The following is a 143,250-nucleotide window of genomic DNA, read 5'->3' as shown; positions in this document are numbered from 1 at the left end:
CGAGCAGCATTGTGAGCTTGTAGATCGACTATTTTCACTATTTCATTTTATTGTATTTTTTTCATGGAATTCCTTAGATTTTATGAATGTATTTTTTTGAAAAATGTTAGATTTTCTTCCTGCTTTTTTCCTTCTTTTTGGGAACATATTTTTGAAATATACTGGCGACCCATACAAACGTGTCCGCGACCCACAAATGGGTCCCGACCCAGTGTTTGGGAAACACTGCTGTGGCTTATTAAAACGTCGATTTATGAAGCACGTTTTTATACAAGAGCTACGGACGTTTTTCCTTTTTCCTGCGCTAAACTTGAGTTGAGTTTTGAGCATAGAATGCACTTCCTACCTGAACAGGTGAGGGCTGTTGGAGGTGAAGCGTCACCACAATCTGGATGAAAAAGCACAGTTTCATTTCGGGAAAGTCGGCAAACATAGAGGTGATGATGATGAGTCCCAATAATGCGCACGAAATCCACTGGAAGTCCAAATATTCGTAGAAAAAAGATGATGACTATGAACTTCTTCCGAAGCCGCACCAACTGTCTATCACCCGTCCCACTTTCAGTCAGTATGGTGAGAATGACTCCAGTCACGTAGCCTGGTCGCTCCTGGCTGTAACCTGATGTGTGCGTGCGTGCGTGCGTGCGTGTGTGTGTGTGTGTGTGTGTTAACTAATGAATAAGGCCCCGGAGCGAAAGTTGATGTGGACTGTATTTATTATGTTGATGGAAAAAAAGAAGAAGTTTTTTTTTCATTTAAACGAAAGGTTGAAGCAAAAAAAAAAAAAAAAAAAAAAGTTCAAAGAAAATAAAAGAAAGGTTAAAATCCAGCGAATTTCATAATAGAAAATTAACAAATAATAATAATAACAATAACAGCGTGAAACAAACGAGACTAAAGTAACCAGCATAACTGTCCATATACGTTTGAACTGGTCATCTTCTCAAAAGTGCGTTTGAAGTTGCTCCTTGTATTGTAACCAGTAACTAACCACCTTTGTATTTGGGTCCTGCTCTCTGAGACTTTGGTTGGTAGAATGACATAGCCTACTTGTCACTAATTGCTTGACTACCTCTTCAGATGCTGGCCATTTAAATCTCCTCCCCCTCTTTCTCTCTTCCTCCCTCTCTTCTCTTCTAGTGTCTCTGTCTTCAAGGGAAAACTTGACACTATGCAGTGATGAGATCATTTAAATGTGGTCCTGGCACTTTGTAAGATACAGCATAAATAATGTAATATTTTAACAGAACTTCATTATTTAACCCTCTTTTATCTTTATTTTTTTTCCTCATGGACCTGCTAGTGGATTATACCAGTAAAGCAACCTTTGAGGGCTATATGGTTGAACTTGACACTTGCCGATACTCTGCATCTTAATCTTCATGTACATACAGTACACTGATATTCTTCTTGCACTAATGTCTAGGAAAAGATACTAGATGCTATGCCCATGCACCTTCTTTTGAAACCTCATGTACATACATTTTTTTAATGGATATGCTATGTTTAAACATTGTTGTCTCTTTTGTTTTTATTCCTTATTTCTTTCCTTCCCTTGACCCCCCCCCTACCCCCCCCCCCCCCTTCTCTCTCTTCTTTCTCTTTTTATGGAAACAATCAAAACGATGGAGCTTGTACAAAAACGAATTTCACCCACTGTTTTACATCTGTAAACATGTGATGTGACAATAAAGATGATTGCACCATGAAGAGACTAGAGAACAAACACCCTGCAGAAGTTTCTCAAGCTTGCTGAGAAACTTCTCCACTTGAGTACTCAGGATGTTCTGTTAAGAGCCATTTGAGCAAGGTAAACATTTGGAGTCGCCATGCACCCCATCGCTATGGATGAGTTTCGGGCTCCAGGATACATGGGGATTTACCTATTTAGGGGAGAGCGACTCCAGTATTTAGCTAAGTGTGCAGAGAGAGAAAGGGATGAGATTCCATCATTGTTGACACGTAGAGTTAATCTTCTGTATGGAACTCCTATGTTTGCTGTAGACCTGGAATGCAAGGATTCCTCACTGGCTCCTCCACATTCCTCCAACAGTGCTGAATGATTCTAGCACCGTCTGCTATTGTACAGACCACACTTAGGATGGTTGGTATGGTGTTTGTAAACATCCCGGAGTGTCTGCAAACCCCCCCCCCCCCCCCGCCACGCACGCACGCACGCACGCACGCACGCACGCACGCACACACACACACACACACACACACACACACACACACACACACACACACACACACACACACACACACACACACACACACACACACACTAAACCATCAAGTCAACTGGCACACCTAGGCAAAACATTCTTTTATAAAATGTCATCTAGCAAGGTTGGATGGCTTTAACAATGGAAGAAGGAAACCATTCTTGTTCAGAGAATTATTATAGTACGCATTGTTTTTCTCTCTCCTCACCTCTCCCATCCTACTACCCTTGCCCAGACACTGCACACACAGTCTTTATCTCTACCTGTCCAAATATCGTCCATTCATTCGCCAGACATGTTCTTGAACAGCATACATCCCCAATTCCCACGATCACAAACAACGTCTGCCAAAAGACACTTTGGAGGACGTTTTTGTTTTTCTTTAGTCTTCAGCACAACTGATGTCCAATATCCTCTAACTGGTGATCAATACATGACCAACAGGTTTATTATGGCATGCAAGAATAGAAAAACAGTCAAAATATAAATAATATCTTTATGGTTTAAGTTATGTATCTAAATTGATGAAACCAGTGGAAATCAAGGACCTCGAATTATTTGTTCACTTGAGCTTTTTGTTATTGGTTATATTTAATTGTATTTTTTGTGGGATGTAAGGGATAAATAAGGGACATGTTCATCAATTGTTCAATATGAAACTATAATTCATTATGATATTGCACTGCATTTCTGAATGATATTATTCTGTACAATTTACACTTTTGGCACACAGCTGTTATTATTCAGTAGTTTATTTTTGCATTTATAATACAATTAAAACATAAAACATGTCAAGAAAGAAGAAAGAAAGGAAGAACGCAAGAAAAAAAAGAAAGAAAATGGAGGGTTAAAATATGCACCTACTATAAGCATGGACAGAGCTGGGCTCCTACTGCACAATGATATATACATGTTTTCAAACCTGCACTGGCTGATACGGCCTAATTAGGTCACTTTGTTGTCAATATAAATACATGCTGACAAGACAAGCACACCTGGTTGAAGTGATAATGTTATTCCAGGGGATATGTATATCTGCGCTGACATCTCCTTTTGAAATAACTTGGGAGCCATCAGTGCTTTGGCTAAACACATTACTGGAGCTTAAATGTTATTATTGTGGCCTCTTTATCCTATGTCAAACAGTGTGTTTGGTTAAACGAAAGTGTCATTCCTGCTCAGATTATACATATAGCCCTTTAAAAGCACAATTTCAGAGAATGAAAAGAACGTTTGGCAGCAGCTCGGCTACAATTCTAGCCTTAAGATGCAAACACATTCAAAGCCATTTTCCTGGACAAGCCAAAGTACATCAGTACAGTATCCATTCACATGCTGATGCTGTGTTTAATAAATTCCACAATGTCTAATCATGTGAGGTCTGTGCTATCACTTGGAACATTTTCTTAATAGAATGTACTAAAAGCAAAATCAGTTGGTGCTTCCAAACTAATTGTGATGAGAGCACTGATAGAGGGGAGTGCTGGTCGTGTCTGACTACTGGGTCCCCTGCATACTCTGCAGTGTCTATTGATGTTCTGAAGCCCAAATAGGAACTGGGGTGTCGCAGTGAATACACTTCCTTTTTACCATTGACCCCTCATTTTCCACTATTGCAGAGTAAAAGGTAAACAGATGAACAACAGTAATGATGTCCATTCATCATTGTTGGGGCAGCTCTGGTTTCCTCCACACTGGGGCCTTTGAGGGGAAGGTATAGAACCAGAGAACCCCCTTCTACCATTAGAAGGACCAGAATAACATTCAGTAAAGGTGTAAAGAGAAACTGAGGAAGATAGGAGCCACTCATCATGGCACTGTAATCTCATAGCCTATTGGTTCTTTAATGTGATCATTCAGTGCTCATTATAACCACATGAACCCTAGCATCCCTCTTCTGGCCATGCCATAGGCGAACATTTGGTAAAATTAGACGAACAATCTGAAAATAGCACATCTACTAGCTCACAACGCATTGTGACATATGTATATAGGGTTTAAGTGGTAAAAATAATTCTGTATGACTGAAATTGGGGAAACCCCTTTGACATGATGATTCTGGTAATTGACCATGAATGTATGATATGATCTCGTAACGTTTTGACTCATGTTGGTCCACCTGGACAAAATATCTAAACAGGATGTGACATTATTCAGAGCTCAGACCTTCTGCCTTCCTGCCATTAATTAGCTCTAACAAACCATGACATTTTTCCTCCTTTACCAACCGCAGGTATTGGTCAGGGGGAAGTGCTCCAGCCATGAGTATTGTTGCTTGAGGTGATTACCATTAGATCATAACAACACCTTTCATTTCATTTCAATCTAGTCAAATCCTGTTTACACTTCCGTGCTACATTGTCATATGTCTGAGACGCATATAGTCACATTTCTGTCACGCGTCAGGTGTCATCCTGTTTTCATGCCTGGTCCATTCTACAGGTGCATGTTGTTTTGCTTTGTAGGAAGTCAGGCACAAGTGATGGTAGGAGGTTATTTTTGTCTGAAGATGTTATGAAACAATCAATATGCACAGCAGGTCTCCACATTTTATGTAACTTGATGTATCTGTGACTTTGACAGCGCCATCTCAAATGCAGCGCAGGCTAAAGGTAATATACTGTACACATCCTAACATTATAAGAAACTTTGCCTCAGTCTGTTCAGTTACATCTAGTTCCCCATGCCAGATGCTATATGTTCAGCTGAGACTGAGCTCAATAGCTGTGTATGGATAGCACGTGTACAGTATGTATCAATACCCACTTCACCAACACCACCATAAGCCATCGAGTGGGGGAAGAGATCACATAGCGAAGCAAAAGCAAGGAGCATTAAATTATTTCATTTGATTTCAAACTTAATTTATTCTCGAAAAGACAGTTGAGGTTTCCCGCATTTCCAACGTCACTGAGATTACAGACATTTAAAACAAGCCAAAGAACAAACATATCAATCACAGGATAATAAAATGCAATTAAAACAAGCAGACAAATAAAAGAAAACATCAATCACAGAACAATAAAATGCAATCGAAACAGTTACAGCTTGAGACACAGTGGCTAGAAATCAAAGTCCTAAACTATGCCAGAGAAGGAAGAACCTTAATCTCCACAATGTGTTAGAGGCCATTCCAAGAGCTAGTCACATAGAATGCAGTTTTAACAAATTCAGTGCAAGCTCTGGCGACGTAACCACTTGAAACCAAATTTCAGATCTACAAGCTCACAAAGTGTTGTGGTGTGTTGTGAGCTTGTAGATCAGATATTTTGAATTGTCTGGAAGTGTATAATAAATACTTCTGTGATCACGTTCTCCCATAAGCGAGACATCTTTCTCATAATACTTGAATAACCGGGATTACGTTTGTAACCTATAGTTTCGCAAGAAGGGCCTTGAAACTAAAGAATACATTTTTGTTTCACCTCTCAAGACACAGGAGTGATCATATCTGTCCCCAGTAGTAAATCTGAGGGCAAAGTGGTAGACCATGTCCAGGAGCTTGAGTGTTTAAGTGCATAAATAAATCACATCACCACAGGCCATTCAACATTAGGGACACTAACAGAATGAACAAGCTGGTAAAAAAAAATCCGTTGTTTATGCTAAACTGGATGGTGTGTAGGTAGTGGCTGAAGTGAGAACAAGGAAGAAGCTGGAGGCTATCCTAGCTAACCACACCCACCACCTCTAGAAGGAGTTTAGAGGGGCGATTTATATAGATTCACCCTCCCCCACAGAGGACCAATAGACTCGGTCAGACCTTTGTGCCGGTAGCCTTGATCCTATACAATGCCGCCAACGTACACCCCGCTTGGTCCATGGACTAATGACTATTGCTCGCGCTCAGCTATACCAAGTGTACGCAACACTAGAGCAACAAGAGCTGACCTTAAAGATTAGGGAGGTTAAAGAGCTGCAATGTTAACCAGAAGCAAAAACGTTTCTCAGTCTGCCAAGATCTGGGGAGTAAGTGTAGACGACATGAGGAAACTTGCATTTCAAAAAGCTCCAGGGAAATTCTCCTGCAACCGAGGGAGAGGATGGCCTGATAGCTTCCATGACCTACCCACACCTGATGGACATTCACTACGAATGAGTACCAGAGGACCAAGGCTACCATCAAGTGTGGCAACAGCTGTGGGGAGGATGGAGTGACACCCAAGGTACTAAAATACGTGCAATGAGGAAGTGCTGGACTTTATCAACCAAGCATACACATCTAGCAGCTTCCCAAGCTGTGGCGTACAATGATCATGTCCCAGTACCAAAGTCAGGTGACCTCACAAAGACGGACAACTACCGGGGAATCAGATTGAGCTCACTAGTCGCCAAGACAGCTAATAGACCTGTCTTAGACCCTCGGCTGAGAAACTCAGAATGGCTTTCAGCCTAAGCGTACAACAGTTGGGCAGATAGAGATTCTGAGGAGGATCCTGTAAGAGAGCGGAACCTGTCAGCGGTGATGACCTTCATTGACTTCCAAAACCTTTTGACATCATATACCGGGGGCCATATATAACCCTACAATGGTGAGACTAGAGAGTTACTCAAGGGTATCCTACAGAGTGATACCCTGGCCCTTTGGCGATGGACCATGCCCTGAGACTCACAATCAGTGGGAGGGAGGAGACACTGTGTTTCACGTTGGTCCCAAGGAAGACTCAGTGAGTACATCCCATCACGATCACTGACCCCGACTATGCAGATGATTTTGTCGTAGTCTCTTATACACAGCAGAGAAAGTAAGGAACCCCCTTCCAGTATCCTCCTCAAAGTCTCAATCTGCCCAACTGTCCACACTTTCGCATCGCATGACATCGCTCAAAACTCTAAATGGGGTTAGATTGTATATTTATTATTTTTCTCTGCTCCTTTAATGTAATTTCTTATCACAATACTGTATTTGTATGTTTTCTATACAGTATCTGTCCTGTGTTTTATTACTGCTCTACTGCCATTGAATTTCCCCCATGAGATCAATAAAGGTCTATAAATCTCTTTATCTATCTACAGTATCTAACCGACAAGAACACTGCTAATCCTCTTCCTCCTAGATAAAGAAAAACCCAGTTCTGAACTTCTGAACTAACTTGGGGTCCAGGTTTTAGGTTAGCAATAGATTACTTTTTTTATCTGGGATTAGGCTACACAGGCTGATTGCAAGGCAACATGTGGATGATGGGGCGTACATGTTCAACATGTGTAGCACAATGCCTTTGCCTCACTCTGTCTCAGCCCCATCAATTGTTGCCATGACGCCCAGGGGTGCTGCTCTGTCTAATGGTAAACCCCCCCCCCCCCCCCAGTTTTTTCAGCTTCACCCAGTTGATGGCTGCTCAGATGGTTATAATGAGTAGTCAGGGGGTGCAGTTAAGGGTGAAGTGTCTTGCTCAGGGACACTTTGACACATAGACCAGAGCCGGGAGCTGAACTGGACCTTCTGATTACCAGACGGCTCTCTACCCACTGCTACGGCCACCGCTCCTTGTCAGTGGCTTCCTCAAGCCCTCTGTTATTAAAAAAGAGAAAAGTCACAGAGAGGAGCTAATGGAATATAACTTTTAGACTAGATTAGAGGTCAGATTTATTTCAAGAAAGAGTACTTAGGAAAATCTTCAATCAGGCAGGGCGATTTAGTGGACTGCAGCCTTGTTGGAGTGCTGCTGTTTGTATTTTCAACCTCAAATTAGTTTATTCTCCCTCAGGGGCTAAAGGGAAGATTTTTAAAAGGATTCTTTTGAAAACACATCAACCACAGCCATAAAATAAACCTGGGCAAATTACATTTGCTGCAAAATGCATTAAAAAAAATATTAGTAAGGAAGGTATTACTTACCATCGTAGCATCTTTAGGAATTCAAAGCAAACGCAGTTCACATAAATAAACAGTGTTATTTTGATTGATACCCCCTTATTCTGCAATCATTGGATGGGAGGAACATGTAGGCCTAATACTTGACGCTATTAATACCTGCAAGTATGACTTATTCATGTTTTTAACCCTTCATTCTCTCTCCTCGTTTTTCATAAGCGATAGCTGAACATAATAGCACACATCTTGATTACAGGATTAGTGATCTAGACGACTATGGTCTATAAAGACTGATGTATTACCAATAGTAAACATCAACACTATAGTGGTGAGAGCAGAACAGAATGACCCTCACCCTGACATCTATGAATCTTCCTAATTAACCCACAGAGACTTACAACCCAGGGTGTGTTTTAATTGGGTGGTGAAGTGACCGATTGACTGTCACAGGGACAGACGAGGAGCCCTGAGAGGAGACGGAAAAAGTAGGCCACGGTCTGACAAGTGTAAGGTGAAATTCATCCATGCTCCCCAAGTGTTTACGCAAACCGAAGCCAAGCAAAATTGTGCATGAAGATTTATTTATTTATGTGTAGAGAAATACTTTTACCCAAATAACTATAGCTTGTAGAACAAGGGACAGGGACTGGCGAGGACGACGGGGAGAGAGGGTGGGTGGAGGTCAGGGAACTAGGGGAGAGTTAATAACTTGAACTAATAAACAATACAACCAACTGATGGGAATTTGGCAGCCGTGCCATCCATTATTATCTGTCAATTCACTGTGCCTCGATTTAAAAAAAAAATAATAATAAGTGCTTGGGGTTGCTGCTCCGTGGCTACTGTGCACTTACTGGGACAGTGGATCTCATTACTCCTGACAATGTGTGTTTGTTTTCTTGTTTTTGATACCTCTGCTTGTAAGTGGCTATTCATGGAGCGTAGCTGACAGGGAGATGCTGGAGACAACCAATCCCAGATGGCGCAGTGCCCAGAGGGGACAGTTAAATGAGGACCACCGGAGTGGATAAAACAGCGGGACAGTGAACACCGGGGCCGCAGGATGCACATGCGCTACATTAAGTATAGTGCCAAAGCATATAGTCGCTGTATGGTTGAATGGAAAGGTTGACCAGAACATCCTGAGCCGCAATCTCAGGTTTCTTAACCACTTTCAACCCATGGCTTCCCTTTTTTGGAGGCATGTCATTCTAGGTGAAAGTGTTCAAAAATGTTCAGAACTCACACACATAGCTGATCTACAAGTGTTGGGATCTTGTAGATCAGCTGTTTTCCCATGTGTCAGAAGTTGTTATCGCTGACTTTTGCTGATGCTTGATTTTCCATGATCCAAGAAGGCAATAAATAAACAAACAAACAAACAAACTCACTATGGCTTCAGGATGGTAAGGCTGAGGCTGTGACAAAGGAGGAGTCTGCTCTGTTGGTTCAGGTTCTGGTGTTCTCTCTGTCTCACTACTAACAGAACCCGGAGCAACAGGCAACACGCTGAAATGCTGAGAAATCAGAGTGTGTCGCTCAAGGATTTGGTATCACTTAAAGGATAAGGAATGTCATAACTGATGGTATCTGTACTGATTTACTTATCGGATTTGACTGATTTCCAACTGAAAAGGGATTCCAAATCTGAACAAAGGCTGATCGCTGATATTATGTTGCGCTGTTCAAGCCTTTACAGCTATCATATTACAGTCTAAGACCCTACAGTTCCCTAATTACATTTGTAGGGATTTTAGTAATCTGCTGTGCTCAGCTGAAGGCTATCAAGCTGAGCCGGGATTCATTTCTTTGGCACCGAGGAGACCAACAAAATCAACTATGAGTTCCCTGCACTGCTCCCGTGCAGAACACAGGGAGGCTGTCTTTTCCCTCAAACCAAACCATAGCGCAGTGGTTCGCAAACATTTTCATGTCAGGGACCCCCAAATTAATATATAGTTGACCCCCCTCTGAAAATATTGCTTGAAAATAGGTGATCTACAAGCTCATACCACGTTGTGAACTTGTAGATCGGCTAGTTATAAACAGACTACACAGTATATAGGGTTAAAATGGCTAAACTGATTTTGATACTATATTAAGTCATTTTTCTGGGGACCCCTGGAACCATCTCAAGGACCTCTGGGGGTCCCCGGACACAACTTCATGACCTCTTTTAGAATATACAGAAATGTGTTAACATGAGCTCTGGTCAACATCCAAGAATCTCAAATGAGAGAGACTTGAGAAATGACTGAAAGGCAAGAAGTGCGTTTGGCAGCAGTAAGAGTTACTCGGCAGGACATGGGTCATGCGTCTGTGACATGCCACTATGAGGGGTGATCTTGATAGATGTTGGACCAATGGCAGGGGGGTGGGGTGGGGGGGGCAGCAATGAATGAACCCAGACTACTTACAACCCATGCACACACGAACACACACACGCACACACGCACTCACGCACGCACGCACGCACGCACGCACGCACGCACGCACGCACGCAGGCACACACGAACGCACGCACACACATACACACACACATTTAGCCAGTATCGAGTGTGCGTGAACGAGTGAAAATAAGCAGCCCTAATCAGGAGAAAATAAACAGAGCAGCACCCCTGGGCGTCATGGCAACAATTGATGGGGCTGAGACAGAGTGAGGCAAAGGCATTGTGCTACACATGTTGAACATGTACGCCCCATCATCCACATATTGCCTTGCAATCAGCCTGTGTAGCCTAATCCCAGATTTAACAGATATTTAGCAGAAACACAAGGTAAAATCTAAAATCACACTTTTTTTTTGCAGAATATAAAAGAAAATAGTACAGAAGAAGTGTGGGCTACTTATGATTGTGCACACATGGACTGTGGCCATATGACTGTTGTAAAATCACCATATCTCTGATAACACAGTCGGACTAACGTCTATACTATACTTAGTTGCACACCAGTGACTCGCATTGATAATATCTGATCTACAATGCACAACCAAGTATAAATCAGGCTTAATTACTTTTGGTGATTTTGTGTGGCTGTCTTTCTATTGCAATTGTTGATGGGGAGTGTGTCGCTAGTTGCTACTGTGCAGGCTGGGGTTCACTGTTCACTCACCCCATGGGCTAAATGGGTTACCCTGGACTGCATCCAACAAGGCCTCAGGGAGCCTGCTTACGAATGGTGAGCCTCCTAGGAGCCAGGCTGTTCTATCTGGGGGACTCCAGTCTTATCGCTGGGATCAGGGGAATTTTCCCATCGAGATGAGAAGCAGATGTCTGTTCTGTTCCTTCCGTCTCTCTGTTTGCCCGTCTCTCTGGTTCTGTCTCTCTTGTTGTGTCTCTCTCTCTCCCTCCCTCTTTCAGTAAGATCTCACCCTTCATCCCCTCCCCCGGGTCAGCGGAGGAACATGAGGCACCATGGGAAGGGTAGATGTCCCCAGGCCCCTCCACATGACGAAGGGGCCTTGCTGTGGGAGGCAGTGCGTTTTAGGTAGCTGTTAGCACGTGGATCTGGTCCAAGCGCTCCCAACTTTCTCATGGAAAACACAGAAAAGGCACTTTGTTAAAAACGTCATGTTTCGTAGATTCCCACTTAGGGTTGGTAAACTGTGTCTGTCTGTAAGGTAGGCCTGCTCTCCCAAGTGCACTTTGACTTTATTATTTTGTGTCCACTGTTGATCTTGTGTGTGACCCCCACTGACCCCTGGCAGGATGAGGATACATTGAGTTCAGATGGGGAGAGGCTAGCGGTTCTCTCGATCATTCCCAAGCACTACCACCGGCGTCAGTACTGATGTTACCCACGCTCTTGAGTCTCTGACTCCACTCTGTGCACCTGCCTCTCCCCTGGGTCACAGTCCTTGTTCCGCTAGAGCCTGGCCCCTTGGTCTACTGCCACCCTTTGACCCAGTACTGACGCGCATGAGTCTGTCTGGAAGCATACAGTAAACAGACAGGGTTCTCCCCATGCGCCAGTCAAAGGGTGTTTGGCTGTACTTTGTAAACAGATCAACCAGAGGAGGGCCAGGACGGGGACCTCCCTGGGGTATACAGACTTAAGCCAAATTTATACACCCTGGAATGATGGTGTCGCTTGCCAAAAAGAGCTGATCTACAAACTAGCAACGCATGGCGCTGCTTTTAGATCTGTTCTGATCTCCCTCTACATTGCAGAGGGATTTACCAGTATGTAGGATAAGCCTTAATAGGGCAAAACATATGCAGATATTAAAAACAAACAAAAACATCTATCAAACTATTGCCATATGGGCCTATAGACGGATTTCTTGTTTACCAACATTGAGACTGCACGCACAGGTGCCTGTTTCATGTAATCTATTCCCAACAGATCCCCAAACCTGTTGTTTTGGGGAGCACTCTGGGGAGCACTGGTTTCAGTTCATTCAACCTCCTCTGTGTGTTGGCTGGTGAGACGCTCCTGGCAAGACATATATGCTACACCCCGCAAGGTATTGCGCGCAGAGAACAGCTGACATACAAGCTCACAACGCATCGCTGTGACCGTTGTGAGCTTGGAGGTCTGGTCTACTATTCTCTGCCGTTCTCTGCACGAAACACCTTCGCACGGTGGAGAATAAATTAGGTTTGAGGGGATACAGCTGCGTGATCAAGCATGCTCTGGTGCCGTTATAATAGAGCGCTCCCTCAGCGACTGGAGGTGGGGTTTGGGGGACAACTGCTTTGAGAATCGCTATAATTGTTTACACACAAGTTGACACAACATAAACCAAGGTATGTATTTCAAGAGGCAGAGATCACAGTAAACATCCATCCTAAACCTTCTTCTTCCACACTAGGAGGAAAACAGCATCTGAAAGTTTGATGGGATGCATTTTTACATGTGAGGCTGTGACCACTTTTACATTGCATCTAATGAGAGGTCGGGTTCTTTTAGCCCCGACCTGCGCGCGCGTGTGTGTTTTGTTTTTGTTTTTGTTTGGCTAACAAACAGAGAACAGTTATTTCAGTTTCCACTTGCTGGGTGCAAATGGCTTCAATAAGGTAATACTTTGGTAGTTATTCACATACAATGATTTATTCTCGTATTGTACAATCCGAATCAGGATGCTATGCATTTAGTTATCACAGACACAGTTATTACTAGTTTTGTTTTATTTATCTTGATACCTTGATACCCGTACATTGGCTTACCTTAATAGCAAAGCTGTCATGTCTGTTTTTTTTAAAGATATTATAAAATGGAAGCAGCAGTACTGTCAGGGTTTGAATTATAAAAACAAAATATCAACACTTCAAAGATGGATAATAGGCCAATTGTTTAAGCTTTACTTACAGCCACCATGATTCCAATGTTTTGAGAACTGCAAATTGGAGAGAAGGGCGAAACCCCAAGTCGTTGAAGGTTACTATAAGGATTGCCATCAAAGCCTATCAGTGTTAATAAGGCTGTGTTTACATTCTGCGGCTCAGTGTTTAAGAGTTGAATGACAGGGATTAAGAAGAGGCCGGTGGTGTTTTAATGGTATAGACACACACACACACACACACACACACACTGGTGCACACAATTACTAATGTGGGAGCATGCATGCACGCACGCACGCACGCACGCACACACGCACGCAGGCACGCGCGCGAGCACGCACAGACAGACAGACAGACACAGTGTTGTAGGTGCCGATGAAGGATTGATTAAGCAAAAGCTTAGTGAAGGCCGTGCTCAGAAGTCCACAAGTGTTTTCTGTCAGCAGTCTTGTTGGAGTGGACTTAATGGTCACATGTGTGTGTGTGTGTGTGTGTGTGTGTGTGTGTGTGTGTGTGTGTGTGTGTGTGTGTGTGTGTGTGTGTGTGTGTGTGTGTGTGTGTGTGTGTGTGTGTGTGTGTGTGTGTGTGTGTGTGTGCTCAGCAGCCATAGCTAGATGAAAAGTCATCTGTCGAAAATCTAAACTACGAAGACTTTAACATTGCATAATAATACCCCTGTGCAGCACCAGGTGGGGAACATCAGAGTTAATTTTGATCCTTGAAGGCTGTGGTTAACGTCTTTAATCACCTTTATATACGGGTCACAGAGTGGTCACAGTGGCATGCCTCCCGTCCTTGAGTCTGGACTGTGTACTGAGCACAAAGGGTTGCAAAGTGCAGGCCTATTGGATAAACAGAGGCAGATTACAGATAACATTAAAGATGATAGTGTAGGTGACAATCATCTATAATAGGAGAATATAATGACATGAGACAATGCAGAAATGTGAGGGGAGATTTATCACAAATAATCCCTGATAAAAACCCAGATTTTAAAAAGAAATATTGATATTAACCACTTTAACTATAGCCTCCATATTTTGGGTATGTGACCCCCCACCCCCCAAATAAACTAATAAACAATAATAGTTATTAATAAAAGATCATATAGATAGATAGATAGATAGATAAATAGATAGATAGATACATAGATAGATAGATAGATAGATAGATAGATAATTTCATTTCTGTGTCCTGCACACAAAGTGCCCAACCCTCATGGGGTTATAAGACACCATTTTACGCTTATAGCATGTTTTACAATATATTCACGTAATACATTCAATTACATCTCAGAATTATACCTCAGAATTATACAGATTGTTCTGTCTTCTCTCCCAAGCTTGACAAATAAAATCTGCCACAACAAAAGCAAAACATATCTCAAATTTTTCATAATCATCAAACTCAAGGAAATTTCCACAAATAGAAGACATTTTTACTAACAAATACCTCTCTTATATCATCATATTTTGAGCATTAAAATAAAACGTGTACCTCATTTGTAATTTCCCCAAGTTCACAAAACAGACAATATCTCTCTTCCTCTGGAGTGGCATTAAACCTACCAGTCTCCAGGGCTAATGGTAGTGTTCCTGACCGTATTTGTGCACATAGAGATCGTTGTCTTTTGCTTAAATTATACTTCACATACGGTTCTACAATGTACCTGTCTTTTATGAGACAATAGGTTCGCAACTTGGGTTTATACCATCTATCACTACACCATTGTTCTTTATATCTGGAAAACATTGTACTGTACTTCTAATTTTGTGAACGTCACATAGTAACTTATTTTGAAAAATAAAAAACAAATCATTTCAATAAAATAAAGATCTCAATTCTTTTGTCCAAGAGTGACCAAATCTAAAATCCCAGTTAAAAATCTTTTTTGTGAGTCTCTGGTCAGACATCTTCACAAGCCTATTCCATAGCCGAACCATTTCACATTTGTGTCTGATGCTTGGAGGTTCCCATCCCATATCCCCGTTAATTGCCAACACTGGAGTCAATTTATGGACACCCAAAAAGGATCTAATAGCTCTATGATGCACAGTGTTACAACTTGTATGTTCCCGGAAACCCCAAACCCCAGAAGCGTAGTCAGACACCGAACATACCCCTGATTCGTAGAGTTGTGTATAGGTGTTGAATCCTAAATTACCACAGTTTAATCATATATTAAAGAATAACAATGAATGTATTTTCAAAGAAAATTGGAAATTGGAATTGATTGATGTCTTTTTTGCACTTGTAAAGAGACCTCATTTATGGCTCAGTGAATCAACACTGTCTGATGCTGTATCTGCCCCCTGACCAAAAAAAGCAAACACTTCCCACTCGCCTCATCTATCATTGTGACATATTTTGGTAAAGGACAATTGCTACTCTGCTCTAATGCCCCGCCCACCGTACAAAAAACACCCTCAGCGGTCTTTAAAAGCATGCTCGACCACCACACCTGGCTGTAAACGAACACCAGGCCCACAGGCACCTGTACAGCCAGCAACAGCACAGATGGAGAGATGAATCACAGAGCAGGGGTGATTTATGAGAACCCTTGACAGAGTTGTCACAACATGCTGACATGTGCTATGTGCAAGGTGGCAGTGAGACTTAACGGGACAGCAAGAGACTAAATGGAGACCATTATTTAGAATTTGCCACCAGGATCCCCACTTTAAAGGAGGTGTGTGTAGTGTGTGTGTGTGTGTGTGTGTGTGTGTGTATGTGTGTGTGTGTGTGTGTGTGTGTGTGTGTGTGTGTGTGTGTGTGTGTGTGTGTGTGTGTGTGTGTGTGTGTGTGTGCGTGCATGGGGGGGGTGGGGGGGGGGGGATGGTGTAGTTCTACATCCGCCAGCTTTGATGGTGCAGTTTAAAGAACGCTACTATACCACCACCCTCTCTCTCCTGCTGGTTATCTGACACCCCCCCCCCCCCCCCCCCCCCCCACACACACACACACACACACACACACACACACACACACACACAATGCAATGGAGCATTATTGGCATGAGAATACATATGTTTACATTGCCAAAGCAAGTGTCAAAAACATACACAAAAACAATTTAAACAAAGAAATGCATGTACACCCCTCCCTCGTCATGCATCTGTGTCAGGGAGTTTGTATTCCCACACTGTGAGAAAATGGGATCTCTGGGCCCTCTCTCTCTCGTGACTGTATCCACTTTCACTACTGGCTCATCCAGTGGCTTTTATGGGTCTGCTGGGGTTAGTGGTGGGGGGGCTCCCACGGGACCCGCTGTCCCAAATCTGCTGTCCTCCGTCTAATAGATAAGTGATGACAAATGGTTCCTGGCAATTGCATTTACAGAACACCCTCGCGTGATTCTGGGGGACTCACCAATTATACTTCTAGCGCGCCTTTTCCTCTAATGCAGTCCCCCCCCCCCTCCTCTTTAGTCCCTGTTGTCTCCTGGGATGGCTCTTATCAATGTGGAAAAGTCACAGGAGGAAATGCCATCTTAAGTTGAGGCGTCTGCATGCTGCTCCTCCTTTGGGGACCGTAGTGACAAGAGATTTGATTACTGAGATGAGTCTCATAACTGTTAGACAAGAGACTTACAGTATGGCTTTCTGGATTGTGGTTATAAGATCTGCATATACACAGCAAAGTCCTGAGTGTTCAACTGACACTCAAGATGTTTCTGTGTAGATTGTAGTGGGTCAAGGTCACGTTAAAGGGCTAGGGGCACAGTGGATAGGGACAGGGCCTACAGTATATAGCATGGAAGCAGCAGGATCTTGCAAAGCACGCGATCATGGGAAATGTGTGCACATGAATCGACAGACCTTTTTACACTGGGCAGGAAACACAAATCTGCAGATGTTGAACAGCTGGGAGACATCAATAACTACACCATGGGAAATGAGTGCAACAGTTTTGTGAGTTATGAGTGTAGAGCTTATATGATAGTTACTGTATGACGTCCTTTTATTCTCACTGCATTTGAATCCCACTGGTGCCGATGTTTTCCTGATAATGTATTTATGTATATTCCTATTTCACTCAACCACTGTTGACAGTTGATGCACACCAGTGCAGAATAATCCAGTGGGTTTGTGGGGGCTGCCAGGAGGCGTCAGGGTGGTCAATTACAAGGAGAGGAAATACAAAAAATTAAAAAGTTAATTAATAATAATAATAAATATAGCTGCAAGCAGCGATAATACGGGGCCAGGAGAGAGAAAGAGAAATGATAATTCCTTTAACAGGTCAGCTCATGAAAGTCCTTGCGGTCTTGTTTCCAATGAGGGCCTGTGAGCAATTAGGGGTTAAGAGTCTTGCTCAGGGACAAATTTCATTTCATCGACACACAGAGAGAGAGAGAGAGAGAGAGAGAGAGAGAGAGAGAGAGAGACGGAATAGATTGAAGATAGAAACGGAATAGATTGAAGAGACAGAGAGACATGGAAACGGAATAGATTGAAGAGAAAGACATGGAAACGGAATAGATTGAAGAGAGAGAGAGAGAGCCATGGAAACGGAATAGATTGAGTCATGTTTTTTGCAATTCAACTTAAATGAGTCTGCATCAAGTGAGGCTTGAACCGGCAACCTTGCGGTCGTGAGGCACTCTTAGGTAGCTGCAACACTACCTATAGTGCTATAGCTTTGTCCAGGCTGATATTGTCTGTTGAGGATCACAAACTCTTGCCTTCTGTCATGACCCAAGCCCCTGTTTCACTAACACTAAGATCACTCGTTCACAAACCATTTACCAATGAAGAAATTGTACATCTCCTCAGAACCAAAACTAGTGAAAGTAGCCGATCTACAAGCTCACAAACCATTAAAAGTTGTCAGATTGTACATCGGCTATTTTCACAATGAAGTATGTTATACATTGAAAAAACATACTCTCATTGCTATCTGAAAAGTTGTGAGATTGTAGATCAGCTATTTTCACAATGAAGTATGTAAAAAACACTCAATTAAGTATTTCATGTTATCTTTAACAATTGCAAATGTATTCATTGATAGTCATGTTGTGTGAAATGCAACTTAGATGAAGTCTGCACCAAGTGAGGCTTGAACCTGTGACCTTGAGGTTGTGAGACATACGCTTAAGCGGGACGCTATTGGACCAACAGACAAACCTCTGAAAAAAGAGATCACACTGATCATACAGTTTCACGCAAATAGCTGAAAAATCCTGGGTTTAAGTGTTTTTCAAACTGCTCAAGATTGCGGACAATCTAAGGGCGGTGCTTACTGGTCAACGTGATAGATGTGTTCCTCATTAGTCAAGGCACATGTGTAAGCAGGTCTAATGGCTGTCGGCCAAACGAGGCATGACTTTTGCCTGTTTAAAGTTTCAATTTTCAAAAAATTGCTATAGCGCCCCCGTTTGACCAATTGGAGTAAGATTGGTTTCAGTGATATTTGGAATGGCCCTTTACATTTCTGCAAAGTTTCAAAGAATGGTAAGTCTGCATGTATGTGTTAGGGGCAGATGAATAATTGTCATAAAACTGCAATATTCATTGGCTCATTAAAGCTTCATTTTTTCACTTATGGAAAATATTTTGCAAACGTTTTTTGGCATAGGTCCAAAGTTCATGTGTAAAAAGTTTCGTGCAGATTACTCAAAAATCCCAGGAGGAGATAGGTTTTAACTGTTTTTCATATAATTCAAAATGGTGGGAGATCTAAAGGTCAGAGGTCAAAAGTCAGAGTGTGAAAGTTGTTCAGCATGAGGAGACGCATGTGTGCATCGAAGTTTCATGGATCTAGGTCAAACAGGGCATGAGTTGTACCTGTTCAAAGTTGGCATTTTTCAATTGAGTGCTATAGCGCCACCTTTTGACGAAAGATTGTGAGAATTATTTCTTGATCGTTTTTCATGACCATCTATCATATGGCCGAGTTTCATAAAAAGCGACTGCACGGTTCAGCCAGAACTGCCAAAAGTGGCAGAAGAAGAAGAAACGGAATAATGCGAATAACAATACGGGTCCATGCTGGAAGCCTGGCCCCGTAAATATGCTGTGTGTGTAATTTCATAAACTTTCCAAAAACCTAAAATAATTTTCACAATAAAAAAAAGGAAGCAAAAACAACAGATCTTCAAACTCACATGCCGCAACGTATTGTGAGCTTATAGATCAACTTAGAGGCGCCGCAGCCAGAGGCAATGGCTAGTTGGGGGTCCTTGGCGTGGAAAAGATTGGGAACCCCTGGTATAATCTCTTGCTGTGCAGAGGAGATGAAAGTCGGGGGAAAGTGGAATAGAGGAAGAGATGAGTGTACTTCATAATTGCATAAGATACAGACAGTACAACACTCTTTGTCCTGGCCACAGCAGATGGTATCTGAAATGATATGATGCATGCAAGCCAAGAGCAATTGTCTTGGGAAATAGGAAATAAGTGAAAGACCTCAAATTAAGAAAGAATGGTCATTCCCATGGTCTGGCTGGGGGAAGCCGCAAGGTTATGCAATTTGATACTTTAGCGTCCGCTATTATTTAAAATGATGCAGTCTCCACAGAGTTAATATGGTTGTATGGATCATCCTTTTCAGTAGAATACATGCAATAAATGAGAATAATCTGCATAAAGTTCGAGAATAGCAATATGATAGTATAAATAAAGTTATACTAAGTTTACAGAGAGAGAGAGAGAGAGAGAGAGAGAGAGAGAGAGAGAGAGAGAGAGAGAGAGAGAGAGAGAGAGAGAGAGAGAGATACGCCTATTCAAATACCAGACTTGAAAGTATAGTGAAATTGGATATTTGAGCAAATTGGATCTCAAAATGAGAAACCCATCTGTATGCATCACCCACTGTCTGGGTTTCTAGAGGACATTATGAAAACAAGCCAGGCTTTATTACCTAAACAGCTAATGAAATAAGCCACATTTATTACATGAATGGTGTTTCAAATATACAAACAATGCTGAAAAGTGTGTTCAAATAGTACTTCAGGAATACCATGTGGGTAGGTACAATATCATAATCACCATGGCAAGTAAGTAAGTAAGAAAGAATATTGAACAACAGACTATTGCTATTTCAAAATTAAATAAAGACATATTTTCAGTGTAAAGACTGGAGCAAATAACCATTGGATGATGAGTCAGAGGAACCCCTAAACTCTTAGATGTAGTATAATGTGACAACCTATTTCTCTCCTAAACAGGAACAATTTACAAGATGCATGCAAAAATAGGACATACGTTATTACAAATAGAAAGTACAGTAGCCACAGTATACTGTACATGAAGTCTAATGGTTAAAAAAACCAGGGCAAGATTAATTTGATGACATGACAAGACTCTCCTCTGGCTAAGAAAGGGCCGGTCGGCTCGTGTACACGGTACTACCAAACGACTAATGGTGAAAGACAGGGAAACACAGGCCTGGCACCAAACATGCAATATGAAATCTAAAATATTCATTGCAAAACCATGCAGTGTCATGGATTAACATACACACCACTAAAACCAAAGGTCCCATAGTGCAGTCCCATGACAAAGGCGGCCGTGTGTATCAGGGCACACTAGTAGACACTAACAGTAGAGCAAACTTATTAAGACGAATCACCATCATCAATACAACCTAAAGTATATGTCTAGCACCTGCTGAACCTCAATATAGCGTGCATAGTGTAAATAAATACATCTACTGATGCACAAACTTGAACACATCATCAGTGTTGTTTCCTGGAGTCACTGGGTGTTTTGGGTCTCGCAACAGACACCCTCCTCAAGGCGACCCGACCGAGGCTGATCAGACCCCGGTCTGTGTCCAAGTGGCATGCTACTGCCCCCGCTGTCTCTTGAGGGGAGTAAGAGACAGCGCTAATGAGGGGGTTAGGGTTTAGGGTGGCAGGTGAGATGTTAACAGCAAGTTTTGGCGACACTAAGAGGCTCTAGGCACTGTGCGGGCCTGGGTCCTCCTTCGCCTGACCAGAAGTGGGCATTCTTCTGTGCGTTGCGTCGTCATCATTGCTGCTAGGCAAAAACGTCTCATTCTACCTTGATGGATTTTTAAACCCTCCTTGCAGGTTTTACTGCAGTCTGTAGCTTTGGGTTCTTCCTCTCAGAAGAAATGGTTTGGGCTGCCCACTCCACCCCGGGTCGCCGTCTCTCCGGCCGTCCTCTTTTACTAATTGAAACATTAGTAAAAGAACATACAACATATACCTACTTTGCTTGTAGTGACACAAAACTCCTGGAGCACAACAATGCAAGGAGCAGTGGAGAATTCCAGCAAGACAGCTATGAAAACACATTGATATTACAAAACAAAAAATGTATTTAAATTAAAACCAAGGGAACGCCAAAACCTTAGGTACTAGTCTAGGGAGATGTAGAAAAAAATGATATGGTCAGAGGAGCCATCCTTCACCATAATCCCCACAAGTGGAAGAGTGCATGTTTGGCGTACATCATGACAAGAGAACAGTACAGGCCTGAATACTTGACCCCTACAGGGGTTCGGTGGCTCTGTTATGCTGCATGGGGAAGGCATTCAGACTTCAGACCTGGTACTGGGTCTGGCAGTACCAGGTCTCCTGGTTCCCTTGTTTTTTTTATGGCTGAGTCAGAATGATGTCAGAGGTGTGCCCGCCTGCCCTCCCATAAGCCAATTTTAATATAGGATAAAACAAGTAAAAATTGTGGTCTAAAGGTGGCACAAGAGGAAAGGCCATGGGGTCACTCCAAATGGTTAGGGTTCCTCCTCCAGGATGTACAGTATGAATGCTCCCAGCAAGTGTCATGACAATCTGTCTGTGAGATTATGATTCATCTTTTGTGCAAGTGGAATTTTATCAATGCCAAGTGCTTATTTGTTTATTACATACTAGTGATGTGTGGGTCAGGTTTTTTCATAACCCGCCCTGCCCGCTCCGCTCGGGAACCCAACCTGCCCCAACTCATCCCGCAAAAATGAATATAAATCAACGACTCGTCCCGCCCGCAACCCGCCAAGTCCATTCAATTGCTTTCCAAAGAGAGAGAGAGAGAGGGACAGAGGGAGAGAGAGAGCGCGAGAGAAGGTGTGTCTTGGTGTTTTTTTTCTTCCGTGGGTTGACCCGCTTTGCCCGCCCCACGATAATCGTAATCTATAACCCGTCCGCCCACCCCGCGGTTCAACCCGCGGGACCTGCGGGTTGCGGGTCGGCCGTGCATCACTATTACATACTCATCGTCTATCAATGAGAAACTGCACCAGCAAACAAAACAGTAGTCCCACTGGGGATCCCCGACAGTGTGGGGAGGGAGTTGACTGAAAACACAACAGGTGCCGCTGGCTGTCAGCGTCACAACTATAAGCAGCTATTCTGTGAACTGTCAAAGGTTGATATTTTCCACTCTTCCACGCTTAGGTTCATTTGTGCCTAGATAAACTCCTGTGTCTCCTCAGCTGTCACATTATCACTTCATCTGCAGCAACCGTGTTTGGAGGCCGAGTTTCATCCTTGTATGACATTGTGACGTGAGTACCTTCAGCAGCTTTAGGGCAGTTTAGGGAATAAGTGGTTAAGCACACACTGGTGGCACTTTAGCTTGTGCAAGCTTATCGCCCTCTTTGTCCTTACCACCCCCGCCCAGCATCCCCCCCAGGGAAAATACAGGCAGGCTATAAGTGATATGACATTATACATTTATATGAATAGAAGATAGCAAGTCGCCTATTGTTGGTTGTCCTCCACTGGTATGCTTGTGCTAGTGTTGATGGTAGGCTATAGAGTACTTTAGTTTGTTTTACTGACTTGTTGAGTAAGACGAACAATAGTCACTGATGACAGCTATATAACATATAACATATAATTTTGGTTTGGATATACTGTAGCAACTTTCTAAATAGTAGGCACGTTTGTGCTCTCTCTGAGAAGAAACTGGCTGTGGGATTATTTTTGTGTTAGAAGAAAACATGCACAATACAGGCCAGTAGCACAGACTGGCAGGGGTGTGGACACATAATGTGTTCTACAATCATGATCCTTTTGCGTAAGACTTAAAAATCACCTTGTGAGATTTGAGAGATTGGCTTACCATGGACAATTGCAGCCTGTAGCTTATCTCCACTGATATTTAGGGAATACCAGTAACTTACTTTATATTTTTACTTTTACTTACTTTGAGTAATCTGTCTCATATTACCCAATATATAATATAGTGCCATTAGGACACAGATGTTGGCTTCTACTGAATCTGATCTGTCATCACTAATATCAAACTGTACGCACCGGTTCCCCACGTAATAGCCTTGATTCATGGTTACTGAGTGAACTTATCGCAGTGATTGACTATGTTATGTAGGAGTTGGACATAAAACACTTATACTCCAAAGGCAGCTGGCAAAGACTACAAACTCTGAAATTACATATAATCTTGATTCCCAGAAAGTGGTTGAGAAATGCTATCTTGTAGTGCAGTTAGGGGTCCTTGGGTCACTCACCCAGTAAATAATGTTTGTTTTTCATAAGGTGCCAACACGATAACTTTTGTCCTTGGTAGGAAAGCATAGTCAATACTGAGTAAAAACATGCAATGAACAAATCAAAAGACACAAGCTCTTCTCTCCCTCCGGTTGATCAACAGTTGTTTTTTATGAAAAGTGAAATTACTTTACAGCAAGAAGCTTCTAGCCCTCTCTACATGGGGTTTGCGTGGTGCTAATTTCCTCCCACAGTCCAGATGCGCTGTTTGGGTACGACAGAGCATAAATTAATCATTAGAACATTGCAGAGAAAAATCACAGTGGTCTAAAATTCCCCTAAATTGCCCAGTAGGCGTAATTAAGAACCTCTTCAGGATGCCTCGCTGCCTTGCCTTCCAAACAGTTCTCCATTCCCCTGTGACCTCAAATGGATCAAAACATTTTTGAACAAAGGATGAATGGATTCCAAGGTGAACAGTTTGCTTGTCTTCTCTGACAAGTCTTTGAACAACACATCTTATAAAATATTTAACCTGTCGTCTAATACAAGTCGCCTCAAAATGTATATGTGGTTGCAGACTTTTCAATCTTAAAAGCTATGGTTGCGTCCACTGGGATATACTGTATATTTTATGATGGATAAAGCATCCCTCCCAAATCCAAGCACAATGCAAGTCTTGAACTGTAATAACCTCAAGGAATTATGGCAGGACAGATTCTTGGAGTTGGACCCCGCACATCTTTATATCAGTTAGTTGAGTGACCAGTCCGCCGTCTTTGTGTAGATTAGTTTTAACTATGATGAGACTGCAAATTGAAACTGTGGCTGCAGATGCAATGTGATTATTGTACAGCACAATGAAGGGTAAATGATACCAAAGATTATAATATCTAAGTCAGTATTATAAATGCAAGGTTTAAGCGAAAAAAACAACAACAACTTTGTGCATAAATTGGATGCAAAGAACGAGTGATTATTCATAGTGGCATTTTTCACAATGCAACCCTGTGAGAAATGGGTGCGAATCAGCATTTGTACTTCAGAATCAGGTGCCATTTGTCTTGGCGAGGCAGCCAGACAGTGATCATTGGAGAGCCCTAATACACCTCAAGAGTGTCTGGTTAAAGTTATCCATTTCCACCATCCAGCTGTAAAGAAGAGGACATTGCTTAGAAAGTAGCCTCCTCAATGGTGTTAACAGAGAGAGAACAACCTACACTTTGTTTCAGAAATGACCCATAATTAGATATATATACAGTATCTGCTCGATGATGGTTTTTGTTTTAAACCAAAATGTATGGCACACTTCATTAGCCAAGTTAACCATTTGAAAGTAGCACAGTTTGTCCATGACAACCTATATAAAACACTTATGTTATGTATTGTGTTTTTATGTTGGTGTTGTGTTTCTGTTTCAGGTCCAGCTCCAGACTGATGAGCTCAATGCAGAACTCCTGTGTTGGTCTGGGTGCTGTGCTGGGCATATGTATTGTCTATTTCCTATAATTGATGTTTTGTTTTGTTTGATTCATTTGTCCTTTTAGTTTAGTTAATACACTTTTTTCTTTAATGCACCTTGCATGTGATATTGTGTTGACATAATTTGTAATGGCTCATACTGTAGTTCGTTTTATCAGTTGGTTAGTGTTAAATTCCCTTAAGCTTGTTTTATGATTGGTTATATTTGTGTCACCACATGAGTAGGTTTCTGGAGCTTTGCTTGTTGAGTTAAGCGTACATATGGTGATAGACCATCACCACTTTATTTTTACTTTGTTGTTTTTGTGCAGTAACCTGGGGTTTGTCGTGGAATTCTGGATCAATCATTTATTGATGAGACAATAGGAGTCAAGAAAGACAATATTCTAGGTGGTGGTGATGGTTATGCTTTAATGTACATGATATCACAGGGAGAAGTACAATAACACTCATGTCTGTGAGTGTATAACTTCCTCCCAACAAACATCAAAACTCCATTGTTACTATTTATATGAAATGTCTACATTTTATACTATATTATATTTGAGTTGAAGGGAATGGAAAATCTTCAAATACCATGAGAGATGGGCTGTATGCAAGACTGGAGTCAAACACAGTCTTGGAGAAAATAGTGGGTCTGATCTGGTATTTCACACTGATTAAAATCATAGCGGATGAACACAATATGTGTCCCACTGGAGGCAATTATCTGTTCTTCTGAAAATACAGATAATGTTTATGAATGACCATTACACATCTTTATAATGTAATACATCTTAACACTATCAATGGAATATAATATGCACCTACTTGGTGCCACTTACATAAATTTACACCGTTTAGATGATTTGTACAAATGAATGCAGTTAAGAGGATCTTCTTGAATGTGTCATTCCCATTGAATACTTCATGAACTTGCACTGTTGCACATAAAAATAGCAGATCTACAAGCTCACAGCGTGTCACATTGTGATTTGTGACTCATCGTGAGCTTGTAGATCTGCTATTTTCGGTGCGTGACTGCGTTGTACAAAGAATGTATGTATCAGGCTTAAAAGCTTAAAAGGGAGTAAGGGACACAAATACAGAAACACTTTAACTGAAGAGTGCATAAGTGCTCTGGAGTCATAGTATGAAGATCACTTTGTAACGTCTACAAATGTTTCCTCGCAAACCTCTTACAGTAGTGGTTCTCAAAGTGGGGTCCGGGAACCCCCAGGGGTCCTTGAGGGGGTGTCAGGGGGTCCCCAACAAAATGTGTTAATATAGCATCAGAATGTGTTTCACCACTTTACTCCATCGGCTATTTGATAATAGTTCATCTACAAGCTCACAATATGCTATTTTGAGGAAAGAAAGTGAAATAAATGTGAAGAATTTTGAATATTTTTGAAATATTTTAACAACACAAATCTTGTACATATTTTCAGATGGGGGTCCATGGCCAAATTCATTTGGGGTCCTTGACATGAAAACGTTTGAGAACCACTGTCATACAGTAATAAGTAACGTGTGTTAATTGCAAGGCATTGCCTTTGTTTGTTTACACAATCTCACTTGATACCAACCCGGTTATTCTGCAAGAAACTGGTTGACCAGAGGGTGGCACTCTGGTAACAGCCTTCAAGTCAACATTACTGTATGTATACACAGATACACACAGTACACGCATATACTGTAGCCACACACACACACACACACACACACACACACACACACACACACACACACACACACACACACACACACACACACACACACACACACACACACACACACACACACACACACACACACACACACACACAGATGGCTTTGATATGCTTTTTTATGCTTATGCTTTAATATTTATGCTATGGTTTAATGTTTCTATAATTGTTATACTATTTTTATGACTTCATGAGGCACTCTCGTATTGTCTGCATTTGTTATAAGCATTTGTATTACTGCTTCACACAAGAGTTCCCCCGCTTATGAAACAAACTTGATGTTTAGATTTTTATCAGAGTAGATTAAATATAACACAAATGGAACACAAAACACAAAAGGGACTAACGATGTGCAACAAACTGTCTTGTTCTCTAGAATTAAAATCTACATCTGTCCAATCCCAGTGCATGCAGTCAAATATTCTGTGTTAATTGTCCCTATGGTAAAACCAGTGCTTTTATCCTAAAAAATACATCCTTTCTTTACTGGGAATAATTAACAATTAAAAATGGTAAATACATTTCTACAACTCCTTTATCCAAAGCGCTTTACAACCATGCAAAACACCAACCAGATCATTTGGGAGCGGTTAGGGGTTAAGTGTCTTGAGCAAATAATAGTGTTTTATTTACCTTGTGTTAGTGTGATTGTTAGTCTTGTGTTCTTTGGTTTTGCTTTGTGTCGCTATAAAAGTGTTACAAGTCAAACTGATTGTATGCAATATTATCTGCAATAAAAATGTTGCTTTTGTTTTGGCTTAGGTGACAGTTTGGTTTGAAATGCATCATTTTATGTGATTTCTTCAGTATACACACATACGGTGTGTGTGTGTGTGTGTGTGTGTGTGTGTGTGTGTGTGTGTGTGTGTGTGTGTGTGTGTGTGTGTGTGTGTGTGTGTGTGTGTGTGTGCAATAGAATTAGTGTAATACACTCAATCACCAGAGGTCAGAGGTCAAGAGAAGGTGGATGACAACACAGGCATGCATGGGCAACACATATACACACACACACACACACACACACACACACACACACACACACACACACACACACACACACACACACACACACACACACACACACACACACACACACACACACAGTAAAGTGGGCTGTTATAGCACCACCATGAGGCCGACTGGTGTAATAATGTTTTACTTCATATAGGCCACTGGACTGTAAACCCTACCAAGTGTGGTAACACTAGTATTTAAATAAAGTCGCCCAATATAGGAAAGCCATTTATTTGGCATCTAATGTTAGGTATGTCAATATTATGACCATGGATATGCTCTAAAAAAAAATAATTTCACCACGTCTTTAACTGTCACATTTAATTGTTATATCTGTTACCCAGGCAGGCATCCTTTAGTATACATCACAATATAGAGATTTAACCACAATATAGAGCATTTTTTTGTTTTAACAACCGTACACTATCTTTAATTAAAAATCACACCCTGTGTGAAGAGAGTGGTGCCTTTGATGAGCCCCGTATTGATGTTGTCATCAATGTTTGTTTATTGGACAAACATACACCCGGACACACAGACAAAGTCAGATATAGGAGTGGTTGGCACCACTCAAAAATTAGAGGACACAAAAGAGGGCATGCCCTCTTTTGACTACAGGGCACAAAAGAGGGCATTCCCTCTTGTATAGAGCTGACTGATTTGTTTGCGCCTGATGCGATGATGACACCTTGATGTTAGACAATACACTCCATATTTGGGCGTAGCTACATTGGGAACTCCTTATATGGTTATGGCTGAGTCATGGTGACTTGAGCATGACATCAGAGGTCCTCCCGCCTGCCCGCCCGTCCTAACTTAAGCCAATTTTAATACAAGATTACAAAATATAAAGTTAAGCCCTATTTTATACTTGGGCTATTCTTAAATAGCCAATTTACTAGTTCACAACACGTCTCGATGTGAAATGTGAGCTTGTAGATAGGCTATTTTCAAAAAGGGGACAATTCAAATTTTTTTTCTACTGTATGCATATTTTGATGCCAATACTTTTGTACTTTGACTTCAGTAAGATTTTGAATACAGGCCACAGTACTGCTTCATAATTGCACAGTGAAACGTCTGTCGTAGACTACAGGGCAAATCCTGGAGTCTGTATATCAGAGAGCATTGATTCCCTGTTAAATCCTCACCAGTTATCATGGGAGAGACCACGCGACTCCTGCCTATACAGTCACTATGGACAAATTGTTTAATTAGGGTGGCCCCCTTGGGAGTAGATGGGACATCCTGGGTAATAAATAAAGATTAATTGTGTCTTGTGGTGAAACAGATCAATGTTCAGTAAGAAATGGGAGGGAAGGGGGTTGCCGGGCTGAAATAGAACCTGGAATTGCACTTACAAAAATTAGGAAGCCTAAAAACCTTAATCAAAGGAGTGCATAGAAGTAAGTTTGCTTTGTATAGACAATAGACACGCTGATCTATAGGGGAATAAAAGAAAAATCTATTTTAGCATGTTAGTGAGATATCTCCTGGGTTAGCTGCTCCATGAATCTCAGTCAGTCAGTAATCTTCTTGGACACAGACGGCATACGAGATGCAAGAGAGTAGACCATAAAGCCTGAGTTATACTTAGTTGCAAACGGGTGTCGCGCACCAAAAATAGCAGATCTACACAGTCTCACAATGCATCGTGCTGCGACGTGTTGTGCTTGCAGATCTGTTATTTCTGATGTGTGATACCAGAACGCAATCAATATGAATCAGACAGAATGTGAATCTCAGCTAGCGTAGGTCCACTATACACAAATCCACGGAGCGCTGCCCTGCGCGCAGCCATTGCTGCGGTGTCAACGCTCCGCGGACACGACACCGCAGCAATGGCCACCTACAGGCAGCGCGTCTGTGGATTCGTCTATAGAGACAGATGTAAACTACATCCCTTCATCACAGAGAGTAGTCTAATGACACCTGGCTTCATTTAGGTCATGCTCAATGACCAGGACTTTGGTCCGGGTACTAAAGTAAAAGCTCTAAAATGACTCTTTAATCATTCTAATTGTCATTCACCATGTGACATTAATGGCTTTTACTCTGTTTGCTTGGGCGCCCAGTGGCTGAGTTGGAGTGTTATGTAGAGACAGTTTTCCAAGTGGCCTTGGAGGAGTTACTCCTGACAACACTTATTCATTTTGTCAGTAGTCCTGCATGCATGAGGAACCACGGAGAATCCACAGCTTAATGGAATGTGGACATAGAGTTAAAGGGGCCGAAGCTGCTGGGAGAAGCTGATTTAGAGTGATGCAGGTCCTGACCCGTGAGGCTGCTTCACCCTGCCACGCCACGGGCACCAGCCACTGGAGACGTCTGTGCTCCAGCAACGCCAGTCTCCAAAAAACGTTCCTCAATTATGGGATGGATGGCCATGGCTGGTACTGTAGACAGCGGTGTGTATTCCCAATTCTCCTTAATACAGTAGATCTCTCAGGAAGTCGATACCCGTTTCGACCTTGGATTCCTATTGTGTCACTGTGTTTCTACGACACCAGAGTTCAACGAGTTTGACTCTGAGGATTGACCCCCTGGCTGATTTCCCTCCGTACTAGATCATAGTTAATGAGCTGTGGGGAGAGTGGCTTTATGTTGGGCGTTCAATGGGACCATTAATCCTGGGAGAGAAACATCCATCTCGGCAGCCAACTATAGGCTGAATGAGCTACACTGCAAAATCCTTAGTCAATTAAGTCTGAGAGGGAAATCATGGACCCCTATTGGTACAAATGACCGTACACAAATATTTTAACACTCTTAAAGCTAAATTAACACTAAGGATTTTACACCGTACTGCCATTGAAGTTTCTCGCCAAGGAATATCATCAGAAACCTCAGAAGTGACCTCTCGCAGAATAATGAACTATAATGAAGTAGTGGATGGCGGTCTAGGCCGTTATTTATCTTCCTAATGACTGGGGGAGGGGGGTGTAAATCTGCTATGAGGAATGGAAGGTGGTGGGAATGTTTTGTATTGTGCTCTATTTTTGCTCTGTATGGACAATGACCCAATATTCCTGACCTTTACCAAAATATTACATGTATAATCGATACAGAGGGGCTGTATCAATTTCAGTTCATTTACATTCCCAATGCAAGTATGAAATAAAATGATCACAATTAAATGTATGTACAATTTAAAGGAATGTGTAAACAAAGCTATGTCAGTGCACTGCAGTCAAATATGTAAAAAATATTAAATAGTGTATTGTGTATTTGCTGTTAGAAATAGTGATACAAGCAAGGATAACTGGGTATATGTCTCATGTAACCATAGAGTTTGGTTCTGCTTGAGGCTTCTTCCCGTTAAAGGGAACGTTTTCCTTGCCACTGTAAGGAAAATGCTTGCTCAGGGGGTGGAAATGTTGGGTCTCTGACTCTTTGCTCTATAGAGCACAGAAGTCTGACGTCACTGCCGCTAGAGGGCACTATCCCCCCGGGTCGCGGCGTTATTTTTTTGTGTTGAAATCCCCATAGGGGATTCTTATATCACGTCATATAAGAACTGTGTTCCAAAAATAAACAAATCAGCCAGGCGTTTCTGTCAGGGGGGTGGCTCTGCATCGCTTAGCCCGTAGCACTTGCCCTAGCCTTAGCCCTAGCCTTGACGACCTTGCAGGATTATGCAAAGGCTAAAATGTAACTTAGATAGCATGTTATGTAGACAGATGCCAGGTCATTGTTGACCTGGCATCCTATAGTGTGTATAGTTTCAATGTAGGCTGATGATAAGTTCTTGGTTTACGTATGTATTAGTTATTAGATTATTGGTTTACTTATGCATTACTTTATTATTAGATTACTATTTTTATGCATTTGATGATATTCAGAGAAAATTGAATGAATTCTGCCTTAAGTCTTAAAAACTACACTTCCGGGTCTGAAATCACTGTTCCTACAGCAGCCGCGTTCATGGGAAATGTAGTCGTTGGGTTGTTTGACTCATTTCTAGCGTTTATTGTGTTACTCCTAAAATAGCACAAAAACTGAAAACAGCAGTGACTTCAGGACATCGGTGCTCTATAGGCCTATGTAAAGTTTCTTAAGATAACTTGTTGTAATTTGCAGCCATGGTCTAATTGTATTAACTGCTAATGCAAAGCACCTGCCAATTCAGTGCTTAAAATTCCCTCCTCCACCCAACAGCTCTCTCATCCATAGAGATCTTTGGTACTTCAGCAATGGCTGAGGCTAATGGCTCATGAAGTTCAGCATCTAAAGTCTCCCTGTGCCCGGCATGCCTTATAGAAGACTGTTCGGCTTAAGTAGCTAGAAACCAGGGTAACTAAATATAAAATAATGTGTGTAGGGTGGCACACAGTGGCATTGTCGCTGTGCTCGCTGGTGGAAGGAAAGAGGACTTAGTTGGGTGTTAATGTTTAGTGACAGTGAGCTGCATTTGTTTGATGGTATTTTGTAATGTGTCTGTAAGACTGCTGATGCTGGGAAAGATTTTCCCAGCATCAGCTCATAAAATGGCTGTGAAACCGTAGCCTCCTATTGGTATATAGGACAATTAAAGGATCTGCAGTGTTTTCACTGGCCTGTAGGGATGGTGGATGGGGATGTGCATTGTATAAACAGTCGGGAAGAATGCTCCAGTAAGCTTTTTTTCTCTAATGCTGCACGAACAGGTGTGATCTCTGCTTCTCTGCTCTCAAACGCATTTTTTTTTGGGAAGAAATAACTAATATCAAACTTATACGATTGTGCTCCAGGCAGCAAAAATCAATAAACACTTTGCCGCAAGTTCATCCAAATGATGGTATTCACAAAAGCAGAACTTTTACCTGAAAAGATGTCCTCAGTTTCATGTGTTTGCTGGTGCAAACAAGCATACTGAAACATACAGTATGTCAGCTGGCATTCATAACAATTAAGGTCTTAACTTTATTATTGGCAAATGTACCATTGCATCACTCTCAACTGTCAGATGGTTTCGGAAGCACAAGTGTGTCATTATATTGGAACAGTTTGCAAAGTGTAGTAAGAATGAGTTTTTTTTGTGTTTGTGTTGCTCATAGAATTACATACACCAGGTTACAATGACCAGTTTATAACTTCAGAAGAACAATGTTGGTGTAAAATAAAATGCTGGATGGACTCTATGAGTTTATCACAACTTCAAATTTTACTTCACTACATAAAAAAGGTTAAACAAATGTGCGCGCACACACACACACACACGCGCGCGCGCATGCGCACGCACACACACACGCCCACATGCACGCATGCACGCACGCATATACACACACTTTTCAAATGTACTGTATTTGGGATTTTCTTTATCGTATAATTCTACCAGTGGATAGCTTTCAGTGGATGGTAATGTGGCGTTATCTTTAGAGCATTCAGTTGCCAACATGTCAAACTGCATATGTGAGATCATTCACCTCTAGCCTACTGGGACAAATGATCTAGACTTGCTGGCTTTATAAGTATTTCCTATACAGTTCATAATTAATCATAATCATAATAATAATAATATTGATGACAGAGACTGACATTTCATGAGGCTAGAAATACAGTAGTTTATTGAGGTAGTAGGCTCCAGAATGAACTGGGAAACTTATCAATAGTACATATTACAGAATGAACTGGGAAACTTATCAATAATACATATTACAGAATGAACTGGGAAACTTATCAATAGTACATATTACAGAATGAACTGGGAAACTTATCAATAATACATATTACAGAATAAACCGGGGAAACTGATCAATATTACAGAATAAGCTGGGAAACTGATTAAACTACAGAATAAGCTGGGAAACTGATTAAACTACAGAATAAACTGGGAAACTGATTAAACTACAGAATAAACTGTGGAAACTGATTAAACTACAGAATGGAAACTGATCAATAGTACAGAATAAACCGGGAAAGTGGTCAATACTGCAGAATAATCTGGGAAACTGATCAATAGTACAGAATACGCTGGGGAAACTGATTAATATTACAGAATAAACGGAAAACTGATCAATAGTACAGAATAAGCTGGGGAAACTGATCAATATAACAGAATAAACTGAAAACTGATCAATAGTACAGAATAAGCTGGGGAAATTGATCAAAAGTACAGAATAAACTGGGAAACTGATGTAAATGTTTGGTGTGAGTTTGAGGATAACTGGTTGAGTGGGTAATTGGTTAGCCAGTTTGTTGGAGTGATGTGATGGGGTTGACTTTTACTGAAGCACAAATAAATGGGAGTGGTCCTTGACTTAATTTATAGAACTTTTTCAGAATTCTCTCCACAATGACTTAAAAGGTTGTACAAATATTTATCAATTTAAAAAATGTTATAAAAATAAAATGATTAGACAAATATAAGACAAATAGTAAAGGATTGGACTTTGGAGTTGTTTACTTACTATATATGTTTAATTGTTCATTTGTTGCTCATTTAGTTACTGTACTTGTTTTGTTTGGTTGTTTTGGATTCTGGTTTTGTTTAAACTTGCATTAAGTACTTAAGTACTTGTATGCGGCGATCATCAAGTATATCTTTTTTTAAACTGGATAGGGGGCAGGTATCAATAAGAATTTATTCTTCTGCCTGCTCCTTTTAGCTCATGGGTGTATTTGATTTAATGAATTATTGTCCTCTGATATGAACTATATGTACCGTAATACACTACCATGTGCGAAACAAAATGAAATTAAATGAAATGAAATAGAACTTAAGATTTGTGGCTGGGAGGCGTGGTATGATCAAGCGTGGTCCTTCATTCTTAACTCCATTTGGGTTTATATCATACAACCCAATAGAACACAAGGTTCTACCAAAGTTTACATTTTTTGTGATAATTCATAGAGTATGAGGACTGATGGAGTTATTTTGATTGATCATAATTTGTCTAGTGCCCTAAACCTGCTTTAAATGTCAAATGAATATAATAGCTGCTCATATTGGCCTAAATACTGTCATGTACTCTGTTCACCCTATTCTGCTATTTCTCTGTCTATGCAAGGTCAAAGTAGCTACAGGCGTTCTGTGGCTATCAGTTGTTTTGAGAACACTGTATCTCGATGTTCTTCTCTGCTAACAATTCCTTCAGCGCCACTGAAGTCATCACTGACCAGTGACAGGTCAGACCCGGGGTCAACGTGTTATTCGAGACATGTGGACGCTGTTTGTTCAAAGATAAACTGTCACACCATCTTCATCATCTTCATCATCTACCATCATCATCCTCATCTGACGACGACGTAATCATCACTATCCACCAATAGCAGGATAACCCCTCTGACGGTTGGACGCTTGATGTATCTTCAATGATGTCATATGTTTATGTTACTGGACGCTGTTAAAGTCCAGGGCTTTCTCTGTTTAACGGCGGAGAGAGGCGACGACCGATGATGCGTGAACCTGCTGATACTGTAACCTTCCATTACTCTCTCTCTCTGAATAATAGACTTTCATTACATGCAATGGCTGCCTGTGTCCTGAGTCTGTTTTTTTCTTGTCGCCTTTGATGAAAGTTACCGGTACTTATATACATACTGATGTGATGTTTCTGCCATGCATAAGTATCTATACATATGGTTGATAAGGAAAAATAACAGCTCTAACAATTGGTCCTTCGAGCCGGATATGTTTAAAACAGGGTGGACGGGGGGAACTGAGCTATTGACCGGAACTGTACGGTCAGACTCTCTTCCCCTGGCAGACCATGTTTTAATACGTATCAAACGAACCAGCCCTGGGTGTAACGATTTATCACTTCTATTCAGATGAAGGTTATCTTTGAACAGTATCACATTTTTTATTTTATTTATTTTGTTTTGGACCTGGACGCGATCGCTGGACCTTTGGACTTGCCCTTTGACTCTCCACATGTCTCAAATTCCACATGGTCCAGCCATCGGAGTCAAGATCCCCGAACCATTGATTCGGTATGTATATATTTTTATTTTATTTTACCATGGTCCAGTGATTGGGATCTCCACGTAACTTCTCCCTGTGAACCTTGATCTGATGAGTATACCTTTTATTTTATTTTATTGTCTTTACCGAACGATTTGTCTCATAAATTATCAGCCTGTTTTTAAATTACTGTTTAACACAGCTCCGCCAGGGAGTCAGTCAAGTCAAAATGTTTTATCACCTGGGAGGACATTCCCTGAATGTCTCATAAATTATCCTCTTATTTAGAATACAGTGGTCTTTATTTATGTTGTTTTATTTTCTGGCTTGTCCATTGTATATATTGATCACCACCAGACACATCCATCCTCAACGTTTTTTTACACTGATGTTTGGCTATCAGCTGTTACTTACAGTTATTTGTCTTTATTTATATATATATTTATGTAAATGCATCTAGAAATAACCCACAATCCAAACTTGGGTGTTTCGATGTATTCGTGACCATATATATAAACATATGGATTAATTTTTTTGTACCTCGAATTACCACTTTATCACGTCATTGGTGTTCGGTTCGATTAGATTTATCTAATAATAGTTTTACACTAGGTGGGAGGGGGTTGTCTGTGTGGTGCCTACATGAATATATACTATTTCAGGTTTGTCATAATGTACTCATTTTTCCTTCTATACTGATATTTGACCTAAGATTAACCCCTGCCACCCCTTTACACACTGCCTATCGGCTGTATGTGGGTTAATGTTCTAGTCTACTGTTCTAGCCTTAGATAGACAGGCATAAAACGTCCGCCTTATCGGGTCTCAAATCAGCTGTTCAAGGGTACTTCAGTGTTGCTCTTCCCCTGGCCTCATATTACCTGTTAGCTACAGGTAACACATTTGTATGCAGTTGTATTTCTATGTTAGTACCACCCATCGGCCCCAGTCCGCGAGTACAAAACATTAATAGGCAGCTGCATACTCCCGTACGGCATTGCCAGGTTGCCTCCCTTGTAATTCAGAAACTTCTGCATCGGCCCGAGTCCGTTTGAAGTTTGTGTTTTACTTACTTTGTCAGTACATTTTTTTGTTTGTTTGTTTTGTCTTATATGGTTTGTTAAATATATATATATTTTTTCTCTGATTTCTTCTGTCACCAGTCAAAGTTATATATATTGAACACAGACCGGTTTTATTTTGACCACTGTAGGTTAAATCATCCATCCATTTAATATGTTGAGCTTTAAACAATACGTTTTAAATGCCTTAATAATACATTTTATATTCCTTTGAACCAGTGAATATATTTTGCCTTAATAATAAGTTTTAAATCCTAAGTTTTAAATTCTAAGTTTTAAATATTTTTAATATAATTTAAACTAATAAGTAGCCTAATACTGAACCCAGTCAGTAAAATATTTCTCATTCCAAATTTAGTTTGTCGCTGAAATATGTATGTTCGGTATGTCTGTGTGTATTAATGAACGATTGTTTTTTTGTTCTCTCTATCTCTCTCTCTCTCTGTGTGGATCCGCCAGTGTGTGAGTGCAAGGGAGTGAGAGAGCGTAAGGTGAAAGTTCTCTGTTTATCTTTCTCTCTTTTCTGTGTGTGAGCGATTCAGCTATGCAGGCATGCGTGAATGTTTGAATGCGTGTCTGTCTTGCTCGTTCTCTAACAATCTTAGTCCAAATTTCAGTCATTCTCCAGTCAGTTAAAATTAGTTTACCACTCTGGTCTCTAAAACTACATTACCCATAATTCCTTACAGGAAGTGTTAGTTCTCGTAATCCTAACTGCCACGTTGCTTAGCAACGATTGCCTCCATTGTTCAACTTCATTCAACCCATCTCAGTTAAATTAACCCTAATACGATTCAATATGTTCTAATATCAATATTGGGAAAAAATTAACTATAATATTAAGTTTATTATAAAGTCATTTTGAATTATTTTAAAAAGTTTTGAAAATATTTTATCATTTTAACTTAAGATTTTTTTGAGCTGGTAGATCTGCTCTTTTTGGAAAAATTTTAATTTCGATTTATTTTGGTGTACTTTACCTAACTCTAATATACTCTTCAGAACAAAGATGTTTATTCCTTATTTTTCATTGTTATATTTTAATTTTAAATATTTTAATTATAACTTAAAAAAAAAAAAAAAAAAAAAAAAAAGATTTTTTTTTTTCATTTTTTTTCTTTTGATTTTCAGTTTGATTTCTTTTCTTTCTCATCAACAAATTCATCCTCTGACACACACTATATTACAGATATATGAGTGTCAAATAGAGGGGAGTTTGATGAATACTTGATTTAAATATGATTTGATTTAAATGTTTAATGTGCTTTGTTTGTCTTTGTTTCATTTTAGAACGAGAATGTAAGCCACTCCATTAATCCAATTCCTGGACAACAATAATGTCACAATACCTGCTAATTGTGACATACAGGGCTAAAACTTTACTTTTATTCCAAACTGTTTTAAACTCTGTTTCATACTATAGTCAACTGTAGGTCTCATGCCAAACAGTAAATTTGATTTCCATCTATCTTACAGATTTCAACTAATGTCTTGGATAGATGTTTGATGCCCCCATGCCTACATGATGCAATTGGGAAGTATTTCTTGAGTTTTAAGACCATTCCACGTGAGTTTTTCCCTAAATAAAGTGTAAAGTGATGTAATAAATACAGGTATCAGGAGTGTATTGTTCCAGTCTCAAATACTTGGACCAACAGGTCAACTTGTTAAATAAAGCACAGGACCACAGCTTCACAACGAGGAGGGTAACTTTTTCTTTTTCTGAACGTGTCCAGAATCGTCTTTGATAAGTTACGTAGGTGTCTTGTCAGATTTCAATTTGAAATTGTCAGACTGGTCAGTTGTCTCTCACTCTATCTCTAAGCTGCCAATGTCATTAACGGTGCTGAAAATTGACTAATCTAAACATGTTTTGAAAAAGTTTGTTGGGACAGTACATTAGCTGAGATTTTTTTGAATTATAATAAAGTTATTTGCAAATTGCAAGGGGAAAACTTTGTTGTGTGGTGTCTTAAAATGTCATGAAATATAACCATGTTTTGCTTCCTAATTGAATAAATAACCATTATATACAGTCCTTTTGAAGAAGTACAATTTTGAATTAATATCTGAATAAATTATACAGTCCTTTTGAAGAAGTACAAATGTGTATGTTATCTGAATAACTAACCATTTATTTTTGCCCTTAAGTCATTGAAATCTCTGTCACAATGTTAAGTTTGCCTGTCTGTGTCTGATTTGGTTTGAATAATGTCACAAGGTACAAGACTTGATCAACTTGCCCTTTGACCCTATCCAAATCATGATAAGATGTAGGCTTGATGGAGTTATTTTGATTGATCATAATTTGTCTAGTGCCCTAAACCTGCTTTAAATGTCAAATGAATATAATAGCTGCTCATATTGGCCTAAATACTGTCATGTACTCTGTTCACCCTATTCTGCTATTTCTCTGTCTATGCAAGGTCAAAGTAGCTACAGGCGTTCTGTGGCTATCAGTTGTTTTGAGAACACTGTATCTCGATGTTCTTCTCTGCTAACAATTCCTTCAGCGCCACTGAAGTCATCACTGACCAGTGACAGGTCAGACCCGGGGTCAACGTGTTATTCGAGACATGTGGACGCTGTTTGTTCAAAGATAAACTGTCACACCATCTTCATCATCTTCATCATCTACCATCATCATCCTCATCTGACGACGACGTAATCATCACTATCCACCAATAGCAGGATAACCCCTCTGACGGTTGGACGCTTGATGTATCTTCAATGATGTCATATGTTTATGTTACTGGACGCTGTTAAAGTCCAGGGCTTTCTCTGTTTAACGGCGGAGAGAGGCGACGACCGATGATGCGTGAACCTGCTGATACTGTAACCTTCCATTACTCTCTCTCTCTGAATAATAGACTTTCATTACATCCAATGGCTGCCTGTGTCCTGAGTCTGTTTTTTTCTTGTCGCCTTTGATGAAAGTTACCGGTACTTATATACATACTGATGTGATGTTTCTGCCATGCATAAGTATCTATACATATGGTTGATAAGGAAAAATAACAGCTCTAACAAGGACAATACAAGGCATTACAATGAGAAAGCGTTGAACTGCACAATAATTATGATTATTATAATTGGCCCTAAGTCAGTCATGCGTAACATTAGCAGATAAGCGTCATGTACCAGTCACTTATATAAGACACATTCCAATTCCCATCCACCAACAGTGTCAGTGTCATGCCACCAGCGGCACTTGTCAAGCTGGTTTAAAATCATTTTTGCATGGTTTACAATGCATGGCCCCATGCAGAGACACTGACCTTTATAGATGGATATTAGCTGATGAAATATTCATGTGCACAAACACTTCTGGCTATTGGCATGTCATATGAATAAGTTAGAGCAGTAACATATAGAGTGCATGTGATATTGAGGCCATGGACACCTGGATTAGATGAACAGTCGTGGCATCGGACTGAGCAACCACACCACCGCCCCTCCGACAGCGAGCCTTTATGGAGTGTACATATTCAACCATGCATCTTCCTCTAAAAGCGTGTTCAAATAGGCATGAAACCTAACAGGCGAGTGACTTGGCATGTTAGGGGCAGCTAAGCTCTGTAGATCCTCTATTTTTAAAAATGCAGTCTGGTCAATACATATATTATTCATAAGTAGACTGGGACGCTTACAGCAGAGCTGGCTGGCTACTTTGCCAATTGCCTTCTAGAGGGAAATCAACTTTTAAGCTAAAGGGGGGGCTTCGACAAGCCAAACAAAGTGCTGCGAGACTTATTTTCACTTCACTTTTGTTTTCAAACAGAGTCTGCACAACACAACAATGAAAGGACATACATCAGGCTTTGAAGAGGACATTGTGAAATGTTATCAGGTACACAGCCAGTGTGGATGGGGGGAAATATCAAATTACTTTAGGCAAGACAATGGTTCCTACTGTATAGAGAAGTGTTATTACAAAATACTGACAAAAGGACATGATATCAAGAAAAAATAAAAAAAGGCTCTTAAATAATGTTCGGTATTTTGTGATAAATCACACGTTCACAGATGGTGATAAGTGATATCTGATAACCTATGTTATACCTAGACAATATGCTCTGATTGGATTGCTCATTCTGCATGTCATTCCATTTCTTTCAGAGCCATACATTGACACAAAGACATGGTTAACAAAGCCATTCAATATTTATCAAACCTGACCTTTGTAGGCCAAAGTGGCATAGTTGAGCTCGCCATATAATGACAAATCTGTCTTTCTAAATGTCTCTCTCTCTCTCTCTCTCTCTCTCTCTCTCAAGCTAGGTTATCTTTAGTACACATTGAATATTTATAAAACAGGGGCTGGGGAGTCAGTCACTGATCTCTAAGGTGACTTGTCGCGCCTCTGTAGGGGGTGATTGTACACAGGGATTGGCTTGGGATAGTGTCACATGGGACCCAATGTCTCCTCAAGGTGTCCTTTCCTTCATTTAGGCAAGGGATTGAGTTTTATATGGCTGCTGTACCTACTGCAAATTCACCCCTATGAAGTTGAGAGAATGAAGCATTAGAGTAGAGCGGAGTATGATCAATCTACCATTTGATTCATACAATGTATCTGATTTCCTATAAATAAAGAGCCCCTATAGCACCAATATCAGACCCAAGTATTAAAAATGTAAGCATTACAGAACCAGAATCAGCTTTATTGTCACATCACAGGTTTACAGAAGTAAAAAAGTGTGTGAAATTCATTTTCGTGCATAGTTCCCATCGTATCGTTATTTCTACAGAAAAAAAGAGTGCTCCAGTATATCTTATTATCGAAGTTTGTTTTCTTCTATGGGCCTATATCTCACTGTAAGATAGATGCTCAGCACACAGAAGCAGCCCTGTTGACACTTAATTTGAGGCTGTTTTGAATTCAGCCTCACAAAAGGGATGAAGGTCAGAGAGGAGGAAGAGAAAGGCAAGAAACCTCTTAAGCAACTAATCGTTACCTGACACTTCATCATGCATACGTGATGGGGGTCTGCTGTTGCTCTGAATGCTAAACATGATGTCATTGAGATTGACGGTACCCTCAGCCTTGTTCCATCCGCATTGCAGTTGGCCAAATGAGAAGCAGGATTGGCCTTTTAGATGCATTTGAGATGTAGGTCCAAACATTTAATGATTTCAGAGATCATTTGGCAGGACTTCCAAACACACTGTGTTTGCAAATGAAATCTAATCAGCCAAGACTCAGCAGAGTCTTGGCTGAGAAACATTGGCTGAGATACATGAGACACATTGGTTTCTCATGGGTGCTATCATGTGAGGTCTTTTATTGCACCCAGTCAGAGGCTTAATACAAGTTAAAAGAAATGAAGATAAACCAGCCCTTTCAGATAAACCAGCCTTCCGCTTGAATTTATTGAATGCTTCCCTGGATAGTGGTTGGAGGGAATATCTATGCACTGTGGAGCAGGACCTGCACTTATAGTGAGCATAAACTTCCACCCTGGATATCATTTGTTAAATCGATTTTCATTATTTGACTTTGCTTCGGAATGTGTGAGATTCTGATTTAGCACCTTCTGCAGATAATGTTGCCATAACAAGATGTCAAGTAATTTTCCTATGTGAGTATATCAACAATGATGATTGACCTGGAGAAACCATGTCATTTGAAAAACAAAATCATTGCATTTTGTATAATTTAATGTACTGAGGAAAGAACATCCACAATGAAAGCATCACCAAAGTTTTTGTTCAGTAGTTGCAAAGACTGGAAATGACGAAAGTCGCCAATAAGAAATTAACGATTCACAAAAAGCTTGGGGAAAGTTTCTGGGCTTTGGCATTTCATTGTTGTAGCCACAAAGCAATCCCTACAGGGAATGTGAGAGATAACATGTTTGGAGCGAAAGCAAACAGAACAAAAGAACATGAATTTGAGATAGGTTTTGTTAAGTAAAAAGAGGGAGGAAGAACCACTTCTGGCATCCAAGGGCATCGTAAAACCCAGCATGTTGTCTGCACCACAATGCCAACAGGGGTGCAAATTCTCCTCACACTGGAAATCAATTTCACACAAAGTGCTGAAGACTTGGACACAGAGGCGTATCGCAGAGACACTGAAATACTGCATCTTCTGTTATTGGATTTGGAGCACAGTAGTCAGCACATTCTGGGCTCCTTCCACAGTCTGGACGATACAGTCAACTGGAGCTTCCCTCAAGCCAGTTATACAGGCTCTGGCCGGCAGAATAAAAGATTGTTCTGGGGTTTACCTTTTGATTTAAATATGTCACACTGTAATTGTATGAAAAAGCAATTGGAATAATGTTTTTGTTTTGTTTTGTTTTTTTATTTTTTTATTCTTGACCATTTGTCTGGTATGGTGTCCAAGTACACCATAACTTCTCAAGTATTAGAAGCTGACAGTAAATCATTACTGCAAGTAAGTAGCCTAGGCTAAATTGGATAGGCTACTTGTGGATACATTTGTTCTCATTCTTATGCTCATTATATATTTTATTGTAAACAATAAATAGGAACACCACCTAAAGCCATGGACGAATGGCGGTGTGGAGATAGATAGATATATAGATAGATAGATGATCTATCTATCTATCACTCAGGTGAGAGGGTAGCTTTTACACACGTTCAGTGTTATTCAGTTCAGTTATTAAGTTATTTATTTATTCATAAGTATTTAACCTGGGAAAAGTAATGGAGAACAAACGCTGGATGGATGGCAGTTAAATGGAATTAATTAAATGAAACGCCTCTGATCAATACAACTGAGCATGCCTACTGCCCATCCTGCTTGCTTATTTGGTTCTATAGGCTACTATTGTAGAATTCAGAGGATACAGGGTAGGTGGGTAATAGGGACAACTGGGCACCTCGACGTAAAATTGGCTATTTGTCCAAAATGTAAAAAAGAATATTAGAAAAATGGTCTTACGTAATAATTATACATGATGTGAACATGCATTGTACATCATTATTAGACTTAATTTTATCCTTCAACTTCTTGTTTATGCCCCAAAATAACTGGATTTTGTAGCCCACATATCCTGTACCTCTATACTATTGTAGATACTAGTATAGTATACTATAGATCGCCATGGTTCACATGACGCTTGTATACAAGCGTCATGGAGCCGAGAGTTCTTGGTTTAGAGTGGTGTTCGATTTTTTTTTACATTGCCAACTCTCACATGTACATAAACGTTCAGATTTCAAATATAAAGTGCTTACCCCCGAGCCACGGATGTTACAAGTTGATCCGTTCCACGATAAGTACCCGTATCTCCCGTATTGTTCAATAAAAAGCATTTTAATCCAATCGCCAGCCATTTTCTCCAAATTGTATCCATTGCTTTCAACCATGCGACACTAATGGTTGGGAGGTGTATTGCACTCTGATGATCGGATTAAAATGCTTTTTATTTAACAATACGGGATATACGGGTACTTGTCGCGAAACGGATCAACTTGTAACATCCGTGGCTCGGAGGTAAGCACTTTATATTTGACAACACCACTATAAACCAGGGACTCTCGGCTCCAAGACTGTCATGGTATGACAGTCATGTTTCAGGGCTAATTCAGCTACTGTGCATGTGATAGTAATGACACGCCCTCTAGCGTACAATGTCTGACACGACCCCTAACTTCGCCCACCTCGCCTGGCGCGCCAGTCAGTAGGCTATCAGATGGAATGTGAACGTTGTCCTCTGGCTGTTAATTGGTAATGCTGCGCCTGTCGTCCTTCGCATGCTGCTGAACACAGCACATTTCGCTGTTGTTTCCGTTTTTTGTCCGCTTTTGGACCTACAACAATGATAAGCACCGAAAGTGTCGAGGAGAGTGGAAGTGGAGACATTCAGCTGGAACCCCTGAAGAACATCACACACTTACCAGGCAAGGCGACGCCGACCGGTGACAGTGACAGCCCCTCTCTCTTGTTAGGGGACCTCACCCCCAAAGTCACAGCCAACGGACTGCATGATATTGAGGACCGGATTTTGAGGATTACCGGCTACTATGGCTATTACCCAGGATATACCAGTCACAAAAGTAAGTAAAACAAAGTAGCCTTACACATAGATAGGGTATGATGAACACACCTTTCGTCAGGTGTGGCTGTGGCGTGGCCACAGACTCAGTGCATTGTAAAATACTCAAATGGGACCAAATAAATATGGGTCCCTTTGGTCCCATTTCCATTTGTACTCTGTCAGAGTTGGCCTATTATGCCTACTGAGGATTTTACTATACTTTGCTAAATTGGTTAAAAACATTTGATACAGTAGGCCTATCTGGCTATCTTTCACATAGCCTGCGTTGTAGCCATGGTTCACATGACGCTTTCAGGGCTACCTGCGTTGATAACAAATGAAGGAACATCAGCATATTAATCACCACATCATCAGATAATCATAATCATCAGAAGCATATATTAATATGCTTTTAATGACCAAAATAAAACTACTACTACTACTACTACTACCAGCTTTTGCGGAGGCTTTTATCTAACATCATTGTGTTAGTGGTGCGCGGACTTCTGCAGCAACACATGTCAAGACAGAGAGAGAAAGAGAGAGAGATGAGAGACTAGAATGAGAGGGGGAGAGAAAGAGAGAGAGAGAGAGAGAGAGAGGAGAGATGAGAGACTAGAATGAGGGAGAGAGAGAGAGAGAGAGCGAGAGAGACTAGAATGAGAGGGAGGGAGAGTGAGAGACTTGAATGAGAGAGAGAGAGAGAGAGAGAGAGAGAGAGAGAGAGAGAGAGAGACTAGAATGAGAGGGACATAGCCTAATTTGGGCAATGCAATTATTGCAAAGGTACACCCTACACATACACATTTATTGTGCAAGCGATATCTAAAGATATGGTCTGGATTGTCCAGATTTGTCTGGACCAAACATGTCAACACCCAACACTCCTCCCCCTCATTCTGGAATGTTTACTGCAGATGTTTCCAATTAATTAATGCAGGGGTGGGCGTGGCAACCATGTGTTAAGATCGACCAGTGGGCTTTTTGGTGATTGCGAAGCAATTTGAACACCCAGACATAAAAACTTCCAATCATATCACACCGTCCAATCATGCTCACTTCTCCCCAGCTGTGGCTGCACTTGTACTTGCTGCGACAGCTGCAGTAATCTAGTAAATCTAGTAGCCTACTAAACAGGTAATAGGCCTACACCACACCTGGGATTGGAACATTGATAGGACTTTGTTTGACTTCCGGGTCAAACAAAGGTGATTATTGGTCAAAAACCCGGATGTGTGTCTCAAAGAATATTGCAGGGTCGGTTATTCCAAAGCTCCACCGCACTGCGCCCGTCCTGCGTGCCCTGATCCCCTGATAGTCTTTGGGTTCACATTCAAACCAACACACCTGTGTAACCAAAGCTGGTTGATCATGTAAACTCGGCCTCCAGGACTCCTCAGTCCTGTCGTGTGTGCACACGAGGGGAGTCACTCACAATTTCACCACTGTCTAAAAACCAATGACACACGTGACACGACGTGGGGACATTTCCCGTGCAGTCATCACAGACTCACCAACACGAAAATAACAATTTTCAAACAATTTCTTTGTTTCCATAACAACGGACATCGCCTCATCCACGATGGGCCCAGCCAAAAAAGCTCCGCTATCGATCGTTACACCAGCAAGCAAGCACTGTACAGGAAGGAAGGAACATATAGGCCACTACTGTGATGGATGTGTTGCCATGGCCCATGACGGATGTGTGTTCCATTCCATTAACACGCAGTCACGCAAGTCTGTTTTCTCACATTTCTCACAGGCTTTCAGTTCTAAGTAGCCATGTCCATCCACCTTGTAATAGATGTGGGCACCAAAACATTGTGCCCATGAGCCTATTCCCCCAAATATCCCCAAATAGTGCAGTCTTAACCACTTAAACCCCAGCATCCGTATTGTGGGGAAAGCTTACGCAAAAAATAGAAGATCGACAAGCTCACAAGAGCTCGATGATCGGCTATTTTCTGTGGAAGCTTTTCTGACAGTAACAGAAAACGGAAAATACACTAGTATAGAGCCTTGCGGGACTCCATTCAAACATATGGGGTTCAAGTAGTTAAAATACTGTATGGGGACGGATAGTTTTTATATTCTGCAGCAGATATGTGGAATGGGTGCCTTATAACTATAGCTCCATTGTTAACTTCAAGTCCTCCTCCATAAAGAGCTGTCTGCAGCTGGACCTAACCATCAATTAGTTGTTGTTCTGTGCTATTTTACTTGTCTAGTATATTAAAATTGTATGAATGTACTTATTATGGATCGTTTTGTTATGATCATTTTCTTATTCTGGGGAGAACATTGGGCAAAAATAGCAGATCTACAAGCTCACAAAGTGTGGCAATGAGCTTGTATTGGCTATTTTTAAAGAAGGGGCCTGGTCTGGCAGATTCCATCCAATATGGTTTAAGTGGTTTATAGAGTGGTTCTCACTTTTGTGTGCAATAGACAGTAAAATATGTGAAATTGGATTTCAATGAGATCTTTCTGCAGGACAGACACCCCCAATGTTTTGCAGAATAACTGCAAATTATTCTGTGGTGATTTGTTGTCAAATAAACAACTGTTTTTTTAATATTAAAACCCAGTAGGGCAGTAGCCAGTATTACTGACAGCCAGGTGCTATCAGTATTTTAAAAGTCCCTTAAATTATTTGTGCATTGTTGATTATGCATAATGCTTTTATCCCGTGAAGGCTGTTCAGAGACGATCTGTAAAATCTCATCTTATTTGTTAAATGTATGACAGTGGTATTACATTGGAGAGGGGAAAATAACAACCATTGCAATCCACCATATATGGCCTATTAGTATCCAAGCATGTCAAATGAGGCATGTACTGCAAAATCCTGAGTCTTTGTTTGACTCTCTGAGAGTGTAAAATGGATCTGTAGGGGATATTACTGTGTAATGTAGGTCTGTATTTCATGAGGATAAGACTTGCACAACATGCAGAGTATTTTAATGGTCAGAGCAAGGCTCTTGCTCCAGTGTTATGTAATTGGTCTATCCATTGCTGCATGATATTGTCTCCCTGTAAAGGTAATGAGGTTTTAGCATGCTCCTGTCTCCAAAAAGAGACCCAATTAGCCATTGATCTATTTTGTGCCTCCCTGAGCCTTGTGTGATGTACATCAGTGATTATCAAACTTTTTTTAATTTCAAGGACCTCAATCTACACTGTAAAAAAATGCAGTGTTCATTTTAGCTCGGAGTATACAAATGAAACCAAATGGACCTGTGAGTGTCCATTTGATTTCATTTGTACACCCTCAGATCAGACCCGTAAGGGACCATTTGGTTCCTAACTATCAATTATTTAGCTGGGAACCCCCAAGGACCCCTGGGGTCCCCCGGGCACCACTTAGACACCACATAGACACCTGGGCACCACACTGATGTAGATGGTGTACAACCACACACCTCAAATGAATTGGACTTGTCAGGAAAACTCCCCAAAAGCCCCATCAGTCTGTTATATCAAAGTCCAAACAAATGAACAACTTTGAATGGATAGAAACCTCACTTGAGATGCTAAGATATTCATTCCCACATCTATAGCGCAACGCATCACTCCTGTTGAATATCCGACTGTCACCAAGCTTCTTTTGAATCTTAAAGGTAATGGAAAGATGCAGATAGGACCTTATTCTGTCCGGTTACAGCTGAGCTTCCTGGATGAGCTGAAAGTGTCTTGATGGATTGCAAGATAGAAGCCAGGGGAAAAGGAAATGAACCTGTCTCTCATTTTGTATGCTCTGTTTATCAATAGTGTCACCTCCAGCCAGAATGTAATCAAAGATTTCTTTTTGATGAGATATTTGCCTACTTGTCTAGTTTCATTTGTTGTTGGATTGATTTGTTAAAGATTGGCACCCAGTGCAACTATAAGGTAATGTGTTAAACAAATTCATTCCGTGGTTTCAAAAGAACTGCATCATTCAGCCTTGGGCGAGTTAAGCTGTACAACAGGGTTTGGCTGCTAAATAGTCCAGCAGTGAAATTAATAAATGTGCTTATTTCCAAATATGAAATTAGTTATTTGCAACTATATGTAAGATTGTATATTAACTTAAATTACTGTCCATTTATATTGGAACACTGATAATGCAGAGTATTAAGATAAGCAGTAGGAAATAAAGGAATAGGATGTCATCTCTGATGATACATTACATTACATTACAATCATTTAGCAGACGCTTTTATCCAAAGCGACTTACAATAAGTGCATTCAACATAGGTAGGGAACGAAACTACTAATCACCAGAGGTCTTAAGTGCATTTCCCGTAAAAACAAGCAACCAAGAGTATACTAGCGCTAAGGTAAAAGTGCAATATATCAGCTATCTACTTTCATAAACACATGAGATAAAATAGCCAAATCAAATGAGCACGAGCCAATAGATCCAATACAACAATACAACAATAGTTCCTACAACTAGTTCACAACAAGTAGGCCAGGCAAAATGATAGTTCAGGTATATACGGTAAAGGAGCAGGTGTGGAGGATTACAACCCCCGCAGCAAGCTTATGAAAGCCATTGTGAGTATGAGCCTCACAGAGAGCCATTTTTTGACATGTGGGACACAGTTAGTTTCTCTGAAGTATGCCATCCATATATTTTCTATTCCAACAACAAAGTGGTGTCATGCCAGAGATGCCAGAAGGTGATGATCCAAAGCACATCTCATATTTATTACAACACAGCCAGCTCCAACAGCTTTCAAAACATCATTGCTCTTGTCACTGTTCACAGCTCACCCATTTTTCCTTGCTAAAGCTTAATTATGTTTTTTATACTGCAACGTGGTAGCTTGAACTTCATTTTCTTTTAGGCAAGCGACACCGTTGTATAAATTACTCTCCAAACACAATTGGTATGGAGGCTCAATTCTTGACTGTTGAAAGGTGCCAAATAAATGAGTTTGCCTTGTTTTGTTTACACAATCGTGAACTTTGGAGTGGAGAAATGCAAGGCCCTTGAGCTGTTGCATATCATTTTCCATAAAGGGCTCAGTGGAATAACACAAAGAGACGCATAAATAGAACAGTAGCCGTATCCTGCCAAGCCTATGGGGTAATTATATATTTAGTAAGAATCTGTTGCCAATTTGTTATTATTGCTATACTTGCCATCTGTATTGAATTAAAATATGCCTGTGAGGCGGACTGTGGACTACTTTTTGGTGTAATACATACTGTGGTCTAACTATTGCACCTTCAAATTAAAGTCAAAATGTTGATGGTCTTTTGTTGAGAGGTACACAGTAAAATCCTGATTATTAATTGAACTCTCTGCAATGCTTTGATGTAACCAGGATGCTCTTGATGGTGCTTCTGGAGAAGGCCTGTAGGAAACTTCAGTTGCCTGAAGTGAAAGAATCGTTGCTGTGCCTTCTTCTCCACAGGGCAGGTGTGCATATCCCATGTGAGTTTGTCAGTGATGTTGTCTCAGAGCAATTTGAAGTCGCTGGTCCTCTGCACTTCGGTCAGGTTCTTGACCTCTCTCCTGCAGGCTGTCTCATCGTCGTCAGTGATCAGGCGTTAGTAATCGAGCTGCCTTTGTTTTTACTGAGTGACTGTAAAAGTCTGAGAGTTGGGTCTGAATGGTTTTGGTTACACGCTTAATGATACTTTTTTTCTTGCTTTTCTCTGTGAAGAAGTTGTACCAGGATGCAATGTTGAACATGACGACTGTGTGACCAGAATGCTGCAGTTCAAATTTTCTTCAGCCTCCTCAGGTGAAACATTTTGTGAAGGACAGGTGGTGGTTGATTTCAGCGTCCAGGTACTTAAAGATCTTGACATGTTCCACCACCTGCCCCTCCAGCCTGAGCAGTCCAGAGACAGGGTGTGGGGTGTCAGGTGCCTGTCATTGCCCACAACACAGCTCTTTGGTCTTACTGATCTTCAGTTCTAGGGAGCTCTCCTGGAACCAGAGGACAAGGTACACATATTTCCTGTATAATGATCATCTGCTCTAGAGACAGCATTGTTGTAGGTGATTTACAAACATTAGGAGGGACAGCATCCTAGTTATGCAGGCCCTTGTAGACAGCAGCCCTGCACACTGCAACAATAGCATCTGCTTCCTCAGCATCTCTCAGAAAACTATTACAATAATTTGCTGTGCATCATGTGTGCGAGAAGCATATTTTTGTAGAAGGCCAACCCTCTGTAGTGCGCAAGCTTCCTGACTAGGTAAATTGCTATGTAAGAGGGGCAATGACAGCTTCAGCAAGCTGCCTGTGGTTCATCCCTGACACCGCAGAAGAACAACAGAAAAAGGGGGGGAAATGTGACAATGGAGGCACACTTCATCATATTACTGAGGACATAGAAAGCAAAGCAATCTCAATTTCGTACATCCTGTAGTACACGAAGAGTCAGCACGCCGCGTCTCTGAAGAGAGAAAGTGAGATAAAAGAAATAGCTTTAAATTAATTCCAGTAGGCTATTTATTCACCATGTGATATGGTTGGCTTGTTCTGAAAACATCAGTCTTACCAGTGGGTGAAAAGTTCCCTCCAAAATGCCCGCGTGGACGGAGATTGATTTTGTTTTTAATTAGTTTTTAAATGAAAACGTATTGGTGTAGATATAGACTTAATATTCAGTATGTCCACACTCATTTGGGTCCTGTCCCGTTCCCAGGCTTGTTCAATCTCAGTGCTATGTATAGCACGCCTAGAATCAAACAGGATCTGAGCTTTCGCCTGAACTGCTGCTGGAGTACCGTTAGCCTCGTGCTCTCTGGGGAATAGATGAAAACACCCGCTAAGTAATGGGTGCAATATTTCTTGCAGTGACTTGCACGACTGCTGACAGGCATGTACTGTATCACTGGACACATACAGTATGTATATTAAGTGGCAGAATGTTCAGACAAGCCATGCTGAAATACAGTGGCATAGAATGGAGTAGACTAGTCACTGGACGGTGCGAGAGACCCCAGGCTTACATCAGGGGTGGAGACATTGGACCCACCAAAATACAGTATGCAATTTTGCGACATACCTTATTATTAACCATCACTATCTTCACTATATCACTAGGCCTACATAACATAGAATCTAGTCTAAAAGGTCAGTAGAATCTTAGTTCTATAGATGATCATTAGGAAGTAATTTTGGCCAACTGATGAAATGGTAAGAACATGGTTTTCTAATATTATTTGACAATTTGGCCAATGTTTGACCAGTTTTTATAGAATAGTTTGTTGATTACTTTTGATGCAGTAATGGTCTTTTTCTTTTCTTCCTTGTTTTTTTGTTGAGGTATTAAAAAGGTATTAGAAGTCCTTAAATTGTCGCTTCAATGTCATCTGAGGACCCCCCAAAAATCATGTGGGGACCCCTGGGGGTCCTGACCCACAGATTGAGAATCACTGCCTTATATGACCAATGCAGCATACTTTCTACTGTTCATATGGATAGCCTTGTCAGCTGCCTTATAGTGCCCTCATGTGGTCTACAAATGAATCATCTATACTTACTTCATGGCCATCCATCCATACTCCAATAAAAAGACAGACACTAAATGTGCTCTTGGATGTACTTAGGCTAATTACTAGCTCCATGTGTAAATCAAAATGGAGAGCGCTTGAAAAAAAATTACATGACCAGTCGGCTCTCTCAGAGGTAAAAAATAAACAGTAAGAGGCTAGTACACAGCATTCGATGTGTTTCTATTGCTAATATGAATCCAATTGCATTTAATATTGTGTGAATGACTAAAATATTTTGTGGAGATTAAATTACGTCTGTCTTTTGTACAAGATATATTGAGAAATTATTTTTAATGTTTAGAATCTGCATTTATTTTCATTTGCAGAGCCACCTGTCTGGACAGTGAATGTAATACTGAAATGTATTGCGCGTCGAATGCAATACTTCTTGTTTACCACCGGGTGTCCTCCTATTCCAAGTGACTGGCAACATCTTTTAAACAGCAATTCATTTGTGTGTGTCTCTCTCTCTCTCTCTCTCTCTCTCTCTCTCTCTCTCTCTCTCTCTCTCTCTCTCTCTCTCTCTCTCTCTCTCTCTCTCTCTCTCTCTCTCTCTCTCTCTCTCTCTCTCTCTCTCTCTCTCTCTCTCTCTCTCTCTCTCTCTCTCTCTCTCTCTCTCTCTCTCTCTCTCTCTCTCTCTCTCTCTCTCTCTCTCTCTCTCTCTCTCTCTCTCTCTCTCTCTCTCTCTCTCTCTCTCTCTCTCTCTCTCTCTCTCTCTCTGCCAATGAACGTACAAACATTTGTACGTTCATTAGATAAGTCTTCTCTGCATAATATATACTACATGAGTCTGCCAGTCTGGACATGGGTGTAAACGGCAACTTGTTGGTTGAGGCATACAACCATGATGCGGTATTTCTAGTTTCGTCCTGGCTCTCTCAGAGACGTGTTGATTAAGAGACAGATGCATACAGACAAAGCCAGGATTGAGAAAAATAGGCTGATCTGAATGACAAAAGGCCTGAATGGGCCGACTGCGTCAGTATGCCTGGTCTACAGTATACAGGAACATCACCGTTACTATGGAGGTGCAGAGGAGGGCTGTTTCACTATTTGGTGCTTGATCTAAGATGCAGAAGCATTGTATAATTTAGGGGTTCTTGGTGGTGGGGTTCTAAGAAGCCCCTCTCCTGCATATATGGGACCGACTCTTTTGCTGATCACATCGGCAAGGATTAGAGGGAGTGTGGTGCCTGCCACCGAGTCGTTCGGATATGCGGTTGCCCAGAACCGCCGATCCAACCGATATGTCCATATAAAGGCATATATGGATATCCAGTTGGTCCAGAACCAACGATCCAACCAATTTGCCCATACTGTAACTGTATATGGGCATGCCAATATATAGGCATATGACATCAGGGATCTCCGTATATGGGCATACCTGAGCCGCTGGTGTAGAGGTCCAGGCACCTATAGGCTCAATGTAGCCTTACAACGCGTTGCCGGTTCGAGTCCTGATCCCGACGACCTTTGCTGCATGTCACTCCCCATCTCTCTCCCCATTTCCTGTCAGCCTACTGTCCTATCCATAAAAGCATATAAGCCCCCCCCCCCCCAAAAAAAGGGACACAGACTGACCAGAGCCTTTGGGACTGACAGATACAGAGATCTCCATATATAGGCACCAAAGGGACACAGAACGGTACTCTGACAAAGCCCCCCGACACTGACTCAGACATATTGGTCGGATTGGCGGTGCGACGTAGGTGTACTCTACTACGAACTCTAGCATATATGCACACTGTAACGAAGGCTCCAAATCAGTTTCCATTCATGAACAGGCCACAGTCTACTTGTATTTATCTTTGGCAGCCTAGGACATGTTGGTTGTAAGAGGCTTCTAACAACTTGGGATGCCAAAAAAAGCAGCTAAACGGCTTGCAAAATTCTGTGCAATCTCTTCTATCATTGGTTGCCGCCAAATATGGCGAAGACGCTGTTACTTGTACCCCTGAGGGGCGTTTGGGTATTTGTCCAAACTTTGCTGACTGTACTTTTATACAGCACCTTATTTGTGTCCTTGTATTGTATCGCTTATGTGGACATAAATAAATTATTAATGTGTGGTGTGTGTGTGTGTGTGTGTGTGTGTGTGTGTGTGTGTGTGTGTGTGTGTGTGTGTGTGTGTGTGTGTGTGTGTGTGTGTGTGTGTGTGTGTGTGTGTGTGTGTGTGTGTGTGTGTGTAGTTATATATTGTCACCTTGCTAAACTAATGGCCTAAGTCATTTTTTGAGGAAAATTATATTTTTGCCTAAGTCAGCTCCTCATGACACTGGCCACCTCTGGTAAAATCGCCTATCTTCTAATTGAAAATGATCATGCTGTTCCCTCCCCTTTCAGTATAATGACCTATCTCCCCAGTGTGACTTAAATCAGTCATTTGGCCTAGGTCAGGTTTAATCCTACAGTATTTAAACCTTTTTAAATCTCCTATGTTACATAACTGACAGACAGTGTTATTTTTATGTTAATAGTCATAATTTGTTCTAAACGTTTTGGGTGAAATGTGTAAGAAATATCACATAGTTTTGTTTTGGATCAGTTTTTTTTTCTTTTCTGAAAAACCTATTTACTTAGGCCAGTTTAGCAAGTTTACGATTTTAAACGTTTTTTTTCTTCTCAGTTATTTTCATTTTAATTATGTTACCCATAGATTTTATGTGCTATATATATATATATATATATATATATATATATATATATATATATATATAATGATAGAATATACAACCATCATATCATCTTTATGAGATCTGTCTCCATGCTGCTCATATCTCCAGTGTGCCTGCTGCAACGTACCAGCCATTGATCTAGTCCTTCAGTTTGAACCATATAGCCTCCAATAATGCCCGTGTTCTATATCTGCCTCTTAGTGATTAGTATCCTGGGCCTGGGATCTGCTGACTGGACGGTTGTCGCTCTCTCCTCTCTGTCTACCGCCTGGCTCCACACATCAGCAAGGCTATTTTTAAGTTTAGTGCCCTTCGTCTCTGGGGATCTACAGCCCCAGCCCCCCCAACCCATCCCCTGCTTGCACACACACCTGATCAAACATCAGTTTGAGCCGTTCCTACACATGCGTACCACATTTGACACATGACAAGCACTTTAACCCTTGTTAGATCCAAGCTCTTTCCACAGGACATTACTTTAATGCATTTGCCGTGTGGTCGTTGAGTCATACTGAGTCGGTGACAAAGGGAATCAAAAATGCACACCACACACTGTGGCAATATTTCAGCAGTGGAAGCTTTCCTCTGTAATCCAATAGCCTATTTCTACTAGCAAACTCTAGCATTCAAACAAATACATAATCATAATGTAGTTTGGGTGAAAGCCCACGATACTTCCTCCACTTTTTATGACCAATCAAACAAAAGCAAGGTACTGCATACTCTGTCTGTGTCTCCCCTGTGTCAGATTGATGAACACAGTGCTCTGATCTGCTATGCTCTTTGTATCAGTGCCAGAATTGAATGATGCACATTGCAGTGTAAAGATACATGAGAGGGGCGGGGTGGGAGGTGTGAGTGGTGTTGGTTCAGGGTGACACTTATAAAGTGATAGAACACATACATGATTGTAAGACTACTGACAGCTCACATCCCATGACCACAAAGCTCTAACCAAATGGATAAATGGGGACATTATCGCTGTTGCTTCTGTATTTAACCACTTAAGCTCTACTTTGTCATATAACACATAGTGAAAATAGCCGGTCTACAAGCTCGCAACATGACATGTGAGCTTGTGGATCTGGACACACACAGTTTTTAAATGATTAGGGGGGGGGGGAAAGCCTAAATTTGTGTGTTTGGTCCTTGAAACAACACGTTACGGTGTTGTGCCTGGCTTGCCTGTTATTGATTTCAGTGGTGAGAGGATTAGCAGGGAAGGCGTTGCATTAAGATAATATTACAGCATGCAAAGTCTCTTGTGTGTCTGACCACATACAGTACTGAGCCATGTAGTATGCCATTGATGTATACAGTAGGCCCCAGTGACGGTGAAGCCCATTAAATCTTTAAGTGCAAAAACCGCAGACAGAGATCACATGGCCAGGAGGATTCCTTCGATGGAAACTGCAATGCTGCAATGCTCCTGAGGGTGATGATGGGTATGGCCTCGGCTACATGTGTCTATTTAAAGGTCAATTTTTTACGATATGGCTCTGTAAGAGGCAAGAAATGTCTACAAATGGGTATGTCAGTCTGTCTGTTTGTCTGTCCAGGGTAGACCGATCAACGCAAAATGTCAATGGCCGTGGGATCAGGGTAAAATCTTGCCATACGTCATAGATACATCATACTGTAGATGACTGACATCATAGACTGGCCACATGAAGTCCGGGATCTATGCAGGAGTTCTTGTCTATATCTTACAATTATTATAATTATTGGAATTAACGGAATCTTTATTCATCCCTGTGGGTAAATTCAGCCTTTCGGAAATCAAACAAACTACTAAGTTAAACAACACCGGTAAACAGGAAATTGTATGGCACCCAAGGGCAGAAACAAGGGGGGTGGCTGAGGAAACGTGTCTATTCTTTGAGACACACACAGTACAGTACAGGAATACAGGATGTCCAAATATTGTTTTTCAAGCTCCTGAGCCACAAAAAGTAGCCAAATCCACACAAGAAGTACCTTTGTTTGTACCTCCAACACACTTACTTCGCTTCCCCAATTGGCACATCACTGCAGCTAAAGTATAGGCATGCAAATATGGTGGAGTGAAGGTCTGCACGTTTAGGGGTTCAATGCCTTGCTCAAGAGCTCCTCGGCAGTGCCCAAGAGGTGAACTGGCATCTCTCCTGCCACAAGGTGCAGTTTGCAGTTTGTTACGTTATTATGTTGTCTTTCACGTGTGGCAGGTGGCAGATTGTTCTTCATATAGGGACTAGGGAGGCTGACCGTTGACTGAGAGGTTGCTGGTTCACTGCACTGATTTATTGCAACTTCAAAGTGGTGAGTGGATGTTGGCTGGTACATCTATGGTGCCTAGACTGCCTACCGACTCTGCCAAAGTGCGCCTGTGCCCAGTGGCTGTCCTTTAGCTCTGACGTCTGATGGATTGAATAGGCGAAGGGAACTGCATATAATAGGAGGGATAGGCATAAACATAAATTTCAATTATAATGAGTTATTAGACAATATTGTTATCTTGTGTAATTATAAGGAGTCTGTGCCAATAACTGTTAAATGGGGGTGAGGGGTCAACATTTTTGAAAATGTTCACCCATAAAAATAGAGATGCCAGGTTGAATGAAAGTGGTTAAATTGATGACCATTTACAATGTGGCCGTGTTGTCTGACGTGTGACCATCTCACTGCTCATTTCGTTAATGGCTGCAATGGCACAAATTACAGGACCTGAGACCCCTGTGCACACAGACAAATCCTCAATGTTAGGTGTAAAAAGGGACCTGTAAGGGTCCATAGATAATCTGAGTCTCAAGGAGTAGCTAAGTGGGAGATGTGCCAAGTACAGTACTAAGAGAGAACAAGAGAGTGATTGGAAGAGGGAGGATGAGAGCGAGAGAGGGAAGGGGGTGGCCAGGTACAGTGGGGGGGTGTAGAGGAAGGAGGAAAAGACGGGGGCAGCTGCTAAAGTAACATAATTAGCCAGGGGGCTGCTGGGTTACCTTCCAAACAAAGCTGCTGATTTGTGGAGCAAAGGAAGAGGAGGGGACAACGGAGAGAGAGAGAGAGCGAGAGAGAGAGAGAGAGAGAGAGAGAGAGAGAGAGAGGAGGGGGGACAGGACAGAAAGAGATGAGGGTAGTGATTGCGCTGTGCCACACACACTTGAAGCTCAGTCTCCCTTGGAGACGGTGGCAGGCGCTGGATCACTGCATGACAGTGCAACACTGAAAGAGTCTCCACTCCATCGCACTTCCACCGAGCCGCAGCTCCACCGAGCCGTGTCACGGCTGTCCAGAGAGACAGCGAGGAGGAGGAGGAGGAGGTGGGGAGGCAGAGAGAGAGAGAGAGAGAGAGAGACAGAAAGAGAGTGAAAGTGAGCATCGGAGCGCTGGGAAGAAGGCAGAGGAAGTTGACAGAGATCTGGGAGGAAGGTGGATAATCAAGAAAAAGTGACATACAACAAACAAACAAAATCAGCGGAGGAGTTGGGAGGCTGAGGATGCTCACAGCCAACAGGAAGAGCTGAACTGAGCCTGCAGGGGTCTGGTCACACGGACAGCACGCACACACCTAAACACACACACACACACACACACACACAAACACACAAACACAATCCCAGGGAGGGACTGTGGCTTGTGCCCCCTACTGGAGGATGAAGAAACACTCGGCCCGAGTGGCTCCTCTCAGCTCCTACAGCACCCAGGTCCTCACCTGCCCCATCTCTGAAGGTAAACTGGAGGGACTGGAAGGGGCCGAGACACGCGTGTACGTGCGTGCGTGCGTGCGTGTTTCTGTAGATATGTATGTCTCTGGTTGGAGGTTGGCCGTTGGCACGTTGGAGAGCATCAAATTAATTAATCACCAGTTAATTTTGTCATCATGCGCCACATTACCCATGTTCCTCCATCAAGTGTTTCTCAGGGTACACCATGGTCACTGGTGTGCAGTAACATTTGAAAAGCACTGGTAGAATATATATTAAGTAACTAAAATACCATTCAATAACTAATTTCATGTTAGTGACACAACTGTTCAATTTGAGTGATTTTCTAGTCAACTAGCCTGACTCACATTCATCTTGAACAAAGTGCAATGCAGAGTTTACAGTTCCTCTGCAGCACCAGACTGTCAGAGACCTTTGTGTGAACTGCCGTATGCGACACATTGTGAGCTTGTAGATCAGCTTGTATTAACACAACACTGCTGTATGATGAAGTATAAATCAGGCTTTAGTTCTCCTCTGTATGCTTCTACATACACTGTAGGACATTGCAAAGCCTGCGCAATGTATCAAAGACCGGGAAAAACACTCCCATGTCATTACAATGATCAGTAATCAGAATGTAGTCTGAGACCTTTGTTAATACTTGGCAATTTCACAGTCAGCAATTATAGAGACTGCAGTGTTTCTTAAAATGATAGTTCTTCAGACATTACGCCATAAAGAGTAGCCTAATATTTTATGTGATTCCTTGTTAACGGATGTTAAGATATTGAATAGGACCTGTGGTAACACCAGCTTGGTTGTTTTTAGTTGGTGGTGTACCCCTTTGCGGTACACCACTGATGTCAACGTAAGAAACAAACAAAATAGGCCCCTGTCAGCTGCTTTCACATCTGTTCATCATTTCTGCCGTCCTGTTTTATGTGACGATGATGGCAGGAGTTCTATAGGCAAGGCAACTTTATTTGAGTCCCGCACACTGTCTTCACTTACAAAAATGTATTAAAAGGGGTGCAACGTTTCGGTCACTCGGACCTTCATCAGGCAACATGATGAAGTGAAGACAGTGTGTGGGACCTTTTTTTGCTCTTCAAGTTCATTACTCCTATCGCACCTATCTGTCTCCGTAGGTGTGCAAAAGGACTTTTTCTTCTAACTTTATTTGAGTAGCACATTCCAACAAGGCAATTCAAAGTGCTTTACACAAAACATTAAGGGCCTTATTTTGTGCGTGTTAAGTACCAAGTCTTATAACTTAACTTAAAACCTGGAGGCGTGGCCAATGCAGTTTGGCTATTTTGAGTGGCCCCCAGCCGACTGGGGCGAACATTTGGTGAAAATAGATCTACAAGCTCGCAACACACCTCATTGCTACACATTGCGCTGCATTGCAACGTGTTGTGATGCGTTGTGAGCTTGTAGATCGACTATTTTCACCGAAGAGATTTGGTGTAGAGGGAAAACAGGAGTGGACCCTGGTCAACTAAGTCTATAGGGTTTAAGTGGTTAAGACTTGAAATTCATAGCTTCCATTAACCTAGAGTAGATGATTGTACCTGGGATTAGAGAAAGATTCCACTAATCTTCCTTTTAAGCTATCGAGCTGTACCACCTTTACTCACCTAATTTGGGTAAGGAGATGATGCCGCTTCTGGCATGTATATCTACAGGCTCAATGTGTCGTCCATGTTGGATGCAGCATAGATCTATCCATCAACGTCGCCAGGGGGCTGCCTCTGTGGCAGGTATAAAACACTGAATGGATTGAAATATGAGGTTCCAGCAGAGTACTGCGTCATGGTGCCAAGGGGAGTTTGCTCTCTTAATGAGAGTGTGCCAATAGTATGGCGTATACTACAGTATATATTGAAGAAACTCCTGCATAGAATCTGCAGTTATTTCATTAACTTAATGCATTAATGTCACACAAGTTATGACTGTATAGATTAGAGATAATGTCAATATTTTAAAAGATATTTTGTTAACTGTTCATCTTTGAAGCATGGTGGGCGAAGGGACTATCAAAGCCAGCCCCTATTACAATGGTTGTGTGGATGGGTCCATTTGGTTCCATTTGTACACTCTGAGTTAAATAAACACTCATTGTACTTTAAGAAACCTCATGCACTATCAGAACCATGATTTTAGATTCTCGATTTGCAATGTAACTAACTAGAAAAACGACTTTACCCACTGTCACCCACTAGCGTACTTACTTTTTGAGTATTTTACATCCGCTTTATGTGAGGAACTATTTGGATATTTTTTGGATACAGTATGGACTCTACCTGTCATAATAGTTGTACTGTAGCTTTGCTGATAATATGAGCCAAAAAAGTATGGATGGGTGATTTAATTTGGAGCACATATGTGAGCGTTCACAAATTCTTAATGATCTTCACAATCACATTTAAGTAACTAAATGTCATGCGAGTGACACAACTGTTTAATTTGAGTGATTTTCTAGTCAAGTAGCCTGACTCGCATTCATCTTGAACAAAGTGCAATGCAGAGTTTATTCACAGTTCCTCTGCAGTACCAGACTGTCAGAGACCTTTTTCTTAGCAGCACTATTAGTCAGCATCTCTGCAATAATGTTGGCTGTTATGAGACTTCAAATACGTATACAGTAGCCATTAAAAGGAAGGGGCATAGTTCAGTTTTCATATTTTTTCATGTTAGCAATGGACAGTTCATAGGACAGAGAAATCAGCGATTGTTGTGGGCAAGGAGAAATGGGAACAAAATAAGAGACAAAAATTAAGTAATCTGTTATCTGAACTGTTTTCGAGTAAGGAGCCACTGGGCTCATAAGCTTGATTAAGAATCCTTTATAAGACACAATCTGATTAAACCAAATCCCTAGATGAGTCTTGGTTGAGTCTATAGATTAGTCTTCAATGTTTTGCTTTCACCTCTTACTGAGAACCTGCTCCCAAATGAGATGCTGTAAAATGAAACCTTTTATAACTAGTAAATACAGTGAGTAAATACAGCAGTACTGCACACCTTTGATGTATCAATTGTCATCATCCTCTAATGCATTGAACTATACAGAATTTGAGAGAGAGTATACATTACATCTTCTGGTCAGGGTAGGAAATATACAGTAACTGGCCTATATGTTCTCTACCTGTTAATAACACAAATCTGTCTGTCTTTTCCGAATCTTAGACTCAATGTATGCTCTAATTTGCAACAGACTAAATGCCATATACCGTAGTCATTTTGTCATCATAAGAATATTTGCCCTGTTGGTGTGCATAACACCACACCATGTGTGTACATTTGATGTCACTGATAAATTCTACGTTCTAGAATGCACAGTAAAATCTGGAGTGTAAATTTAACCATGTCAATTGAAACCTTTTTCACTGAGCTTTCTGTGTGAATCGCTTAAAATAGATCAATGACTGCAAGCAGAACTGCACACTTTTAATTGCTTTGGTAATATTGGCAAGTCTCTGATGCATTTAACTATGCAGAAGTTAAATCAACACCAGACTTTACTCTGGGGACTGGACATTCATCATTGTAGTGTGGGCACTGGGCATATTCAAGGCCCTTTTCTATTACATTCACCACTATTAATCCAATAGTAACATGGGTTACAAGGTTACATTCATCACCTTTAGAGCTCTTTTAAAGAACGACAGAAATTAGCTCATGCTTTCCATAGGCTTAAGCCAAATGTGGTCAAGAAAGTGAAACATCACAATTTGTCAGCTTTGCGTGGATCTCACTTAACAGAGCACGACAGCCTCCATATCTCTTTTCAAAGGACATGGTGCAAAACTTAAACATTGTGGTAGGCACCACACCATTAAAACTTCTACAAGTCTGCTCGAATCTGCTGAAGACGTCATGCTAAAACGTTGTACTTCGTTTGATGTATGACTTTAATAATGTGAAAAGTATTAGATTTTGGCTGGTTGTTCTTTTTGCCTTTGACGGAAGACTTAATACACAGAGGAGCGATCAATTTTTATTCAATATGTTACACGCACCCTATGTTGCTGCTCCTATTTGAACCCCTGCTAATGGCTGTATGCAGTGAACAAAGAGCTATAAGGGTAATAATGTGCACCCATGAGAAGCCCTGCAGTAGAGACATTTCTGCACTGTCTATAGTGGAAACGGCAGAGCTTCTTGTGCTGAGCCAGCGAAGAGGGCACAAGCAGCAAACACCAAGCACATGTCATCTTTTATTCCTGTCCTAGTGTAAATTGATCGGACTGTTGAGAGCTACAGTGTACAACGGATCTGGGCTCTCTCTCCCTGTCCGGAAACGGCCTCACATCAACCAAGAAACACGCTCATACTGTTGCACGTGCGTGTGCAAGTCTTGTGTGTGTGTGTGTGTGTGTGTGTGTGTGTGTGTGTGTGTGTGTGTGTGTGTGTGTGTGTGTGTGTGTGTGTGTGTGTGTGTGTGTGTGTGTGTGTGTGAGTGAGTGAGTGAGTGAGTGATGCGTGTGTGTGTGTGTGTGTGTGTGTGTGTGCGCGTGTGTCCTTAGCAGCTTTTCTTTTGTCAGTTGGATGTATGTGGCATTGACCATGCTCCCAACAGTGTGCAAAAGAGTGCAAGCACATTCACAACTGAGGACACAGCACTATACAGTATATTCTATAAGCATTGTAGTTTCTACCCACCTATCTTTCTACTTGTCTGAATATATGGGTCTATTTATTCATCTGGCTGTCTGTCTGACTGACTGACATGCTATCTGCCTATCTTTCTAGAAATAAAGTTGGCCTAGTTGGTTTAGCATATAAACCTTGATTTATTTATATCACAATGTCCCAGAGTTAATGTAGTCACTGCAGTACGGTGATAATGGTCCAAATAGAGGCTTCTACAAGCGACAAGGTTGTTGCGTCTTTCTTGTGGAATGTCATGTGGTCAGGCTGACTCCTGCTTTCAGAGTGTCAGGTTTCTGGGCACATCTGAACGTAATGGGTGTTCATCCTACGCTGTATTATGATGCTTATGGTGCTATTTATGACACAGGCATCCACCATGCTAAGCCAATGCATTTTAGCAAAGTCTTGCCTTTTGTGTTAGTGCCTTTACAGCAGGTAATGCAAACTGCGGGAGTGCTCACTAAGGACAGTGGATCAATACATGCTTACCTACTGCACCCGAGGAAGGGGATCACAGAATATGTTACATCCTACAACATCTAGCCTTGAGTACACTGACTATTCATATAATGTGGGGTGATAAAACCCACTTGAATCATTATTTTGTCATCACTTCCAGTGACAAGTGACATAGAAAAAACTAATCTGCTGAACCGTGATAAGTAAAAATGGACTATTTCTCTTTCTTTCGCCATTGCTGCCCCTAACCAATACCATTGGTAGCCACTTTCAAAAGAAATTGCCTAACTTCTGTGCAGAAGGTAAAACATTGGAAAAGCAAGAAAATTACTCTTTCATTGTAACTTGTTTACAAGTCGAGATCCAGAAATCAGACACCAAGTTATAACGTTCACGTTAATTTATCATATATCAACAGATATATGATAGACCGGCTAGAGCAGACAGCATTTACAGAAGCCTGCAAGTGGGAATATAACATTTTATGTCATGTTCTTATTACCCAACCAGGAGAGGAGGGATCTGAGTCTAATGCAGAGACTCCAGGCAGTGAGGCCAGCGGAGAGAGTTCGTCCTACCAGACATGCGCCCACACGGTCCTGAAGGTCCTTGGGGGGCTCCTGTTGGTGCTGTGTGTCAGCTCGTCCTGGGTGGGCACCACTCAGGTGGTAAAGCTGACCTTCCAGTCCTTCTCCTGTCCCTTCTTCATCTCCTGGTTCAGCAGCAACTGGAATATCCTCTTCTTTCCCATCTACTACTCTGGACACGTGGTCACCACAGGGGACAAGCAGACCCCCATCCAAAAGTTTAGGTGAGTAACATAACATTTTTATGTTGTTGTTTTTTGTAATTTAATGCCCTACAGTGTCGCACAAAAGTATCTAAGCTATTTTCAAGATAAAGTAAAAGTGGTTAAATCTGTCTGTGGGGTTTATCAATATTTAACATATGGAAAGTATTAACAAGAGCTTTTGACTAAATAATAACTACACTGGATCCATTGGAACACAGGTTCCTTTTTCCTGAAAAGTAACCGTTTTGGATATATGAGGTTTTCCGCCACACATAATCTGATCTGATACAATCATGTGTTGAGCAGACCCTGGCAGTCATGTGATCATTCTCAGACCCTTGTGGTTTCGGAAGAGTTTTAGTGGGGCAATTTTTTTTCTCGCACTGGCAGATTTGTCTGGTCCCAGGCTAAAGCAAGTAAGCATGACATTTTGCATCACTTTAGGCTGCTTATTAAAATACAATATGGCCGCCTTTTTTTTAAATGGCCACAAAATTAGGGATACACTGGATGCAATTATCTTCATATAATCAAAACAAACTGTCTAAGATTAATATAACGTACAGACTTTAGAGAACATGAGAGAACATTAGAAGATGTTAGAGGACATCAGAGGATATTAGAAGACATTGTAGGATAGTAGAATATGTTAGACTAGAGCACATGAGAGATATTAGACGCCATGAGAGGACGTTAGAGGACACGATAGGACATGAAAGATATTACAATATATTAGAGGACACTGGAGATATTAGACGCCATGAGAGGATGTATATTAGATGACATTATAGGACATGAGAGGATGAGCGAGGACATGAAAGCAGTGGTTCTCAAACTTTATAATTTCAAGGAGACCCAGTTTGTTATACTTTAGGCCACGGACCCCTATAAGAGTTATAGGGCTCACAGTGTTTGTTTTCAGGGCTGTGAGACCGCCTGAGCACTTTGCAGGGTGGAGTGGCATCTGAGAAGCCTATCATCTACTCCTGGATAGCTCTTGGAAGAGTATTTTAGAGTCTCTTAGGGCTGAGAACCTCTTCGGTCGCACCCCTCGCCGAGTTTCGGTTGTTTCCTTGCATACAGTACCATCAATGCCGTGTTAGTGTGTTTGGAGTGGGGGATGTGAAAGACTAGACAGTGGTACCGTATCTGACTTTTCTAGTTGATGTAACAGCAGTGACTTCAAGTTCCCAACAGTTGACAATTTAACTGGGGACCCCCTGGAACCCCTAATCTTCAGCTACATTCGTCAAAACCTACTATACACAATACGGTTTGGCTGTAATAATTGAGTGATTTTGACGATCATTTAATACCTTACTGCAAGGTCTACTTGCAGCATCATCAGGTTAGGCACTGAATTATTAAGTTTAGGCATGGGTGTGGTTTAATACATTTTTAGATGGTTACTCACCGGTATGGTTTTGGACTGAGGTTGAGTGTCTTCCACTGGACATATGGTGCTTCTGAGCCAGGAGGGAGATTTTCAGAAGGGGGGACTCCCATGTCAATTGGAGGGAGGTCATTATCAAGCTTTTTTGTTCATAGCTGGAGTCTGGTTTCTTCCTGAGATGTTGTCAGTGGCTTGACATGGCTTCTTCTTGACTTCAGTCGTTGCGCCGGGGGTTGACGTCCATGGAGGAGATGGCATGCATCACTGACAGCCTTTGTCAACTCTACTCAGCTGGCAACTTCCCGTCTCTAACATCAGCAGGGGCAATGCCAGTGAGGAGGTGGAGGTTGTTTATGTCCCGATGGCTGAATATCTGCCTTCTTAGACATGGCTAATCCTTTGGAGTTTTAAGAGATAAATAAACTGTGTGCCAGCATTGTTAATAATAGCCTCTGTGGGCAAGCAGACTGATTGTAAACACAGTTTACGGCATTAGTGAGACAAAATTGGAATCTCTCCTTTAATTGACATTTACAGTTAGGCCTGTACGTGGAGATATTGACTGCAATGAGGGGAAACAGTAGGTTCATAATGCTTATGTTCAGCAATTTCTCTGAAGTGCTGCCCCATAAGAAGGGGGGGGGGGATTATAATCCTGAACTAACAAAGAAACTAACAGAACTTGTTGCATACTTCCTTTTCCCCTTCTCTAACAGAGAGTGTAGCAAACTCTTTGGGGAGGATGGGATGACACTGAAGCTTTTCCTGAAGAGAACAGCACCCTTCTCTATCCTGTGGACCCTGACTAACTACCTGTATCTGCTGGCCCTGAGGAAGCTGACCGCCACTGACGTCTCAGCCCTCTACTGCTGCCACAAGGCCTTCGTCTTTCTCCTGTCTTGGATCGTCCTCAAGGACCGTTTCATGGGTGTTCGGGTCAGTACTAACTAAGCCATTGCCAATGCAAACTTTATCCATTCTCTACGGAGACATAGTTTGGAGTGTAACTTGTATAGACTGGTAAACACAACTGAACTGAAAACTGAACTCTTAACTAACCAGATTCAACTTGTCACATGAGGTGGATATATATACTGTAGGGATGGGTCAGACCACTGTTAACACAAAGGGGGAAAAGACACAGACTACCATTGAAACACATTCTAATAACCCCTGCCCCTCCCCATGGTGCGGAGGGACTGTGGTGCAGTCCAATTGTCCACATTAGCTGCAGATCTGGAGCAGCTGATCCCCATTCCTTTGGCCAGCCCAGGCCATCATGTCCATTTCTGTCAGCCTCCCACAGAACTGGTAACTCAAAGAAAACTCAGTCAACTCAAATGCAAATAAACTCATAGAAAAACACTAAACAATAAATGATGTTATTTCAACTGGTTAATAATGTACAACTGAAAATAAACACACTCAATATATAAACCAAAAGGAAGAGTTACCATACAATATAGTGTCTATGTGTGGCTGCTGAGTCAGCCGTCACAGATAGAAATGTCTGTCGGTCGGTTGATCCTTCCAACACAGATGAAATCTGAAATCTAAAGGGTGGGTTGCCATGAAACTTGGAGCAGCACGACCTCTAGGGACCGATAGTGGGGCTTTCAGACTTATTTAGTCTTTTTCATATTGTGCTGATATTTGTTCATTCTTTGCCTGCAGATTGTGGCTGCCATAATGGCCATCACAGGTATTGTCATGATGGCTTATGCCGATGGATTCCATGGGGATTCTTTTGTTGGTGTGGCCTTGGCTGTCGGCTCTGCATCCACGTCAGCTCTCTACAAGGTTAACCTATAGCTTGGATTTTTTTTCAAGGACCCCTAATTTGATATGCACTAGGCCATGGACCCCCATTTGATAAGATGTTTATCTCTGGGACCCCAATCTCAGAATATTTTATTGATAGACATGATTTGGTCTGATATGGTCTGTCATATGATATGGTCCATAATTCATTTTCTGTCTATGTACTGTAGGTATAGAGATAAGAGTGAAACTCTGATCAAAATAGCTATTCTTGTACATGTAATAATGGTGAATATTACGTAACTATCGTTCATTTAGCTGGAAACCTGGAACCACTTGCGTATAGTATCAGGCATTATCCAAACTGCATCCTCACTACAGCAGCCTGTCAGAGTCTGTAGTGCCGCAGTTTTAGTAATACTGGATTAGGTTACTCAGAAAGACACCAGATTGACTTCAGGCCAAACACTGCAGCACAATAACCCAAAAATGCCTGCATGAGAACGATCAGCAGGAATTTAATATTGTTTCCTTCACTGTGCTACAGGTGCTGTTTAAGATGTTCCTTGGCAGTGCCAACTTGGGCGAGGTGGCTCACTTCCTTTCCACGATGGGCTTCTTCAATCTTATTTTCATCTCCTGTGTGCCCCTCGTCCTCTACTTTACCAAAGTTGAGCACTGGGGTTCACTTTCCTCACTTCCCTGGGGGTATCTCTGCGGACTGGCTGGACTATGGCTGGGTGAGTACACACACACACGCACACAAACATGTGACATGAGGCACACGCACACCAATAAAGTGCACAATCATTTAATGATTGTGCATGTCTGTCGCCTATCCACTTTCACAAGCAGTTATAAAATTGATTCCCTTGAATACATTACTAAATTGAACCCTTTTCACATGGTTTCCAGTGTTCAACGTCCTGGTGAATGTCGGTGTTGTGCTGACCTACCCCATCCTCATCTCCATAGGAACACTGCTCAGTGTGCCAGGCAATGCAGGTACATTCACTTTATTATGTAAGGAAATGAAATTAAGTATTTGCTGGTCACCGGGGGAGGGGAAATTACTTTACTTTTATTGCTTTGACCAGCAGAGGCCTGCTCAGATGGCTCAGATGAGCCACAGGGGGGAGCTGTTAGGGACAGCTGTTAAGTGTCTTGCTCATGGACACTTTGACACATATACTGGGTGAGCTGAGGGTCGAACCGGTGACCTTCCAATTCACAGATAGCCTCTCTACCCATGCATCTATGGCCGCAGGACTGGCACGCTTAACTCACAAGACTTGGATTAATGAGAGGAGCAGATTCTTAAACATGCATTATCAATAAATGGAACATCTGTAATCTCTGAATACGTTTAAATGCTTCTTTTAATGCATAGGAGAGTTTTTTTGTTTGACTGCTGCTATACATTAACAGGAAGCATTTAAACTTACTTTGTGAGTGCAGATGTTCCCTTTTTTTTGGTTAGTTTATTATCCCTTTCACAAAGAAAACAAAGCAATTCATGACGTTAAAGGCTAAATCCAAGATGGCTTTGAAAATATGAATTACCTTTATATTCACATACTGTACATTCTTAAATAGTTCTGCCAGTCCTTCTATCAAGAGCTGAGTCAATCACCTAGACAATAAAACGCAAACTTTGGTGGTGGGCTACCTAACTGTTTATGTTTGTAAGATTGTTAAAACGGGTAAAACGGCCACTTTGAACAGAGCGTGCCTGCAATGGCATTGTATTGAGCGGTCAGCATTTCTGGCCACTGTAGCAAAAAGATTACACAGCAAGTCTGGCTCTCACGCCCCGGAAACCCAATCATCGATGTGCCTCCACCGACGCTGCAACTATCCCCTCACCGAGGGAGGATCAGGTTGCTAAGGCGACACTAAATGCCTACAGATGGGTTCTTTTCCTTAACCACAATGGACTGTATGAAGGTCAGTGGGTTACGTGCTTTTCTAACCACAGAGACACAAAGGACAGAGTGGCCCATTTGTGCTGGTTGTAAGCCGCACCGCTAAGCTATGTTCATCCTCCTACAGCTCCTATAGTCCTGTGGTTTGGCTTACTTTAATTACTTTGTAATTAATCTCAATTTGTTTTTGTTTTTATCCCACCGTCCCACCCTCCACTCACTCTCCCTGTCGTGGGTTTTCTACTCTGTCTTTGTCCTCTTCTTCCCTCCCTTTGCCGCTTTCTCTTCCACTCCTCCTATCCCCACCACCACAGCTGTAGACGTGTTGAAACATGAGGTGATCTTCAGCATGGTGCGTCTCACGGCCACTTGCATCATCTGCCTGGGCTTCCTGCTCCTCCTGCTGCCGGAAGAGTGGGACTCGGTCACACTGCGTTTCCTGGCCACCATCGCCGACAAGAAGTCTGAGGAGCACGGTGAGGAGCTGACAGAGTCCAGCATCCATACCCGCAGCCGCAGCCGAGCCAACGGCGCAGTCTCCATACCCCTGGCATGAAGCTCTCGCCCGGGTCGGCCGTCAAGCCTGTAAACCCTGTTCGATCCCTTCCTCGCACGTTTGTCCACCATCCATCGGGGAAGTGCAGATGGGTGCCTAGTCCTCATGAACATCGAGTCCTCCGGGCCAGGAAGACAGGAATGTTGAACTGAGTGTTTGTGCAGGGAAGATGGTGGGAGGGACTGTTTTTTTTTATGCATCTCTGTCTCTCTCACTTCCCTGCAGGAGACGGGAAAACAGAGCATTTATGGATCTTGCTAAGTGAAAGAGTAGAAAGCATCCTGTACTTTCTCGAGCACCTTGCCGTGCCCAGTCCTGCCCCTCGCACGCCCCCCCCCCCACCCCCCCCCCCCCCCTCCCCGTCGGCCTCACAGAGCTGACTGCCCCACCCAGCCAACCGCCCTCCCCAACCTGATCTGCAGACTGTATTCTGTGAATATAAATATTGGCAGGGCCTGTTTGGCTCACTCTACCTGTATTTATTGAATTTATTTAGAGCTGTCTCAATAAGATAATAATATTTACATTTTACGACTTAAATAGTATTATATACAAGAATGAAAATTATACTATGTGTATTGTACAGGCTCTTTTTTTTCTAATAAAAAATTAAGACCCGCCCACAATTATTGCTGTGTATTACTAGACCCGCCTATGATCGGGTCTTAAACATTAGAAAATTATACATTTTAAAACATCATTTTGATTGATTCAGTCAGTTCTGTTCAGAGTGGAACACACAGTTCAAACAACTCTGATGCACTTGGCAGAGCTTCAGAGGTACTCGCCATCAAGCTAGCAGCTAGTCACTTCAATATACTGTATCTCTGCACAGATGAACTGCATGGGGCACATACAGTACATGCACAGAGAGAGAGAGAGAGAGAGAGAGAGAGAGAAAACCCTGTGTCCACTCGCTTGAATCTCTGCAATTTACTGGTATATCTAATCTATTCTAATCTCAATCTGTGTCGTCAATATCACGTCATCCAACCTACTGAGAATGCCTGCATTGTTGTCCCGGCACGGGAGTGTGAATGCAAAGCATCGCTTTACAAGTTGCGGCATGACAGTGCCGGTGATCACATAAGAAATGTGAGTCCTATGAACAAACTGTTGCAAATTACTGTACTTACAGAATCAATGGTGAGTATTGAAATGAGAATCTTAAAAACAAAAGGGCATTTTTTAAAATCTGTATAACATCTTTAAAAGTATTAACAGTATCTATTTTAGTGGAGCTCTTAAACACTGTAGGGAGATACACATCTTGAGTTCCATAGCGTTTAATGGAATTAAATGTTATTTTGGTTATATATCCAAAAGTACAAGAGGTATTTTTTTTATAAAAGCACCTTCATTGTTATGTGCAAGTTTCTTAATCAATGAAGTGCCCTGATCTGTGCCAATATACCATTTTATATTGCCTTAAAGTAAAAGTAACTTTCTTTTAAAAAGGTGTCTGTGTGAAATTTCTGGAAGAAAACAGCCTCTAGGCTCTAGTTTTATAATACATACATATTTTGTATTTATTTTAAAAGTGTCATGTGCCAGTGTGTGAGCTACGAAGCCACTTGCCACTTGGTAGCATTTGGAACAGTGTGTGGTTGGGATGGCGAGGGTCTTTGATGTTAACACACCATCCGCACACAACAGGATGCTCTCAGTGGAGCCTCTAGAAGGCCTGTAGGACCCAGTTTTTTTCGTCGCCTGAGGTGAAGGAGGTTGTTCTGTGCCTTAATTCTTCAATGCATAGCTGGTTTCATCGATACAAATGGGGGTGTGCTTTCTGTCTGACTTCTTGTAGTCCACGATCAGCTCTTTGGTCTTGTTGATGTTGGGGGACAGATTTAGCCTGATTATCAGACATTAGCCTGACATTAGCTCCAGTGTAGGCCATTACAAGGGGGAGGGTATTAGAATTTCCCAAAACCAATTAAAATTGGTTTAGAATTTCCCTAAACCAATCACAATGGATCCCCACCCCCACCTCCGACTCTCATTGGACGGTACTTTTTGTACCAAATAAATCCTAGGTTCACATAACACCAGACCAAGAGGGGTAGTCGACTCAGCGAGTGGTTGGGGTCTATGGTCTGGAACCATGCTAGGCCAAATTGTTCTCCTGGCACCCTTGTGTCTTCCCAACCTCGCTCCTGTAGGCTGTCTCATTGTCATCAGTGATCAGGCATATCACTGTCGTCTCATCAGTGAACTTGACCATTAGGTTAAAGCTGTGCATGACCTTGCAGTCGTGGGTGTACAGGGAGTATAGGAAGGGAATCATAACAGCCCTGGGGGCACGTGTGTTGATGGTCAGGGGACAGAGGTGCTTCACCACCTGGCATCGCTCAGACATAAAGTCCAGGATCCAGCTTCACAGGCTGGGGTTGAGTCCTATTTGCCTCAGTTTGGGTTGTTGTTGAACGCTGAGCTGTAATCTATGAACAGCATTCTCACATACAGTAGCAGTTCCTTGTTTCCAAGTAGGAGAGGGCAGTGTGTAGTGTATCATTGCATTGTTATTCATTTTAAAGAACATGATTTCAAACATCCATGACTTGTAAACCACACAGCAGTGTTTAGCCAACACTGACACTGTTATTCAGGTAAGTTCAATAAAGTTTTACTTTGGAGGAAATGTAAACAAAAACAAAAGAAAACACACACAAATAGCTGTGTTGTTGTGCTGCTCTGAGCTCCAGTAATCACAAACACACACCTGTGTTGATAATTGTACAGGAGAAATGTAGGCATAACGTGTGAGACACAACAAACTTATCATATTACACTGCAGTAAGTTTAGGATAACCAAATAGTCCTGTTCAAATTATGAGAGGATTGTCCGGCATCGCCCACATGCATACACACACACACACACGCACGCACGCACGCAAGCACACACGCACACACGCACACTCCCAAGTCTCCCAACAGTGCTGTTATGGTCGCTGGTGTTGTCAGTGAGTCAAGGTTTCTACAGTAATGAAGCATTTGCTGAGGTGACAGTTTCATCTGCACGATGGCGGCTGTATTAAAAGAAATGAGCTAGAGGAGGCAGAGGCACAGTTGATGTGGAAATCCTCATTACATGAGTAACTGCTAGTCTGCCACACAGCCAGATACCCACAGATGACAAACCATCAGGGGCCTGAGGTGACAGCTGCACGATTCTTCAACTGATCTGCCCTCAGAGAAAGATGTATGCCTATGTCACCCTACTGAATTTTGAATGAAATGCAACATTTATGCAGTTTACTGAAACCTGTGTGCTATAATCTAATAACCATCAACCTCCCTGAGCACCTGCCTCCGTCTTTACTCCTGTCAGGGCAAAACTCTCGGAGGGAAAGGACAGAAAAAAGCACTGAATCTTTCAAGCATTAACTTACGAGTTACAAAGTAACCTGTAGGGAGAGTTACCATAGAAACGTAGCTCATTATAATGAGAAAGTCAAGTATGAAGACGGCAGGTATTTGGAAAACACACCCAGTATTTGAACTGCAACCAAAAGAGTTTATTGCATTTCTGCAGGATTTCTATTTGCCAGTCGGACAAGTCCACTGGATTTGAACTGGCAGCAGTCAGGTTAAATAGACAGGGTTTTTGGGAGAGCATAAGTAGTTATTCTGTAACTTATGATGTCCTACATAGAAGGGAAGGGACTGAACAGCCACACCGATTCGCTGTCAACAAAGGAAAGCCAGCCGGGAGTATAAAATCCAAAGGATCTGCAGTGTTGTTGATCAACATCAACGTGACAAAACAACAAAGACTCCAAACAAGGAAGGTGAGAATGTTTTGTGTGATCGAAACCAAAACATATTTCTACTGTACCTTCTGAAGTTGAACTTAGAAAGTAGTTGAGTAGCGTGATCAAAGGACTGTTGCTTGATAACAGTCTTGCTTGACATCCAGGCAAGGTATCTCGGCCTGTTAGCTATAGTATCAGAGCCGTTGGCAGGACAATGGGCTCCACAGTGTCCAGGCCTCGGCTGAGCCAGGTGGCCCCAACTCTCATTCAAGAGGAGGACGACCAGCAGCCCAGGCATCCACAACTACAATGGACCCTGCCCGCTCTGCCCCTCACACTGGACCAGAAACCCCTGGGGCAGAAAAAGACAGCCTTGCCTCCTCTGAAACGTGCAACAACCATACCTCTCTCAGGTCAGTAACAGGCTTTTGTCTTAAGACTTGCTATCCCCATTCATGCTTTTCTATTCATTATTCAGATTTGTAGCAGCCATAGCCTGTAGTCTGTTGTAACAGTGTAACAGCATCCATATTGTGTTAAAACATCACAAGCAGCTTGATGTGTGTGCATGTGTGTCGTTAAGAATCGTGCCTTGCAGGCGGCTCCTCGCCCTCAACCCTAGGCAACAATCCGAGCATCATTCATTCTCATCCGCCTAGGAGACCACAGGTTAGAATGGCCAAAGACAAAGTCAGCATACTGTATAACGTACTGTTAATTTGGGTTAATGTCTCAATAGCCTCTTGTCTGTTCTGTACTGCGTCTGGTATTCTGAGTGGGAAGAAAATTGTGCTGTTGTTTGCAAAAACGTCCTCGCGTCCTTATCTCTCCTCAGGCACTGCAGCCGCTCTCCTTTCAAACTGGCCACACAGTCACCGCCAATCAAATTGCCACGGTAAAACGCATGTCTCCTACCACCAGTGCCTTGTTGTTACTGTGTACATGCCCACCTCAGGGTGTTCAGTGGCAGTGTGCTAATGAGGGATTTCATGGTTTCTTGTAGGTCAGGGAATGCAGCGATGGGGGTGTCCAGCGATTTTCTTCCATAAGCCAAACAGGGCTGTCCGGTGCCAACAGACTCACACAGGTACAGTGTACTGACACAATGTGGAAGAGAACCAAGTGAATCGTTCATAAATAATTCAGTTATCATTTTAAAGGGAAACGTATAGCGTCAGCATAGAGGAATGCTTTAAACAGAGAGCTGCAGAGACAGAGTGAGAGAGAGACTGAAATGTGCGTCCCCTCCCTTCTGTCCCTGTGGGTCTGATTAAAGTGCCGGTGGAGTGGAAAGTAGGGCGGGCAGCCATGACTGGCCCTCAATGGGACCCACTTTCAGGGTACAAAGAACAGGAAGACCTCCACTATTAGTAAAACACATATGCAGTACACACACACACACACACACACACACACGCACACGCACACGCACACGCACACGCACACGCACACACACACACACACACACGCACACACACACACACACACACACAATTTACTTTCGCTCAACAAAAACAGCTTTAAACTGAAAGGGGAGGAGGGGGGGGGGGGGTTGGAATGTTGCACAACATTTGGAGTTGGGAGTGACACCGTCATATGACGAAGTATAAAATAGGGCTTAAGTGGATAAGTGTTCCAACAGAGGAAAACAGCAAGTCGGACTTAATAAACCGGTACATCAATGATATTGTTCAGGAAGGAACTAAATCATAACCAATGAAACTTGAAGATTTGTTCCTGTGACTGTGTGGACCGTTTAGGGAGGGTTTCTGGACGCCCAGTCAGCCCTCAGTCAAAAGACATATCGACACCGGCGAGCTCATCACCGTCTAGCCAGAGAGCAGAGGAGACAGAAAACTGTCTACACTGCTAATGGTAGGGGTCTGGTGGTACACATTCCAGCACTCTTGATATGCTCTTCTGAAATATTCCATTGTCACTAGATTTTGTCTTGTTTTCTGACTTCTTTCCACAACATTTATTCATCTCTATCATCCTATATCCACATTATTTGTATACTGTATGTATCTCTATTTAAAGAACATTCTTTAAACTGAATAGGGTGAAAGATTTTAGTCTGTACTTTTATCTTTTCCCCTGTTGAATACATAATAAACGAAAAATAAATAAATAATACATGTCTTTCTGTGTTCTACAGTGGGAGGTCTCAACAAGGAAGGGATCCAGAGGCTGCATCTTGTGAGAAGGCCCACAGAGATGGACATCTTCTGGGATAAGTCCACAGGAGAGAGCCTGGACTTCAGGCACCTCCTGCAACCAAGCCCTTTGCTTGGAGCTGAAGGTCCACAAGGGTGGACAAGAAAGCATACAACAGGCCCGGACCGCTAGGCTCTAATGCCTGACACCGTGTCGCGGGTTCGACGACCTTTGCTGCGTGTCCTTCCCAGGCCTGCCAATATTTGACTGTGAGAATCAAGACAGATTCTTTTGGGGGTCTGGGGTTCCTCCCCCCGAACTTTTTAACAGAGTAGATGTCATTTCCTGTGTTCTGGTGAATTTTGTGAGTTTGATACTCTTATCAGGCTTGCTTTACTAGCATTGTAAAATAATGGGTACAATTTCATCCATTAAAACGCAAAACGTAGTCCTACAGAAATTGATTTGATGACTGAAGCAATTTCAGTCCCATATCTAATAATAACCATTCATTACTTAAAAGTGAATATCTCTATATGAATGCATGCATTCATATAGGGTCCTCCCCCACAAACTTTTTAACATAGTAGATGTCATTTCCTTGGTTCTGGTGAATTTTGGGAGTTTCATACCAAATCAAGGAGAAATCAAGGAGAAATGACTATCTAGGAGTCCTCCAGGAGATGTGGTTGAAATCAAGGAGAGACTGCGGGATCCAGGAGGGTTGGCAGGCCTGGTCCTTCCCCGTCTCTCTCCCCCTCTTTCCTGTCTATCTTCACTTAAAACTATCAATAAAGGCAGAAAAGCCAAAAAAAAGTATCTAAATGAAACACAACAAACTAGACACAGGCGATTGGGGACAAAAAGCTCAACATGGGCAGTTGGTATGGCAGAAGAGATAACAGAAGGCACTGGTGAAACAAAGAGACATACTACAGGGTGGATGAGGCAGGAGCCTGACAAGGCCAGACAAGAAGACATTTTAACCACATGAACCCTAGCATCCCTATTCTGGGGCGAATATTCAGCGAAAATAAATCTACAAGCTCACAATGTGTTATGCTATGATGAGTTGTGAGCTTGTAGATAACAATTTTCGGTGAGATTTCATGCAGGGAAAAGATGAGCTGAACTAGTATAGAGCCCTGGGGGACCCCAGTCAACTATGTATACTGTAAGGTTTAAGTGGATAAGAGATGTACAGTATGTCATGAGGATAGAAGGATTTGGGATACCTGTGGGCTGGAGTAAGCACACAGGTATCGTTTCATAAAGTGGATTAGAATGGATCTGAAACCTGAGGTTAAGTAATGCAAATTAATTACCTTAAGTAATCAATTCAATCACTGACAACGAAGGCACAAGGACAGTCTGACTTCTCTGATAACATAAGTACTCTCAACGTTTTTTCTTTTCTTCTAATACTACAGTATTTTCTAAATCAAAAGCACCCCTTGAATGTCATAATTTGTGGTAAATTATGTCATGTATGGCCATTCATCTATAATGTTATAGTACTGAAACTGCTGGATTAACTGTGTGTGTGTGTGTGCGTGTGCGTGTGCGTGTGCGTGTGTGTGTGTGTGTGTGTGTCTCAATGTTGAATCTTCCCCTTAAAGGCAGTAGATGGTGCCATCTAGGGGTAGTAGACTAGCGGTGATACAGCTAAACAGAAACAGCAAATTATGTGCACATTTATGCATGTGCTCACAATATTGGACAACAACCATGGACAGCTTTGAAGACAAATCTGTAAAACTGCAAATAATTGGATGCATGTCAATGAGAAATGTACAAAAGAATCCTTGAAGTTTCCTAAAAAAACAATTATTTGCAGAGATGTGGCTCTTGAAGAATCAACAGTCTAAAGAGAGGAAATTGCTAATTGCAGTGCAACTCTTCGAGTGGCATCCCAAAGGCTGTCTCTTAGCAGCCTTGGAAATTGATCTACGTCCAAACACCTGAGGCCATACAGTAGGAGCCATGCACCTCCTCAGGCATCAGGTGAACATTGATGGGGCCGATTCTGTTTCAATGGGATTCAAGTATCCCCATACACATACAACTGTATTATGAAAATCTGAAAATAAACATACAATTTAGAAATAACACAAATGAGTTCAAAGCTTTGTGTTATCATTTGCATACGTGATATGCAATTTTCAATTTTTCAAAAACAGAAAAAGGTGAACTTCATGCAGTTCTGCCACTGGGTGTCATTATTGGCCTGGAGGACAAGGTAACTGAGTTATACAGTTCTGTACAGTACAGTTGCATAGGTAGAACCTTTATAATAACCTATTGTTCAGCAACTATCATTATGTGCTTACTGTGTATGCCAACATGAATTATGTAACTCATTTATTTTTGTCTGTTGGTTTGTAGTATAATATTGGTTCATAGCAATCCTCAAAATGAATTAAGCACCAATTTATACTTTTAGTATTCATTTAAAAAAGGCTACAAACTAAAAATCATTTAAATAATTTTAAGTGCAACTTTAATGTTTATTAAAATGTGTATCTTCTAAACCTGCTATGAACTAATCCAAAAAAAAAATGAGTCACATAATGTCATAGTGATAATTTTGTTTCTTGTTAAACCTGTGTTGAGGTTGTAAGAATTCCATTATTTTTGAAGATGCACATACAGTATAAATGAGTAAATGATGAACATCTGACGAACATTGTTTTGTTTGCAACAGACATATTTTGTCCAAAAGCTCATGAGCAAGATAGGTGCAAATAAGCAAGTTAAAACGAGTCCATCGACTTAGCAAGCCATTCAATAAACAAAACAAAGTCTGCCAATGGTGAAAGGCTAATGACTGCGGACTTCAGGACTGACCACAGACTTGAGAATTATAGCCGCTTGACTCTTCAAGAAACTACTTCTTTTACAGTTCACTGGCCACACACACTGGGTGTTAAAGCCAAATCAATGTGGAGGGGGGAGGTGGCGAGGGGTCCTGGTGTCTGTCACTCCATACAGCTACATAAAAAGAAGGTGAAGGATGCCGTGTGAGCAATTGGTTCCAATTGACAGAGGATTGGTCATGGTCAGCCTTCCGAGTGGAAATCCACGTGAGAATGTAGCACTGGGACCAGCAAGGGGCACAAGGGGCCAATGGCAGACAATGAAGCTCTCAGAGGGGACGGCACAGTAAAATCCTGAGGGTTCATTTAACTCTAAGAGTGTACAAATGGAACCACATGGACCTATAAGGGTCACTCAGGATTTTACGGTGTGGACAGACTGGAATAGTGAAAAAATCTCCTCTTATTTAACCCTTCGCATGTTATTCGTGAAACTCAATATTTGTTTGTGAAACTCAATATACTGTAATGCTAGTTACATAGTAGACATGTTTTAGCCGACATGTTTTTAGTCGCCCAACAACTCCACCTTACAATCTTCAAATGACAAAAAGTCAAAAAATTAAAGGACAGAATGAAAGTTCCTTTAGTTCTCCCTAGACGGCCTATTGTAATCAACATTCAACATTGTAACATTGTAACAGCGAAATTCAGTGTCAGCTTCACAGCTGATGGCTGCTCAGATGGTTATGATGAGCGTTCAAGCGGAGCAGTTAGGGGTTAAGTGTCTTGCTCAGAGACACATCGCCACATAGACCGGGGCGGGGAGACGCACCGGTGACCTTCTGATTGCCTCTACCCACTAAGCCAGTGGTTCTGAAACATTTTCATGTCAAGGACCCCCAAATAGATACGGTATTTAGCCAAGGAGGCCCATTCAAAAATATTTTGAGAGATGATGTATAGATGTATAGAAGAGATGATTTATTAACATTTGTCAATATTCCTCAACATTTTTCAGAAATAGCAGATCTACAAGCTCACTATGCATCATATGCGAAGAGCTTGTATATCGGCTATTTTCCTAGTTTTGTTTAAACCGTTCCTCATTTTGCTGGGGACCCCCTGGCACCTCTTAAGGACCCCTGGGGGTCTGCGGACCCCACTCTGAGAACCAGTGCACTACGCTATAGCTACAGCATGCCCACTGTGGGTTATATACTCGTGTACAGTATGGGTGTGCAGTCAATGCCATTGCCACAGGCTTTGGGATCTGTAGTTGCAGTCCCAAGTCTCCGGGTATTGACTAGTATACTATTAAATCACAAATTAAAATCCTACACCTGGGGGTGAAAACCCTGCCTGCACCAACATCTTTCTTTTTTATGTTTCTCTGTTCCCTGTAGGCACAGTATGGCCAATTATGTAATTTTTACCTTGATAGTGACCTTAACTCTTGACCTTTTTGACCAATGTGTTAATCATAAGGGAAGCCTATTAATCATTCCCAAAAAGTTCATGAAAGTCTTTTCATCTATGCGCAAGTTATTTTGTTCACACATGCATTACAGACAGGATAGATTACCCATTAAGTGTAGTGTGTAAAAAAAGTGATATTGAAATACTTGCCTGACATATGGAAATCCTTGAGCATATTGTAGTAAACATTTTTTTTAACACTGTCCAATAATGAACAGTGACAGTGGACTTTTACAAGAAATAGCGAAAATAGATGATCATAAGCTTAAAATCATGACTTATTGCTATTTCAGCTGTTTTTAAAATAATGTATTTTAAAACATTGAAAGTTTGTACTCGATATGTAAGTCAGTGTTATTGTGGTGAACGTCCATTCAAAGCTCAGTAGGCCAAATTTTTATTTGGGGTTAGGCCTAAAGGAGTGACCTGTCACTGGTGTATGGCCTCATGAAAAAGAGGTAGCTCCATGTCCAAGGGTAGCTCCGTGTTCATGAGTCCTTGACTGCAATGAGGGGGTTTCCTTTACTGATGGCTTGACGAGCTGGTCCGCATCATTGGGGTGATCTGGGAGTGGCTATTTAGGTAAGACATGTCTGCAATTACTCTGGTACTCTTTTCCTTCATTCAAAAGGATGTAAACCTTAGTTCTGCACAGATCTTCTCTACCATGACCAGGCAATTCTACTGTTGGGAGGAGTCTGCACCCTGTCTACTTTGCCTTCAGACAAGGGTCATAGTGGATGGTTGGACTTGTCATATAGCTCAGCTTTTGGGGTTTGTTCTTAAGCTAGGCTTTTGACTTGTGGGGTGTTGTGAGGCAATGTTTCAAAGCACAGGTCTCCACCAGACCAGGTAGAAAAAGTAAATTAACCAATCAGAATGAAACATGAAAAATCGGACAGGTCCGACTTGATGACATAACGTGTACCCATGTTTGGACAAAATCTATGGGAATAATAGCAAAAGCTAAGTTTAGCTATACTATACTACTAGTGGCGCTATAACAGGCCAGTGTAAAGTTTCACAGCAATCGGACACTCTGTTCATGATTTGAGGCATTTTGTTCAAAGCAAGCCACTCCTGCAAACTTTAGATGCCAATCTTAGCCAATCATGGAATATGAAGAATCGGACAGATCTGTCTTAATCACATGACTATAGAAATAATGTGTACTGATTTGCATTATGTTTGGACAAAATCTGTGGGAGTAATAGCAAAAAAAAGGGCGGGAAAAATCAGCCTCCTGGTGGAGCTATAGGCCAATATGTGTGTGCAGTTTCAAGGCAATCAGACTGCATTCATGATTTGATGCATTTTGTTCAAAACGGACCACTCCTGCAAACTTTGGACGCTAATCTTATCAGGATGGAGTATGAAAAACGGACAGGGCTGTCTTGAACACTAGAGTATAAAGATAATGTGTACCGATTTGCGTGAAAATATAAAAAAAAATGTCTTGCAATGGTGGCGCTCGCACGCACACGCACAAACACACACACACACACACACACACAGGGGCGAAATCATAGTCTCAGCCACGCCTTGGGCCTGGCAGAGAAAAATAAAAAGGTTTTCAATTCAAATTCAGTTCATAAGATTATTGTGCCATTTTAACCACTTTCAACCTCAGCGAAAATAGCATCTACAAGCTCACGACACGTTGCGATGTACTGTTGTGAGCTTGTAAAGCTATTTTCCGACTCGTTGTGAGCTTGTACATATACACATTGTGAGCTCCGTGGATTGGCTATTTTATTGAATTAATTGTTTCCTTAAACGATTTTGCAATAGGGGGCAATGGCCAAAAGGTTCTTATTTTTCAGTGCCGACTGCAGCATGCTCTCCACAGTGAGCTTACATTGTAAAAGATGTTTTGAAAGCTTCCTCCTTTGCAGCCATCTTTGTTGTGAAGCGCTGTTCCAGAGTTCTTAGCTACTTTGCCCAAAAATATATTTTTAGCGGCGCTAGCCGCTCTATACCTTTAGGTAGAGCGGATATTAGCCCTCTATACCTGGATTTTGCGTCAACGTTCTGATTGGTCAGGCTCGCCAAGGTTCTGATTGGTCAGGTCCGTCAACGTTCTGATTGGTCAGGCCCGTCGAGGTTCTGATTGGTCAGGTCCTTCAACGTTCTGATTGGTCAGGCCTGTCAAGGTTCTGATTGGTCAGGCCCGCTCTATACCTTTAGGTATAGAGCGGATCCTGCTCTATACCTGACTTTGTCCGTGTCCATCAACGTTCTGATTGGTCAGGTCCGTCAACGTTCTGATTGGTCAGGTCCGTCAACGTTCTGATTGGTCAGGTGCGTCAACAAAGTGATTGGTCAAGCTTCACATGACACGTGGCTATAAACACATTATAAACACATATCGATGACAAAATGTATCAAAGGCGCCGCTACCTTCACACAGGGTGTGATTTTTTTATTAAAGTTTTGCTCTGCAAAGAGGAACCTTTCAGCAAAGTCTGCTGTTCTCCAAGCAGTTCTGCTCAAGAGAGAGAATCAAGAAGGTTTTGTTTGTCACTCACTCACACTCACTCACTAGTACGTAGTGTAGAAAAATGTTGATGTGGTATGGGTGCAATACGTTAGTCCGACAGCGCATTCCTCCGACAGCGCAGTGCTCCGACATTAAACAGTAAACCCGAACCAAACCCGCACCCTAACCCTAACCGCACGCGGATGCCACATAGTCGGAGAAAAGGTCTGTCGGATTAACGCATGCCTCCCTGTCCAAAGACTGTGCAACAACAGCAGCCAAAACTACAAAAAGATAATACTGGGTTTCAAGGAAACTAAGGAAGAAAAAAAACAATATAGAAATAAGGCTAAAGTAAAAAAGTACAGGAAAGACCCCCACACACAAAGGAACTCTAGCAGTAAGTAAACTTACTGTAGCAGCAGTGGAATCTATAAGATGTACTACATCTATACATCAGCGTTATCAGCCAAATAAACCCCTTTGCAAGCATCTCTCCCCTGTCTTTAATCTTCTGCTCTGCAATGTGGAGCTTTCCAGCCAACTTCAAAAGTTTGCAGTTCTCGAATCCCCTTTCCTCCATGTCACAGTTATCCTTTGCAGCCATCCCTGTCCTGAAGAACTCTTGTATTTCCTGATGCTCATCCACCCAAAGAATCTCCTTGATTATCAGCTGTGTTTGAGCCATCCTCTTTTGAGCCATCTGTTCCCGGAATCTCTCTTCCATTGCTCTTGCTCTAGTGTCCTAAAATAATGTTCCTTCAAGATGGATGTTTCCTTCAACAACTTCACATTTAATGCGTCAGTCTCTTGCAGTTCCTGGAACTCATTCTCTGCTCTTTTCACCTGTTCCTCCATGTCTTCAATCTTATGCTCTGCAACATGGAGCTTTCCTGCTGAAGCCTGCTGTTCTTCAAGCAGTTCCCTTCTCTCCTTCTGCCAGTTCAGCCCCTTTGTAGCCATCTCTTCCCTGACACTATCCAGTCGGTAGAGGAGTTCTCTATTTTCCTCTGTGATGTTCCTGTATAATTTCTGGTTTTCCATCTGAATGCAAACAGTCTCTCTAAGGTTGACAATTTCCTCATCTTTCTTTTTCTTCTCTTCTACCATTTCCTCCATTACCTTTAGGTTTAAGAGGTGAGTCTGTTGCATTACCTGAAACTCATTCCTTGCTGTTCTCAGATGCTCCTCTGTGTCTTTAATCTTATGCTCTGTAACACAGAGCCTTACAGTCCAAGCTTGCTGTTCTTCAATTAGTTCCCTTTTCTCCTCATCCCAGTGTGCCTCTTTTGTAGCCATCTCTGTTTGTATTTCCTTCCTCTCATTTGCCCAAAGACTCTCCTTGGCTCTGAATTCTTTATTAATATGACTCAGCTGTGACCGTATTTCTTCCCTGAAGTTCTGTCGGATAGCATCATTATCACGTTCCATGAAGATGCATTTTTCCTCCAATGATTTTATGTTTAAGAGTTGAGTTTGTTGCATTGCCTGGAACTCAGCCAACGCTTTTTTCATCCGTTTCTCTATGTCTTTAATCTTCTGCTCTGCATCGCAGAGCTTTTCAGCCAAAGCATTCTGTTCTCCAATCAGTTCCATTTTCTCCATGTCCCAGTTCTCCTCCATCGCAGCCATCTCTTTCCTAAAGAGCTCTTGTATTCCCTTCCGCTCATTTTCCCAAATATTCTCCTTCGTTTTGAATTCTGTCTTGATGCGGTTCAGCTGTGATTGGAGTTTACTATGCTCCTTTTGAGCCGTCTGTTCCCTGAATTGCTCTTGGATAGCATCCTGATCACGTTCCATCAAGACGCATTTTTCCTTCGACACCTTTTGCTTTAAGAGGTGAGTCTGTTGCATTGCCTGAAAGCTATCCTCAGCTGTTCTCAGATGTTCCCCCATGTCTCTAATCTTCTGCTTTGCAACGCAGAGCTGTCCAGCCAAGGCCTTCTGTTCTGAAAACAATTCCCTTTTCTCCTTGTCCCGGTTCTCCTCCTTTGCAGCCATCTCTATCCTGAAGCGCTCTTGTATTTCCTTACGCTCATTTGCCCACAGAATCTCCTTGGCTCTGAATTCTGTCTTGATGTGGTTCAGTTGTGATTGCAGTTGTTTATCAAAGCTATTCTCCTTTTGAGCCATTTCTTTGCTGAATTGCTCTCGGATAGCATTCTTCTCGTGTTCCTTGAAGATGCATTTATCCTCCAACAACTTTACATTAAAGAGGTGAGTCTCCTGCATTGTCTGGAAGTCATTCTCTGCTGTTCTCAGACGTTCCGACATGTCTTTAATATTCTGCTCTGCAACACGGAGCTTTTCAGCCAAAGATTGGTGTTCTCTAATCAGTTCCCTTTTCTCTTTGTCCCAGTTCTCCTCCTTTGTTGTTATCTCAGTCTTAAAGCACTGTTGGATATCCTTCCGATGATTTGCCCAAATATTCTCCTTGTTTTTGAATTCTGTTGTGATGTGGTTCAGCTGTGACTGGAGTTGTTTATCAAAGATATGCTCCTTTTCAGCTATCTGTTCCCTGAATTGCTCTTGGACAGCATCCTGGTTGCATTTCATCAAGATGCAATTTTCCTCCAACACCTTTTGGTTTAAGAGGTGAGTCTGTTGCATTGCCTGAAAGTCATTCTCTGCTGTTCTCAGATGTTCTTCCATCTCCATGATCTTCTGCTCTGCAACACGGAGCTTTCCAGCCAAAGCTTGCCGTTCTCCAATCAGTTCCCCTTTCTCCTCATCCCAATTCTCCTCCTTTAGAGCCATCTCTATTCTGAAGCATTCTTGTATTTCCTTCCGCTCGTTTGTCCAAAGAATTTCCTTGGTTCGGTATTCTGTTGTGATGTGGCTCAGCTGTGATTGGAGATGTTTATCAAAGCCATACTCCTTTTGAGACATCTGTTCCCTGAAGTGCTCTCGGATAGCATTCTTTTCACGTTCCATCAAGTTGCATTTCTCTTCAAACACGTTTTGGTTTAAGAAGTCAGTCTTTTGCATTGACTGGGATACATTATTCCCTGCTGTCTTCAGATGGTTCTCCCAGAAGTTTAAAATGTTCTGCTCTGCATCATGGAGCTTTCCAGACAAATCTTGCTGTTGTCCAGTCAGTTCCTTTTTTTCCGTGTCCCATTTCTCCTCCTTTGCAGCCATCTCTATCCTGAAGCACTCTTGTATTTCATTACGCTCATTTGCCCAAGGAATCTCCTTGGTTCTGAATTCTGTTTTGATGTGGTTCAGCTGTGATTGTAGTCTTTTATCCATGCTCAGCTTCTTTTGAGCCACTTGTTCCCTGAATTGCTCTCGGATAGCAGCATCTTTATCACGTTCCATCAAGTTGCATTTCTCCTCCAACACCTTTTTGTTTAAGAGGTTAGTCTGTTCCCCTGCCTGGAACTCATTCACTGCTATTCTCACATGTTCCTCCATGTCTTTAATCTTCTGCTCTGCAACACGGTGCTTTCCAGCCAAAACTTGCTGTTCTCCAATCAGTTCCTTTTTCTCCTTTGCAGCGATCCCAGTCCTGAAACACTCTTGGGTAAACTCCAGGTCAAAGGTCTTGGAGTTAAACTTCAACTGCTCCTTAGTGGCTACCGTATATCCTGACTTCCTGTTTAGACTCTGTGACTTTGCCAAAGACATCCTCTCTATCACTGATGTGGTACTGAGCCATATGACGCGAACTCATATATGGTACTGTGCTTGGTGATGTCACACACTTACATTGCATCTACACTAAAGCCGATTGGTTTATTACTGGCCAATCAGCGAAGCTGGTGTAGCCTGCCATTTGATTTGAAATTGATTATAATATATTTATTGACAAAATGCATTTATACAACACCTCAGATCTATTGGAATCTGCTATGTGTAGCAGTACAATGGGTGGGGCCTAGCTACGGTATTATAGGCTATATGAGCTACACAATGTCTTTAAGTGTAATTACCAAATGTAGGTAAGCTATTTATTTACAAAAACTAAAAACGATATTCCAGCATAACAAATAAATGTCAAATATGAATAAAGAGCTCCTGAGCTCCTGTTGAACCCCATTGGCAAGCCCGGGCACGTTCTTTTCTCGTGCATGTTACGGTTTGAGCCGGAATTAAAACGTTAATTTTCTTCAACATAAAGCAATGAATGTCTTATAGTAGCAATGTATGACTGGATAGAAGACACTTGGGATCACACTGTGAGAGTTGTTTTGGAGATTATAATCAAATTTTTGTATATAGTTTTGCTGCTGTGAATCTTGGCCTCATTTTACTTAAATTCATCAAGTATTTCCTTCGTTTTGGGATTCTTTATTCACAGTAAAGGGATATTATACAATATAAAATTCTCCTTGTATTCAACTCATCACAGGGTGAGTAAATTATAGGAAGAATAATGTTTTTGGGGGGTAAACTACTCCTTTAAGAGTCACACTTTCTGTCTCCGCTTGCAGATAAAACAAAAAGTAAAACCTAAAAAAAGTTATAGTACTTTTTCTGTGTGCTGTCTTTCAAAGGGGTATTTAACTTGAAAACACTTCTGGGGTCATTTCAACATCTTTTATATCCAAACAGTTTTAAAGTAGTTTGATTCAATATTTAGATTATAATAATAATAATGTTTGATATTTTTTTGATCAGACACCATTCTATAGGCTACTTAGTAAAACAAACCTGAGTTGCACTGTACTTGGTGTGTTCTTTTATGATCAGCCCATTCTACTTCAAACTCCATGTTAACTATGTTTGACTAATTGAAAACACACGTTCTGCTTGTAGTCACTGATATTATCCTTCTAAATGCAGGAGGTGCCCTTTCATTTTTTTTTCTTCTAAATAAAAAATAGTATTGCTTTTAGAAAATCACACATGCAGTAAAGCAAATCCATATTTCTACCAGTTAATGAATTTTGCTTACCGTAAATGTTATTAAATTATATACATGAACTATGATGAATAACTAAATATATTGAATCTTTAATTACATTAAAGCTTCAATACATAACTATTATCCAGTGTCTCCCTCTCCTGATGGAGATAGGTAATTGCAATGATGTCCAAACTACAACAATAACATTGGCAGCCCATCTAGTGTGCAATCTTGTGCGCCGTCTGCTTCAAATAACTTGAGTGATAACACTGTCAACCAGTAAGTAGGTGTCCTACTCAACACTAGGGTCAAAATTTCTCAGTGGAAGAGTAGGGAGAACACCTCCCGGATTCCAACAACCGCACGTGTGTATTGTATAACCTACTCTACCATACAGATTGGTTAAAATAACATTTAGGTCCCGGATTGGAACATCTGTAATAATGCATTATTATAAATTTAGTGTCATTTGAAATTATTTTGTATTGTATATTATATCACATGAGACCCCCAAAACAATAGAATAGTAACAACCCATATCATGGGGTCATATAGTGCTAATCTAGATAACTGTACATTGTTGACATTTTGTCAATTCAAATATTTGTCCATCATGTCTCCACATGTCCATCCTACAGCATCATATGCCCAGATGATACTGGCGCAGCAGAAGTTGAGTTCCATATGAAGTACTCTTTCGACTGAAGTTCTCGAGCTGCAGATAGGAAGTGTTTACTTAGTTTTCAAAACCTTAACTAACATAGCGAAACAGTGATTCAATTCCAAAACATAATACACACTTGACACTTACATGTTACAATGCGTGGTTTAGCAGAAGAGTACACCTGCACTGAATGCTGGTCCACACAGCAGCCAGACAGTGTCAAATCAGGCACTTTGAAGTACAACTGGAAAACAAAGAAGGTTGGAAGAGTTAAACTACACACACTACTTTGCATTGACTTCAGCAGTTGACCTTGTATGTTCACAAGATGCCAAAATGTTGACTAAACAAAGTTTGTCTTTAACCACAAAGCTTTGCAGGTGGAGTTAAAGACAGACGCAGAGCTCGCAATGTTTCTAATAGATATCACGAGTGTGGGGAACCGTGGTGGATTCACAACATTGTGACAGGTAGGTGGCAAACTGGAGCTTAAGTAATAATAATACTTTTCAATTATAAGCACCTTTCAATGTGCCCAAGGACTTTGTACAAGATAAACCGAAAAAAATACATTAAAAGACCAGACAATAAATAATAAACAACAACAAAGGTGACAGACAGAAGTGTGGCAAGTGGCATACCCTATTTAAAACTAATTAGGAAGAACAGGCAATACAAGATAACTTCAGCAGAATACAAGACTATAAAAGTTAATTGTGTGAGTTTGTAATTTCCATTTAATAGAAGTCAGTCAGGTTCCGGCACTGAGATCACAAGGTAGAGGTAGACAGTTGCAGAGTTTAGGCCCGGCAAAACTGAAGGCCTTGTTGCCTGTGAAACGGTGCTTGGTATGGATAATGTAAAGTACACATGTATCTTGGGATCAAATGGTGCAGGAGGGTATATAAAGATGGAGTTTTCTGAGGAAGGGAGGGACTTATCAACGTTATATCTTGCCCATACTACTCTCTCTGGGAATAGTAGGATGAGGGATTAAGAGCAGTTCTTTTTAGAGAGTATCCACTGTATTATTAGCCAAATAAACAATCATTTTCTTTTCATTGTTGCTAAAACAATAAAATAATAAATACACTATGTGGTGGCCAGTAGACTTATTAGTTATAAGCATTGTGAAAGTGTATCATAATGGCCTGGGTGGCTAACACGCTATTAATAACCACCACACCGTTATTGTTGGGTATTTTGTCACAGTATATTATCACATACGTGAAAATTCATCCTCTGCATTTACCCATCCTAACTAATGGGAGAAGTGATAAATGCAGAGGGGTTAAATGCCTTGCTCAGGGACACTTAGACACTGGGCTCAGTGCACAGGTTCTGTAGGTCCTGGGAGCTACAGTACTGTACATACTTTGATGTAAGCTGTAAGTTCAGTGCACATAGGTTCTGTAGGTCCTGGGAGCTACGTACTTTGATGTAAGCTGTAAGTTCAATGCACAGAGGGTCTGTAGGTCCTGGGAGCTGCCCTGTGAAGCCGATGCTACCTTCCATTGTGACCTCGCGACATTTAGGAAACTTTTGTCCTGGATTGCGACGGACAAAATGCAGTCATTAATTTTCAATCCAAATACTTAATGTACATTGAGCAAGTAATGATTATTTTCATAACTGATTCATCAAAATTATGGCAAATGCTCATCACACGTTATCTGCACTCAAATACTATAGAAATGTCTTCATCCAGAAACTTTTCATGTTATAATATCGGAAAAAAGACAAGCATTCATTTGTGGGGGAAGTTGTCAGTAGCATTATTAGAACTTTTAACATGACATGCCAATTATTTGATTACTAAAATTCAGTGATTCATTTAATGTTGATCAACTAATTGATTATTTGATTGTTTCACCCCTAATTGAGACTGAATGTTTAGATGGATGCTCTGCAGCACAAAACCTACCGAGGACCCAAACCAACAGGTTCTTCTCCTTGGACACCTCCAACTGCCCAGAGCTTACCTTCACATCCACACTACCCATCTGGTCCCTGGAAGGAGATAGAGACCACACTGCACATGTAATAACTCATCATTCACACTGCAACAATCAACATTAATCACATTGTAATGTAAGGAGTTTTTGCAATGCCTGGCATTTCAAACCAACCGTTTAGTGTTTAAACATTATATTCAACTAAATTGTCCAGTACAGTATATCAAACAGAGTACCACTAACTCTTTCACTCTCTCATACGAGAGAGAGAGATTAACCATGTTTTGTCTCCATCACCATCAGTATTGACATAAAAGTTATGGATTGTAGCTTTAACACCTTCCGATGTCAGTAGATAAAGACAAAACACAGAGATAAATTAACATTTTGAATTGTAAAGGAAGTTCAGTGAAAATGTGACTATATCAAGATGTTAATGAGGTCCATAAATATCATAATGATGACACATTATGTCCAGCTGTCCTTCTACTGTTGGTTACCTATTAAAGAAGGGCAGGTGTGCTTCACAGTACTCAAAGCTATTCTTCACACTCTCATGAAGTTTGAGCGTTACTGACAAGCGCAGCTGGTTATCATCTTCTTTCAGTTGATAGGAACCGAGGATGGGTGGTACGGGGACCTAAAGAAAGACAAGAATATGAATCAGACTCAATTAAGAGGGGGCTATCCTCGATTTCAGAAATTCTTAACTACTTGATTAGCTTATTTAAACATCAAATCTGTAAAATGTTGTATATCATGAAGAGAAAAGCCTTTTCAGATTGATGAGGTTGAAAACTGAACATTTTAATGTTGCTTTCACAATGACTACTGGCTAGTGGCTATTGAAAGACTGACAGAATTTAACAAATAGCGTTTACAAGAGATGTGCATAGAAACGAACTAATCCACTAACAAAGTATTAGTCAACGAAGACCAAACTGACCGATTCATCAGCCATAGGAATCATCAAATGGTGTCTTCTTCTTATCATGTCAAGTTTACTACCTGCGATGTGTAACTGCACAGTCTGAAGGGCTCCAGGGGAGGTGAGAAGGGGAACTTGTAAGGGCCAGAGAAAGCAGAGCTGTCGCAGTTATCCACGCTGCTGGCAGTGAGAATACTGGCATCCAATGATGTCACACAGGGGTGGATCTGGATATCTTGTAGCGGTGAGCCATTTGGTGGCAGAGTGAGTGTCACCGTCACGTTTGGCATCACACCCTCAACTTCACACTGATGATGATCGAAGGAAAAAGTAGAATAAGAGAATAAAGAATATTTTTTATGCTTCTAAGTGGAGTGCTCCTGACCTAAGTTTTGTTATGTTTTAATGTGCAATGACAATAAAGCATCTTAATCTAATCTTTTTGTTTTTATATTGTCATTCAACAAGAGTAAGAGAAAAGTTAATGCAGTTACTAAGCAAGAATTATTTGTCCTTTCTGTCCCAATAACAATAGTGTGTCGCTTGCCTAATTTAACCGAGACTCGCTAGAAAATCATTATGTTTGGCGAGTGAGTGATACCATCAGGTAAATATAAGCTTCACACGGTGTGCTTACTTTGCAAGTCACAGTACCATAGACGTCCCAGAGGTCCTGTCTACTCCGATTTCCATACTGCATGGAACGGACTATCTCTACCAGTGTCACGTTCACCACAGCTCGACCCTTGTGTAGCCCTGTCTTCCAAGCCGGTTGCTTCTGGGTCCCAGCAGGAGCTGGCACCGCAGATGTAGCAGGGGCCCCAGCCTGGGGGACATCCAGTGGGGTGCCAAGTGGACAAACCTGCAGAAGGACTGAGGGCATCATAGCCAGACGAGATGCAAGCCCCTCGCTGTCAGGCTTAGTCCCTGAGCCACAGAGAAATGTCTGTAAGCCGGCCAGTAGAGTGAGGCCCTGAGAGACAGAGAGCAGGCTGGATAGAGGTGGCCGGGGCTCTGGGGGGGCCTCTACCAGAGGCAGACATGCGAGGATGAGTGGCCCTTGTGAAATGGCCAACACTGGCCAGAGGATTCCCCTTCCCGGCCGCTCCACGTGCAGCTCCAGGGCTGGTGAGCGCTGATGGTGGAGGCAGTCATCTCTCGAAGATACAAAAGGTTTGTCTAAGTCCACCAAACCCAGCTCGGTTAATAGGAGCTGGAGCACGATGCTGTCTTCTGGAACTGCCACATACAACGGACCTGCCAGAGACTTAGCACGGTGCTCAACTGTTGGGAACCTCCTGTGGGATAACATGATTTTACAATGATTTTAATGATTTGAAAGTAATCAAAAAGCAATAAAACAGGGTAGTTGATCAAAAGCATTTGAGCACTGTAGGCACCAATTCGGAAAAGAAAGGGGGAAGTGAACGGTTTGACAGCAATAGAAATCAAAGCTACAAACCTTGAGAAACGAACAGACACATTCTCTCCCTTCTCGTGAGAAATAATCCATAAAGCACGTAGACTCATTTGGTCGGAAACACTGACTCCAACTGATCACTAACGTATGTGCTTAACAGTAACGTATTCTCATGCTGTCAAAAGTTAAAACAGCTACTTTAAAGATACATGTATTTGCTTCAAGCAGCCACTTCCTATTGTTTCACGTGACAGTCACAGCCAATCAGGCGACTTGTGCGCATGCGTGTTTGCGAGCAGCTCTTGCTGCGTTCCAGACACGTCGGAGAGTAGGAATTATATCCAGTTTATCCAACCTTCGTATGGCGATGTAGTAATAATACAGTTATTTTTCTTTTATTCGCAGTTTCAGGACTACAAACTTGCATTATGCAGTTATCGCTTGTTACTCTTTGCACAACTTTACATGACTGAACTGTTAAATTCGTAAGTGATTTCTAAACAATATCTATTTGGTAGCCTTAGATCAAGACTGTTGTAGATGTATTTTTTATCGATTTTGACATTTCTATGTACGAAAGTAAAAGTCAGACTCGATTAAATACATCTATGATAGTCTTGTTCCAATGCTATCTATTTGGCAAATTTCAGTTGACTGCCTTGATTAATAGTAGTAGTAAAAATGTTTTGAAAAAGCAATTCTGTATACAGTTCAGTTTGCTCCTTTGAGTCCATTGGCATGTAGAAATGCCCACGTTTCTTAATTATAACATAATAATCATATATCATTATTATTATTGTTTTTATTATTATCATTCAGACTTTAAATCAGTGGTTCTCAACCTTTTCAGGCTGTGACCCCCAAAAGAATCATATTTGACTAGTGGGGACCCCCCAAAATAATCATATTTGAAATGGGGAGTGGACCCCCCACCCGACAAACACGTAATTTAGTTTGATTCGGTTTCACAGATAAATAATTGTTGCGAGGCGTTGTGAGCTTGTAGATGGAGTTATTTTCACAATACTTTTGCCTCTTTCTTATTATTTGACAATTTGGCCAATGTTTCGATGAAGTAAGTCTTTAAAATGTTAATTTCTTCTTTTTTTTTAAGAGTTCTTAAATTCCTTAAATTGTCCTCCCAAAACCACTGCACAGTGAGTGAGAACCAGTGCTTTAAGTGACCGTTCCAATCAGGTTCCAATCTTGAGCAGAATCGCAGTTGCAAATTCCGACTCCCCGAGTCATCTAGAACGCATCACATCCCCACCCTGTTCCCCACTTCCCCATACAGGAAGCAGAGGGTCGCTAACTAACTAGCTGGCTCTATGCTGTCAACAAAGGGCAACACTGTGACTGCAGGGAAAGCAGCAAATCTACCGGGAGGTTGGCGGTGTTGCCGATTCACCATCATCCCTCACGTCTAAACAGCATCTCTGCGTTGCTAGCCGACGATCGAACATGGCAACCACAGCTCAACTGTTCGAGGTGAAATGACTGTGTTAGCAGGGTAGCTAGGTAGCTGAGCTAGCTGTCGTTAGCTTGATGGTTCATGATCATGTATCTGGCAGAAATATTCAGTGGTGGAAAAAGTATTCACACGTTTTACTTAAGTAAACTGCAATGTAGACGTACTCTGTTACAAGTAAGAGTCTGGAATTCAAAATGTACTTGAGTAAAAGTACAAAAGTATTGGTATCAAAATGTACTTAAAGTACAAAAGTAAAAGTACTCATTATGCAGAATGGTCCATTTCACAATTTCAAAATGTATACAAAATCTTTTGAAAATAGCAGATTGGCTATTTTCAAATGGCCTTAATATATATATAGGGCTGAAGTGGTTATATCATTTTTGATAATTATCTATATCTGCAAAGTAACTAGTTACTAAAGTTGTCAAATAATTGTAGTGCAGTAAAAAGTACAATATTTGCCTCTGGGATGTAGTGGGGTGAAAGTATTGAAAACTCAGTAAAGGAAAAAATACCGCAAAATTGTACTCCAGTAGAGTACTTGAATAATTGTACTTAGTTACTTTACACCACTGGAAATATTGAATAATCTCACTACAGACTGGGCAAGGTTTGTCCAGTGTGGAGAGGTGAATGAGACAATGACCTGGCTGCAGATATATTATTGTCACTGTAGATTTTGCATCACATAAAGCTCAACTAATAACCGTAACACTGCTATGTTTATGACTTGTGATGTACAGCTAACATTAGAGCAAGTATTAGTTCTTCTTTCATCTGAAAACTGTGTGGGTAATCAGTAATGTTTCTTTACGATTTACTCTTTAGTGAGCAACATAACGAAAATCCGGTTCAAAGGTGGCTTATTGCTCATGTGGGTGTGGTATTGTGGTGTTTATTTTGTTTGTATGGCAGTTTTGTACACTTGTTTACTTGGCACTTGCCTCCCTCCTCCAGGAGCCTTTTGATGCAGATGAGTACATTGAGAGGTTGGCATGGAGAACACCTGGAGGAGGTTCCAAAGGAGGTGCCGAGGCCTTTGATCCTAAAAGGTAGGCTAGTGTCGTTTACACCAGTGGTTCTCGAAGTGGGGTCCGGAGGGGACACCAGGCCAGGTGTCCTTTAGGGGGTTCCAGGGGGTCCCCAGCTAAATTTGAGATATTAATAGGAACCAACTGGACCCCTACAGCTCTGTAACTCTGAGAGTGTAGAAATGTGTACACGTTATGGGCGTCTGTGGCCTAAAGCATAAAGTTTGAGAACACCACTGATTTACACCCACCACTCATAGATTTGTCTCATTTTCCTATGGATGGGAGCGTGGCAAAAACAATCAAACTAAATTGATAGGCATGGATGTATTTGAGTGGCTACCATGTTCAGCTTGTGTTTTGCCTCCACTTATGAAGCACCCACTGAAAAACATCATAATGTTATTGTATCAGAAAAGGGGTCGATAGCGCCTTTATCCAAAGCGCTTTACAATGTGCACTACATTCACCCATTCACACACTCACACCGACGGCAGAGGAAAAACATGCATGGCACCAACCTGCTCAGCACGAGCTGTCATGGTTCAGTGTCAACGGCACTTCGACAGTCGACACTAACCCAGGGAGAGTACGAGATCAAACCGGAAGACTTCGTATTCCCATGCAGCCACTCTACCACATGAGCCCCTGCGGCCCCCAATGTAAGCTTATCATATAAAAACACAATCATTGTTTAGTTAACATCATTGACCGTATTCCATCCTATTTTCAAGGGATTCTGGAGAAACTAAACTTTTCAGATGCTCATCACTTCAACACAAGGGGGGAGCAGTCCATTATGGATTTCTAATTATTTTGTCTTCAACAGATTATTAGTAATTATTTATTTCTATGCCTGATTATTTGTGATATATCTACTTGTGATATATGTCTACAAATGATGTGAAATGTAATATACACATACAATTCACAGAAATAAAATACATCCTATGTTGTTTCTACATAACATGTCTTAAATGCAGTGGCATAATGGACCATGAAGTCCAATAGTCGATTCATTGATATATATGTAAAAAAGTAACAACAAAAGATTCATTGGTAGAATAATCACTAAGAAAATTATCGATAGTTACAGCCCTATTTGAAAACCCACTCTGTGGAGATTGTTTGTGGACAATTGTACGATTGAAGCAATAACAAAATGGCTAGTTGATTGCATTTTATAACCTTGTTGCACTCGCTATTCATTCTGAGAAATGTATTTACAATATCAGCCAGTATTTATAATCTGATTTCTGAAAAATAAGACTGTAGTCTGAGATCTTTATGTGTGACTAGTCTGAGATCATTTTTTGGCGCGTGGATGATTTATGGACCAAAACTACAGTATATTTGTTTCTGTTTTGGAGAGAGCTTGCAGGGTTTGAGGTTGACAGGAATCATTCTACATTGTTGGAATAAAGTTTTGAGTTGTTTGGTGAGAATGTTGCTTGGTCTTATGTTTACATTTGGTAGCCAACTTAACTTTCTTAATCACAAATACAACACAGTAGGCCTTTGGAAGAACCCCAACTAACTATTATGTCGATCCATCCAGCCTTATCTGCTTCCTCCACAAAACTGTTGCCACAACCTCCTATCAAGCTCTATTTAAACCTTAGTGAAGAGTCAGAGACGACGTATGGAGGCCACCATACTGTGAGTCACCAACCAGGGAACGAGAAGGGAAGGGAGACGTCCTTAATCTGTAGCCAGTGCAGAGGGAATTAGTCAAGAGATTATATACTCATCATTTTAGGATGTTTCCTACTCGGTGAAATGTAGTGCTGACTTAGAACTTTTGCTCGGCCGTCCTGATGGCACTTAAAATGCAGCTGACGAGGCTCCTAGTTTTCAGAGCTTCTTAAGTCTAGGGACCCAGGAATTAAAGCACCCAGTTACACACCATTCTGTAACTATTAACTCTAAATGTTGGGTCAGTGGGACAGATTTAACCCCGCTTTTCCCCAATTACTCCTCCAGACTCAGATTTACATGAATTTGTTTTGTGTTTTACATGACGTTTGTCATGGATCTTAGTTTATTTGATCTGATTTTACTTCATTGTCCCCTTGGAGAAATGTGTCCCCTGCATTTAACTCATCCCAAGAAGCAGTGAGCAGCGATTGGGAACCAACTCTGGTTTTATTTTCAGAACCATGGTCAAGGGCACAGACACTCGGCCAGGAGTATTTACTATACCTAGCATGCATGTCCTTTGGTGTGGGGGGAAATCGGAGTACCCAGAGGAATCCCAATGCAAACACATGCTAACTCCATACAGATACCACCAGGATTCAAACCCGGGACCTTCTTGCAATGAGGCAACAGTGCTAACCACTGCGCCATCATGTAGACCAGTGTGAGAACCTGGATCTTAAACTGCTTAGTTTTTGTGTGTGGGTGTGTGTGTGTTTTTTTAGTTTATTTGTGTTTTAGTTTTTTGAGTGACATGTTTTAATTTTTTTCTTCTTCACACTGATAGGCTGCTGGAGGAGTTTGAGAATCACATAGAAGAGCTGAAGCAACTTGATGAGAAGATCCAACGCCGTGTGGAGAAGCTTGAACATCAGTGTCACCGCGAGGCTAAGGAATTTGCACACAAAGTACAAGACCTACAGAGGAGCAATCAGGTGAGGTGGATGGATAATAGTTGATATCTTTTGATATTTGCCTCTCCTTGACATGTTTTTCTTCACGGTTTTATTTTGCTCCCTGACTGCCTACCCCTCTTCTTTTCGATGGAGAAAAACAAAAAGGAATTTCACCCACTTCTTTACACCTGTAAACCTGTGATGTGACAATAAAGTTCTAACCTGTCCTGTACAATCAATGCAAATCATTGTACTGTAAGGCCCTGGCGACACGCAGAGATGTTCGCTTTCACTTTGTCGACCATCATGTCGCTTGATCTTTATGCACACTACTTTACTAACATCCAGGATCTGTGTCCCTTCAGGTGGCCTTTCAGCATTTCCAGGAACTGGACGAGCACATCAGCTATGTGGCCACCAAAGTGTGTCACCTGGGAGACCAGCTGGAGGGAGTGAACACACCTCGACAGAGGGCCGTAGAGGCTCAGCGTCTCATGACCTACTTCAACGAGTTTTTGGACGGGGAGCTTCGCAGTGACGTGTTCAACAATCCTGACAAGGTCAGTATTCTGACTGCACTACACACACCTACTGCCCTACCATCCATCCACCACCAGGGGTGCCTTATTTGTTTTATAGTGGTGGCCCCCGCTGTGATTGTTACTGTAGGTGAAACGCACGTGAACAGGATTATAAAGAAAATGATCCACATTAATTTGTCAAGTTCATCCCTTTAGTTGGATCCCTCAGCTAATTTGGATTAATAAACTGTCATTTGCTTTCTGATAATAGCTGGCTGATTGACTAGCATGGGTGTCACTGTCAACATGCTCATGTCAAGCCTAATTGCATTAATTGTAGAGTCGGAGAGAGCCCGTTGCCCTCAGTTACAGTATGTCACATTACAGGCAAGGTACTCAAATGTGCTCAGATTTCTACCTAAACACAGGCCAAGTGCTCAGATTTCTACCTAAACACAGGCCAAGTTGATATTAGACAAATTACCCTACTGTTGACCCCTAAAAGCATTGACATTTGAATATCGTAATTGGTTGTGGAGAGATCGGGATGCTCCAGATGAATTCCTGCTTGGAGATGCATCATTAGTGGTGGTGGAGCAGGGAGTCTAAGTGGGGAGAGGGGGGGTGAGGTCAATCCCAGAGACGAGAGCTGCAGATGGGGCTAGGCTTTCGGAGAGGCATGCAGGAATATCTGACCAGATTCTTTTTCCTGAGCATACCTCCAGACGAGGGGGAAAGAGGAAAGCTGCAAGTGAATAGCTGAAGGGGGATGGCTCTGCTAATCCTTCTGAAAGGGAGGGCTGGGCCGCCAGCGTGGAGACAAGTGCTGCTAAACCCTGACTGCAGGGAGACGGCTACATTACTTACATGGGATTTAGCTAATCTTAGCTGGGGGACAGATACTTAGAAAACCTTCGCCGAGCAGAAAGACTGGATCCTCCTCACGGGAGCAGAGTAATGATGTTAGCTGAGGCAGGCATCTGCGGGAACAGAGGAGTTGCGGACGGCGGGCCTTTCGTAGGTCCGGAGCTTTTTCAGCCAGCATGTATGTCAGGGGGAGGGAGGGGGGGGCGTGGGGAGGGTTCTCGACAGGGGCCTCTTTTTTAGACCGATATCCCTGGCCGGACAGATTATTGAAGGCGATTTACACTCCTGCGGGATTACAGCCTATTCAGAAAAAAGCATGCCAATAAAGAGTTGGACGTGCTGCTAAGTCAGGGCTGCTGCTGCCACCACCGCTTCTGCCGATGCCCAGGTGAGCAGCATCTGCTTGTTATCAGCTCCATGGCCAACATGGGGAGGTGGAGGAGGGCTGCTGTAAGATGATGAATCCCCCATGTGGAGTCGTTTTCCAGTGGCCTGTCTGCTCTGCCTGTTTGGATGTCCACCTCTTACTGTCCTCTCATGGTATTTCTCTCTCTCTCTCTCTCTCTCTCTCTCTCTCTCTCTCTCCTTCTTTGTCCTCGTCGCTCCTCATCAGATTAAGGAGGCGGCTGATATCATTCAGAAGCTGCATCTCATTGCCCAAGAGCTGCCGTTCGACAGGTGAGTCAGGCGTCCTAGAGGGAGCTTTAGACACCCTAGCACTGTCAGAGAAGGTGGAAGTTGAAAGTGCCAATTAGCATGCTGTGTAATCTCCTATCATGGATCGACAATGTTTTGGTGTTAAAATACATTATTAAAGTTCCTCAAAAATGCACACATTAAGTACTGTAGGCTCGAAGATGCAATTGGCTAAATCATTTTGCTCTCATTTTACAGATTTGCAGATGTCAAGGCAAAGATTGCAAGTGAGTTGTATTTCGGCTATAGTCATTAAATTGTCCAGGGCACAAGGTCACAAGAAATAACCTGCAAATAAAAAAAACTTTTCCTGTGTGTGTGTGTGTGTGTGTGTGTGTGTGTGTGTGTGGTATTTCCAGGTAAGTACCATGACCTGGAGCGTCAGTTGATCCAGGAGTTCACCGCCGCCCAGCGCAGGGGTGAGATTGGACGTATGCGGGAGGTTGCAGCGGTTCTGTTACATTTCAAGGTGATCCAGAGACATTCTGCAATCATTACTCGATCCTTTTGTCCTTTTCAGCATTACATTATGAACCACTTTCACCCTAGCTTCACTATTTTGGGCATGTCATTATAGGCAAAAGAACATTTTAGAACTGGCTATTTTTGTGCAACACTGTCGTACGACAAAGTATCAAATAGGTCATAACCACTTAACCCCTATACTTCGACAAAGCTAATAGCATTTACTAACTGTGAGCTTGTAGATCGGCTAGTTTCGCTGTTTAAAAAAAATCCCAATTTTTATATTTATGTATTTGATATATTTTTTTAACAGCAAAACTAGCCGATCTACAAGCTCACTATTAGCAAATGCTATTAGCTTTGTTGTATGGCGAACGTCAGAGTCTGCTGAGGGGATAGCTGTAGTTAAAGCAGGAGGTTGATGTCAATTCATACAGGATGTGCTAATATGGAAGTTGAGTGTCAATGTTGCATTGATGCAGTGGTAACACGTCTGTTTCTGTAACAGGGGTATGCACATTGTGTGGACGTCTACATCAAACAGTGTCAGGAAGTGAGTGTACAGTGTTCCCCACAGTCTCAAATAATATCCCAATTATCTCGTTTTTACAGCCAGTATTCTGCACAGGCCACAAGATAGCCCTTCTGTTTCTCTTCCCAGGGGGCATACATGAGGAACGATGTGTTTGAAGACACCGCAGCCCTTTGCGAGAGAGTCAACAAGCAAGTGGGGGAGGTCTTCAGCAGCCCAGAAGCCGTTATGGCCAAACTCATCCAAAGCATTTTTGAGAACAAACTACAGGTATATACCCACTATTGGCCATTGTCATTCTGTATTAACTAGATCCCACCATAACTGTGATGTTCTGTTAGACTGATAGCCCTTGTGTTTACAGGCCCACGTGAGAGAAAAACTGGACGAGACCCGCGTTCAAGACATGGAACAATACCTCAAGCACCTTTATGACCTTTACACAAAGTAATTCATGTCTTTTTTAAAATTCGGTTAATCCCTATTCGTCGTTGTACGAAGAATAGCGTATCTACAAGCTCACAACGTGTTGCGATGTGGTGCATTGTGAGCTTTTGAATTTCTTTTAATTTAAGTCTATAATTACATGCCCAAAATAGTGATGCCAGGTTGAAAGTGGTTAATGTGTCATTTTGACTGTCTTTTCAATTAAACAACAAAACTTTTTCCGCTTTACACAAATTCACAGGTAACCGTAAAACATTTTACTTTGGGGCACAGTCAATTACTAACAAGGGAAAATTATTTAAATTGGAAAACAAAGAACAAATAGTGCCACAAGGCAACAGTACACTGATCTCTGGCTAATTTCTGCTTGACACGTCAGTCGACAAACAATGACATATCATCAACTGTGAAAAGTGACTTCATCCCAATGCTTGTGTCCTCTACCAGGACCACAGCGTTGACAAACAAGCTGACGGAGTTCAACCTAGGCTCAGACAAGCACACCTTCCTGTCCAAACTCATCAAGAACATCTTCTCCTCCTACCTGGAGAGCTACATCGACATGGAAAGAGACTACCTTCGCACTCGCAGTGCCTTGATCCTACAACGTTTCTACGACTCCAAGAACCACCAGAAGCGTCTCATTGGCACCGGCAGGTGAGATTTGTAGGTTTCACTCTCAATGGCGTTGGAGTGTGAAACGCAAAATACACTGACAATGGTCCTGTTATGTTAACATCAGAACAGGTTGAGTTTCCCACATATAAGTAGGGTGAGAGCCTGTCACCACTTGGCTCACCAAACCTCCTGAATCTGCTCTGTTTTGTAATATTATTATTTATGTATTTATGAAGCACGTACCAAACAAAATTACAAAGTGCTTTACATAAAACTGAAGATAAATAAAACCAGTCACAGACATAAACAACAGTGAGAAATAAAAACATTAAGGGAATCAACCAATAACATTGCAAAATGTTAAATTATGGTGAAGGCCTTTAGATAAAAGTTTTAAGACTGTATTTATAATAAAACACAGTTAGAAGCCTGAGCTCCTCAGCCTTCTCTTTCCAGAGCCAAGGAACCCTGACGGCAAAGTCACGGTCACTTGTCTTCAGCCTCTATACAGGAACAACCAGCAGGTTCCAGTTAGGACTCAAATATAATCAAACAGCTTAAAATAATCAGCAAAATCTAAAAATCAACCCTAAAATGACAGGCAGCCAGTGTAGCGTTTAAATAGGAGTAATATGTTCACTTGTTTTGGTTTGGGCCCTGAGGTCCTACCGACCTTCTACAGAAGTACCACGAGAGCCCTGCCCTGACTGGCTGCGTCTGTGCCTTGTATGGAAACTAGTGCACTGCAAAGCAACATCGATTGTGAGCTATCCTCTATCCGGGACATATACGATGGACATTGTGTCAGCAAAGCTTGCATGCAGGCTTATCAAAAATTCTAGCCAAGCAGGGACTGTTTCAGATGCTATTAAGGAGCAAGTGGCTTTGTAGCCTCAAAGCCACTGGCAGTAGATTTCTAAATAGCTTCTTCCTGGACAGTCAGTCATATAAACATAGCTTGGGAAATGCTAATATACCACCACTGTATTCTGTACAATTTGGACCTTATTAAGTGTTTTTGCTTAAGACATGTGAAAACAAACACCATTGCAATAGTTAAGGTTGGAAGAAATAAAAGCTTGTATGAGGATTTTGTTGTCTTTTAAAATTCAGTTGATCTGATCCTGGATATATTCCTGAGATGATAAAAAACATGTGTGAATGAATTTATTAAAGTGGCTTTCAAAGTTTAGGCTGGGATCAAATAAAACCAAGGTTTTCAGCTACAGACATGACGTTGTTGAATAAAGGACTAAGTGAAGACTAAATTTGAAAGTCTTTAACAATTCTAATCCTCCTTTTCTCTCTGTCCCCTCCCGCAGTATCCAGGAGTTGAAGGAGCGAATAAGACAGCGCACTAACCTGCCCCTGGGCCCGAGCATTGACACCCATGGAGAGACCTTCCTGTGCCAAGAGGTGGTGCTTAACCTTCTGCAGGAGACACGACATGCCTTTGAAAGATGCAACAAGGTGAGAATCCCCTTCGTCCGGTTCATGGGATTGTTGTGCATTTATGTCAAGTCAACATAAGGGAAAAACCCTGTTTTGTTTTCATTGCCATTCAGTGTAGAAACCCTATTGAGCTGAGTGCAAATTGCATCGCCATTCTCTTTTCTTTTTTCTGTGATCCAGTTGTCAGATCCTGCAGACTTGCCCAAGAATGCCTTCTCCATCTTCCTGCTACTGGTGGAGCACCTGTGTATAGATTACATCGACTACGCCCTGGAGATTGGCCTCTCAGGTACATCCATCTCAACTCCTCCCCGGGGCACAGAGCCACCATCAAAGAATGTCTCAGCAAGTGGTTGTTGATTGGTATTGAACCAAGTTCAATAAGAAATGGTCAGCATTTATATAGCACCTTGTTTCCAAAGCACTTTACAATGTATGTAATACGGTACATTAAACCATTCACACACACAGACAGTGGAGTCAGCCATGCAAGGCACCAACCTGCTTGACGGAGCAGTTAAAGGGGTTCAGTGTCTTGCTCAAGGACACTTCGACATGATGCCAGTATTGCCAAGAGAAGCAGGAATCAAACCCTGAACCAGCAGCCTTCTGATTCTCATACAAAAGCTAATTTCCCCCCACTGTTAATCCACCTTTTTGTGTACGCTAATCATTCATCCTGTTCCTCCTGCTTTGAACTACAGCTATCCCCTCAGCAGATGCCAGGAACGCCAACCTGTACTTCCTGGATGTGGTCCAGCAGGCCAACACTATCTTCCACCTGTTCGACAAGCAGTTCAACGACCACCTTATGCCTCTCATAAGGTCAGATCATTCAAATCAGTGCATCCTGCTGGAAGCTGTTAGCTCCTTACCTAGCTTTGTTTTTTGCAGTCAAAAGTAGGAACCTCTGACATTTTTGTCCACAGCTCCTCCCCAAAGTTGGCAGAATGTCTGCACAAGAAAAAAGAAGTGATTGAACAAATGGAAGTAAAACTGGATACAGGCATTGACAGGTCAGTTTTCCAACCGACTACATATAAGCCTTCTGTTTCAGCATTTATATGTAGGGATGGAGCTCGTTAATGTTTATTGATAATGAGCACCTTATCAATCCTGCTTATTCATCCACTATTGAGCTTTTTCCATTATTTTGTGGGAAGACAAATTTGGAACAAAACCTGTATCTTTTTTTATTGCCCAGTTGTGAATGAGTTTGTGTCTGACCACCATCTAAAAGTAAATGAAGATGACAACAGTTAAACATATCTTTGCCTATCATTAAAACAACCATTCATTAACGTGCAATAAGTGTTAAATGGCTTTATATTATGAATAGTACTGTAATAATTACTATAAAATCTCCATGTCTCTTCAGCTCTTTATATACAGAAAATGCATATTTATTTTTTCTATTCTTTTTTCTTTATATTTTATATTTTAAAAAATATAAAAAAATATCACTTGCGCTACATTACAAGGGCCTTCAAATACAGTACTTTTCAAACAGATAGAATGCAAGTGACCTTTTTACTTTTGGAAAATGATATTGAAGAAACTGTTAACTGGTTAAAAAATATATGCACCGTCACTTGTAGATCTGCTATTTTTGGCAACGATAGACTGAGAAGATGTCGCACATTGAATATGTCACGCTAGGCGACACTAGTCACTTGCAGGGAGATTTTAGAGTTTCCCAAACGGATTATCACCAATTGGATTATTAATATTGTCAACGGAGACTTGCTACCATGCTGGGCTGCATGCACATGCCTTGGGTAGAAGAGGACGAGTGAAACTTTTGAGCGTTTCACTCGTAACGCCCTTGTTCCACCGCACATGTAAACACAACACTGAAGCTGCACGCAACCACTGGCCCATTAAAAAAGCGTTGTATCCACTAGTGAGCCAATCAAATATCTATTCCTTGTTTCCCCGGGAAGCGCTGGTTGGCAGGTATCCATACACTTTTAGATCGACATGTTTGTGCCAGCGTGGGTGATTAGATTTATCGCTTCTTGTTTTGATTGTTTAGACATGAGGTCACAGGCCGCTATACCCGATAACAGGCTCGACAAGCACAAAGCTTATTGATACTTAGGTCTCGATAAATTCAGAACCGGGTTGGACCCGGACCCGGCTCTCGAGCTCCATTCCTATATATATATATGTGGACACAAATGAATGTGCCCAGTTGAAAAATACACTAGTTCCTATTCTCTATACATCCATCCAGAACAATTAACTGCATGGTGGGCCAGATGAAGCACATCCTGACCACGGAGCAGAAGAAGACTGACTTCAGGCCAGAGGATGAGAACAACGTCATGATCCAGTACACTGCAGTAAGGGAACGCAAAGCCATAGCTTCTCCTTTGACTTGGCTCACATGCGAAACTAAACAAATTAGAAAGCAAGGTGGACACCAAAACATTCTGGGCACTATGGAATACTGGTAACCTTGGAATAATAATACAAATAATACATTTTATTTGTAATGCACTTTTCATTCACAAGGAATCTCAGAGTGCCACATGGTAAAAACACATCATCAATCATATACGGTTAAAAAAAAAGGGCCGGTCCCCCATAGTACGTAGATTGGTACCAGGGACATCGAGGAGGAATCTGCTCGCAGATCTGAGGGTGCAGGTGGAAGTTTGTGGAGGCTTAATTCGTTTCTGTAGGTAGGGGAGGGGCATGTCCATTTATGCAGTTGTGAGTTATTAGTAGGACCTTGTAGACGATCCTGGCTGAAACGGGGAGCCAGTGCAGTGAGAATAGGATAGGTGTTATATGATCGTGCTTACGCACTGTTATTAGGATCCTGGCAGCGCTGTTTTGGATGTATTGCAGCTTCTGAATAATCTTGCCAGGAAGAGTGGGCGCTTTGGGGGGGAGAAGAGTGATGTGTTTGTTAGTGCCCAGTTTTCCTTGTGCCCACTCTTCTCCCCCCGCAAAGTGCCCACTCTTTGGGGTGCCCACATTTCCTTAGTGCCCACTCTTCCTAGTGCCCACTTTTCCTTAGTGCCCACTCTTCCTAGTGCCCACCTTTCCTGGTGTCCACTCTTCCCTAGTGCCCAGTCTTCCCAAAAAGATGGTGCCCAGATTTCCCTAGTGCCCACCTTTCCTGTATTCGGCACATCTCTGCATTGATTGAAGCTTTTGCATTGCAGTACATGTTTTATCCAGTTCACTGAATCTTACACTCACTACTCACTATTATAATCCACTATGTAGATAGATAGATAGATAGATAGATACTTTATTTGTCCTTGCGGAAATTCATTTTGTGCCAAGCAGCCATCAGGATACAAAAAATCACAAACACATAACATAGTTACAAAATACATACAAGTAGACAAGGCAACCAGTCATGGTTCAAGAGGCATCACATTACATTTCATTTTATGCACAGAACTGAGATGGGGCCTGTTTGTTCAGGAGTCCTATACTTGTAGGGACAAATGATCTTGAAGCCCTAGCCTGCAACATTGGCACTGTGTACCGTCGTCCTGATGGTAAAAGGTGGTATTGACTGTATAACGGGTGCGTTCTATCCCTAGCAATAGCTCTCCCCTTCCTAAGCACCCGGGTCTCATACATTGCTGCCATACTCTCATGTCGTACCCCAGCTATCTTGCTGGATACATTGATGATTTTATGGAGTTTGTTCTTATTAACCAATGATAATGAGCCATACCAGGAAACGAAACAGAAAGTCAGTGCACTCTCCACGAAGGATCGATGGAAGAGTACCATTACACTTTTTTTTTGTAGTGAGATACAAATGTTGTAGTGCTGTCTGAATGTGTAGTGAGAATTATTATACCATATATAGTGGACTCATCGTATCCCACAATGCATATTGAAAAGTATTATACAACTGATGGTCACTAACCAAGCACTACATACCATCATGCATTGTGCTGAAAGGAAAAATGGCAGATGGATCTGGCATGTTTTAAATGTGCAACAGCAATAATGTAATTAATGGTGATCCGAAAGTGTGTTAACCACTTAAATCGTAGCCATCCCTATTCTGGTCATGTCATAATAGGCGAACATTCTGTGAAAATAGGCGTATCCCAGTGGGCTTAAGCACAACCAAACAACTTAAAGTTTGTATCCCACCCATACTGTATACCCTCACACACAATGCACACACAGTTGCAAATGCAGTACTACTTTTATTTCAATATACGTATTTGAATCTGTTTGCAAATCTCTGCCTATGATATGCCCAAAATAGTGACGCTGGGTTGGAAGTGTTTAACCCATTAAGACCTGGAACGCATCTGTGTCACTTTAGATTTCTTTGGCTATTCAAAAATATGCCACGCTCATAGCGCGGCACCGAGTGCCGCGCTATAGATCCGCTTGTAGATCTGCTATTTTTGAAAAATCTTGAAAAAATGTGTTTTAGATTTTTTTCAAAAAACTGTTAGGATTTAGAAAGCATTTTTAAGAATCGCCTCAGGTCTTAACACATTGACTGCCATCGGCTAATCTCAGAACGTCCATCGTAGTGCCAAGCAATTTCTTACCTTTTTTGTTTTTTTGATTCCGTCATAGGCCCCGCTAAATCCGTTTAAAATCCGCGTTCATTTGGTTCGACACAAACACGGGACCCGACCGAACAAAACGCTGAAAACCGTGCGGCGATCCGACACTGCATTCTGGAGAACGAGAGGAAAACGCTAAAATGGTGGATGCGGTGAGAAAAACAACAAGCCAGAGATAATGGCGTCCAAAGTTGACCGCTAGACAGGAAACGGAGGCGGGAGAAAAACCGGAAACAGTATTATTTCGTTTCCGGTCCGCCCACTTCGAGACCGGAAGTGCAAAAAAAATCCGGAATCTGCACCTGCACGATTTAACATGGGAAAACACCCGCCCCGTAGGACTACGGGAACGGCAGTTAACGGTTGGATTTAACGGCCCGTAGGACTACGGGCCTGGCAGTGGATGTGTTAATGGGTTAAAGCACCTTCAACTCTATTGTAGTGTATTACCATATTATGATGATGATTATGATATGTGACCCCCTCCTGTGCTCCTCTGCAGGCCTGCTCCAAGGTGTGTGTGTACGTTAGCCGACAGGTGGAGCGCGTGCGGAAGTCCATGGATGGGAAGAACGTGGACACGGTGTTGACGGAGCTGGGCGTGCGCTTCCACAGGCTAATTCACGAGCACCTACAGCAATACAGCTACAGCTCCATGGGAGGCATGCTGGCCATCTGCGACGTGGCCGAATATCGACGATGCGCCAAGGACTACAAGGTGCGGGGGTGGAGGGGCATGGTGACTTCTATGGATGTACAAAACATAGCGAACACACGTCAAACCATTGCCAAATCCTTTAACAAAACAAAAAGAAGACGGTACAATGACATGATAAGTCCAGGGGAGAGCTGTGATCTGTACCTCGTTTCTGCCTTGAATGGTAGATGAGGCTGAGGGTTAATTAATGGCTTTTAAAGTTTATTATTCGTTTATTTATTTATTTTAAACCTTTAAAATGGATGCATAGGGTGGGGAACTCAATATTCTGTACATTTGTACATTAAGTATACACTCAAGTCACACCAAAGGGAATTCATACATTTGATGTACAAGCCTGCGTTACGAGACTTGCGGGTTACAGTACATAGTCACATGGCGTGTTGTGTTTATGTACAAATAAAGGCCTGGCCCCAGTAAAAGCCAGGTAAAGAAAACATTACCTTAAGGGCTCTGGTGGACAGTTCACCATAATTTACATTTCCATAGTAGTAGTTATTCATGTACAACAACAACATTCATACTTCATAGTCCTACTCACCACTGCTCAGTTTCTGTTTTCAACAAACTGAGCAGAAGACAGAAGGGAAGTTGTTGGTGGTCGGGTTGTGGGTGCCTCCGTGGCCGACAGCAGGGCATACAGAGCAATACAGTACATCCAGTCGTAAACCCGATGTTAACATGTGCTGGTCTGTAAAAAAAGGTATGCTTGTTCCCCAACACTGTCAATGGAAAAAGCTTATGCTGAATTGCAATTGTGTTTTAGTGCACAGCAGCCCAGGTCTAGGACATCTCTGCTAAAACTCTGCTGTCTCCTGCCTCTTTCCTATTGTTTCAAGATTCTAACAGCTTAAGGAAGAGTCATGGAAAAGCAAAACCACTGCATGTGTGATGTTTGAGAAATTAATTTGATATCACCCGCTTGTCAAAGGAGTGCTTTGGCCTTTCGAGTTAATAACGTATACATTATTGGTATTAAATATTGCAAAAATATTGAAGTAAGACTAAAACAGAGCTTTTTTTAAATTGAAATGTTTCCCTATTGCATGGCCTCTCTGTTAAATATGTAGTTATCAATATTAAGTTACTATGTTGCAGATTGTGTACAAAGCTGCACAAATCACAGTGAGTGTTCAGTGGTGATGCAGATTAACTATGTACACATCTACAATCCAAGTTCCACACTCATCAGGAGTTTTTACATGCAGGCTTTGCATGCTGCATTTGTTTATGGCCAGAGACCGCTCTGTTTTGGGATGGCATGCACGTAGCCACGAGGTGTGATTGGTCTAATTCCGAGGAAACGGGTACACAGATAAAACCTGTTCTAATAACCTAATAAGCCTGTGTCCAGTTAAGGTCTAGTTCTCTATTTAGAACTTGAATAGCTCTATATTCTGGTTGTAATCATTGCTATAGAGTTTGTATTCAGTAACAGGGGTCTCTCCATCTCTCCAGCTCTTTGATGAACAGAAAATTCATTTTCAGGTTAGGATACCAATTTTATCCAAATCAGGAGAGAACTCATACAGGATACATGACAAAGAAGTGGATTTGGAAGTGATGTCACCAAGAAATGAGCAGACAAAATTGGAACTGGAACACTATAGAAGTGAAGCTGATGAATGGATACTGTCTCCCGATTGGCTGAAATTGGCAACCCACATGAACATTTTATTTTCTGTTTATTAATGCGCTGGAGAGACAGGGAGACCCATGTTACTGAACAAACACTCTATAGCAATGATTAATACCACAATATAGAACGTTAACCTTATAGCAACAAACTTTTTTTTACCAAAACAAATATCACTTACACTACCTTTTTTAAAGGTAGTAGTGTAAGTAGTATTTTATGGTTAAAACATTTTTGTGAAAAGGTTAAAGCTCTATATTCTCATAGTAAATATTGCTACAGTGTGTGCTGAGAATGAGCACAATTTTAACTATACATTATGTATTAACTGTAACATTCTTACACAGTAATACATTATACAGTAGGAGCCAGAATGAGTTTCGGGGGCAAAGTTTTCATGAATTAAAATTCTGTGTTTTCAGGAATATCCTGACCCTCAGTATGTTTTGCTCATTTTTGTTGGTGTATTTGTCCGACAGGTCCCTCTGGTGCTGCAGCTGTTCGACACGCTCCACGCTCTCTGCAACCTCCTGGTGGTTGCCCCCGACAACCTGAAGCAGGTTTGCTCGGGTGAGCAGCTGACAAACCTGGACCGGAACCTCTTGCATGACTTCGTCAAGCTGAGAGTAGACTACCGCGCGGCCCGACTGGGTCGCCACTTCAGTTAATGACTGACTCAACCGTCCACTGCCCTCCGTCCAATCACATTATTCCCCCGTGCTTTCAGACAATGCACCTCGGAGCTCATTTCCCCGCTTCAGAGCATATTTCATTTTGGATTGTCTCTCAGGCATATGGAATTTTCCAGGATTGCTTTGTCCGTTCAAAGAGACAAAGACCGCAGCTTCCTTCAATCTGGGATATGTGCATTTTTATGTCTAATGTCTATGGACTGAACTTTATTTGTTTTTAAATACTAATCCAACACCAATCCACAGGGTTATAATTTGACCTACTATCACTAAATGGACAGCATTGATTTCCGTGCTTTTGCCCGTAACACACAAAGAAACAGACTTGTTGTTTTGATTGTGCCAAATATATGAATCTTATAATGTGGCTGCACTTGTACACAGGAGCAGACTGTAAAGCTGCTGTAAAAGGAAGGTTATGACTGTTGACTCGGGCCTGTGAGTGGATAGCCACAGACTGTAGACATCTCAGCCGAGCATGAGATAAGACACATGACCACCTCTTTAACCCTCGACCTCTGACTTCAGAGCAGAGTTCAAGAGGTCACTACTACTACAGAGAACTGTGATGTGAGCCGTAAGCAGGTCTGAGAACCCCCTTGGGAGATTTGGGTGGTCCCAAATTAGGCTGAGATGACTGGTGTGATGGGTCAGTGAATATCTGTCACTGTAATTGCACAGATCAACACCTGCTCATCCAGCGGTGCCCGCACTCCCATGTACTCCATTGTTGACTGGATCAGCGGTGTTTCTGGGTCAGGGCTCGTTGAAATGCTGGCCCCTGCTGATTAAGGAATCAAACTTGTGTGCCGTTATTCACACAGGGATTATTGAAGGTTCACTGTCACCGTCTCTGTTCTCAGCATGGAGACCATTCATTTGCCTGAAACCGCGTGCTATGCTAACCTGTTCCCAGTGTACCGCTGTTTACCTTAATCAATGACTCATTAAAAAGATGTGATTCATCACAGTACCTTTTTTTTTTTTTATCCTATCCGTCTCCCTTTAGCAAACCGCAGGGATCCGGAAATTGAAAAGTTCCGCCCGCTCTCTGGGCGAGTGTCACTTTCAAAGTGAGACGAAACGGGCAACTTCCTTTTCTATGGAAGTCATCAAGTATTCATGGGAATTCTTGCCACCAGAGTAAAGTTCTTTGTGAGTCTTCAGGAAGTGAGCAGAGCGGAGGGGATTAGATATCTACTGGTTGATGAAATGTGTGCAGTAGTCATGGACTGGGGCGAGCTGGGGAGATAGAGACGGCTGAGAGCTCCGCTTCAGCTCCGGCTGGCTGCTGTTGTGTAGAAGGTACACACGGCACTGTGCAAAGTCAAACAACATAATTAATTAGGCTAATATTAATATTATCAATGCCACATAAATTCAATTCTACCAGCCCTAATCACAACTGGATAGCTTGTAAAAATTATTTTGTTAGGCCCTGATGCAAACACTGGGTCTTTTCCAAACATTTGAAAACTATTTGTTTTTGCCGTGATTAATGTGTGCATCACAGGAAGGGGCTGGGGAAGCGAGGCCCGGCCAGGGACGATAACTGGTGTTGAGACGAAGGCAGAGGCACAGTCTGGCCCCAGGGACTCCCAGCCCAGGCAGATGGAAGAGGGGGAGGTATGTGTTTTTTTGGGGGGGTGTTTGAGCAGGTGGAGGGGATTAGTAATACTGTCAACACTGGATAGCTGGATAAGACTGTCCTCTCTTACTCGTCAACCCGAACACAGTTTGAGCGGCTCTTTCATATACACATTCAGACGTGTAAAGACACAAACAAACACACACACACACACACACACACATCATCTAGCTGGAGAGGAGAAGCGAACTTGTCTGGGGGTTGAAATGACTGCTGTTTGCCTGCAAGCAGAAATAACAGGTACCCACCAAACTTTGAGTAACATAGTAATTATCATGTACCTCACAACAAAACTTGTGTAATGAGGCTGGCTAGCTGTCCGTCTGTACGTTACTCTGTCCACCAGATGGTGTTGAAGCAGGTCAGCTATGCACAAGTCTAATCCTGCATTTGTGCCTTATAGTCTAAGTATTATGGTATTGCACACTATCATTATTATAGCCTTACTCACAGGTTGGTATTGTAGGCATCCGTTTCCCTGTCTGCATAATATAGGGTTTCGATTTTTATAGTGTACTGTTTGTTTCACGTAAATTGCTGTGAGGTTGTAGATCGGCTATTTTTGGCGTGCGACACCTTAGAAGGATGGGATTACTCTTGCAGTCAAAGTAACTAAAGTAACCAAAAGTTTTTATAAATCAGTTAGTCAGTTGCAGCTTGTCATGTTTTGACGGTCCATCAGGGAAACTGGGAGAAGCTGTGATTGCTTACAAACTTTGACACTTATAAAATAGTAAAATGAAAATGCATGTTTTCATCTACTGAGCACCAATACCACCATATTCCATTCAGAGTATTCCTCTCTCTGCCATCCATCCCCACTTGTTGAGCTGTCTGCCTGTCTGTCTCCCCTCCCAACAGATTACCAAGCATCATTTCCTGTTTGTCCACTCTTTCTACAAAACCTACAAGTCCTCCACCATCCCACAAATCCCTGCTTTCGGCACATCACGCCCCCTGACTAGGCCGGCCCTCCCTCCGCCTCCTGGAGCACTGACAATAAAGCATTACAGCAGTCAATCCATGTCAACAACAGCTTTGCTTAATTCCTGCTAAACACGTTTAAGCTAAATCTTCACCTAATGATGCATAATGATCAGCACTTGCTCTTTAGTCTGCCGGTGGCTTGTATCAATTTCAGTGGTTTATTTTACCCGCCATTAGAAAGATGACTCAGGTGGTCTGGCTACACCAGCCAGCCTGGGAGCACTTTACAATACCCTTCCATTTCAATTAGTAGCAATTATCACTCCCATTGAAGAGTGCTTTGTATTCATGCTTGCTGCACACCTCAGTTGAGTTTCCGGCGAATAGACTGGAAAAGTATGTCACATACACATATATGTCCCAAAATTAAGTAATCGCACAGAATAATATTTCACATCGTGTGATGCAGCTGTTGCCCTAGCCGTGACCTCCTGCCCATATCATGCCAGGGCCAAAATGGCACAGGTGCCATGCCACCTTTGGTCTTGGGCAGCCGGGAGATGCACTGAGCAGGATGCAAATAGTGCCAACTCTGACTCTCTCCTCCTTCAGGGTTGCAGTTTCACATTATGAAGGTCTGGTGGTCTGTTGGGGCTAAATGGAGCCCTCCCTTGATTAATGATACACAGCCTCCCCTTTGATGATGGCTAAACCAATGTGCTACTCTTGTTCCTCCCCTGTCCCTTCTCTCCCATAAAAACTCTATTAATACACTGCCATTGTGGAGCGTTTTCCGGAGCCGTTTCCTGGCTCCATGCCTCTGCCATGCTCGCTCTTGGCTGGGCTCGTCTGTTTGACTGCTCCACAGGAACAGACTGGCACTCTAGCTGAGGACTCCGGGGCCTGCGCACACTAAACACGTCTGTGTGTGAGGAATCGGACTGCTTTCTCGCAAAAAAATACAGGGTACGTTTAGAGTACAGCCTTGCAGTATTTAAGTGCATCTCTTTCTTTATACATATATGCATATGCACTCACACACTTAAGCATACTATACACCGTACGTACATACATACAGTACATGCATACTGCCAAATGGACAGATGCAGTTTAACTACATACATACTATACCTAAAAGTATATACAGTGTATAGAAAATATATTATTGTCACATCAATACTTCAGTATTTATACTGTACCAGTCTAGTAGAGCAACATCTGTCGGCCCATTGACCATATTCACACATCCATTTTGCTCTTACATCATAGTGGGGGGTTGACTTATTGCAGTGGTTCTCAAAGTGGGGTCCGGGAACAGGGGGTCCCTGGCAAAATGAGGAACAGTTTAAGCACTTTAACTTTATTTTATACATTATACAGACTACAAGCTCGCAATGCGTATGTGTCACATCCTGATGCGTTGTGAGCTTGTAGTTCAGCTATTTTAGAAACATTTAGAAAAACCTTGAAACATTGTGAAAGATATAGAATAATTTAGAATAGAAATCCTCTTTTATGGGGGTCCATGGCAGAAAGATATTTTCAGTGGGTAATCCGTGGCTCAATACATTTCAATTTGGGGGTCCTTGACATGAAAATGTTTGATAATCACTAATGCAGAGCAAGAGAGTATGACGTAAATTGGCAAAATGGCCATCATGTGAATATGGTCAGTGGCCCGTCTAACCCACTGATGTTGAGCCAAGCCTTGCATGCTTACCAGAGAGAAACAAATGAGGTCTCTCTCTCCGCTGAAGATGAAACACTACATCACCAAAGCATGTGCATTTGTCTAATCAAGCTTCAGCCTCCGGCTGCATTGAATGTAAATTAACGTGTGCGCGCACGTGTGTGCATGTGCGTGCATGGGTGCGTGTGCGTGTGTGTCAGCCTCCCACTGCTGGCTGCGCTTGATGATGAAACTCTGCAGAGAGCGTCAGACACAAGTAGGGGGCACTAGTGTTCCAGTGATGCTGTCGTCCCCTGTGGAGCCCTCTCTTCCTTAGAGCTCCTCACAATGGGGCTCTGCCTGAGGGAGGGAGGGAGGGGGGGTTGCTTTTTTAGGTCTGTGAGCCCATATCCCTTAATCCCTAGCCATGATTGACAATCATGATTTAGGGTATATGGTGTCCCATTCTAATCCACGAGCAATGATTTCATTTGCATACCTTCCGTGCGTGGCCTCATTTTGCAGGAAACGGCTGCCTTTGTAAGTGATACAGAGAGAGAGAGAACTGAAGAGTGTGCGTGCAATTGAGAATAATGGCTAATTTATGCTCCGTCGCACGACGGTGTCGCACGCTGAAAATGGCAGACCTACAAGCTCACAAGGTATCGCATCCTTGATGCCTTGTGATCTTGTAAGTCGGCTACTTTTGGTGCGCAACACCGTCGAGCGACAAAGTGTGAATCGGGCTTAAGAAGGAAAGACGGTAGAATGTTTTGTTTTTTCTTTTTTTTCCGCCAAAAGGAAGATGATGGCAGTCTCTGTACCTAACCAAACCTTCTCTATAGGCAGCAAAATCCTGAGTGTTAGTTTCACTCTGAGAGTGAAAAAAGTCAATTTTTACACTCAGAGTTAAACACTCAAGATTTTGCTTGTCCTCTCTAACACTTTCCCCTGACACAGAGATTCACAAATAGGCAAGCGTGCACGCTCGTACACAACCATTTTGTACGCACGCATGCACATACACACATGCACTCTAAACACAAACTCTCAAGCATAAATGCAAGTATATGCAGAAATGCAGTGAAACAAGACTTATTTAGAGATGTATGGAGATGCATGGGGGGGACAGGGAGGAACACACAGAGATGCTCCCTCACACGTTGCAAAACTAAATTGGTATTTGCTCATTTTATATCCAAGTCAGGCTTAATTATAATCATGGGAGTTTGGGAGTTACCGTATAATCTCTAGAAGGTATTAAGAATTACCCAGAGCACACCACAGCAAAAAGAGACAAATAAAAATACGTACAATTATTTCCCAGTCATAACACCCAAGGGAGTCTGAATCAAATAATGCTTCCTGTTTGCTATGCCCGCAGAGAGCGTTCATCCATCCCCGTTTATCTGCTGTGGAAGAGGGACCGAAGTGAAGCTGTTAAGAGGTCAGCAGGGTCACACACGGAGAGGTAAACTGCAATCTAAACAATAACCTTTCTGTCCTGATAACGGCTAATGCTACATATCAACATTTATGTTATAGTCTTTTAAAATGAATACTTATTATATGGGTGTGTGTGTGTGTGTGTGTGTGTGTGTGTGTGTGTGTGTGTGTGTGTGTGTGTGTGTGTGTGCGCGTGCGGGTGTGTAAAGAGAGAATTAGCCATCTAAATGGCTAAATTTGGAATTACATCCTCATTCTTTAGCTCTTATCATTATTATCAGTACATCTTGTATCAATATAATGACATCTATCTGATATTACTGAAAACAAAAATCAATTGCATCATCTTGGGTCACATTATACTGTTGCAAGATGTCAGGGAACACAATGCCATTATGTTCTATCAAACACTGGCTTATTACAGTATGAACACATAAAACCAAGGACTTAACATAGCAGTCATTAACTATCAATGTTTCAAATCGTTCATATACAGTGTTATCGTTCCACAAATTCGTATAACAAAGGTGCCATTCAACATGTAAATGTCACAAGGTCATAATCCCCATTTATCTCATTTGAATCCCTGAGACAAAGATACTCAGGTTATCAAGTGCTTACAGTAGAGGGAGTAGATAGCAATGGTTTCACCGCCTTGAGTGATCACCAATGTATTTAACCATCCATCCATTCTGACTGACTGACTGAGCCCGGTCAGGTCCCTGTGACAGAGAACTTCCCTTTGGAACACATAACAGTCTGATAACCTCCTCTTATCTCTAGTGTGTTTAGTGCCTGGTTAACCACTTGAGCCCCATATACTTAAATATAGCCGATCTAGAAGATCACCACATGTTGCATCACACGTTGTGAGCTTGTAGATTTGTGAACAATTTACAACATTTTTGAAAATCTTTTGTTTTTTAAAGTCACCTAACATGCCCAAAATAGGGAAGCCAGGTTGAAAGGAACAGGCTCTCTGTTTAATGGGTGTGAGTCCACGCGTCCGCAGTAGGGGAATGAAAATATTGCATTATGTAAACTCTTTTACAAAGATAAATGTGATGTGCCGGTCAAAAACGCAATACATCACCATCCGACCTCGATTTGCGTCAAAGTGTTGTGCAAGTCCAAGTGTAATGCAGATTTTGACCTATTTCCAATGCAGGTAATCTCACATTAATAACTTGATTTCCCTTCTTTGACAAGATAAGGTAGCACAAGCAGAACATTAAAAGAGTCTGTTCCCAGATGTGTGCAGTGGTCAGTCAACCACAGTACACCTATCCACAGCATGGGTTTGTGTCTGCCTCCAGCCTAATGCCCGAGACCAGGGTACAGACCTGACCCCAACATGTCAATTTGGGAGGTGGTGGTGTGATTAATCATCCCACCTCTCTGCCCCACCACATCGGCAATCAAAACTTATTTGCAAGGCCCGGCCTAATTGATTCCTCTCCCACTCCCTCCCTCTCTCTCTCTTTATCTCCTTAATTTTGTTATTAAGTGTGCGGGAGAGGCGAGAAAGCACCTCTTTTCCCCCCATTTTGAGGAATTATGCTCTTGTACTTGATCCAGCTAACAGGATTTTCTTAAATTACTTCATAAAAGACCATCTTTTAACTTTCTTCTTTCTCTGCCGATCCATTCATTAGCAGGTCTGCCTCAAGGCCTGCTCACATCAATTTCTTGGGTTAAAGTTACAAAGTTAGGCAGCTCAGCTCGACGCTCAGGGTGGTTTGTGGATGAGAGGGGGAGGTGACTGGGGGTGGAATAGGGGGTGAATTATTAATTTCTGAAGTATTAGAAAAATAAAGAGATTGAATTAAGAGTATTGGTCCTCTGTTATCCAGCATGGCTAGCCTCAGGGACTTACTGTGGTGGAGGACATTATGCAAATGATCTCTTTCTCATTCTCTCTCCCTCTCTCTATTCTCCTATCTTCCTCTTCCTTCCTCCCTCCCTCCCTCATTCAGTCTCTCTTCTCTCTCTCACTGTCTCTCTTGCAGTCTATCCCTGCTCCCGTATAATCTCTCTCTCTGTGTCATTCTAATCTCCATCAGTCAGTAGAGACAGAAAGAGAATAGTGTCTCCTGCCACCAAAGCACTCTCTCTCTTTCTCTCACTCTCTCGCTCTGTCTATCATCTCTCTACTCTCCTCCTCATTCATCAAGTGTTGATTACATTCCAAAAAAACGTCCATGAGCAAATTTAAAACAAAGAGGAAGGATGCAAGACATCTAAACTCAGTCATAAAAGGCAGGGTTATATATATATAATATTCTTCCTGACGGGTCTTACATAAATACAATCAAGCATTTCCAGGCATTAGCAAATCGACCAATCTCCTTATTGATCTTGGGATAGAAGTTCTCCTGAACCAAATCTAGGCAGTTGAAAATGTGCCAACAGCATGGGTGGGTGGTGAATATTTTCACATGCAACACAAAGAACTAAAACAGGTTAATGTTGGGTTAAAGCCATTCCCCGATTGTAATCCATAGAATAAACCCAGAAACCTGATAGGTGAAACTTTGGTCAATATTGATTTTCATTTAGCAAGGGCGTTCTGCAGTAAATAGCAGGCTGACGGAGCCCTGTAGTCCTGTAGTTCATTAAGCCTCCATTAGTCGATGAAGGATGGAGCAGGTTGGATGATTAGGACTGGGTAAGGTAAGGAGGGAGGAAGACGTGATGGAGAGGAGGTAGGAAGGTAAGGAGTCAGTGACAAGGCCGGTAATCTTACAGAATGGGAGGGGGGGGGGGGGGTGTTAGAGGGGTTCACCACTGGCGTCCCTGTGCCAGCGGCGTGCTGCAGCACTAGACGCAGAACAAGACAGGTTTGATGTCGGCAAATATTAGCTCTGTGCAGGACGTGGGTGTATATTCTCTTTGACAAGCTCATTGCATATTCACAGGCAGATGTTCCCGTGGCAGAAGATGAGGACAAGGAAGAGGACGGGCGGGCGGCGTGAATGAAAAGGCCCGGGACGGCAGCATCGCTCTCGGAGGAGCAAGTAATTGGCCCCTCGGCGGTGACAGAGAGAGAGAAAAAGAGACGCTCGCATCCACAACCCCCACTGCAGCGCTCTCCCCCCCTCTCTGTGTCTCTCTCTCGCTCAGATCTGATAAAGGTAAACGTGTAGCAAATTTGTCATTTGATGAGGGAGGATTTCCACAAACAGAGCTGACATGATGAGGCTGTGATCTGCCTGTATGAGACTCAGCAGGGGCCCAGGCAGGCAGAGATCTCAATCCGCCCCTCTGCCACCCCCCCCCCCCCTCCCCGTCTCTCGCTCGCACACAGTCCCCACACATGTACACACTTGGCTGTGTGCACACAGAGACTCAGCCTCAGTAATTGCCGCCTGCCATCCGTATCTCTCTCCTTCTCCATCTCAGTCCCTCGCTCCGGTGCCGTCTATCTCTCCTCCTCAGAGACGTATACTCTTTCTCTGTTCCTTCTTTTTTTCCCCGCCGTCGAATTAAAAAAAGAGCCCGGGTCCTTGCCTCCCCTCGCCTCTGCATCACACTCCATTCCTGACTCTTGCACTTATCTCCGGACGCCATGCCGGCAGGCTGTTCAATTATCCACACTCACCTACAGTAGCTCCCCTTCTCACCCACACAGAACATTTTCAAATGTTCCCAGTGCCGTATCGTGAGTTAAAGGGGGTTAATGGTCAAAAAGACATGAGCCGAGTGATGGAGATGCAGCATGTGCAGTTGATAACAGCCTAAGTGTTATAATACAGGGACTTAAGTATGGGGAGGACTAACTTCAATGAAACCTTGTGATGACGGCTTATCAAGGTTCTTTGGAAATCAATCAGAGGTTGATCTGTATTATCAGCATCCCTCCTCCAAAGAGATTATGAGCATGCTCTTTCAAAGTGATCATGGGACTCTTTCAGTGTAGTCAAAAAAACATTGCCATCTCATCCTACTTCACCTTATTACTCTGCACTCCTCTGTTCCACATCACCCCCCTCTATCTAAAAGCCAGTCGGTCGGTCTCTTCCTTGTCCATCTGATCTAAGAGGGAGTCGCTGAGTTCCAGCCTCCTTCACTCAGGAGTAATGGTCCTGCCTCTGCCCAGTCCCATGACTTTAATCCTGGGACTGAGGATCCAGGCTACTGCCCGAACCCCCACCCCACCCCGCCCGCCCCCACTCCCCTCCATGCTGCCTTCTCAATGCCCTTCTGTGTCTCTGAATTGGTCTTTGGTAGTGTTAACCCTTTAGTGTAACCTACATTTTCTGGAAGCATTTGACCTATATGTGTGTGTTCTTTTTTCCTTTTTTTTGTATTGCCAACACAAGCACCCTCTGCCTGTCCAGTACAAAACAGTGTAGCTAATTGCAGCCAAGACCATCGCCAGGACTGTAGCCCAGTGCATGCTCTGCCCTCAAACGCACACTCTCGCGCACACACACACACACGCTTTATGGGGAGGGTCCCCAGACTGTTTATCAAGGCACAGCACCCTGGAACGTCATTAGAAAAAAAAAAGAAAGGCTCTGCTGCCTGGGAGAGGTCTGCCATGGCGGGAGAGAGAGGGGGTTCAGAGGATAGCTGAACTTTGTTAATGGAGTGTTTCTGTGTGCGAGTCACTCAGCTTTGAAAGCCAAGCCCCCCGGGTGAGGACTCTGAAGCGCAGGAATCAGACATGCACAATCAGTTCCACTCCTTAAATCTCCTCTAGAATCATATCTATTTGAACAGCCCTTTCCTTAATTTATTTCTCTATCAGTTGGTGGGTTGTGATCCGGGAATAGGAGACGCCACTGAATGGTGAAACGGAGAAGGTTTCTTCTCTTTCTTTCACTTGTGTGTTTCTGCTCCAGCTCTGATTTTCTCTCCCTCGTGCACGCTTGTGAATGCAACGTGCACTCCCTTCTGCCTATCTTTCCCCCTCTCTGCCCTTACCATCCATTTAGGCTGCGCCTCTGACTAATTTGCCCATCACGCTCGCTGTCGGGTCGTTTACGGTTGAAGCTGTTTTGACGTGTCTCGCTCGGCTCGCTCTCTCCACACTGGCACCGTCTCCGCTGTGATTAGGAATATTCTGATAATAAAGGCAAACGCCAAGAGTCAACGAATGGCTAAGGCAGCAAGAGAGTCACTGCGTGAGAGAGTCATGTTACTCTTTGCATGCTCTGTTTTGCATGTAGGGAATAGTATATGAGGAACTGTTTTTTAAAAGGCATTTTGCAACTAGAACAAAACTGTACTTTTTACAACAGTCACCCAATGTTGTATGTCCTTGGCCAGTGGAATGGTATATCCAACCTACACTGTAAAATCCTCAGTGGTACTTTTACTCAGAGAGTGTACAAATGGACCCATAGATAGGGGTCCATTTGGTTCCATTTGTACACGCTCTGAGTTACAAACCGGCAAGGGTCCATTTGTTTCTTACTGTAACTATCAATCATTTAGCTGGGGCCCCCTGGAACCCCCTCAAGGACCCCTGGAGTTCTCTGGACCCCACATTGAGAACCAGTGATTTACCCAGCCACCACAACCAGCCTGCGATTTGTAACTGGGGTGATCTGGACGACTTGGCCCCCGAGGGGAGTAAGCCGGCCTGCATCCGTGGGTCAACGGAGTGTGCCTGTACCTAGCCGTGGCTAGCATGGATGTGGGGGCCGCGCGCGTGTACACACGTGGCCTCTGTTGGAGGACGTCCATGAGCACAGAGCCACCGACTCACTCCAGAGGTCACCCTTCCCACAATCCACCACGAAAGAAAAGGCCGTCATTGACGGGAGGAATGTGCCGCGCCACCACGGCAAAATTCCACCCTCACTGGACTCACCGAGTGATTAGTTGGGGATTAAAATATTTGCTGTGCAAATATCTGCCTTTTCTGTCTGACCCAACACCATAGTTCAAAGACATGGACTTCACCAACCCTTCTCTTTACGTGAAATCTTGAGACCACACCCTTCGCATGCAATACCCCCTGTCCAAGCGATTAAGTTCACTGATGTTTATTATTAATAGCTTTGATGTACATTACAGGGGTTGACACTAACAGTTGCCCGACTGCCCGTGGCAAGTAAATAAAATTGTCGGGCAGGTGGAGTTTCAGGTTGCCCGGCGGGCAAGTGCGTTTGAGTGAGGAGGCAAGTGTCTTTAGTTTGCTATAAACACAACACAAGATGTCTGTGGCATAAATAATGAGGTTTGTCCATATCGCACAGCCCCAGAATAAAGTAAAGTAAAAACATAAGTGTTAAAACTAACTTACCTATCACGATATACTTCCGGGCAAGTGGACATGACCTTTGAGCAAGTAGAACATGACCTGTACTTGCCCGACGGGCAAGTGCCACTGAGACCTTAGTGTCAACCCCACTATCCATGTGAACACGTGCTGTATGTCAGCTTATTATGCTGAATAGGCTTGTTCAGTCATATGAAATGCTGAGAATGCTAGTGAAGTGTTAATGGGTCATGTGCCCCATTGAAACAGCGGTAATAACCGAGGGGCCCAACAAGCCATAAACACGCAACCTGTGGATTACAAACACACTCATATTAGTTGCTCAAAACACAATCATGTGACATTGAAGAGGTATACCATTAGATTTCAGCTTGCATACAATACACGTTATTTCTGTGCTTATTAAGACATATCTTGGTTTAAAAAAATAACACCTTGTGACAAGCAATATTTATTTGCCGCCGCATATCACATATCACATATATAGAAGGTATATAAAGTATATTAAGAATTGATTGATGGAATACTTTATAAACAGTTTGTAAATAGTACAGTGGTACGATTATATGATGGTGCTAAAAAGGATAACACAAAAAGCCCATGAGGGCTAAGTACACTTAATGTAAATATTAAGTGTATTGCACACGTTAGTGCAAGTAACAGTGAGCAAAACATTTATTTACAGATGAATGCAGTTTTATTTCATTATTTTTTTTGTTTAATGCGTGTATATGTGTGAGTGTATAAAATAAATACTAAGCTTGATAATTATCGTCACTCCTGCCTTCCATCACAAGAAAGTAAGAGAGCGTTTGTCTCATTTTGTGTCAAACAGTAATAAGTAAAATGTTAATGTTTTGTGTCTCCAGTCAGTCTGTCATTTGCTGTGCTGCTTAAAGACATCATAGATTAGTCTTCCAGCTTCAGGAGAAACTTGTTCATGCTAGCAATCAAGCTGGATCAGCCCAGGACATATGAATATGTATACGTACATATTTAATTCTGTGTGGAATACAAGTCGACTGTCTTAAGTAATACTGTCAGAAAACTGCGGATACTTCCAAAAGCTAATACAATCTCTTACTGAAAAGGCGTGTGGAAAAATATACGGGAGGGGGGGCGTACAGTCGTTAGGGGGAAAAAAAGCTTTTATTTTTTAAAGTTTCCACATAAAGTGCTAAATAAAGGGCAGATGAGGGGACGCTGCCAAGTACATTATTGCCCCTCAGGGTCGAGCAACATGCACCCTGAGGTCTTACACCACTCAGCACATTAAGAGCGGACTGTGTGGCAGGGGGCTTCCACCTTAACAGCCTCCACCTCTCTGCAGAACAATACAACCTGCACTGCCACCACCGTGCATTCATCTCAGCTCTATGCCTGGTCTTGTTATTCTTTTATTATGAGCCCAGGCCTGGTAACTCAGGGGGCTAATATTGTTTTGCTTCCGACAGTCATTTGGCACAGAGTGTTCTTAATTTCTAGCAGCCCCCCCCCCCACCCACACCCCCTCCAAACTACCTTTCCTTTGTGTCCTGTGAGGGTGAGGGCAGACACACGTCGGCGAAATGCAAAGGTTTAATTACTTTTTGTTGAATTAATTAAAGAGGAAAAACTTGTTCTTGGGGAACAAAAGTGAAGGCTGGCTGGAGGCAGTGGTCGAAGATGGGCGTGGGGCACAGGGAAAGCGTCATAGCAGCCTGGCAGACACAGGGGATTTAATTTAGAGTGGGTCTCCCGGAGGGCCCGGGCCTCACATGGACCACTCTGAAGGTCTTATTGGTACCAGGTCCACAGCCATCCATCACTGTCACGCCACCCTTGGAAGCCAGGGCACACTGGGGGCGGGACGGCATTGATGCTAGAGAGCTGTGGAATCCAAAGCACACTGTCTGTTGTGGGATGGGTGCTTTAAGTGGGAACACCACTGAGTTTTACCACTTAAGCCCTATATACTTCATCATCGTGCGTTGTACAACAAATAGTGCAAATGCCGTTCTACAAGCTCACATTTCTACTACACAGCTCTAGATTTGTGGAAAACATTGGTCTCTCCCAGAGCTAGAAATGAGGAAAAATCTTTTTTATTCTGTGATGGGGTTGCTTTGCATATACTGTAGCTTAAAAGCTGCACCATTAAAAAAGTGGAGTGTGAATTTGTGGAGAGACTGGAGACACAAGCATGTTCATTCTCTATGGATGTAACTATAGTACATTGATCTGCAACCCAGATCAAGCATTCTGATTCAAGTTTGTTCTTGTTGGTGATTACAGGAGCCACTTGTGTTTGTGAATGAGACATAATGTTGATGTTACAGTGATCTACTGTAGTTCGAATTTTCAAATATCACTATATAAGGTGTGACTTTTTATACTGTTGACTATGCCAACGTTCCATCAATCCTTTCTTGGCAAGGTTTGTGAAGATTGTGTGATTCTGTGTTATCAGTGGATGATGGAAGCCTGCGTCAGTGACTAAAAAGGAACTGTTAACTCATATACTGCCTAGAACGACTAAAACGACTTCTGTCCATAAGCCATGCCTGCCAAGAACGACTAAAACGACTTTTTAAAAAATTTAAAAAATTAAAAATATTTTTTTTTTTTTTTTTTTTTTTTTTAGATTTTTTTTTTTTTTTTTGACCCAAAGACCAAGGAGATATGATTTTTCGAAGATATAGACTCCCATCCACTTCCTTGTTAACTTAAAACTTAAAAATTCTGTATCTCGGCTCCTGAGTACTTTTTTTTTTCAATGAAAAATATGGCAGTGTTCAAACGCAGCCAGAATAATTCTGGCAGTGAATGAGTTAAGAAATGCTCTCTGTCCAGACCTTTTCAGGACCGGTTTTATCTGGAAACCCCAGCTCACTCATACGTATAGTACAGTATGAGTCCTGAGTGGCTCAGGAGGTAGAGTGGTTTGGGAACCAGAAGGTTCCCGGTTTGGTTTCTGGCATCGTGTCGAAGCATCCTTGAGCGAGACATTGAACCCCTAACTCCTCCAATGAGCAGGTTGGACTTGCATGGTTGTCTCTGCCATTGATGTGTGAATGGGTAAATGTGAAAAAGGTGGTACAGAAATACAGACCATTGAACCAAATGAACTCTCAAGATTTTGCTGCGTTTGTGCCTTCACTGTTATTCTACTCATTCATTTTGGAAATCTCTTATCTGTGTGTGTCTCTCTCTCTCCCAATGAAGATGAAGTGAGATTCTTTTGAGCGTTGTGATAAAATACAGAGCCTGCCAGTAGAAGACGACCACGTGATATGTTGCAGTGTATTTGTTTCCATGTATTTGTGTTTGTGTGCTTATGGCAAAAGGGGGGGAGGGGGTGCTTGGATACTACATACATCCAACCAAGTGTGCATGGCGGCAATATCACCCATTTAGATGTCTCTAATCCTGCAGGAATATGAATTAGGCTGGAATGAATCAGTTCTCAAATGAGTAGGTGTTTTGAGGAAAGCGAGGCGCTGCTGTATCACAGGCTGTAGCCGGTGAACGACAATCCACAATGAAGAACACAAAGAGGAAACGCGAGAGATCCTGCCAGAATCCTATGCCAACGAGATCTGAGACAATACGTTCAGTAAAACAAACAACACCATCGAGGCATTGTTATTGACTGAGGATTTTCCTTCTCCTTGTTTTTTTCCTTTTTTGGGTGCATTTTTGGCTTAATGTGAGCAAAATCTTGTGACAATATCATGTAGATTTTGCACACTTTTTGAAGTTTTTTGTTGTTTTTTTTAGCGTTTGTTTTTTGCCTTCGTTTGCCAAAATTGTAAGAGCTCAGTAAAAAAAACTTGATATCCAGGGATTGGAAATACATAGTTCAAAATCAGAAAGAAATCAGGGAAAGCAAATTGTGCTGTTTAAAAGATAAGTTCTTTGAGTTCTTTGTTGACACAATTTGTGAAAGTCATAGTTTGGAGTTTGGACCCTACAATCATTAAGTTTTAGTTAAAGGGATGTGCAGTGTTGTGGAAGCCTACTTGTTTTCATTGGTTTTGCTGATAGAATCTTAACAAACTTAAAGACTTTATGCTGATGACTTTGATGTAGCAAGAAAAACTGACTACATTTAAGTTTGCACGATTGAGCTTGTTAAGGGCTAAATGGAACCAACGTGTTGGTGTCATCAGTGCCAGTGATTCTGTGATCAAAGCGTCGGCTCCTGCAGCGTTTGGGTTTGTCCATGTGTGTGTGAGAGCTGAGGAGCTGGTGCTGAACTAATGCCTAGCATCAGTGGGGTGTAGAGTGACTGCTACCGGGTGGCCACGCAGCCCTTTAGCTCCGTGTCTCCATGTCTGTCTGCCCACCCACAGAATGGAGGTGTTCAAATCTCCATCGGGACAAATCTGCATCTCTCTGCCACATGGTGCCCTCTCTATCTCTCTCTCTCTCACACATACATGCCCCCCCCCACACACACACACACTCACACACACTCAGAGCGTATTCCTCCTCCACTCCGGCTCGTAAGTGGCAGTGATGGCAGTCGCATTCTGTGTTACAGCTACCTTCAGATTATTCTTTTACCCACTTAAACCCTACATAAATGTGTTATGCATCAAATAGCAGAAATAGCCAATCTAGTGAATCTACACACTCACAATGCGTTGCGACGCAGTGGCATGCAACTCTCTCAAAAAGGTGCCAGAATGAATGCAGTAATGCTGTAAGCAGCATCATAACATGATGAGGTGAGCACAGGGGTGGGGGGGACACCTATAGGCAAGGCTCTGCAGCTACGCTAATGAATTCCCAATTAAAAGCAGTGTAGCATAGTCTGTCATCTATAAGTGTGCACTGTTTTAGAGGCACAATCTGTCTGTCCCTCCGCCCCCCCTTAATCACACTATCAAGTTGTGAGATCAATAAAGCTTAGTGCCTAAGCCCTGTTTTATTTTAGGGAGGAAAATGGAGGCAGTGTACTCTGTAAATGTTCTTACTGATACATGTGAATTTCTTTGCACTCAAATTAAGCAGGATTAAGGGATGGGGGGGCACCGGCCTCTTCAGGCTCCGGATCATGTGACAAGAGCTGAATGTGGTCAGCCAGACTATCTGCCCCACAGTGGCAGCAGCCAGGCGTGGGAGTTGCAAAGGCTGATTTATGGTTTGGTGACAAAACAAGCGTGTTTTCTGCTGAAAAACAACATTGTATAGATGTGTTTGTGTTCTTTTCCAACACTTTGTTGGCAAAACATAAATTAGGCTTCTGTTAGTATAGTGAGAGCACCTGATAATACCTGTGTAGCTTGTATCCTATTGAAATTTCATGCCAAACTCACAACCTGTATCTATAGCTGTGGTAATGAGGGTACATGAGAAGCAGCGTTCAATTTCTATGCACCACATATCTGGAACAAACTCCCGAAAACTTCAGGTCTGCTAGAACTCTGTTCTTCTAAATCAAAGCTAGACCTTTCTGTTTGCCGCAGCCTTTAAAGGACGACATCACCCATTTTCAACCTAAATTCATATAATAGATCCTCATTAATGCTCCTGATAAAATTGTGTATTTTTTTCCTACTCAGTCTTTGTCTCATAGGAGGGCTGTGGACACTTCAGAAACCTGTCTACCAGTGACATCATCATTAGGAAGTTGTTGTTTTTTGTTCAATATTTCAATTTCTTTATTTAGATTTTTATTAACGCGAGAACAATGGCTTCCATTACAGCACGCTAACTTTCCAGGAATACAAAGCCTGTAGTTTCTATTAGCTTGGATTCCCCATCGATGATGTCACTGGTAGATAGGTTTCTGAACTGTCCACAGCCCTCCTCTGAGACACAGACAGAGTAGACAAAAATGGTGCCATGTTATAATGAGCATTAGTGAGGAGTGAGGACCAATTATATGAAGACAGGTTGAAAATGGGTGAAGTTGTCCTTTAACAGAGTATTTCTTTTTTATATAATTTCTTCCTCACTGTAATTTTATTCTCTGATCTTTGTTTTATTTTAACATATTTTTAATCGTATTTAAATGTCCTTTTATGTTTTTCTTTTGCATTGGCTTAATGCTCCATGTCTTAATGCTAAATGTTTTATGTAAAGCACTTTGCCTTCTTGACTTTAACAAAACAATACATTTGCCTTGCCTTGTCTTAAAAGAACGCCTCTTGCAAAGCTACAACTTGAAATCGTAGTAAACTGTGCGGTCAAAGCAAAGCAAAAGTATAATAATGTATATTTGTTTGTTAGGGCGTACACATACACGTACAAATGGACAGAAATTGCAGCAAGCTTTGCAGTCTGTATCCAAGTTTTGTGATTATCATCCCCCTCACTCAAACATATCATACACAAAAACACATTAAAAACAAATTATACAGTCTCCTGATTCTGTCTCTAAAGAGAGAGACACACACACGCACACGCACACGCACACACACACACCTACCTACGTGTATGTATCCATCTATCCCTCTCTCTAATGAAAGCAGCCAGGCCTAGAGAATGCATGAGGCCATAATGTGAGGAGGCCCCAGCAAGTTGAAATAGCTTAACGCTCCAAAAGAAATGAGACCCAGGCACTTATTTGTCAGTGTGTCTGCCTGCTCGCTCCCCGTCTCCGTGCCGGGTGTGAATATGCATGAGGATTTGAGAAGTATAAATAGCGAAGGTGTCCATATTGCCACTGCGTTTTCCATCAGCACAGAGAAAGGCTTTAATGGGCTTATTATGAACCGCATTACATCACCAACGGCCAATTACAAATTCCTTGAGGATAGAAGTGAAGGCAGCAGCGCATACTCTTCAGCAAAGTTTATGCGACTGTCTGAGGAGTCGTGCGCCCACAGCGAAGGTTGAGCTGAATGCAGCGCTCCTATATAGGAACCGTTCAATGGACAGGTGGCGCCATCTTGAGAGGTTTTTGGTAATACTTTCAATGGGGTGACGTCACGTTCTCTTTCTAGATAGGATATACCACTTAATGCATTGCTCCTATAGGCTAAATGCACTCTTCCTATAAGCTGAATGCACTGCTCCTATAGGCTGAATGCACTCTTCCTATAAGCTGAATGCACTTCTCCTATAGGCTGAATGCACCGGTCCTATAGGCTGAATGTACCGCTTCTAGACTGAATGCATTGCTCCTATAGGCTGAATGCACTCTTCCTATAGTCTGAATGCATTCTTCGTATAGACTGAATGCACCGCTCCTATAGGCTGAAAGCATCCCTCCTATACGCTGAATGCACCGCTCCTACAAGTTGGTGAGTGCCGTATTCTGCTGTCAGTATCACTTCAAAATCTCTGTAGTCACTGATTGTCAATTGGAGAGTCGAGAGTGTTAGAGTCCATCACATCTCTGCAGAGGACAGAGGACCCCGGAAATAGGCTTACACTCTTCTTCCAAATTGGTGCCCAAATCCGGAAGATTTGAGCTAGAAGCATGCACACTAGGGTTTCAGGCAATATAAGCATGGGCACTAGGGTTTCAGGCGATATATAGGCATGCGCAGTATCGCGTCCTTTATGCGCTAAGCTTGCAATACCAGATAACAACTCTCCCCTGCGGTCCTGGGGGCTTGCTTTGCAGGGGGCCCCGATGATGCTTGTTGCTCTGGATACCATACGCCAATACACAAATTCCGTGTTTGACAAGGCATAGCGTTGCTATTAATGGAAAATGACTGCTGTATCATTTATTTCTACTAAGTGCAAGTGAGATACTGTGAAGTACCCAATATCAGAGTCCAGTCTTTGACGTCAATACTATGAAGTCAGTTTCTGTTGTCAGAGTACTTGGTGTAGTACCCATCATCAGAGTATCCCTCAAGGGGTCCTTGGGGGCGTTTCAGGGTATCCTTAAAGGTATGTAACTCAGGAACATGGTAGCGCCGTCACCTCACAGCTAGAAGGTCCTGGGTTCGATTCCCGTTCGAAAAATCGTGGAATAAAATAAAAATAAAAAACTTGAGACAGACATACAGATTTGTGAATTTATATAGATAGATAGATACTAGACGTTATGCCCATCCGACCGATATGTCTGAGTTATAGTGTCGGGGGCTTTGTCAGAGTACCCGTTGTACCCGTCTGTCTGTGTCCCTTTTGTGCCCATATATGAAGATCCCTGATGTAGTAGACCAGTATGCCCATACCCTGTATATTGGCATGCCCATATATTAGTGGTGGGAAAAAACGTTAATTTCAGTGAACGAACGATTTTGTTCACGTTCACGGCAATGATTCGTTCAAATGATTCATTCACGTTCTCATTGAGTAGCTCTATTTTCTAGTGAAAACACTATTGCGGGAGCGTTATAACGTCGCACGTACAGCCTTCCTCCCATCCTGTTTGGGGGGAGGGGATGGGGGCATGAAGTTTCAGGAAGTGAACGGCTCGGTTACGTTCACGGCAATGAACTAGTTCTTTTGAACGAATCGATCAGGAACGACCATATATGGGCCAAATTAGTTGGATCGGTGGTTCTGGACAACCGCATATCCGAACAACTCGGCGGAGGGCACCACACTCCCTCTAGTCCTTGCCAATGAGTTTGAAGTCGGTCAGTCCCATATACAGTATGCACATAACCATATTATGTGCATAGCAGTTGGATCTGTGGCTTTGGACAACCGGATCTCCATATATGCCTGACATGCCTATATATGGGCATATCGGGTTTGTTTATGGGTATGTCTGAGTCAGAGTGACGTGGCCGTGGTCCTGCCTGTATATGGGCGTATGGGGTTTGTTTATGGTTGTGTCAGAGTGATGTCAGAGGTCCGCTGGCCGGCTTGACCGTTCCTCCCTTAAAGGGTCTACACCATGAATTTTAACTTTTTCTTCATTTTTGTGTGTTTTTGGTCTCCCCCACCTCTCTTCTGTTCCAACAAATACCCGACTTCGAGCATGCAGGCTTTCATAGGCTATCTGTGGTTTTCATGTAAATTGGTCTGAAAACAGTCCGTCAGATTTGTTCCCCCACCCTACGTCACGTCTGGGAACAATTCCTCCCGTTTTTCAGTTCTAACCAAAAAAAAAAAATCCAAAAAAAAAAATATTTTTTTTTTTTCATTTTTATTTTTTTTTTAATTTTTTCTTATTTTTTTTTTTTACTTTTTCCACACAGAACCAGGACATGACATGCATACAAACTGGCTCACTAGCGCCCCGTGCCAAACAGGACAATGTGGTATTGCAGGTGAAAGTGCTTTATAAGCCAATGAGAAGTTAGTTGGAATGAGTATATCTGAGGCTTGATTTAGGCTCAAACCTTTTGAAAAACGTTTGAGGGACATAAACAATATGATATCAAATATTATTATTATTTTTTAAATTCATGGTGTAGCTCCTTTAAGCCAATTTGTATTTTAACTAGAAGTTCGGGCCGCTACGCGGCCCGAACGTCTAGCGTGACGCGTCGTTCACTTTGCAGTGCCACCTTACAGGCACCTCACAGTGTGAGAGAGAGTTTTGTGCTCTCCTAAATCCACGGCAGGCTTTGAAAGTACCCACTTCAGAAAGAGGTGACGTGCATCACCTCTCCAATGACCAAAACCCACTATGTCATGCTGTCGTGAGATTACGTCACACTGGCGTTGTGTCCATATTCGGGACGACCGTCTCATCGTGATGTCAGATTACGTCACACTGGCGTACATACTGACAACCGACATGGCGCAGGATTCAAATTGTATATTTCGGGACGACCGTCTCATCGTGATGTCAGATTACGTCACACTGGCGTGATGTCAGATTACGTCACACTGGCCACATACAACGTGTGAATTCAATGGAAGCATTTCTGATTCTGATATGTCTGATATCCTGATAATAATACACTTAATTATAACAATATTCCAGGCTTCTAATAGGTCAGTAGTAGCTGTTGGGTTAAAGAACAACATTAGAATATCATGAAAAAAAAATACCTTCTATGCTCTTGCATGAGAATTGGATCCCTCTGTGTGTTTCTGAATATGATCTTTGCTTATAGTGTTTGAATTTGTTTACCAGCATGCACCCTGCTCCAGTTCTACCCATAGTTCCTAGCAGGGCCTCTCCCAGTCAGACATAATGTTCCAGTTTCTCTTTCATGGCTCCGACTCTGACCCACTTTGATTCACTGTACCTGGTTGGTCTTCAAGATCTCATCAGAGCCCTTTGTTCAGCAAGAGGGAAATAAAATGTAAAAGCATTGAAGTTTCGCAATTTTAAGATTACGGACAGAGGGGCAAAGGTTAAAATATAGCCATCTCATGGGAGCGCATTAAAAAAACATGGAGGTTGAGTCATCATCAGAAAATGTTCATCAGACAACGGTCGCAACGAAAAAGGGTTGCAAGCAAAAAGCCCTCCTCCTGTATGGCCGAGGAGAATGAGCACAGCTGTGGGAGATGAACATGGGAGATACGACCAGGGCCAATGAATGAGAGAAAAAGAGCGAAGAGATAAGAGAAGGAGGGTGGGCGAGAAGGAGATGAAGCGGTGATCTCATGATAAGCCTGAGAGAGAGAACTCAGAGTCCTCGCTTGGCAGCGGGCAGAGGAGGAGGCAAGCAGGCAGGCAGTGCAACGGGCACCCCTGCCACCAGCAGGACCTCGGCTCCAGCAGAGGGCCTACCACAGGGTAGGTGCCAGTGCAGATGCAGACCAAATGGGGCAAAGGAGAGAAAACAATCGGGCAGGGGGCAGCAGGCTGGGCGTGAGGGGAGGGCGAGATAGAGGGAGAGAGGGAGCTGGGGAGCGAGTACCATCCCCGCCGTTCTTTATCGTAGCCATTGATCGTGGCGTGTGTGCATTGATCCAAGTCGACCATCTGCTAGAGTTAGATAAGCGTGCGAGGGCCTGGGCATTGTGCTGTCACTCATGGAGCGCGCACTAAGAGAGGGAGCGAGAGAGAGAGAGGGAGGCCGAGCGAGATAGAGGGACTACGAGATCCAGAGAGGGGGGAGTGGTGATGTTGAGGAAGGAGGGGTGCTTTGGCTGCAGGGAATTATGGGGGCAGGATTAGCCTCCTCACTTGCAGGAAACAGAATTTTAAACGGCTGTCTCCTGGCTCCCTCACACACAGACACACGCATCTCCCCCACCTTCACCCAGTCTCCTCTCCTCCCCCCACCCTGACTCCCTTCACACTCTTTATTACAGTCAACTTCATCAGAGCCGCTACAGTGCACGTGACCCCCAGAGGCAGCAGGGCAGACAGACAGCCTCCGTGATTTACAGTAGATGGACCTGAGTCCATCGTTCCTCATTCCCCTTTTCTCCTCTAGCATCACATTAAAACCCTCAGTGTTCATTTATAGACCTAAAGATGTATGGACCCAAATTATCCCTTACAGTTTTACACTTAAATTAAGTGTACTAATGAACCCAGTTAAATTAACCCTGGAGGATCTTAGATTCTCTGTTCCATGAGAGGAGAGGGAATGCCCTTAAATAGTTATTACTCCCTCTGTTATTAGACTTAAATCTTCTAGTGTTGAGCAAGTATCATCATTAAATGGCTACGGAATGTTTTGGTTATTTGTTATCACAGATCAACATCTTTAGATCTCCCCATTACTTTTCATTATTGAAATGCAAAGCCCTGGGAAATGCAGCAGTGGTGGCATAGAAATACATTAAAGTATTTTAAGTATCGCTATACTGAATTAACAGCCTTATCACAAAGGCACGCAAGTGAGCAGACTCATGTGGAAATGTCAAAATGGTTGATGAATGCAATTAATAGAGGCACTGAATTGCAATTCACATTTCATTGATCACTTCATAACAATAATGTTTTGATACTTCAGTACACAGAGACCGTGGAATAAAAGAGTCCCCGCTGTTTGGAGTTGTTCACAAATGGCTGCTTTTTTTGTTTTATTGACTAATCCGACTGGATTTAGGAAGAAACAATATTGTGGATCACAGTCGGCATTCGCAGACAGGGGTAAGCCTGTGTGTATTCGGCTGAGTAACACCTGTCTCTTTCCCTCTGGTTTGTGGCCATTCTGGAAATACAGAAGATTCAGGAAATATTTTGGTTGTCAGAGAGGCCTACTGTATAGACGGTTTCATTCTATAAACAACATCATCACTGTCCTGAACGTTGTTGTGTTCTGGCTGTTTGCAACCATTGCCCTGGGAAACAACAAACTTTAACTATTTGCTATAACTAGCAACCCTACTAAAATGTGTATTACTAGTAGTATTGTTATCATTTTACATTTGCTAGTGGTGCTGACAGGATGTTGACAAGGGTTTCACACGTCTCCTAGCAACAATAGAATGTCAAAGCCATCCATAAAATAGTGACTGCTGCAGCATCAGGGCCGACCTGAGGGGGAGAGTGGCAGCAGGGAGTGTGTTCTCGCAGCCAAGGAGGCTACCATACCCCCACTCTCCACCCAGACCTCGCCCCATCTTCTGTGCAACTGTCTTTATGTCTATTCTGCGCTGTTGTTGCAACTTTTTCTTTGCTCCATTTTCGTCTATAGAATTTGCACATTGGGGTCCAACTCACAAGACTGCTGCATTGTGGGAGGGTGGGGGTGTTTTATTTTATTTTATGTGGAGGCGAGCGGGGTATGGGAGGATTAGTGTGGCCGGTTGGATCATCTTACAGCCGCCGACCACCCCCCCACTCCCAACCCCCCCTCCCCCCAGTCTCCTGGACAATGGGGATTAAAACTTCTCTTATTCTTTGGGCCCAAACGGCAAGACGACAAAGACTGTATTCCTCTGGGTCTTTTAACACCGGGCTGCACAGCTGAAGTTGTGGACGGGGTGGGGTGGTGGGGATGGGGATGGGGATAGTGGGGGCCCGAGCAGGGGTCTTACACAGAAAATTAATCCTATGGAATTTTCTCCTCATTGCAAATGGAGATTTGTAGCTTTTGCCTTTGCTATCTTGCTCGATCTCACATAACACATCAGCACCGCTCAATAGAGGATAGCAGCATCCGGTGGAGTGTTTCTTTCTGAGGCGCCCAGGGAATGGACACAGCTGATATTTATCTACAGACACACAGCAGCACCACATCAAAGGCAAGGTGTCAATGACTCATTTACAATCGATGTGATAGAGTGATTATTATATTTAATTTACACTGGCGTCCCTCTGGACAGTGATCCATTGCCAACTGTAGGGTCGAGCCAGCGTTGACCACATTCAATGTTGTGAATGGGCCTCCGTCTCTTCTCCATCATTTCACCTCGCAGAGCTGGACTGTAATTGTTTGCACAGATTGGACACTTGGAGAGAGAAGGTGCCCTAACCCTAAACTGACCACTTTAATTGCCAGGCGTTATGTCAACCAATCGTTGCCAATTTCGGCTCTGCTTTTTTTCATTATAAAGACCAGTTAGGCCTCGCCTCCTCCCATCATATGTGACTGGTGTATATACAGTGCATTTCCTGGCCTGATAGGTCACTGCGCAACTCATCTGAATGTCAATAACCCAACTATTATAACCTGATTGCTGCACAGTGTGCCACTGCTCCAAGTAGACAAAGGTTACTCCTAGACTCAATTATGTCTGGATCTGAAATCACTCTGCCGTCATCACATTGTATTGTGTTTCCAATGTTGGTTGGCTTTATCCCACCAGAGGAAACTCACAATGTCATTCCGTTCTCTTTCACTGATGAATGGAGAAATGCAGTGTTGTCTTTGGGGGGGTTTGACGCCGAGCAATTTCCAACAAATTACAAACTACCCCCCCCCCCCCCCCCCCCCTCCACCCGTGTGTGAGGCTAAATTGTTTCTCTAATAAAAAAAATGCATCTTTTGATTGTGAGGGTGGGGATATTTTAAATATATGCATATTATCTTTCTCTCGCTCTCTCACCCTAGCCTCTCTCCTCTCTCAACAACCCCCCTCCCATCCCAACCACCCTCACTCCAATTGCTCCTCTTCCTCTCTCTCCTCTCCCCACGGTCTTGTGCTCTCTCGTCCTCGCTCTCTCTCTTTGCAGTAAATAAAAGATTAAATGACTGTTCTAAAAACACCGACTGGTCACCAGAAGATAATTGTTTCAGCTTTGTTTACTGAGCGTGAGTGTTTTCCCCCTTTTTACTCCCTTTTCTTCTTCATTGTGCCCATAATTAAAATTCCTTTATTTTCAAAGTAGTTCTGAGGAGGGAGCTAAATTGCCTTTTCTGTGTTTATGTTGTCATTAGTCCACTGTCAGGAAGGGTGGAGGATGGGAGACAGCAGCAATGTCCTTGGGCTGGATAGGAAGATCAACTTGTGTGTGTGTATTTGTTTATTTTATATATATATATATATATATATATATATATATATATATATATATATATATATATATATATATATATATATATATATATATATATATATATATATATATATATATATACGCACACATACACACAAATGGGTTACAAATTAACCACTTAAACCCTCTATCATCTATGCTTAGTAAACAAAATATCGGTTGCGATGCATTGTGAGCTTGTAGATCTGCAATTTTTTGGCTATTTTACACCCCAGAATAGGAATGCTGGGGTTCAAGTGGTTAAAGGAAAGAACAACATAAACTCTCTTAGTAAGGTGTTGGGCCACTAAGAGTCACCAGGATAGCTTCAAGCACATTGGCATACATTGTATATCAGTCTCTGGAAAATGACTGGTGAGATGGAACACCATTCTAACTAAAGATATTTTATACCAGTTTGTGTTTTGATGGAGGTGGTGGAGCACTGTCTAACATCTCCCACACTATAAGTGTTCAATTGGGTTGAGATCTCATGACTGTGAAGGCCATAGCATATTATTCACATACATTCAAAGAATTAACCCATGTAGATTATCCCTCTTGTTTTCAATGGGGTCCTTTACACAAAATAGTAAGGTATACAGTAGAATAAAACAACTTAAATGTACATACACAGACAAAACCTCCCAGGCTTAGTCACTCCCACACCTAGTGATTCCCCAAGAAATGCCAAATCTCATATCTCATGTACATTTGTGTAATTAGAGGCAAGAGCAGGTTGTTTGAAGATAAGTAAAAAGTGATGCCTTAAAGAAATGAAAGGAGGTAATAGATCTAATTAACTGGGCAGGTTGTTCCAGTCAGATTTACATTTAAAGGCACATTGGCCAATTTCTTTAGAAATTCAAAAAAAAGATACTTGTATGCTTAGACTAATACATTGACCTATATGGAATCAAATATGTTTTAAGTACATATATTTAAATTCATAATAAATAAATTGCAACTAGAAACGTGCTCCTCGGAGCACAGGTCTCCGCCAGGGCCCGCAGACTTTGGAGGGCAGTCATATTGGCCAATTGGAATGGGATCTGAAAGATTAGACTTATACATCATGATCAGATGACCCCAGAGATAATGTGTACCGATTTGTGTGAGTTTTGGAAGAAATCTGTAGGAGTAGAAAATGTAATCTTGCACAAATGGCCGTGGCCTATACGTTGCGTCACAATCCAAGGAATCTAAGGGGAAAAAAAGATTTTGATTGTGCTATACGGCTCAAGAGTTATAGGCTCTTACGGGTTCAGTGATGTGTGAGTCTTTGCCTAATGTTTCTTGTGTCCACTTCCAGGTCCTGCTCCCGGACTGCAGATGGACTCTTATCTTCCCAAATCTTGCGAGAGTGTGTTGCTGGGATAGAGAAAGGTTGATAACAAAGTTAATTTTCTCCTGATTTGTGTTTCTAAAAAAAGCCATTTTAGTATGAAAATCATGTAAATATTGTGTGGCTTGTGATGATCGGGTCCAATATTGAGTACAATGACCATGGAGCTAAAGAATGGTTCAGAAGCTGTGTTCACGTTCACTCTCCCATTGGAATCCATAGACTCCTACTTGCTTCCGCTCTCCTAAAAAGGCGTCTACCTAAGTCACGCAGATACGGGAAGTAAACCGGAGATGGCTATTTCCGTCTTGGCCTGGAGTGTGTGAGACATTTCAACACGTTTCTGAGTGAGTATGGATGCTATCTGAGAACTGTAATGACATGGACATTTATAGTTGAAGGATAGGACGTTTAATGTTGTTGTGGTGTTTCGGATAGTGTACTTCAGGACTAGCCACAAGCAACTTAGATGCTATAATGCTCTCTGGCATCTAAGTTGCATTACCCTCAATTGACAGCCCATTCATGAAACAGAAAAGTCCTATCTGATCGTATTAAACAACGATAAACTAACCAATATTCCACCTGTAAGGACAGCTTTGGTTTTCTCTTTGTATCTGTCTTTGTTTGAAAATAATCCACTGTGACAGTGGTGGATTATTTTCATTATTTTTATTATTTTGTTATGAGCAACTTTCTGTCAAACTCTTGATTTTTTCTTTGTTCGAGTTTGGGGGCACTCCCTGCGTGTACCACCTGTTTTTAAATTGAATATATGCAGAACATGGAGTGATTTAAAACCTAATACTGTAGCATCTAAGTTGCGTCTAAGGATCCAGGTGCACACAGACAGACTGGGGGTATTGGGTTCTCCAGTACACAGACAGACAGGTAGGGTTCTGAGTTCTCCAGCGCACAGACAGACTGGTGGGGTACTTGGTTCTCCAGACCAGTACACAGACAGACAGGTAGGGTTCTGAGTTCTCCAGTGCACAGACAGACAGTTGGGCTACTGGGTTCTCCAGCTCACACAGACAGACAGGTAGGGTTCTGGGTTCTCCAGCACACAGACAGACAGGTGGGGTGCTGGGTTCTCCAGCACACAGATAGACAGATGTGGTGCTGGGTTCTCCAGCACACAGACAGACAGGTTTGGTGCTGGGTTCTCCAGCACTCCACTCATCTTGTTGGGAAACTGCTTGCAGTGGCTTTCTATAGTTTCCATAGGAACTGTGAGTATAGACAATACTTTCCGTGATATTTCAAATGAGCTCCAACAAGCATGCTAACAAATTGCCAAAACCCCAGGTATTTATTTATTTTATTTTATTTGGGCCAGCATGACACATTTTATAGGAATGATTCACATGGCTGTGGAATAAATATCATTCTGTTATTACATTCAATCTTTGTTGGGATATTCATGTTTGATTGTAATGTCGTTCATGTGGTAAAAAACAAACAAAAAATGTTTAAATAAGATGCCTGGTTTTCAAGTCACAATACTGTACAGCTACACAATAAGCTAACCAGGCCTCTCTGCAGGAGCGATTGATTTTATTAGGATTCAAACAGACAAAATCCTGAGGATAGCACTTAAAACACTTATTTCCAGAGTGGTCCTCATGTGAAACAGACAAACATTACAAACACATGGATAAATAAATACAAAAAACTCTAGTGTCACTTAAAATAACACCAATTCACATAAAACCAAATTAAACGGAACTAAAGCATCAAAACAAGCACTAATTTAACAGTCTACATGTTTACACACATGTATTGCACCTATTACTTCAAGTTCATCATTAGTTCTGCCCACAAAGCCTGTCCTTCGATTGGCTTTGTTTGGTGCGTGAAGGTATTGTTCCATAATAAAATCCCTGTATAAAAAAGGAATTTCTAGCCATTTTACTCCGCACTACATGAACTAACCCTGTCATAATGCTTGCTTTTGTATTACAATTGAAGCTAATTTAGCATGTATCTAATAATGTTATGCTGAATCATAATGTACTTTTTTTGTAACAAAATTTAATTGGTGGGCTGAAGCTCTGAAGGTGGCTGCCGTCCAAGCAGGTGTCTACGGTGAAGATGGCTGAAAGGTTGAGTGCTTTAGTAAAGCACTCAACCTTTAACTGCTTTAGTAAATCTGAGACTCCTTCCGCCATGTCTTTCACTCATCTCTACATCGCAGCTTATTGCTCTCAGGAGACCCTGAACAGCCTCCAGCACAGAGGTACGCCTAGTCCAAGGAGTCAAGGAGAACTTTTCTTGCTCATTGTCTGATGTGACTTTACTGTTCATCTTTTGACCTGCCACTTCTCCCTTCAACCTCAAATATTCACAATCTGATGGTTGTTGGTTTGAATCTTCTAGACTTTAATTTTGTGTGGTAGTCACATGTTAAAGGAATATTTCACTTTCAAAACAAATTTGGGTCATTTTATCGTCTACTCATTTATTTTTAATATATTATTTTGAAAAATGAAAAAAAAATACAATTAAAAAAAATGAAAAAAGTTATTGAAAAAACACACCCCCTCACGTATTAGGAGGGCAGAATGAGTCACCAGAACCAAGGACGGGTGTTTTTGATGAATCTAAAATGTTAAAAATGGACGTGTCTGATAAAATTAATATCAAATGTGTAAATACAGAATCAAGCAACTTAAAAACTGTCTGGGGGGGGGCTCACAAAAGCCTGAGTAGACGATAAAATGACCAAAAGTTTTTTTGAAAGTGAAATATCCCTTTTTTTATTTTCACATAATTTTTATTGAAGATGTCAGTTTTACAGGAGGATAAACAATGACAGAGGACTCTTCAGATTTTCTGTGAAACAAACAAACAAACAAACAAACGCACAAGACAAACACAAACCCCCCCACCCAGCCCTCCCAAGATTGTAATTGACAATGTATTAAAAAGTACAGGAAACAGGGCAAAAAGTGGAAAAAGGAGAAAATAAAAGGACAAAAAGAAAAAAAAACTGAGAAAAATAAAAAGGAAATTGAAATATCCCTTTAAGGCCAGGAGGCGGGATGTAATTAGGTTGATTGATAACATGCAGGCTCAGAAATCCCCTTTTGATCATTTGTATCTTCTATTGTGTATCTTCTATTGTGTCAGTAAGTAAATATTTTGTTAAATGCCTCAGTAAAGATTTGGTGATTATAGTTGGATTATGCTGTAAATTGAATTGTACTTCTGCTGTAAATGGGTAGACTTAGCTAAGTTTGATTAGACTACTTACATGTCTAAAGTGTAGACATGTGGGCTATATTTAGTAGAAAAGCTGGGGAACATTGGACTGTAAAGGAGGGGGAAGAAAGAAGGGAAAAGGAGAGAAATTAAGAGAAAAAGGAAGGGAATGGCTGCAATTCTAACTCAGCTTCATGTAAAATCCTGCTGCAAGCAATTATGTATCAGAATTTTTTCAAAAAGCACTGAAATGTTAAAACTAGCGTTTCTAAGAAGGGGAAGTATGGATCCCAAGGTCGCCAATTCGATCCCCGCTTTGACCAAAAGTAACCTGACACTAACAAGTGCTCATGCTGTGTTTTAGATAATTTTACACAATGACAAATGTGATGTGAAATGTAAATAAGTGTAGAGAGCTGTCCCTCCACACCAAGACCGTAGAACCATTTACAGTTATCGTTCTTGCCAAGAACGATAACTGTAAATGGTTCTACTGCTATAGAGTCTATACCACAACTAATGGTAATGATGGTAGACAATGACAGTGGTGAACAACAATTGTTAGAGTAATTTGATGAATAATGCAAATGTAAATGGCCAATCAAAATCCTTCTGTATTTTCAGGGCATCTGTATAGGCTACCATGTGTTTACAGAAGGTCATCATTCATCCTGCTCACATCATTAGTTATCATTCTTGGTAACTCGTCATTAGATGTGCCAATTCATTGTTATGAGTCCTAACACATCTTTCAAATATCACTTAATATGTGACACAGATGAGTTTGATTGCTTGCATGTAATAGCTACTTCTGTTGATGCACATTTCTCATCATTTCATTTTGCTTGACTCCATTATTCTTACAGATCGTTTTAGTAGGAACAAGTCAATAGGCCACAGCTGTAGAAATATTGTGTTAGGTTATTACAAAATATACACCCTATGTATCTCTCAAGCACACTGCACACATACTATAGGCTGTAGGCTAATAGCAAACACAAATAGGTCTAAATCAATGAAATAATTGTACATGATAAATAAAAACGAAATAATGTTCCTACATTTCAAGGTTTCAAGCCAGGATGACGTGCATTCAATAATGACATCAAAGTGCTTGAGTGAGCATTACTTTCTGTGGGACATCATTTACAGTGCAATGTACACAATGAAAGTATTTTATAAATCGCCATCATTTTGGTCTGCTGCCACGGATAGGAGGTTATTATTCCATCAATAAATACAAATGTATAATAAACAAAGCATGCACACCCAGATCCAAGCGATCAAATGCACAGCAACATCCTATGCTTGAAACACAATGAAATTAAAACATGCAGTCAGCATGTGGTGAATATTCTGTGTTGCTCAGTACGCAACCATCTTTCAC

The 143,250-nt window shown here is 42.0% G+C and overlaps 4 protein-coding genes across 5 annotated transcripts in view; 2 read left to right on the top strand and 2 right to left on the bottom strand.

Annotated features, from left to right (window-relative positions):
* Window positions 1–947, bottom strand: part of pgfb (placental growth factor b) — a 21,738-nt gene extending 20,791 nt beyond the window's left edge. The window contains exon 1 of the mRNA XM_084045215.1: window positions 347–947. Within this exon, the coding sequence (XP_083901341.1) occupies window positions 347–433 (87 nt within the window). The 5' untranslated portion in view covers window positions 434–947. The remainder of the gene's footprint in view (window positions 1–346) is intronic.
* A 43,760-nt stretch (window positions 948–44,707) lies between these two features.
* slc35f4 (solute carrier family 35 member F4) lies at window positions 44,708–70,427 on the top strand (the record flags this gene model as incomplete). 2 transcript variants are annotated; one of them, XM_084044307.1, is made up of 7 exons in its annotated part: window positions 44,708–44,945; window positions 64,420–64,720; window positions 66,812–67,031; window positions 67,770–67,895; window positions 68,404–68,596; window positions 68,772–68,861; window positions 70,096–70,427. In XM_084044307.1, 7 exons carry the CDS (start codon window positions 44,708–44,710, stop codon window positions 70,335–70,337), a joined length of 1,410 nt encoding a protein of 469 aa, XP_083900433.1. In that variant the 3' UTR covers window positions 70,338–70,427. The 2 variants fall into 2 exon arrangements, with proteins under 2 accessions (XP_083900433.1, XP_083900434.1); XM_084044308.1 differs by lacking the exon at window positions 44,708–44,945 and adding an exon at window positions 58,722–58,813.
* Window positions 70,428–87,958: 17,531 nt separating this feature from the next.
* On the bottom strand, window positions 87,959–93,056 carry ap5m1 (adaptor related protein complex 5 subunit mu 1). Its single transcript, XM_084045165.1, has 8 exons — window positions 92,885–93,056; window positions 92,060–92,720; window positions 91,503–91,730; window positions 90,995–91,134; window positions 90,464–90,549; window positions 89,974–90,086; window positions 88,687–88,783; window positions 87,959–88,590 (listed from the first exon to the last, which is right to left on the bottom strand). Exons 1-8 carry the CDS (start codon window positions 92,950–92,952, stop codon window positions 88,508–88,510), a joined length of 1,476 nt encoding a protein of 491 aa, XP_083901291.1. The 5' UTR covers window positions 92,953–93,056; the 3' UTR covers window positions 87,959–88,507.
* Window positions 93,057–94,137: 1,081 nt separating this feature from the next.
* On the top strand, window positions 94,138–112,120 carry exoc5 (exocyst complex component 5). The gene is made up of 18 exons (XM_084044346.1): window positions 94,138–94,330; window positions 95,274–95,368; window positions 97,833–97,980; window positions 98,307–98,501; window positions 99,943–100,007; window positions 100,224–100,252; window positions 100,385–100,494; window positions 100,999–101,043; window positions 101,152–101,292; window positions 101,387–101,469; window positions 101,917–102,126; window positions 103,410–103,557; window positions 103,720–103,828; window positions 104,244–104,364; window positions 104,469–104,555; window positions 105,776–105,884; window positions 108,607–108,822; window positions 110,938–112,120. The coding sequence occupies exons 1-18, from the start codon at window positions 94,304–94,306 to the stop codon at window positions 111,124–111,126; spliced, it is 2,127 nt and encodes a 708-aa protein (XP_083900472.1). The 5' UTR covers window positions 94,138–94,303; the 3' UTR covers window positions 111,127–112,120.
* The last annotated feature ends 31,130 nt before the right edge of the window (window positions 112,121–143,250 follow it).

Source organism: Gymnoscopelus microlampas (assembly GCF_963454915.1).
Source record: "Gymnoscopelus microlampas genome assembly, chromosome: 20".
Lineage (NCBI taxonomy): Eukaryota > Metazoa > Chordata > Actinopteri > Myctophiformes > Myctophidae > Gymnoscopelus > Gymnoscopelus microlampas.
The sequence above is the reverse complement of the archived record's forward strand: the minus strand, read 5'-3'. Positions and strand labels throughout refer to the sequence as shown.

What these genes read in the sequence shown, in the direction of transcription:
- ap5m1 (XM_084045165.1), bottom strand. Translation starts at nt 92,952, where the DNA reads ATGAGTCTACGTGCTTTATGGATTATTTCTCACGAGAAGGGAGAGAAT. An exon ending in GTGTCTGTTCGTTTCTCAAG is followed by an intron (nt 92,721 to 92,884) that starts GTTTGTAGCTTT and finishes GTTATCCCACAG; the next exon opens with GAGGTTCCCAACAGTTGAGC. An exon ending in TGTGCAGTTACACATCGCAG is followed by an intron (nt 91,135 to 91,502) that starts GTAGTAAACTTG and finishes GTCTTTCTTTAG; the next exon opens with GTCCCCGTACCACCCATCCT.
- exoc5 (XM_084044346.1), top strand. Translation starts at nt 94,304, where the DNA reads ATGGCAACCACAGCTCAACTGTTCGAG. An exon ending in CAAGAGCTGCCGTTCGACAG is followed by an intron (nt 100,008 to 100,223) that starts GTGAGTCAGGCG and finishes CTCATTTTACAG; the next exon opens with ATTTGCAGATGTCAAGGCAA. An exon ending in GATGCGCCAAGGACTACAAG is followed by an intron (nt 108,823 to 110,937) that starts GTGCGGGGGTGG and finishes TTTGTCCGACAG; the next exon opens with GTCCCTCTGGTGCTGCAGCT.